This window comes from Syngnathus scovelli, chromosome 9 (assembly GCF_024217435.2).
Source record: "Syngnathus scovelli strain Florida chromosome 9, RoL_Ssco_1.2, whole genome shotgun sequence".
In the NCBI taxonomy this organism is placed as follows: domain Eukaryota; kingdom Metazoa; phylum Chordata; class Actinopteri; order Syngnathiformes; family Syngnathidae; genus Syngnathus; species Syngnathus scovelli.
This window is the reverse complement of record NC_090855.1, coordinates 104,430-237,386: the sequence shown is the minus strand read 5'-3', so window position 1 is coordinate 237,386 and position 132,957 is coordinate 104,430. Positions and strand designations below refer to the sequence as shown.

The 132,957-nt window shown below is 49.0% G+C and overlaps 17 protein-coding genes and 6 long non-coding RNA genes across 54 annotated transcripts in view; 12 read left to right on the top strand and 11 right to left on the bottom strand.

Annotated features, from left to right (window-relative positions):
- Positions 1-5,091: 5,091 nt before the first annotated feature.
- LOC125975219 (uncharacterized) lies at positions 5,092-9,143 on the bottom strand. The gene is made up of 4 exons (XR_007483912.2): positions 8,249-9,143; positions 7,530-8,157; positions 6,612-6,786; positions 5,092-6,505 (listed from the first exon to the last, which is right to left on the bottom strand). It is a non-coding gene; the product is annotated as an uncharacterized lncRNA (long non-coding RNA).
- Positions 9,144-12,469: 3,326 nt separating this feature from the next.
- On the top strand, positions 12,470-13,337 carry LOC125975210 (uncharacterized). Its single transcript, XR_007483908.2, has 3 exons — positions 12,470-12,583; positions 12,762-12,933; positions 13,195-13,337. It is a non-coding gene; the product is annotated as an uncharacterized lncRNA (long non-coding RNA).
- A 3,341-nt stretch (positions 13,338-16,678) lies between these two features.
- LOC125975485 (uncharacterized) lies at positions 16,679-20,730 on the top strand. 2 transcript variants are annotated; one of them, XR_007483972.2, is made up of 4 exons: positions 16,679-16,887; positions 17,100-17,199; positions 17,275-17,346; positions 20,083-20,730. It is a non-coding gene; the product is annotated as an uncharacterized lncRNA (long non-coding RNA). The 2 variants fall into 2 exon arrangements; XR_007483971.2 differs by lacking the exon at positions 20,083-20,730 and adding an exon at positions 18,120-19,194 and having other exon boundaries at positions 16,680-16,887.
- A 1,066-nt stretch (positions 20,731-21,796) lies between these two features.
- rspo3 (R-spondin 3) lies at positions 21,797-30,884 on the top strand. Of its 2 annotated transcripts, XM_049731082.2 has the most exons (6): positions 21,797-22,580; positions 24,053-24,247; positions 24,457-24,600; positions 24,727-24,879; positions 24,958-25,143; positions 30,006-30,884. In XM_049731082.2, the coding sequence occupies exons 1-6, from the start codon at positions 22,481-22,483 to the stop codon at positions 30,197-30,199; spliced, it is 972 nt and encodes a 323-aa protein (XP_049587039.1). In that variant the 5' UTR covers positions 21,797-22,480; the 3' UTR covers positions 30,200-30,884. The 2 variants fall into 2 exon arrangements, 1 of the variants encoding a protein (XP_049587039.1); XR_007483969.1 differs by lacking the exons at positions 21,797-22,580; positions 24,053-24,247; positions 24,457-24,600; positions 24,727-24,879; positions 24,958-25,143 and adding an exon at positions 25,153-29,807 and having other exon boundaries at positions 30,006-30,159.
- A 234-nt stretch (positions 30,885-31,118) lies between these two features.
- On the bottom strand, positions 31,119-32,626 carry mdh2 (malate dehydrogenase 2, NAD (mitochondrial)). The gene has a single exon (XM_049731080.2). The coding sequence runs from the start codon at positions 32,481-32,483 to the stop codon at positions 31,458-31,460; it is 1,026 nt and encodes a 341-aa protein (XP_049587037.1). The 5' UTR covers positions 32,484-32,626; the 3' UTR covers positions 31,119-31,457.
- Positions 32,627-32,806: 180 nt separating this feature from the next.
- On the top strand, positions 32,807-36,011 carry rnf146 (ring finger protein 146). 6 transcript variants are annotated; one of them, XM_049731077.2, is made up of 4 exons: positions 32,807-33,194; positions 33,671-33,784; positions 33,890-33,953; positions 34,215-36,011. In XM_049731077.2, exon 4 carries the CDS (start codon positions 34,227-34,229, stop codon positions 35,349-35,351), a length of 1,125 nt encoding a protein of 374 aa, XP_049587034.1. In that variant the 5' UTR covers positions 32,807-33,194; positions 33,671-33,784; positions 33,890-33,953; positions 34,215-34,226; the 3' UTR covers positions 35,352-36,011. The 6 variants fall into 6 exon arrangements, with proteins under 6 accessions (XP_049587034.1, XP_049587030.1, XP_068508159.1 ...); XM_049731073.2 differs by lacking the exon at positions 33,671-33,784; XM_068652058.1 differs by having other exon boundaries at positions 33,671-33,953.
- On the bottom strand, positions 35,881-38,094 carry echdc1 (enoyl CoA hydratase domain containing 1). The gene is made up of 7 exons (XM_049731098.1): positions 37,960-38,094; positions 37,461-37,529; positions 37,200-37,372; positions 36,900-37,042; positions 36,765-36,817; positions 36,596-36,676; positions 35,881-36,503 (listed from the first exon to the last, which is right to left on the bottom strand). The coding sequence occupies exons 2-7, from the start codon at positions 37,526-37,528 to the stop codon at positions 36,086-36,088; spliced, it is 936 nt and encodes a 311-aa protein (XP_049587055.1). The 5' UTR covers position 37,529; positions 37,960-38,094; the 3' UTR covers positions 35,881-36,085.
- Positions 38,095-38,119: 25 nt separating this feature from the next.
- mtcl3a (MTCL family member 3a) lies at positions 38,120-47,948 on the bottom strand. Of its 3 annotated transcripts, none has more exons than XM_049731068.2 (8): positions 47,758-47,948; positions 44,965-45,132; positions 42,721-43,002; positions 42,218-42,622; positions 41,785-41,864; positions 40,302-41,673; positions 39,682-39,718; positions 38,120-39,599 (listed from the first exon to the last, which is right to left on the bottom strand). In XM_049731068.2, coding segments are annotated over exons 1-8 (2,361 nt in total). In that variant the 5' UTR covers positions 47,773-47,948; the 3' UTR covers positions 38,120-39,597. The 3 variants fall into 3 exon arrangements, with proteins under 3 accessions (XP_049587025.1, XP_049587024.1, XP_049587023.1); XM_049731067.2 differs by lacking the exon at positions 47,758-47,948 and adding an exon at positions 45,323-45,964 and having other exon boundaries at positions 39,682-39,770; XM_049731066.2 differs by lacking the exon at positions 47,758-47,948 and adding an exon at positions 45,323-45,964.
- Positions 45,347-46,362, top strand: LOC125975484 (uncharacterized). The gene is made up of 3 exons (XR_007483970.2): positions 45,347-45,484; positions 45,955-46,190; positions 46,281-46,362. It is a non-coding gene; the product is annotated as an uncharacterized lncRNA (long non-coding RNA).
- A 13-nt stretch (positions 47,949-47,961) lies between the features above and the next one.
- LOC125975475 (microtubule cross-linking factor 3) lies at positions 47,962-52,977 on the bottom strand. 3 transcript variants are annotated; one of them, XM_049731070.2, is made up of 11 exons: positions 52,779-52,976; positions 51,349-52,265; positions 50,496-50,720; positions 50,252-50,410; positions 49,985-50,053; positions 49,562-49,881; positions 49,245-49,398; positions 49,106-49,178; positions 48,402-48,996; positions 48,204-48,333; positions 47,962-48,082 (listed from the first exon to the last, which is right to left on the bottom strand). In XM_049731070.2, exons 2-11 carry the CDS (start codon positions 52,174-52,176, stop codon positions 47,972-47,974), a joined length of 2,664 nt encoding a protein of 887 aa, XP_049587027.1. In that variant the 5' UTR covers positions 52,177-52,265; positions 52,779-52,976; the 3' UTR covers positions 47,962-47,971. The 3 variants fall into 3 exon arrangements, 2 of the variants coding, with proteins under 2 accessions (XP_049587027.1, XP_049587026.1); XM_049731069.2 differs by having other exon boundaries at positions 51,349-52,225; XR_007483968.2 differs by lacking the exon at positions 47,962-48,082 and having other exon boundaries at positions 48,402-48,572; positions 48,644-48,996; positions 51,349-52,225; positions 52,779-52,977.
- A 724-nt stretch (positions 52,978-53,701) lies between these two features.
- Positions 53,702-58,340, bottom strand: LOC125975481 (very long chain fatty acid elongase 4). Of its 16 annotated transcripts, none has more exons than XM_049731087.2 (9): positions 58,064-58,340; positions 57,455-57,504; positions 56,565-56,662; positions 56,411-56,487; positions 56,154-56,341; positions 55,950-56,030; positions 55,559-55,730; positions 55,206-55,333; positions 53,702-55,087 (listed from the first exon to the last, which is right to left on the bottom strand). In XM_049731087.2, exons 4-9 carry the CDS (start codon positions 56,475-56,477, stop codon positions 54,785-54,787), a joined length of 939 nt encoding a protein of 312 aa, XP_049587044.1. In that variant the 5' UTR covers positions 56,478-56,487; positions 56,565-56,662; positions 57,455-57,504; positions 58,064-58,340; the 3' UTR covers positions 53,702-54,784. The 16 variants fall into 16 exon arrangements, with proteins under 16 accessions (XP_049587044.1, XP_049587050.1, XP_049587042.1 ...); XM_049731093.2 differs by lacking the exon at positions 58,064-58,340 and adding an exon at positions 57,616-57,850 and having other exon boundaries at positions 56,577-56,662; XM_049731085.2 differs by lacking the exon at positions 58,064-58,340 and adding an exon at positions 57,616-57,849.
- Positions 55,226-56,827, top strand: LOC125975486 (uncharacterized). The gene is made up of 2 exons (XR_007483973.1): positions 55,226-55,369; positions 55,464-56,827. It is a non-coding gene; the product is annotated as an uncharacterized lncRNA (long non-coding RNA).
- Positions 58,341-58,567: 227 nt separating the features above from the next.
- Positions 58,568-60,974, top strand: prelid3a (PRELI domain containing 3A). The gene is made up of 7 exons (XM_049731099.1): positions 58,568-58,943; positions 59,539-59,707; positions 59,800-59,889; positions 60,152-60,222; positions 60,310-60,412; positions 60,531-60,605; positions 60,693-60,974. The coding sequence occupies exons 1-6, from the start codon at positions 58,912-58,914 to the stop codon at positions 60,588-60,590; spliced, it is 525 nt and encodes a 174-aa protein (XP_049587056.1). The 5' UTR covers positions 58,568-58,911; the 3' UTR covers positions 60,591-60,605; positions 60,693-60,974.
- Positions 60,975-61,207: 233 nt separating this feature from the next.
- On the bottom strand, positions 61,208-65,115 carry fbxo32 (F-box protein 32). The gene is made up of 9 exons (XM_049731079.2): positions 64,767-65,115; positions 64,163-64,281; positions 63,778-63,827; positions 63,616-63,708; positions 63,022-63,115; positions 62,733-62,917; positions 62,476-62,658; positions 62,134-62,277; positions 61,208-61,939 (listed from the first exon to the last, which is right to left on the bottom strand). Exons 1-9 carry the CDS (start codon positions 64,892-64,894, stop codon positions 61,850-61,852), a joined length of 1,086 nt encoding a protein of 361 aa, XP_049587036.1. The 5' UTR covers positions 64,895-65,115; the 3' UTR covers positions 61,208-61,849.
- A 1,964-nt stretch (positions 65,116-67,079) lies between these two features.
- LOC125975476 (kelch-like protein 38) lies at positions 67,080-71,257 on the bottom strand. The gene is made up of 5 exons (XM_049731071.1): positions 71,041-71,257; positions 69,387-70,580; positions 69,153-69,294; positions 68,109-68,214; positions 67,080-67,678 (listed from the first exon to the last, which is right to left on the bottom strand). The coding sequence occupies exons 2-5, from the start codon at positions 70,577-70,579 to the stop codon at positions 67,362-67,364; spliced, it is 1,758 nt and encodes a 585-aa protein (XP_049587028.1). The 5' UTR covers position 70,580; positions 71,041-71,257; the 3' UTR covers positions 67,080-67,361.
- A 2,755-nt stretch (positions 71,258-74,012) lies between these two features.
- Positions 74,013-75,307, top strand: LOC125975199 (uncharacterized). The gene is made up of 3 exons (XR_007483899.2): positions 74,013-74,296; positions 74,731-75,088; positions 75,164-75,307. It is a non-coding gene; the product is annotated as an uncharacterized lncRNA (long non-coding RNA).
- A 3,013-nt stretch (positions 75,308-78,320) lies between these two features.
- On the bottom strand, positions 78,321-80,659 carry LOC125975197 (protein LRATD2). The gene is made up of 2 exons (XM_049730425.1): positions 80,490-80,659; positions 78,321-80,284 (listed from the first exon to the last, which is right to left on the bottom strand). Exon 2 carries the CDS (start codon positions 80,067-80,069, stop codon positions 79,215-79,217), a length of 855 nt encoding a protein of 284 aa, XP_049586382.1. The 5' UTR covers positions 80,070-80,284; positions 80,490-80,659; the 3' UTR covers positions 78,321-79,214.
- Positions 80,660-81,728: 1,069 nt separating this feature from the next.
- On the bottom strand, positions 81,729-84,342 carry nsmce2 (NSE2 (MMS21) homolog, SMC5-SMC6 complex SUMO ligase). The gene is made up of 6 exons (XM_049730426.1): positions 84,065-84,342; positions 83,555-83,667; positions 83,300-83,459; positions 82,438-82,526; positions 82,198-82,304; positions 81,729-82,050 (listed from the first exon to the last, which is right to left on the bottom strand). The coding sequence occupies exons 1-6, from the start codon at positions 84,183-84,185 to the stop codon at positions 81,939-81,941; spliced, it is 702 nt and encodes a 233-aa protein (XP_049586383.1). The 5' UTR covers positions 84,186-84,342; the 3' UTR covers positions 81,729-81,938.
- Positions 84,343-84,481: 139 nt separating this feature from the next.
- washc5 (WASH complex subunit 5) lies at positions 84,482-92,169 on the bottom strand. Its single transcript, XM_049730417.2, has 29 exons — positions 92,014-92,169; positions 91,499-91,704; positions 91,176-91,321; positions 90,994-91,078; positions 90,799-90,899; positions 90,372-90,564; positions 90,137-90,289; positions 89,871-89,984; positions 89,625-89,796; positions 89,358-89,485; positions 89,073-89,202; positions 88,835-88,947; positions 88,554-88,720; positions 88,247-88,322; positions 88,064-88,174; positions 87,745-87,885; positions 87,542-87,622; positions 87,362-87,463; positions 87,093-87,272; positions 86,887-87,011; positions 86,657-86,819; positions 86,456-86,558; positions 86,308-86,387; positions 86,124-86,227; positions 85,784-85,913; positions 85,588-85,684; positions 85,321-85,474; positions 85,114-85,201; positions 84,482-85,036 (listed from the first exon to the last, which is right to left on the bottom strand). Exons 2-29 carry the CDS (start codon positions 91,679-91,681, stop codon positions 84,980-84,982), a joined length of 3,477 nt encoding a protein of 1,158 aa, XP_049586374.1. The 5' UTR covers positions 91,682-91,704; positions 92,014-92,169; the 3' UTR covers positions 84,482-84,979.
- Positions 92,170-92,511: 342 nt separating this feature from the next.
- Positions 92,512-98,977, top strand: LOC125975194 (exostosin-1a). Of its 3 annotated transcripts, XM_049730419.2 has the most exons (12): positions 92,512-94,416; positions 94,590-94,683; positions 94,910-95,017; positions 95,119-95,238; positions 95,588-95,720; positions 96,207-96,281; positions 96,339-96,415; positions 96,787-96,882; positions 97,217-97,306; positions 97,395-97,555; positions 97,634-97,805; positions 98,167-98,977. In XM_049730419.2, the coding sequence occupies exons 1-12, from the start codon at positions 93,497-93,499 to the stop codon at positions 98,350-98,352; spliced, it is 2,232 nt and encodes a 743-aa protein (XP_049586376.1). In that variant the 5' UTR covers positions 92,512-93,496; the 3' UTR covers positions 98,353-98,977. The 3 variants fall into 3 exon arrangements, with proteins under 3 accessions (XP_049586376.1, XP_049586375.1, XP_049586377.1); XM_049730418.2 differs by having other exon boundaries at positions 92,513-94,416; positions 96,207-96,415; XM_049730420.2 differs by lacking the exon at positions 96,207-96,281 and having other exon boundaries at positions 92,520-94,416; positions 96,297-96,415.
- A 276-nt stretch (positions 98,978-99,253) lies between these two features.
- On the top strand, positions 99,254-104,898 carry LOC125975195 (double-strand-break repair protein rad21 homolog A). 2 transcript variants are annotated; one of them, XM_049730422.1, is made up of 14 exons: positions 99,254-99,418; positions 100,060-100,249; positions 100,353-100,482; positions 100,577-100,676; positions 100,806-100,912; positions 101,030-101,227; positions 101,302-101,427; positions 101,537-101,662; positions 101,780-102,003; positions 102,506-102,659; positions 102,740-102,888; positions 102,968-103,168; positions 103,370-103,453; positions 103,940-104,898. In XM_049730422.1, exons 2-14 carry the CDS (start codon positions 100,106-100,108, stop codon positions 104,129-104,131), a joined length of 1,935 nt encoding a protein of 644 aa, XP_049586379.1. In that variant the 5' UTR covers positions 99,254-99,418; positions 100,060-100,105; the 3' UTR covers positions 104,132-104,898. The 2 variants fall into 2 exon arrangements, with proteins under 2 accessions (XP_049586379.1, XP_049586380.1); XM_049730423.2 differs by lacking the exon at positions 99,254-99,418 and adding an exon at positions 99,562-99,583.
- A 347-nt stretch (positions 104,899-105,245) lies between these two features.
- Positions 105,246-116,114, top strand: LOC125975196 (eukaryotic translation initiation factor 3 subunit H). The gene is made up of 8 exons (XM_049730424.1): positions 105,246-105,412; positions 107,235-107,388; positions 110,768-110,935; positions 111,001-111,100; positions 112,605-112,754; positions 113,872-113,992; positions 115,101-115,233; positions 115,891-116,114. Exons 1-8 carry the CDS (start codon positions 105,353-105,355, stop codon positions 115,983-115,985), a joined length of 981 nt encoding a protein of 326 aa, XP_049586381.1. The 5' UTR covers positions 105,246-105,352; the 3' UTR covers positions 115,986-116,114.
- Positions 116,115-125,852: 9,738 nt separating this feature from the next.
- The window catches only part of LOC125975185 (CUB and sushi domain-containing protein 3), a 48,304-nt gene continuing 41,199 nt past the window's right edge, over positions 125,853-132,957 (top strand). For all 3 annotated transcript variants that reach the window (XM_049730403.2, XM_049730402.2, XM_049730401.2), the window contains exons 1-3: positions 125,853-126,630; positions 131,111-131,333; positions 132,389-132,501. In XM_049730403.2, the coding sequence (XP_049586360.1) occupies positions 126,486-126,630; positions 131,111-131,333; positions 132,389-132,501 (481 nt within the window). In that variant the 5' untranslated portion in view covers positions 125,853-126,485. The remainder of the gene's footprint in view (positions 126,631-131,110; positions 131,334-132,388; positions 132,502-132,957) is intronic.

Below are 132,957 nucleotides of genomic sequence, written 5' to 3'. Positions count from 1 at the left end.
GATTTGTTCTTTTTTTCTTTTTCTTTTTTCTCTTCTCAACTCCAAGTCAAGCGAGTGTGTTTCTAAACGTGCCAAGAAATAGGACGATACCAGCCCAGCCCAAAGGTCACTGCCACATTGAATAGAGCGAGCAGGGCTCACAGTTTCAAAATACATTCATTCACGTATGCTGTCAACGAAAAGACGTCCTGTGCGTCCCTCTCCACGTTGGCATCAAGAAGAAAAAGCAGCAGCAGCAGAAGAAGAAATGTCCTTTTTTATAACGCAGCCCTAATATCCAAGGCTCTTTTCGACCCACCCGATTGCAGATCCTGGATTTAGCCAAACTATGAATTCACCCGTGATATTCCCAAGACACTGAGAAACCACACAAACGGAGGAAAGTGTTGCCCAAGGAACACCTAAAATGGGCAGGAAACATGGAAATTCTTGCACCCTAAAATGGCACTTTAATATTGGATGGACTCTTGGCTAAGCCATTGATAGAAATCATTGTTGATCTTCATCACTTTGCATTTCAGCACATCCTCATAGCACGGCACATAGTATTACCATTGCGACACGCTGAAAGATATCAGCCAATGTGCTCATCCACACCGTTATGGAGGCTGATGCCCATTTTTGGATGACCAATCTACTGGGTGATTATTATAAAAGCCATAGAATGCCCCATCCATGGAGTTAAATGGGCTTCAACTACACGCAGACTATCATGATTGGCGGGCCAACTTGGTCCACGGTATAGCAGAAAATGTATTGTTGAAAAATGGACTTGGTTTTTGGCTGACAAGAACAAACGCCTTCACACACAAAGGCAAGAGCATCATATTGGCATGTTCACCTTGGAGCACAGCGCTTGCGCTTCGGTAGTCTGAAAAGCATCTCAATTACGATCAAACGTGTTTAGAAATAGGAGATTAGATTTCATAACATGGCCAGTGTGTGCACGAAAACATGAAAGTCTTGCCAAGACCTGGTGGAAAGCGCCTGGGCCAAATGTGTGGTCACCAAAGCACATTCACCACTTGCGTGTGTGCGCGTGCGTGTGTGTGTGTCACTTTCCCGTCCGTCATCGTGTTCATGTTGCCCAATGTGACCAAGGCTGCTGACTCCTTTGACCTCGTTTAACTCAACGATGGAGCAGTTCCTCCAAGTGCAATGTTGCCCTGCCTGAGAAAAAGTCAACTCAAACCTGCAGATTTTTTTTTCTTCTTCTTTCTTTCTTTCCTTGCAGGAATTTTGGGTAAGACTCTCCCCCGTGGTACGACGTACACACAACACACCATTTTTCATCCTGATGACATATAAAGTGTACAGGAATTTAGTATCGTAGTATGTACAAGGGTTCACTGAGATGACTTTTTTTTTCTGCTCTACAGCTCCCAGAGGCTAGTCTCTAGTCTCAGGCATATTTTGAAATAGCTGCAGTTTAGAAAGTGCAAGGTTTTGTATGCACTATTGCCACAGTATCTTCCACCATGTGCGGATGCCCCCCCCCCCCTCCCCAGGCAGGCAGGCAGGCAGGCAGCGCGGCGTAAACGATGTCAGAGTCAACGTCTTGCTGTTTTGCGCAGCGCAGCCTCATCAGATAGGCGTAAAGGATCTCCCATAGTCAATGTCTTGCTGTTTTGCGGCTGGCTCTGTGGGCCTGCCAGTTGCCGTTGTGCATAGGAAACAGCAGCACATATACAGCATGACGTCTGTTTGACAAGCACCCTGTGTATGTTTTGGGAGGATGTCTGGAGCAGTTGACGAGGCTTGTAAACTTGCGCTGCAGTCATTGAATACACTTAGTGCTGCCCACCTGACACTGCAAAGCGGAGCAGAGCAGAGCCCACCCTTGGAGACCAGCATGTTGGCCCAATATTACTCCTAATGCCTTTTTATGGATGCAGTGTGTGAAACATCTTCTTAAGTGCCTTGAATGTGATATGAGAACGTAACCGCTGCAAACTGATTCAAATGGAGTGTTTTGGGAAAGTAAAAAGGTGCCTATGTTATTGAGCTATTTCTTACCTCTTATCAATTTCAAGGGCTAAATCCACAAGACGCACAATGAGCACAAAAAAAACAAAGGAACATCAGCATTTTACAAGGCTTTTCCCTTCCAGGGCTCCACTTTGTGTGCTGTGAGCGTGGCGTCAAAAGTGGCTGGCGCGTCATCATTTTCATGCCAGGGCAAGTTGAGTTGACCATTTTTGGTACTTTGGCAGACTGCGCCCTGCAATGCTGGGGGCTCCGGCCAAAGACCTTTTTGTTTTAGCGCACCAGAACAATTTGTTGGCTGAAAGTAGGCAAGACTTTAGGCCAGCACAGAGCACGTCAAAGTTGCGGTGTGCCGTGACAGATATTTGTGGCGGATATCATGATCTTCCACTCACGAATACCATGACAACCGTGTGCCTTGGAATCATTGTCCGAATCACTGAATGGAAATATTCCTTTGAAGATTGTCATTGTTGCATTTTGAAACTCCTTGTGCTACAGCTCAGCCGCCGAGTGGGGGTGTCTCTCTCTCACACACACACACACACACACGCACACACACCAACAATGGTGCAAGACCGTATGCGATCTTCGGGCATTCTTTGCATGCGTCTTGCTCTTGCAAGCACTTCAGCGAGTCCGTTTCTGCTGCTGATGTCACGTCAAAGGCGGTACGTTCGGCACGAGATCGATTGCAACGCGCAAACTACATGCACACTTGAGAAAGTTGCCATGCTCCATAAAATGATGGAGGGGCAACTTGCAGCGCATCAGCTCCAGCCAACATGGGGAGTCGCTTGTAAATGAGTCAGTAAAGACTTTTCCAAATTCATTAGTTCACACTCACATTGCGTCTCTGCGTGCATAGCCAGAAAGGCTCGTAAAAAAGCTCTTCCCCAGTAATTGAGGATGGGATCCCCCCCCGCCCCCCCAGCCCATGACCACCCTCCCTGCCTCCTCCTGTTCAAACAAACACAGGGAATGAGAGAGTGGGAGTAAACCATCTCCTAGCACCTGAAGTCAGTGTGCGTGTGTGTGTGTGCGTGTGTCTGTGCATGTGGCCTGCTAACCATGAATAAACACAGTAAATGGTTTTGAGTGTAAAAAGCTGCAGTTAACCTGCCCTTTCTCACGAGGAGAAAGTAGCGAGAGCAAAACATTGGGGCTGCAAGCGGGAAGCGGCAAACGTCCTACGAGTTTTAACAGTGTCGCTGCGTGTCGAGCAGTTGATCAATTCAAATATGGGAAACGGCTTTGGGAAAAAGCCGTAAGAGCGAGCGACACCTCGGTTGGATCGTGTACACGTGACGCTCGGCCACTCCAAAGAATTGAATGATCTGCGAAGCCGAGCGGCGAGCGACACCAAAACGCTCCGTCCAATGTTGCCTGTGAAGCGAATGATAGCAGCAGCTGGGCCCATTAGTTTAATGGCCAGCTAGGATTTCAGGGGGATGCATGCTTGACTCTTCTGGCTGAGTGCTTTGCATGTCCTTTTTTTATGACTCCCTGGAAATAAAACAAACATTGGGGCAACTTGAATTGGCTGAGAATAAGCTGAACCTGGAAAGGGCCCATTTGATGCCACCAAACAGACAAACAAACTAACTAGAAGCATACGAATCATACTGATGTTGTCCGTTTCAAAGGCAACATTTGAACTTCTCAGCACTTACTGAGTCCTTCCAAAGACAAAAGGGAATGTATTGTTTTTGTTTCCAAGGGCAGAATCCGATCTGCTAACTTTCTCCCATCTCTCTTGGGAAATGAGTAAGTAAGTTAACAACCTGATTGGCTTTGACCCCTGGACCTTAGTAACATCCCCAGCTGGACAAAGAAAGCTTGATTCCACATCCGTTCAGTTGCCGTGAGTCGCGTGCGTGGTCCAAACGGTGGTGCCTCTTCTTTCCGTTGGCAAACAGGTACGTACGTACAGTGACTGTCTGTTGCTGCTTTGTGCGTCGTTCAGGCGCCTAAGCGGCTTATTGTCTCGCAAACCCAAATGTGCGGACCTTCGACCCAATATTGGCGCACGTAAACATCGTCGATAGCACCGGCTGGGAAGCGGATTGAATTGTTGACGCGTGTTTAAGCGTCAACCCAGGTAGCATTTGGCTGACAACACAAGCGCCAGCAGTCACCAGATGAACTGGCCATGGATGTTTTGGCATGCCAAATGAGGCCTCTACCTCCAGCATACAAACACTGTCAACACGCACGCATGACACCGAATATTGGATGTCAGTCCCGAGCAAGCGACAACAATGGGTGCAGTGTGTGCGTGCGTGCGTGCGTGCGTGCGTGCGTGCGTGCGTGCGTGCCTGCGTGCCTGCCTGCCTGCGTGCCTGCGTGCGTGCAGCTTCTGATTTATGAGCTGAGAGCAAATTCTATCTCAAACCGACTCTTCCACTTTGACAGCGGTGATTAACGAGAGGGTCACACACACTTTCACCCCCAAATGAGCTGCATCTCGCCTCCAAAGGCATACGTATGTACATCTGCACCGCTTTACGTACATGGCGTATACACGTACACATACTGTAAACTCCAGACAATAGTTGGCAAATGAGAAGAAAAAAAGCCCTCCCCTTAAAGGCGCACATAAACAGAGGTTGACGCACGCTTCTCACTCATTACCCGGATCTCTCTTACCCCGCTGAGCCAGCGTCGACTGACAGGCGCTCCCCCTGACTTCTCCCTGACACGTCCCCGAAGGTCAAAGGCCACCTCGGTAGTGTGAAGAAAGGTGGTGGGCCTGTGGTGCGGGTGGTGGGACCAGGGCAAGAAGTTGTTGAGGGGAGAAGACTGAAAGTGTGTGTGTGTGTGTGTGTGGGGGGGCACATTGTTGAAGAATCCTTGCGATAATGATGTTATTTGGGTGCTCCAATGGCCTGCTCAGCAGCTGTTGACAGTAATGATGTAGTGCATGAGCTTGTCTAATGAATGAATCTCACAGCTTTCCTGCATACCAGCTGTTGACTGAGCCAAGCAGCCAGGCAGGCAGGCAGGCAGGCAGTCAGGCAGGCAGACAGCCACGCAGGCAGGCAGACAGCCACGCAGGCAGGCAGGCAGGCAGGCAGGCAGGCAGGCAGGCAGGCAGGCAGTACACACACGCATACATTACTCGACCGGACACATCCAAATGCATCAATGAAGCTTCATTTTGAACTTTGGTTGAAATTTGCTGGCCTCGGGCCCTGGACTTTTTATTTTGACACACACAGCCTTTGGTCACACACCTTGGGCTCCTGATCAGGTAAAGATGGCTGCTCCCACATCAGTTAGCCAAGAAGATAGTCGTGATGTATAGGTTTTTGACCTGTGGTGGAATCAGATTTTTGCACATTGAAGATTTTTTTTTTTTTTTTTCACATGTTGGCAAAGTGACGGCCGATCGTGAGCCCCTACATGCACGTCATCCTACGTGCGCCATCGTCCCGGCTCCATGACAGTAGCTCCGGCTATCAACTTGCATGTGGTGCTGACTGACACACAACAGTTTGTTCAACGTAAATTCAAAGGAGATGGTGTTCTCCTCCATCTGTCTCAGCGCTGCTGCCGCCAACTGTTTATTATTCCATCTCGACTTTATTTACCGTGGACTCGGTTTGTTCCATGCGTGATCGTGATGCCAATTTCCTTGATTTATCTATCCATCAAATCACACGTGACACACCCAGAATGTGCGTGTACTGTGCCAGCACAGCACAGCACAGCACAGCACAGCACAGCACAGCACAGCACAGCACAGCACAGCACAGCACAGCACAGCACAGCACAGCACAGCACAGCACAGCACAGCACAGCACAGCACAGCACAGCCCAGCCCAGCCCAGCCCAGCCCAGCCCAGCACACATGCATAAGGTTGTCCTTTTCACTCGCTGGGATTTTCCACCAAAAAACAAAAAAGGCTCCAAACAACATTATAGGAGCAGAAAGTCATGAACGGAATCAAATCAAAATCTAAATCAATGGACTCATTTGTCCGAGACCATTCATCACAAATGTGTCTGTCAAAACAACAATTGCAAGTTTTCCAAAGCTAAAGAAAGCTGCTATTTATTTGGCTTAGCTTCACCTGTGTAACTCCATACTAGTGGAATGAATATCTGATCTGCTCTAGCCAAGGCCTCTTCTTTGCTCGACTCGTACGATAGGCCCCGATGGATGGCCCCTGCACGGATATCCATCCGCGAGTGTGCTCTTATTGTGTTCTGCGAAAATTCCCATGGAGCCAGCCAATCACTTTGTGTGTGACAATGGATGCATTGAAGCGCACGCACGCACGCACACACACACACACACACCACATGAGATGAAGACTAGAAGCCCTGTCCTCAAAAGTCTGGTAGCCAAGTTCATGACTTTCAAAGCTGTCGCATCTCCAAAAGTTGCTGTCTTAAAAGATCCACATGTGCAGACATGCGCAGAAGGCCGGCCCAAGGCAGGAAACCTAGTCAGGAGGCAGGCCAAACGCTTGCTTACAGAAAAGGGACGTCCACAGCTCCAAAATAAAAGCACCTTAAATGAGAGCAAACGGGAATGAGCGTTCCTCGGTGAACGGGACAATGAAAGTCAACACGAGGCGTAAGACAAAACGTGCTGCTTAAATCCAAGCGTTACATACCTGTCGTAAAGTCCAAAGATATTTTGGAGCGTTCCAACGTGTGCCATTCTTCTTGACATTTGGATTGGGTGCAAAAATGGATGTTGATGGTTGACTCTATCCCTGCTGACTTTTATCTGGAATATGATTTGCTGCTATCAATTCCTATTTTTGCAACACTCCCATTTGTGGCCCACTGTGGTGTACACATGAGATAAACAGTCACATAACTAGCAAGCCACCGCAACTGCGTCGCATGAGTCACAGTAAATTATTGGAGATCCCAAACAGAGGGCGAGGGCGAGGGCGAGAGAGAGAGAGAGAGAGAGAGAGACAATCATCAACGAGTAAAATGAAATCAAAGATTGTGGTAGGGTATGGGCAAATGTTGTTTGAATTAAATAGTCTGCAATTCGCATCATAACGCAAGCATGAGGAGTCATCTTTAAAATGAAAAACAATATGCTTGATGCTTACAGACCTCTTAAATCACACAACTGCAAAGTTAGGACGTAACCAGACCTTTTTGTCAACAACCTTTAGGAGGTTCTCAGACAAAAAGATTTATAGAGTAATGACAAGCAACAGTAAGAGTGCAATAAAAATGTAAAAAAATAAATGAAAAAAAGCTTCCCCCTGACCTAACAATCGCAATTTGTCAAAGTTTGGCTTCAACATTTGACCTTAACGGTAAATCCCACATCTATTGCCAAAGATTCAATCAGGGTGCTTCCATTTTGTGCTTGTGAAGACACAAGAAGCACAGAACAGGAACGCTTGACAATGACGGCTGCTGGCGAATGACGGAGCGGCAAAACTGACCCATCCGCCCACCTCCCTCTCTTAAAAGTCACTGAACAACTGCGGATAAATAAATACATACATATACATATATATTCTAATATGTTGCACTTTTATTTACAAATGGTTTTACCGCACCTGTGAAATGTCTTGAAGTGCTCATGTCTTTCTCATGGGGGGCAACGTCGTGGGAACCAACCACTGATCCCTGCATTCCTGTCCAGCGCAAACGCAACGGCACAAACACACAAGGACACGCACGCACACACGCACACACACACACATCGCATGCCCGCCCACCTGGTCGGATGGATGGCCCCCCAACAGCTCCAATTACCAGACACTGACAGACAGACAGATTAGGTCTTAACGAGGCTGCTGGGGCTTGCACAGACACACACACACACACACAGTCAGTGAGTGCAGGTAGGATGAAGAAGCAGTCAAGAGGAGGTGGAAAAACAGCCTCTAGAAGAGAAGGATGAGAAAAGAATGAAGGAGGGAATTGAATAATCATAATAATGCTATAAGACAAAATGGTTCCCATCCGTTTCTCCAGCCATCATCACCTTTGGCCAAGCATTAACAATGCAAGTCTATCCGTGCGGCAGCGGCCGGCTTTCCAAGCACAACACAACACAAGACAACACAACACAACACAACACAACACAACACAACACAACACAACACAACACAACACAACACAACACAACACAACACACTGGGCATTTTGACACCCTGACTGTAAATCACTTTTCTTTTCCCTCTGAAACAAAGAGAAAAACAAATTGACAGAGTTGAATGAGGCATTTCAGATGATTTGTCTTTCTTTCTTTCTTTGACCATCATTTACTAACCTTGGCTGATTTATTTCCCAACTTGCGGATGAGGTGTTGACAAAACACCAGAAGCATTTCAACATGGAGGCTTGGAACAGAAAAATGTTTGTTACGTAAAATCGTTGAAAAGCAGGAAAATTGATCTCTCCAGCCAAACACGAAGGCAACTTAAGAATGAAGCAATTAGTTGTCCTCACAGCGGCCGCAGAACGTATTGTGTATTTTCTTGCCTCGCTCCTTATGTAGTATGTGTGGTTTGGAAGTTGGGAACAGGTCAATTTGAGTCCCTTTTGTCTTTTTCTTTGAGATGATTTTCAGACCGCACCACAAATGCCACGCCAGAGTGGATGTATCTGCCTGCCGGCCAGCCTGCCGGCCAGCCAGCCAACCGGCCAAGCGGCCGGCCAGCCAGCCGGCCTGCCAGCCGGCCGGCCAGCCAGCCAGCCAGCATCACATTAACACTAATGACTTAAGACGGTCTTCTTCATCAAGTGTTTTCGAAGCCACTCGGCAAAAAAGACTGGCTCCGTGTTTGATTCAAAACATCTTGTCCCTATTATGTTGACGATGGACTGAAAGGAAAAGCGGCGCACAAAAAAAGACAAGGGCTGAAGAGTGAATTTTGAGAGAGAGAGAGAGAGAGAGAGACTTTCCGGGACAGCTCATTGAATCCAGATGACAGCTTCCTCTCTCTGTCCAGCTCTGAATTAGGGAGCATCCGGAAGAGCACACTTGGCAAACCTTTCATTCTGCTCCTGGAAACACAAATTGCTCATTACTTTGGATTGAGACGCTTAGGAAATTGTCACATTTTTTGACAGCTCTGGGAGCGGCAAAAGAAAATAGGACTTGATGTCTTCATGCTTGCTTCTCCACACAAATCTTGCAGCCTGGCTGTGAAGTTGCCATCGCCTGTATTGGTCTTCTAATAATGACTAGCAGTACCTAGCGTGCATTTGCAATAGCAATATTTATCTAATTATTATTCTGATCTAGTTGTAGTTTGAAAATCTGCACACACACACGTGCACACGCATGCATGCACAGGACATTGAGAAGATAACCCCCCCCCAAGCACAAACAAATGACATGTCCTCAAAAATGTTGCCTTGTGCTGCCTTTCAAGCATACACAACACTCTGGCCAGATATCTTTCCAGTATGCTGTGATCATTCCCCCCCCCCCCCCCCCCCCAGATAATCAATCTACTGTCATAGGATGTTCAGGTAACACTGCTCAATTTGATGTTGCCAGCTTTTGACTCCATTTTTGAAAGTGCGTGAGAAGAAGGAAGAAAAAAAGAAAGCTGCCCTTTGTAGGTTGGTGGAAAGTGTAAACGTATATACGTAGATGCAGACATGCCTCGGCACTGCTCCAGTGTGAAGATTGATCAGACCGGGTGGATGGCTAACCTGATGGAAATGGAGATAAGCTGCCAGCTCATAGCGCCTTGGCTGAGGAAGTGAATGTGTGCTTCTACAGCTGCTGGAAATAAAAATGCCTCAATGTTTGCAGCATGACGTGGAAGAAAATGTAAATGCTCAGTGTGTCAGCATGGGAGCAGTGTTGCAAAACGTTTGCACGGCGCGCCTTGCCTCATTATCAAAGGTGGACGGACGGACGGCCGGACGGACGGATGGACGGACGGCCGGACGGACGGACGGACGGACGGACCATCCAAATTCCCATCCTGATTTCTTTGCTTGAATAGGGAGTTAATTTGAGAACGGCTGATGATAATAAGCACCTCACCTCCCATCTCTTATCAGCTCTGGATAGATGGAGGAGTGGATTTCAACTTGACTTTGTGTTTATCCCTCAGATTGATAATGCTCATCTGCTGAACTTTCCTCAGCATTCTCCTCTCCTCTCCTCTCCTCACTGCTCTTTGCTAACAAATGGTGCCATGACAGGTTGGTTGGGTCCAGCTTTCCAAGCATTGGATGTCACAGATGGCCTCTTTCGGGAAAGAGTCATATCCCCTAGCATACTGGGCTCAAGCTGAGCTTGTCTCCAAATGACTTCAATCATACCCTGAAGCTCAGCTGGCCAATGAATGCCTATGCAGCTTTTGCACCTTGTGTCTTTTTTCTGAGAGATCTCTTTTCTTTCTCAAACAAAGAAATCAGCTCTTCTGTAAGCAGCTGTCTGATCCTGACAATCAAATCCCATCCTTTTGGCCGCTTTCTCCAAGTTAAGGAAATTCCTTAGGCTCACTATTTTGCACCCTCTGGAAGGAACACCAGAGCAGCCTGGCATGAACAAGCTCCACGCATCGTCCAGCTCATAAACGAGCACGTGGGAGCAAAAAGCACGGGAGGTTATGAAAACTTCATGGGCTACACATTTGTGCACTGTGGCCAATGGACGGCGGAATTTAGTCATCAAACCCTTTTGGAGGAGGTCATAACTTTGATTTGATGAAAGAGAAGACGAGTATTGGATGGAACATATGACTTGACTCCACCTTCTTTAAGCTCATCTGTCAAATGGCGTATTTAGCAAAACATGAGCGAGCATACGGCCGCCGCATCATTTACTATTGGCTCATCCATCCATCTATCCATCCATCCATCCAGCCAGCCAGCCACACTTTCCAGATGAGGGAGGCATTCATTCTTGTGTCACGTGAAAACAGCAGACAGAGCATGTCAAAGACACATTACTTGATACAAACACAATACGTAGATGAGAGGCAGTAGGAAGACTACAAATGGAATTATGACTCAGGGGAAAACCCCACCATGATTTCATCCCAATGTGGAATATGTTCTGGAACTCATACTGGACCAAGTACTTTGGAAGGATTTGCGACCGGATAAAGCCAAAAGTAGACAGAAAAGCCTGGATGCACTCATTCAAAGGCTTTATTACCAGAAGGTTCAAAGAAAAGTTGCTACTGACGACCGACCGACCGCCGGCCGGCCCGCCCGCCTTTGCTATGGTCGCACAAAGTACCAAAATATGAAAAGCAATAGCATAAGGCACTAATGACTGAAGGGGGGGAAAAAAGAAAGAGACAAATGAACATCCAAAATCACGGACGAGGATTTTTGTACAATGACATCGTACCATATATTATGACAGCCAACTATCCAATTAATGGTTGTCACCAAAGTGCATTTTCTGGATGCTTTTCTTGTGGCCGTCACGCAAGCCAGTGGAATCGAGACCATTTCATACATATGGATGACAGTCTAAATCTGTTGAAGTGACTGTCAACACACTTCTTTCTCTCTTTGCATTCATGCAGGAACAGTTCGGACTCCAAACATGCAAATGTCGCTCTGCAGCCATTTGTTTGTCACGACTGCACAGTGAAAACTGTTAAGCAAGTCGGTGACAGGCTTGTGATCGATCGATCGATGGATCGCACAGAAGAGAGAAGCGTGGTGCGTACGACAAATCCTTTCAACTAAACACTCCTGTTGAAAGTTTGGATAGGGCTCCAACCACAGCTGATCTAATCTGCTGCTGCTGCTGCTGCTGCCGCCAGCAGGACTTTGAGATGAAGTACAGACGGTGAGAACATTTAGCAGTCCATTGCGCTGTCTGCTGCCAAACAAATACAACTAAAATACATTTTTAATTCATAAACATTTCCAGCTGGGTACATCATTTTTCAGATCAGTCTGATAGTGAACCGACACAAAGAGAAGCATCCGGCCAAGTGTTGACATTTTTGACACGCTGCCTGCCTGCCTGCCTGCCTGCCTGCCTGCCTGCCTACCCGCCTGCCAGTTAAATTCTTGGGAGAAATTCTTAGGGAAGAAAATGTAATAAATGCTTTTTTGGTTTTTTTTTCTTCTCTCTCTCTCTCTCTCTCTCTCTCTCTCTCTCTTTTCACACTCGTAGACATGACGTTTCTCCATATGTTCATTCCAGTTGGAGCAAATACAAGAGCAGAAGCTGTGAAGACGACTGATTTGCGGTCAGAGAATTTGGATCTAAAAAGAGCTTTGTATTGAAGCTCTACAATAAAAGTCATTCAATGACCTATCACGGAATTGACGAGACTCGGTGTAAATCACACTTTGTTTTCTTAAGTATCCGGCATTAGGCGAGAATTTCCTTTAATGAGGTTAAGCTTTAAAGATCAAATAAAAGCGCATAAAACACAGTGTACCTAACCACACAAAATATCTCATGACATCAAATGTGAAAAACAGATTTGCTTTAATGCAAGCTGGGTGCAGCTTCTTGTTTCTGCCATGTGGTTGTGCGTGCGTGCGTGCGTGCGTGCGTGCGTGCGTGCGGGCGGGCGGGCGTGCGGGCGTGCGCTTTTGGATGCGTGTGAGCTTTATTACGGCTTCTATTGGCGCATCTGTTTACAGTATTTCAACATTGAATGATGTGAGTCAGCGCAGTGAGGCCGTCCGCTGTGCGCTGTGCGCTGTGCGCTGTGCGCTGTGCGCTGTGCGCTGCAAGAGCCAGCGCAGACACTTTCCAACCATGTGGTGCCATCCATTATGTTGTGCGCTTTGCTTTCGACTTTGCATATGGCTTCTTCACAATGCCGAAAATTGGACAGGATGCAAGGTGGTTGGCTGATACTCGGGATCAAAAGAAGGCCAAAAGTTGCAGTTTCCCGTGCAAAAGTGGAAAGTAGTAGTTACTTCCAATACATGACATGTTGACGTTGGTGTCAAAAGTATTCATCTTCATGGGAGGATCGATTGAAGTTGATGTTCAACTTAAGCAAGGTAACAAAGTATTTGGACTTCATTCCCCAACACCTCTGCATGTTATGAAATATTATTCAAAAGTGCAACTATTGACTTTTGAACCTGTTGATCCAATCCATATGACCTAGTACTGACTACACACATGCACCCGAAAGGCACCCACCCACCTACAGGCATGCACGTGCACACATACTGATCTTCCAGATGCCCCAGCATCCGCACGGTGAACCTTGCGCTAAGTGTTCATGGTGACTGCATATAGTGTACATTTCTTTGAAGCTGGACCAGAACTGGCTGATAAGAGGACTCTTCCTGAACAATGCGGCCAATTGTATGAAGGAGGGATCACGTACTTAGGCAGCCTCACGAAACAATGAAGATGCATCGGCCGTTTGCTTTGTGTATTCTTGGATTACAAGTTCATTACTTTTCAGCACCCTGGACAGTGTGAACCAACCAGCCAACCAACCAGCCAACCAGCCAGCCAGCCAGCCAGCCAGCCGGCCGGCCGGCCAGCCAGCCAGCCAGCCAACCAACCAACCAACCAACCAACCAACCAACCAACCAACCAACCAACCAACCAACCAACCAACCAACGTCCATAGTGTAATAAAAGAATATGAAGTGCTTCTCATCAGTCAACTATATCCTGAGCAATGAGAGTATTTTCTTTGTGACTATCTTAACAAAGGTTGACTATAATCCATAAACCCTACTTGCAGCTGGCAAAATGTAGGATGTCACACACACACTGTTCATTCAACACAATTCACAACATTTGGAAATGAGGCACGTCAGAAGAAGAAAAGAGTTTAGGGGAATTCAAGTGCCTATGAGCATTGGTATCATCATTTCTTCTGGAAGATGACAAATAAGCCTTAGTCATGTCTATTAAAAGGCCTGTCAACAGTAACAGCTTGAATAAATCACCAGAATGCACGGTATTATCTGAAATCGGAGCCGCGACAAGTGGAACTTTCTTGCAACCTCTGACGTGTTGTTGTGCGCACGCACGCACACACACACACACACACACACACACACACACACACACACACACACACACATCTGCTGCAAACAAAGATCTCTGAAGGAGATCAGTCAGTCAGGCAGGCAGGCAGGCAAGGCAGGCAGGCAGGCAGGCAGGCAGGCAGGCAGGCAGGCAGGCAGGCAGGCAGGCCACTTAAACACCAAGTCTCAAGTCCGTAAATCTCTGCAGACTCACGTTCCGCTTGCTTGCTTGCTTTCATGTGACGACAGACACCAGTACAGATGAAAGGATAGTCTTTCGACACTGAACGGAAACAAACAGGCTCAAGAGTCACGCGTGGTACGTGCTGTGCTGTGCTGTGCTGTGCTGTGCCGTCTTCCAGACGTTCATAGGGGAGTCCTCCAAAGGATCAGTGGAGCGCGCACAAGGAGTGATGCAAAGAGATTCAGCGCAGCCGACGGGAGCATATTTGCTAAATAATGCTCATCACACTCGTTGGATGATTGGAGATGGTGTCCTTGGTTTTGGTCTATTTTTCCCTTCCATGTCACAGAGGCTCTGTCAGATTTGAATCCACTTTGAAGTTAATATTCCACCACTTTAGATTTTGTAACTTTTCTTATTCTGTGAATTTGTTTCATGTATTGTTCATTTAGTATTTCTTATTGCGCTATTAAAGATGATTTATTTGCTCAATGTGAGTATTGTGACAGCACAAGACCTTAAAGGTTTTGTTAGAAAAAAAAACAAAACAGCATGTGACAGGAAAGGATGAAGAGATGCTAGAAGTTGTCCAACCCCACCGACAGTTGCACCTTTGGCCTGGAGGCCAGGAGGGGACAGCCAGCGTCCACTTTAGCAGCGTCCATTCCCACGCTTCCCTCGTTGGTCGACGCTGCAGCCCAAAAAAGGAAAGTCACACTTTTTCGCCTTCGCATAGAGTCACAGAGCAGAGCAGAGCCGGCCGGCCGGACGTGAGTCATGTGATCAGGCACACTCCTTGAAAAGATCAAGCCACCCACAAAATGAACCTATCTGATGAGTCAGTGCAGATTGCAACTATAAATCATTTCTTTTTGACATGGCTGAGAACAGATCAGAACTTTATAATCAATTATCATTTGAACGGAAAACTGTTCAAAGGTGCCGTGACCTCAACCGTTCTACGCGCCGACTTCATTGAGTGAGCGACTCGGGCACCCCGCCCGGCACGCTCCCGGATGAAAGCGCCGCCGCTCCATCAATGACTTCAAGCCGTCGCGGTCGGTCCACTCACACAAGGAGGGGAAGCACAACACACCATGTCACTCGTAACATCCTTCATTTGAAAAGCAATTTCTCATTCAAGTTGGATGGATTTGATCATTGATGAAATCATTCAAGAGTTTTGATTCGCCATGTTTGAGCGTGCCAAACAAGGAATTTGACTTCACACAGCCTCTGTTCAACGTTGAGGTGCCGAACAACAACGCTCAGGACATGTGAAAAATGGCAAATGTTCTCAAACATCCCCTGATCTTAAACTCCCAAGAGGGCAAGGAAAAACTCAAAACTCCAGCTAGGGGAAATGAGAAACCTTGAGAAGAGACCACATGATGTTGCTCAAGATCCCGAGTAACACGGTCAGACGGCGCCATCCCAAAGCCGCGCCGCTCGGCAAGCGGCCGGCGCGTTGGCTACCCATTCCTGCGTGCCTTCTCACCACCAAGCGCACGTCAACTCTCTCCATCTCATTTAATGTTGTCTTGTTTTTTCTTGCCCTCTAAGACCTTGTCCAAATGGCTGACGTTGATGAATGCATGTAAAGGATACGCTGCAGGTAGGATACGGTTACAAGCTTAGCTGAGAGGGGAGCCCGATAGTTGCAAGGGGAGGAAGGGAAGGGAAGGGAAAAGGGATGGAATGGAATGGAATGGAGGATTGTTTTTGAAGACCTGCTTGGGGGTGCTGCCGCTGGGGTGTGTGTGTGCGTGTGTGTGTGTGTGTGTGTGTTTAGGGTCAGGATGTTTGTCTTCCAATGAGCCATGACTCTGAGAAAAAGAAGAGGGGAGAGTGGGAGGATTATGAAAGGTGAATGAGCTGAGTGTCAGAGCATCTTAATTAACTAAGCGAGGAAAGGTAGACGATGATTTCCTTTCTACAAAAGAGGCAACACAGATCAGTCATTTGAAGTTGTGACTCAAAATGCTGTCAGATACGAGGCAGGACCACTAAATGCCACACAAAGCTACATTTATTGGGAAAAGGGAGGGTTAGGGTTAGGAGAGTTCAGGCCAGGCAAACAATTGTCATTGTTTTAGCAATTGTTCTGAACCCACATGCAGAAAAGCAACTCGGAAGTCCACAATGAGTAAGGAGTCTTTAATGGAGGTGATACCGGTGGAGGGTGAGCGGGAGGAGCTGAGCCAGGAGCACGGAGCAGCGATGACGGAGCGCCAGGAGTCGGGCCAGAGCGGGGTGGAGCTCGGCCATGGTCCGTGGAGGAAATCTAAGAGCATGAAACACACAATATTTGGTCAGAGAATTCAATGGCGACAACTGGGAGCTAGAGGCCCAAACGTGGAGGAGACCACGTAAGCGGGCGACGAGCCGCCGGCAGCCCGCTCCTTAAAAGCCTTGCCCTAAGCAGCCTGATGAGCCGCACCTGAGTCCTCCTCCCTCCCTCCCTCCCGCACCTGAGTCCTCCTCCCTCCCTCCCTCCCTCCCTCCCACACCTGAGTCCTCCTCCCTCCCTTCCTCCCTCCCTCGGCCGCCACTCAGCTAACGGCTGCCACCTGTGGAGCTGAAAAGAACACCTCCCTGGATGGACCCTGACAAAAATGAGATGGTGGAGGCAAAAGCTCAATAGGCAAACATCTCCACTTTTCAAAGGCTTACACACTTACTGTATAGACGCACGCACGCACACTTCCTACGGTTGGAGCTGACTTGGACATCTAGAATGACCATGTCCCATGCTATCAATGCTCTCAAACGCAATGGTTTGTCTTCAAGCTTGCGTCTCTTTTGGCATTCCTCTTGACTTGATCACTTTTCTCTTTTCTCATGTCAACAGCTTGGCAGAGCAATGCCAAAAAGCAGCCTTTTATGACGCACGTTTCAAATAGTTGAAACATTCCTGATGACCGGCTGTTTCATAACTGAGATTGCACGTAGTAAAAAAAAAAAAAAAAATTCATGTACTCCAACACAGATAGCACTCGGCCGGCCTGGCATTTAAACCTTCCGGGCGGGCCAGCAGACCAGGAGCCAGTTCAGCCGTCTCGTCTCGTCTCGTCTCGGCTCCGCTCCGAGTGAGCCACCTACGTGAAATCACTCGGTGAGATTTCTTTTAGAACATTCAAGAAGCGCTCTTGTATTTTTTTTAGGGTGACGGTAGGATGAAACGGAGCCATCTCCAGGCCAATCCAAGTGCTTCGTTCAAACGAGGGCCGTTGAAGGTAAATTACAGAATCCCAAATAGACGCACGTGCACGCAAAGTGCCTTTAGATAGTTTGTGAAAAAGAGAACGAAGCAATCTGGAGTTTTTACTCTGAGCTTGTGTGTTAACGCAAAGAAAGATTGGCTGTCACTTGAAGAAAGATGCTCCATGCTTTTTTTTTTTTCTTGTCACGGATGTTGCTGCCGGCCGGCGGACGGGCGGACGGGCGGGCGGGCGGCCTGCACCTGTTTTCCAACATGGTCGTCACATGCACAATTAGCCAACCGCTGCGTTTGTATGGAGGCTATTATCACCTCTTATAAACAGCCACTGTTGACAGTGGCCTTTTTCTTTTGCTCCATTGAGGGATGGTTCAACTTTTACTGGCCCCATGTGCTCGACATGCGTGAAACACGTGTGGGCCAAAGCTCTGAGGCCGGCCGGCCGGCCGGCCGGCCGGCCGGCCGGCCGGCCGCCCGCCCGCCACTGGGTGGGTCCATTTCACATTTACTCGGGGATCTCATCCAGAATGAAGAAAGATAAGATAAGGTCTCTCTCACAAATACTTCATGGATTGACTCGCAGCCAGCTTTGCTCGCTGTTTGTTTTTCTTTCTTTTTATGGTACAAGATCTTATTTACATTGCCTGTCAATACAAATCAATAAGAAATAGGCGCTAGCTAGAGCTAAAAGTCTTTTGTTTTCCTTTTAGAAATGATCAAATTCAAATTGAAACAAATGTTTAAATTGCAAGAAAATGTTTCTCTTATTTTTGTTGTTTTCACTTTTAGGCAGCTGCTTGAGCGAATTTGCCGTGCGTGCGTGCGTGCGTGCAGCCAGCGCAGCAGACTTGTCCACGCTCCGCATTCCCACTCTGCTCATTAGCAAGCATAAGCTTTGGCTTTGATTATAAAAACAGCCAACCGACCACTGATTTATGGGCCCTCAGTATTTTTTATATGACTATTTTTCAAACATGAAATGAGTGTTGGAATAAGCAACACTTTGTGGGGAGAAGAGATTGTTCGTATCGCCGATCCGTGGCCCCAAGAAGCGTCTCGGCTCAAGTGGATTTGAATTGTTTGTTCATTCTCATTGACATAGTATGCCAAAATGGAAGTATGACTTAAAGGCTCTTAAGATGGCAGCCAGATGTCAGACCTGTTACTTGGTGTACCGCCAGGAAAGGTCATCTTCATTTGAACGGTGGGTGACATGCAAAGTGCATCCACGTCCGTCCCACCGTTTGCCAGATGTTTTGTACTTAACATCACACATTTGTGGATGCTTTTGAGAGCTTCCTCATTATTCATATCCCTTAATCACCTCTTGTGCATTTTTAGATGGCTGGCAATTAAATGGCATCAAGGACTTGAAAGCCTCGAGCAGATGTCTGGTGCCACTTCCAAGCGCACGAGGGAATATGATGGTCCCATTTGATTTCTGGGGCGTGTCAGACAAAAACAAGTGTCATTCCGACTGTCTTCAGGTTTGGTCTTACGGATGTTATGAAAGTAGCAGCTTACGAGCGCTTTAAGCCAAAAGCCAGCCAGCCAGCCAGCCAGCCACCCAGCCAGCCAGCCGCCCAGCCAGCCAGCGCCCTTGTCTTTTGCCCTTGCGGCGACGACGCAACTCCGACCCGCTTTGCCTTGTATGTACAGCTGACGTCTCTCGCTCAGAGTGATTATCTGTTCTTCGCCACCATCTCCATCCCTCTCACTGTGAAATAATCCCATCTCTCATACCAATCCCATATTCTCATACACACTCATTGTTTTGTCACCCACCACAAAAGAGCCACCTGTCTTGTCCTGGTCTATATTAATCATATCATAACATTTGAACATGATTTTTTAGGAACTTCCAGATCCTTTCTTTATGTGTGTGTCTATTTTCATGCACCCTCCGCTGACCTGTTTATTGTCCTCAAAGTTTGCTTCATGCTGGGGGAATGCAGTGCAGGATTGCCAGAGGGATATTTGCAGCTTTAGAAAGACACACACGCACACACACACAAAAAAAAAAAAAAAACCTTCTTGTGGGGCCAAGCCCAGTGAGGTGCACTGGTGGTCCGCGCTGAGCCCGGGCTAACTCGTAAACTGGCAGCAGCACAGTGGATCAGGGCAGGCTGTGTCATCTGTGAATGCTATGAGTCATAGTTGAGCTGCGGGAGCTTCATTGCGTGCTGCTAGACATTTTGCCCCCCCGATGTAGCAGAGGATTAAGCGCATGGGATCCTTGAGAAGGTTGACATAGGTGGATTTGTGATATGTCATATGAATGGAATCAAATGGACATTTAGCCTAAGTCCAGCAGCGGCCAGTGTAATTGCTTTCAGATGGATTTCAATCCATCCAATCTGCCCCAGACTTGCCCTTCAAGAAGCTTTCAACATTTGATCCAGACATCCTCTAAGATGACTTTCCCATTGTACTTTTACCCTAAGCGATGAATGCCGTCACTGAGGGAACAGACATATGAAGGCAGATTCCAAATCTAGGGGGGCGGGGGGAATCAACAAACCTTTACCTCCAAAAATTCTTATCAGTCTTTTGAATGACATCTGGGAGGGGGGAAATCCCAACTTCATCCAAACAAAAGAAAGGCAGAGCATAGCAGTGACACTCTCCCAACATTTGAACACAACCTGAATCACAACAAATGTCATGTTTGTCACTTAAGGGTGGGTTCCTTTGCTTTGATGTCCAATCATAATGTTTGATAACGTGACAAAGATCATGTGTTTTACCAAAGTACTCAATTGGGAGATTGAGGAGAGGAGAGCATCCATCCATCCATCCATCCATCCGTCCGTCCGTCCGTCCGTCCGTCCGTCCGTCCGTCCGTCCGTCCATCCATCCATCCATCCATCCATCCATCCATCCATCCATCCATCCATCCATCCACGATGGAGGTTCAAATGTGGATTTGGAGAAGCAGGCTTCGAGGAGGTGAAAGGGTTCAAAAGAATGAATCTGTCTGGGCTATGCTTAAGTGTACTGTTTCTGGCAAACATGGAAGCGGTGCCATAAGGAGAAAGAGCTGATGATGGAAAACCAGAAGCCACAGACACGGCTACTTTTCTGCATCCACGTCCAGCCGCTAAAGACAAATGAGGATGGATGGCGGGCCTCTGCTCGGATTTCATCAAACAAGGAGGAATGTCAACGTCTCTGCATTTAAGCATATCTAAATGTGATTGTTGACTGAAGCTCTGGTGGCAGTAATGAGCGATGATGTATTTATAGGTGCTCGCTGTCATTATTCAAGGGGAAAGAATGCTGATTTTTTTTTCTCTTTCCCCTTTTCCTGCTTCTACAGTTCAACAACACAAGCAGAGCGGTAACTCTGCAAGGGGGGAGGTCAAGTGCGAGTGAGTCCACAACGCAGTGAAGTGATGCTCACTCGCGCCTGGCTGGCTGGCTGGCTGGCTGGCTGGCTGGCTGGCTGGCTGGCTGGCTGGCTGGCTGGCTGGCTGGCTGGCTGGCTGGCTGGCTGGCTGGCTGGCTGGCTGGCTGGCTGGCTGGCTGGCTGGCTGGCTGGCTGGCTGGCTGGCTGGCTGGCTGGCTGGCTGGCTAGCTGCCTGCCTGCCTGCGTGGCTGCCTGCCTGCCTGCGTGGCTGCCTGCCTGCGTGGCTGCCTGCCTGCCTGCCTGCCTGCCTGCCTGCCTGCCTGCCTGCCTGCCTGCCTGCCTGCCTGCCTGCCTGCCTGCCTGCCTGCCTGCCTGCCTGCCTGCCTGCCTGCCTGCCTGCCTGCCTGCCTGCCTGCCTGCCTGCTTGCCTGCCTGCACTCACTGTGTGTGTGCGTGCGTGCGGGTGTGCGCGCTTACTTTCATGGAGGTAACTCCCTCTAGAGGACATGTCTTTTATCTCACAAAGCATTTGCAGAGAAGCTCCCATCCATCCAAAGAAATTGTATTACTGTTCAAATTCAGTCATGATTTTGCTGCCTGGCTTGCGGAATGGCTACTTTCATGAAATTAGCCACATGAAATAATAATGGAAGTTATTTTAAGGCATATATTTGTCAAATGATAGTGGCAGGAGCGAGTGGCGTGTGACATTTTCACATTCAACGTTGTCAGAGAAATTGTTGTTCATCATCATGACCAGATGGATGACAAAAATGGCCAACTATTTTGTTAGACTTTACTTTTACTTTCACTGTCTAATAATGCCAACGCTTAAAGCATTAAGGCACGGATGCACGGTGGGAGGCAAGAGGCCTACAGAGCCTGCAACTCTCTCTCTTTCTCTCTCTCGCTCTCTCTCCCCCTTTCTCACTCACTCTCTTTCTCTTTTCTGACACGGGGGCTTGCCCTCTAAATAAACTTTAGAGCTCGTGTGGGGAGAGAGAGCGAAAGTGAGAGAGAGAGAGAGAGAGAGAGAGAGAGAGAGAGAGAGAGAGAGAGAGAGAGAGAGAGAGAGAGAGAGAGAGAGAGAGAGAGAGAGAGAGAGAGAGAGAGAGAGAGAGACGCGGCAGGAGGGGAGTGAATGAGTGCTGCACGAATGGCAAAAATGCGCTGAACGTGCGGCGGAGATGTACTTTTTCGATGCGTGTGCCACTGAGAGGGCGTGCGACTTTCAGCTCACAATTTACTTTAGTATTGCGTCCATAGAAGTGGTTGGTCCTGCTGAATTTCGTAACTTTTGATGCTGAATGAAAGTGGCGGCGGCGGCGGCGGCGGCGGTGGCAACAGCATATCAGGACGCACCAGGACCAGGACGCGGCAGGACGCGCCAGGACGCGCCAGGACGCGCAAGGACGCGCGGCGTGCCTTCACCGGGACGCAGAAGAGGTGCGAGAAGAGGCCAATTGTGGATAGAGTATCTTAAACGCTTGTTAAGTCTTTTTTTTTTTTCCCCCTTCCCTCCTTATTTTGGCCGGATGACATTGATGCTTTTTGTTTGGGGAGAACGCTCTTGGATGCCTGCCTTTTTGTCTTTGCACCGATGAAACTGTGCAGGATGTTACAGTCCAAGCGGCCCAGGCATGATTGGGCCACTGCGCACTTTAATCACCAAATATCGCCACACTGTCGGGGCTCCCGTTGTGTCTAATAGGGCTGGCTCATCCTCTCGGGATTCTTTGAGCACCTAGTATTTTTGGTGAACATTGACATTGGCTTTTACCGCTCTCATACCTGGGCTACTATGCAATTAAAAGTGATCTCTTTTGTCGTGATCATCTTGCACTGCATGGATTACACTGGATGCCAGCAGTACAGCACCTCCAGGCACTGGCAACATAAACGTGAGTAGCAGCGACATCTTATCAATAAACTTCATAAGACGGTCCCAAACGGTTTCCTTCCAATGCCCGTGCAAAACAAAACGACACAAAAACGGTGTTATCGGTCAATGAAATATCAAATGTATTATTATGATGATCCTCATCGTTGTTCTTATTCCATACAAATACCCCAAGGCATAAATGTTATTTTTCTGCTGCATTTAAAGTACTCCGAACAGCAAGAAAAGGAACACACCTTTTAACGTTTGAGTCAAGCCGTATATCTTTAAGGGCGCACGGTTTCTTTCTTTCTTTCTTTCTTTCTTTCTTTCTTTCTTTCTTTCTTTCTTTCTTTCTTTCTTTCTTTCTTTCTTTCTTTCTTTCTTTCTTTCTTTCTTTCTTTCTTTCTTTCTTTCTTTCTTTCTTTCTTTCTTTCTTTCAAAAGCGTTCGTCTAACTGTAATGCCTCACTCAAGCGGGTGGCTTAATTGGCCGCCTTTGAATGGTTCAGTTTGCTGCGCTGCTGCGCTGCGTGCGGTGCAGCCAGCCAGCCAGCCAGCCAGCGCAAGTGAGATGGTTGCAGTCGCTCTCTAGTGGCCACAGTGGGCCAGCCCAGCCCAGCCCAGCCCAGCCCAGCCCACGCTCGAGTCCAGTGATGTGCCCCTTCCATCAGTTACTTTTCATAGCTGCTCAAAACACAAAGTTGCTTCTAATGCATTCTTCAAGAAAATAGTCTGGCTACGAAAGGAATAGCAGCATGAGAAGATGGAACGTGCCATCTCCCAGGGGTCCAACAATCCAGACTGGAAACTGTTGAACACGCAAACAGGTTCTAAGAGCTCATAAAGGCAGACGAGAATAGGTTCACTTCTGAGGAAGCTGATGATGACGCAGAGGAATGCTCAGGTGGATCTGGGGGGGGGACTCGTCAAATCCAATTTATAGTCCACACACACACACACACACACACACACAGTTTGCCCATTTGGCTGTGTTGGGACTCCGTCACATCATCCGACGGCTCTGACCGAGGTGACGTCCGGCTCTTGATTGTTGCCACAGCGGTATGGCATGAACGACTTGTTTGGATACATCCCTCCCCTCCAGCTTTGCTTGTATGACACCGGCAGAGCCATAAGGCTTTCCTCCACGCTCCAGGGACTGCCGTTTTTGTTGAGCACTCCACACTTCCATTGGCATCAGAGCGCATCAATATTGTTGCGCACCACATCACGTGCGGGCTTCCCATTGATAGACTTAACAGATCATCATCATCAGTCACACACTTGCCGAATGTTTGATCAGGAGTAATGGATCCAGGAAATCATAAAACAGCGTTAAGCATTGCTGACAGAAGATTGTTGTTGTTTTTTTCTTTTCTCCCGCTCGTCTTTGCGAGGTTGATTTTGCAAATGTATCAATCAACCGCGGTGCCCTACCTTTCCCAGTTGTCTCACAGTTGTGAAATGCGTGGTGTGTGTGGTCGGTCAACAGAGATCTCTGGAGCGAGCTCAGGTTGCCAGCAGGGTGGCTGTCTCACCTGCTCTGACTACAATGGCTGCCTGTCCTGCAAGCCGCGCTTCTTTATGCATTTGGAGAGGATTGGGATGAAGCAGATCGGGGTGTGCATGACTTCCTGTCCTCCGGGCTTTTACGGCACTCGCTCGCGAGAAAGGAATACGTGCACAAGTAAGACATTGACTGATTGCGAATGGGAAAGTCATTGGTCACGTGGAAGACTTCAAGTATCCATATTCGGTCCTGTCATGACTCTGGTGTGCTGTGCTGTGCTGTGTGTTTGTCTGTCTGTCTGTCTGTCTGTCTGTCTGTCTGTCTGTCTGTCTGTCTGTCTGTCTGTCCGTCTGTCTGTCCGCCTGTCCGCCTGTCTGTCTGTCAAGAGTGCAGTCCCGAGTGCGAGTCCTGCTTCAACAAGAAATTCTGCATGCGCTGCCGGATAGGCTTCTACCTTCACCGGGGCGATTGCCGAGAGAGCTGCCCCGACGACATGCTCCGCAGCGATACAAAGAGGGAGTGTGTTCCCGGTGAGTGGGACAAACGTGGCGGGCGGGCGGGTGGGCGGTTGGGCAGGCGTTTCATCCCACCGCCGCCGCCGCCGCCGCCGCCGCCGCCGCCGCCGCCGCTGTGTAAAATGTCTTCTGGTTGGATAGTTGCAGAGTGCCCCGCAGAGTGCGAGTTATGCGCAAACGGCGACACGTGCACAAGGTGCCGGCCGGGCCTCTACCAGCTCAACGGAAGATGCCACCGCGTGTGTCCCGATGACTACCAAGCCAACGACAAAGTCATGGAGTGTGCGCCGCGAGGTTTGTCGTCAAGGCGCGCTACTTTTCCCAGAAGCCCGTTGACGCTCCCTCCCGTCTTTTTTCTCCTTTTGCCTTTAGTGCACTGCCAGGTGTCGGCGTGGAGCGAGTGGAGTCCCTGCTCTCGCTCAGGCCGAACCTGCGGCTTCAAGCGGGGACAGGAGACGCGCGCTCGCCAGGTCCTGCGCTACCCGTCGCCTTTCGGCAGACCCTGTCCCGAGATCTCGGAGATCAAAGACTGCGTTGTCGTCAGGAGAACGTGTCCGGGTGAGTGATGAAGAGCACCGCTCCCTTGTTATTGATGCATCTGGACCTCCATATGGAGTTGTTATGTGGAAAACAGACAGACCGACCAAGTTGTGATTTTGGAGCGTGGACAAGATTGGGAAGTCCAGACCTCTCTGCTTTTACAATGGCAGCGAGTCCTTCCGCTCAGGACTATGGCTGTTTACTCAGAGGATTGTCTTTGTGCTTAGAGGGAGGGGGGGGAGGGAGGGAGGGAGGACAGTTGGGCTTGGAGAGAGCACGATGTCGCAATGGGGGCTATTTGCACCACATCCCTTGCTTGGGATTTGAAAACACTGCGACCGCTGGCGAGTAAACATAGAAGCGAGAGAAAAGTGCCCTCTTGTTTCTCTATGCCTTGTTTTGGGTGTGCTTGCCGAGGTGCTTGGTGGCTACAGCTGCCTGCTTGCGGTGTAGCCGGACAGACGGACGGCCGCCCGCCCGCCCGCCCGGCCGCCCAACCGCCCGGCCGCCCAACCGCCCGGCCGCCCAGCCGGTCTCTGTAGTGTTAAATGACACATCACAGACATGCTCAGATCCAGCCCCCTGGGGCCTCACATTTGCAGAACAAACACGTGTGTGTGTGAATGCACGTTTGTGAGTGTGTGTGTGTGCGTGTGTGTGCGTGTGTGTGTGTGTGTGCAATGCAGCAGAAAGGCAGTTCACTCTGGAGCAGAAACAGCCAGCCCAACATCAACATCCTCCCCGAGGGAGGCACGCGGCAACCAGCGGATCAGTATTGGTTTATCCCCACAGCTGCCAACACACACACACACACACACACACACGCACGCACACTCACACACTCACACACTCAAAGTGTTCTCTCTCTCTCTCTCTCTCTTGCTCTTAATTGCGCCGTTTCAAATATATAGCAGCACTATTGAATAACATCACGAGCAGCGCTAGCTAGCATATCAAAATGATGCTCTTAATGGTTTTTCAACCTTTCCTGGTGAGACAAAACAAGAGCATGACTTAAATAACAGCTATGACAGACAGAATGATGAGAGTATGATCAATTAATGATCATGACAATAATGGTGAATGAGAGAGCAATGTTTTTGTAAACAAAGCCAACAACAGCCTTTTCGAGTTTGAAAGACGTTTGCTTCCATTCCTTTTTTGTACATTTCAAATCCATGACTTTTGAATGCAAATCCTGATCTGTTTTCCAATCCAATTTTGGTCGCATTGCATGAAAAGAAAGCAATTGCGCTGCAGATTCATGAGCCGATTGATTCCGTTTTGTGTTACGAAATTGGTGGCAAGGGAACAATTCATCATCCCTAATATTCCGTCTTGATTGACCTGGATTTTGGAAGGAAGGAAGGAAGGAAGGAAGGAAGGAAGGAAGGAAGGAAGGAAGGAAGGAAGGAAGGAAGGAAGGAAGGAAGGAAGGAAGGAAGGAAGGAAAGGAAGATTTCTGATATGGTACAGTCCGTTGCTCTTCTGTGATGAATGAGAGCTAATGATGTGTTTTGCCATCATATCTTCTGGCTCTTTACGTTGTGCACATGCTGAGGGGGCAATTTTGGGAGAGCAGCCCACCGACACTGATGCGTCCTCCTCCTCCTCCTCTCCACTTTCTCTCTGCTTTCTCCTCCCCCTGCCTCCCTCCCTCCCTCCCTCCCTCCCTTCCCCCTTCTTCACCACACAACTTCTTATTTGAATGAGTCAAAAGCGCTCTATGTGCTATATCTTAAAAGAGCTTGAGAAGCTCTAGTTTAACGTGACAAAATCAAATTGGCTTTTCAATTGGATGTGATGGCCTAAATGATGACCATGCAGATGAGGAAAAAGGGAGGACCTTGGCTCCGCCCGCTGTGGTCTTTCTTATCCACAAGTGAGCCTTATGAATGTTCGCACACAGCACCAGCATGTCTGGTGCTCAACTTAATGCAGGCTAATTTGTCCTTGCATCGACCTGCTGTTCACCCCCACCCCGCTGTATCTCTCTTGCTGGACAGAGTGTTCAACTCCCACTTACGTACACACACACACACGCACACATGCACGCACGCACACACACACACACACACGCACACATACACACACCTTGCAAGCATCTAAATAAGGTGAACTCAATAGTAGAAAGACCTTTGCGTAGCGCAGTTGTCCACTACAATAAGATAAACCTGATAACCTCCAAAAGTATGAGAGACACGATTTGATTCTGCATGTGGACGTGCAACTATCCACAGCCCTGCATAAACATGTCCACGACAGAATGCTTGCTATACAGTGCATAGAAAGTACCACGGACAGATATACACACACATGCACTTTTTGGTGACATTGTGGCAGCTCTCGCCGCAGGCCGCATTCCATTTGTTGGCCAGCACATAGCCTTTAATCCAAGCGCGGCTCCCGCCAAAATCCCCCCCCCCCCCCCCCCCCCGTGTCCCTCTGAGAATATACCGTACGTATGTGCCAGTAAACACATACAAGTATGCTATATTAAAGCGTGACTCTTTCCTGCACACACAAGTCATTGGCCATGAAACCTGAGTGACACAGCAGACATTTTTTGATATGACTAATATACTTCAGTGCTTTAGGGTGCTTTTTATTTCCCCAAAATATATCATGTGCTGTATACAATTTTATGAGCGAGTCAATACAATGAGAGCAAAATGCCATTTAAATATACAAAACGACTTCAATAAATGCAGGTCATAGAACATTCATCACGATAAAGTCCCCAGATGCATGTCTGAAAAGTCTTCAACTCTTCAATTCAAAGTCATTTTGTGGCCTGGCCTGGCCTGGCCTGGCCTGGCCTGCCAGGCGTTGGGGAATGCGCCGCGTGTTGACAGAACCCTGGAGAGGTGTCTCATTGCTCGCTCATTGCACACTTGTCAAAACACAGTTTAGAAAAAGCCATCAAAAACAGATCCAACAAACTAAATGCATGTTGCTTTTGATAAACACTCCACTAATCATCTCAACCCGGCACGGATTAGCTTTCTCCTCTCCTCTCCTCTCCTCTCCTCTCCTCTCCTCTCCTCTCCTCTCCTCTCCTCTCCTCTCCTCTCCTCTCCTCTCCTCTCCTCTCCTCTCCTCTCCTCTCCTCTCCTCTCCTCTCCTCTCCTCTCCTCTCCTCAGGCTCTACAGTATGACTAATCTGGCCAAATTGTTGTAAATAGTTGTGGTGTCAGGAGAGGAAAAACAATGAGAGCAAAGGGGACTTCCTGTGTTTATAGAGTGCCGGGGGCAGACCCTCAATGAGTCAGTGCACCGGTTACGCCGGTCGGTCGGTCGGTCGGTCGGCCGGTTGGCCGGCCGGCCAGCCGGCAGGCCGCTTCCATCAGTCCGCTTACATACAATTGCAGAATATGTTCAAGAGCTAGATCAAAATATGTACATCCATGGTACCACATCACACACAGATATGTTTATTATTATAGTTTAAGACAACATTGGAGGGAAAAATCCTCGCTTTTCAGTAGACCAAAAACACAAAGAGCACATTTGGTCAACATTGCATTGTCAAAGAGAACAAGCCCTTTTCAACAATTTAGGGCTAGGGCAAGGGTTTGGGCTTGGGCTTGGGCTTGGACTAGGGCTTGGGTTAGGGCTAGGGTTAGGGTTAGGGCTAGGCTTAGGTTTAGGCTTAGGTTTAGGTTTTGTCATGACTCGTCCCTGGTTGTTTTATTTGTAGGTTGTCATGGTTTCTGTCCGCGTCTGTGTACTCGCCCCTCCCTTCCTGTGTCAACTCACAATCAATGTACTGATCACAGTCACCTGGCTCTGGCTCGTTACCTGGCTCGTATTTAAGTCCTGCCTGCGTGTCACTCCGCACCCGGTCGGGTCGTTGTGTGTTGTTGTGTTCATGTCTTCATGTCTTCAGGTCTTTTTGTTTCACGTCCTGTTGTTGGTTTTGTTAGTAAGTTATGTCAGTTTACCGAGTCTGTTAGTTTGTTGGGCTTCGGTCAGAGAAATCTCATTCTGTCTTTCCCTTTATCTCTTTTTCCCTCTCCCCCCTGCGTCTGTCTGTGCCCACTGCTGACTTCAGCAGTTTCACAATCCCCCCCGTGCAAGGCGGGCAGCCAAGCAAAAGCGGCCCAACGTGCAGGCGGTGCTGCTCACTTGCACTTGTTGCACTTGCGCTTGCACTTGCACTCAGTCAGTCAGTCAGTCAGTCGCACTACAACAACAGGAAAGGGCCTCTGCATTGGTCCTGTCTCCAAGCTCCCCGAGAGAGACTGGATCTTGTTGTTATCATTATTGCTGTATACTGTGGCTCAAGCGCAGATAAATCTTCAGCATACCAAAACTCTCGCTTTTGTTTATGAGATGTTGCAAGACGGGATACTGGGAGGGCTTTATTGAAAGAAAGCCCTTCTATGTTGGACAATGGAGTGAGCGAGCGAGCGAGCGATCATCACGACAGCGAGTAGCAAGGGCTCATGTGGAATCGCTGTTAAAGACTGACCCCTACTGGTCGTCATCTAGAACGGATTGCAACCGCATGTCACGATAGAAGGAAGGAAGGGAGGAAGTTCCGTTTCTAATGTTGCCCCTGTCGTTGCAAATGTTTTCAACGAAGACTGAAATACACAGCGAGTGAGCAATGCTGTCTCTGGAAATAAGCAACTAGCTTTGCTCCTCATTCATCTGGCTTGTGCAGACGTGAGGTGAAGGTGAGCACTGGGAATACACGCTATGCAAGAGTCAAGCAAGCAAGCGTCTTACACTTGTCTTCTTAGCTCGAGTGAAAGCAAAGAGCATTAGCGCACATTCTGTGTTGATCATGTCAAAATGCGCTCATGTCGGCACGTTGTATTTATTGTATGTCTTTTTTTTGGAGCTCATCAATCAAATGTCTTTTGCCACCGTAGGACGGAGGCCAAATGATCGAAAGCAACGGAGGAATCGTAACAAGAACAAGGAGGTAAGAAGGGAGAAGAAACGAGAGCGCCAGATCGCTGGAGACGCGGGGGAGCGTCAAGACGACAGGAACAAAACAGAGCATAGGCATCGGCGAGGTCGTGACCCGGATCCTTTCTCCCCCGGGGAGGGCCTTGTACAGTAGCTGGCTGGCTGGCTGGCTAGCGAGCTAGCTAGCTAGCTAGCTAGCTAGCGAAGTGAGCTAGCTCCGTGGACATGTTTAAGGCTAGCAGCCCCCTGAACCTTCTCCTCCTCTTTGGCCGGCCTGCCTGCCACTGGACAAAGTGTGTGCTGGTGTCGCTGCGCCCTGTACCATTTGAATAAACTGTTGATGCACAAGCGGGATTGGGCCAGGCACATGCTTTCCAATGTTCTATTTCTGCCGAGCTAGCTACTCTTCCACCACTGTCTCATTTGAAAAATGAGACTCTGCTGCTGGTACTGGAGAAGAAAGAAAAAGAAAACGCCGTCAGAAAGGCTCCTTTAACGGGGCTGCGCTACAACGCTTGGATTTTGAATGTAGACGTTGTGTAGAACACGTTGTGTTGTTCCTCTTTTTTAGATCCATCTATCTACTTTATTTCCCGAAGAAGACAAAACAATAAAAGCGGGTCACCGTAGAAATTCATGTCGTGGAACCTTTGTTTTCCAAGTTCAAGAAAGCCAAACACCGCTCAACACGTGTACAAGTGGCCGTGGTGGGACACAAAACACATTTTCTAGACGTGGAAGAAAGTCAATTAAATTCACTGCGAGGCTTTTCTGTTTAAATCAAACTTGAGCTGCTCATCAAAAGAACCTGTATGTCAAATAAAACCATGAGTTTCATAGCCTTGTTTCTTATCTGTACTCGCGTACTTTGACGTCACTTCTTGGGCCGTCACAAGGATACGTACGACGATCAATTGAAAATATATTGGTTGAGAATAACAGGTTGACTTGTACAGTCCGGAAGTGCCGAATCAAAAGAAAGTTCTAAAAATGTCACAAATCTCTTTCGACTGTGCAAATGTACCTAGATTGAATCACTGATGAATGATGTCAAAAAAAACACAAGCATAAAGTACATTGTACCTATTGTTTATTGATGGTCATCACCAGTGTTGTTTTACTCAATGACATTTACGAGCATGAAATTGCCGGCATTATTTCCTCAATTCTACATCTTGTTTTCTGGAAATATGTGAAATTTGCAAATTAGGACATGAGAGCAGTGCAGAAGTGGTAGCTGTCTCACATCTGCAAAGGGAAATCCCACTGAGAAAATGGACTTTGGACTTGAGACCATCCTTTGGCTAAAAGAAAAGCAACGGGGCTTTGCCCAAGAAGAGCCTTTATTTCACGTAAGACGGGAAATGTCAACCACAGCGGCAAGTTGCAGCGACCTGAATGTTCGTTCCCCTTCATTTCATGTTGGCCACAAACTCCTCGCCCTTCTTGATGGAGCCCTTCAGCTCATCGACGGCGTCGGCCACCAGCTTCTCCTCAAAGGCGGACAGCTTGCCCAGCCCGAGGTTCTTCTCAATGCCGTTCTTGCCCAGGAGGAGCGGCGTGGAGAAGTACTTGCACTCCGTCTCCTCGGACCTGACAAAGGCGCATTCCACCACGCCCTCCTTGCCATTCATGGCATCCAAGACGGAAAAGGTGAAGCGGGCGCCGGCGTACGCCATGGAGAGGGTAGCAGAGCCGGCTCCGGCCTTGGCCTTCACCACCTCCGTGCCGGCGTCCTGGATCCTGGCGGTCAGGGCGGACAACTGCTCGGCGGGGAACTCCACTTTGGGAGTGCACTGAGAAATGAGGGGGATGATGGTCTTGCCGGCGTGACCGCCGACGACGGGCACGTTGACGCGGGCCGGGTCGAGACCTTTCAGCTCGGCCACAAAGGTATTGGCTCGGACGATGTCCAAGGTGGTGACGCCAAACACTCGGTTGGGGTTGAACACCCCGTGCTTCTTCATGACCTCCGCCGTAATAGGAATGGTGGAGTTGACGGGGTTGGCGATGATGCAAATGGTTGCGCTGGGGCAGTTGCGAGCGCAGGCGTCCACCAAAGTGGCCACGATGGTCGCGTTGGTGTTGAAGAGGTCGTCGCGAGTCATGCCGGGCTTCCTGGGCACACCGGCGGGAATCACCACCACTTCGCAACCTTGGAGCGCGGCACCGAGCTGCTCGGGACCCATGTAGCCTTTGACCTGGGCTCTGGTCTCGATGTGGCTCAGGTCTGCGGCCACCCCGGGGGTGTGAGCGATGTCGTAGAGGGAGAGCTGGCTCACCAAGGGGCTGTTCTTGAGCAGCAAAGACAGCGGTTGGCCTATCCCGCCGGACGCCCCCAGCACCGCCACTTTGGCGTGATTCGGCGACGAGCTCGACAAGCCCCTGGACAGGCTCCTGGCGAGGCTGCCCGTAGGTCTTACGGCGCGGGAAAACATTGCGCTACGGTTTCCTTTGTCTTCGCTTCGCTGGGAGGAAAAGAAATGAGCAACAATTCCGCTGTGACACCAACGTCCTCTAGCTGCTGGCGAACAGGAAGCGACGGAACCCGACTCCGCTCCGATAAATCTCGCGTTATCTGACGTCACTCAGCTTGCAGAAGCGCTCGCTCGCTCGCTCGTTCGGCAGCTCGGCAGCTCGCTCGCTCTTTCCGCTGCTTGTCTGAACTTCCGAAATAAACAGCAGCGCATTGTTGATCCCCACTCTCAGCCGCTTCTTCACACCTTTTTTCGTAGGTGGAAATGCGCAGCTTATAATGACGTTTGTAAAAGTCAAGCGCAACACGTCATTTAGCATTTGCTCCCTTTGATTTGACGTATTTCCCAAAAGGGATTTAATAACCTTAGCACTCCGGAGCTTTCCATTTTATACACAACAATAATGTAGCCGAACGAATAAACATGTTGGACGGCGGCGGCCCGCTGGATTCATTTGGATTTGTCAAGTGCGACGTCAACCACTCGGATGTGACGTAATTTGAAGATGAGAATTTCGAGGTCGCTTGAACGCGTCACCAACAGCTTTCTTTTTATACGGTGAAAAACAAACCCCGAAAACATTTGCATTTGTTGGATTGACGTTTGCAATTGGCGCCTCTTTATTTGAATTGAGATCCTCCGAAGAATTGGACAACCGCATATATCAGTACGGTATGTACGTAGCAGCTGCTTGGACTGAGAGCCGAGAGGAAAGGTGCTCCTTGTTGTTAATGTCGACCTGCTAAAATAAGCTAGCGCCATCTCATGAACCCCGTCTATTTGCTGGAGTCCAATTACTGCTCTCAGCTGAGCTAGCTAGCTGTAGCAACTAGCAAGCAGTGGCAGTGGCGTTCACAGAGTCCACCGTTACTAGCGACTTGTTCGCGTTTTGTTTTTTTCTTCTTCTTTCTTCCCCCATGTAGCCAGCGATACTCGTATGTATGTATGTATGTATGTATGTTAAAAGACATTTTCTTTGTGTCGTTCCTCAAACGTCATTTCATCTGCATTCCGACTGTCATTCAACAACACAGTGAGGTTCACGTAAATATTACTTTGCTAGCCTTTTGTTGTCCTCTAGTTGGTAACGTAAGCTGCTTTTTTCAGTGGCTTTAACCTTAGCTGCTTTTCTTTGTTCTTGTTTTCAGTGCTAAGAGGCCACCAGCATCAATGTAGAGCGATTAGCCGACTCAGTTGGGTCCAGACAATGAACAGAGTGACCCTTTGTTCGGAACACTCCCTAACAGCTGTCGAAATGCTTTGTAATATCAAGCATAAACTCCCATCTTGAGTGGCTTGTAAACGTTTACACTTTCTGAAATGTTCTTTAACAATTTGATACCATCTTTTGGTTGACTTCTTTATAGGTGTCATCTGGAAAGGCCATCCATCCGCACAGCTCATGATACGTGAACATTAAGGGAACTTGATGTGAGTATGCATGATAAAAGCCCTCTCTTGGTTTAGCCTGTATCCCCACAAGGATGTCATTGTATATTTGATGTTTGAGTTTGTTTTGTTTTCGTTTATGGGGGGGGAAGGATTATGGAAAATGCACGCTACGATGTCGTCGTAGAGTAATTGGGATGCGTTGTTTTTTGGCTGCTAGTTTTATATACATTCTATTTTTTTTTTTTTTTTTATGCCTACTGTAACCTTTTTTCACCCTCTCTTCCTTGTGCCAATCCCCAGTACGTGCTAAGGATGGCTAGTACTGGGGAAGTAGACCACTCTGTTAGCCCACTTCCCCCAAGTAAGAAAGGCAGCGGCAGCAGCGGCAGCAACGGTGCCGCTGGTAGCAGCGCTGAATCGTCGTGTCCCGGTTCCAACAACGCATCGCCTGCCCTCTCTGTACCAGAGTGCGCCATCTGTCTGCAGAGCTGCGTCCACCCAGTGCAACTCCCGTGCCATCACATCTTCTGTTTCCTCTGCGTGAAGGGAGCGTCCTGGCAGAGCAAGCGCTGCGCTCTCTGCAGACAGGAAGTGCCAGATGACTTCCTGGAAAGGCCCACACTTCTCTCCCCGGAGGAGTTAAAAGCCTCTGCGGGCGGGCGGGGCGGGGAAGTGAGCGATCACGCCTGGTATTATGAGGGCCGCAACGGTTGGTGGCAGTATGACGTGCGAACCAGCCGCGAGCTGGAAGACGCTTTCTCCAAGGGCAAGAAAACGGCCGAGATGCTCATCGCCGGCTTTTTGTACGTGGCCGACTTGGAGAACATGGTGCAGTACAGGCGCAATGAGCACGGACGCAGACGCAAGATGAAGCGGGATGTTTTGGACATTCCCAAGAAGGGTGTGGCCGGACTGCGTTTGGACACCGAGGCTCTCGCGGCGGCGGCGGCGGCAGGGAGAGAAAACTCTGCCGACGGAGCGGACACCGAGGCGGCGGCTGGCGGCAGCGGCCCTTCTACTACGCCGGCCCCTCTGCCCGCTGCGAGACCCCCTGCTTCCTTGGGTGCTCAACCTGGCACCAGCGGCGGCCCCTCTCTCGAGGACGCCCTCTCACAATTGCAAATCAGCCACAGGCCCACTCCATTACACGAGCGATCCGGGGAAGGAGAGGAAGAAGACCAAGAGGACGAGGCTTTACCCTCCAGATCCTCTGAATCGGCCTCCTTAGACTGGAGCGACGACGGGGAAGAAGATCACCACCAAGGGGAGGGAGGAGGTAACGGCGAGCACGTGGAGCCGTGGGAGGATCGGCGGCAAAGACTGAATCCGGAGGACAGGGACCTCCTCCCCGGCGCAGACTCCGTTTTGCCCCTTTTGTCATCGACGGGCGCAAGGTCCCGAATGCCCGACGGTCAGTGTACAGTGACTGAGGTGTGAGCTTTTTGCATCGTCCAATTACTCTTCTGTTAATTTATTCTATCCTTTTGGGCTCTCTCTCGTTCGTTCATCATTTGGCGCGTTTTCCAGCAGCTCTGTGCGACCGACCGACCGACCGGCTGCCAGCCTGCCTGTTAAATCGAAACACGCATGGTACTCCTCGCTCCACTAACTCCCAAATTAGTTTGCTTCCGATTTAGCAAATTCTCTGTGCACTTTTTCTTTGTGAACTCATCTTGAGGCTTACTTTTTCTTTGTGAACTCATCCTGAGGCTTACAACACGGTAAAGGCTACTGAATTAATGGTTTTATTGCCCAATGACTTTTGATATCAGCATTCCATCTGTCAAGTGCTTCATCGGCAAATTGTTCAGATCTTGAAATCTTCTCACCGGCGTGGAGCTCGAATGAAGCCAAACTGGTGCATGTTTGAAGCGCGAGAGAAAGAGAGAGATTTTGTTTCACCAGGCAAAATGCTCTCGTTAAGTTGGCTTTGCGCAACATGCGAGGCAGCCAGATGACAATGCCATTCCGAATCACAAAGTTTCAACTTTTATTCTACGTGCTTGGGTTATCTTCGTTGGGAATGCATTTTTTGCTAACAGTTTTCGCTTGGCATTTTTTTATGTTTTTAAATTAATAAATGGTCATTTCATCGTTCTGGCGTGGTCTCGTCTTTTTCTTGGCAGAGGGAAAATGATGAGTGAATATAATGCGCTCGCTCGCTCGCTCTCTCACTTGTGTTTGGACTTTGTGGCGAGTGCCTGCAGGTTGGCCGGTCCTCCCCAAACAGACGCCAAGACCTCCTTCTCGGTCCTCAGAGCGTCCACTAGATGGAGCTCTCTCCCTGACAAGGCAACCTTTTTAAGAGCCTGGACGACTGCGGGAGGCCCTGTCGTGTAGCGACTGAGCCACTTTTCAGCCTGCTGATGGACAGTCCCCACCCCTTCCTCTGCCCGAGTCTCTTCAAGCACTCCATCCGCCAGCCCAATCCGGACGCCAAATTGAGGATCCACTTTTGTCGCACCACAGAGCAACTTGAGGGACGTTTGGCTTCCGACGAGACGGACGAGTCGAGCGGCTCCGCCCCAGCCTGGGACCAAACCCATGTGTTTGTGGACAAACTGGATCACACTGCCAGGTGCCATCAATCTGAAAAAGAAGGATCGGACTTGAACGGGCAGTGTCCTGCACTGCAAAGTGAAGCTCATGGGGGCAAGCGTCGACGAAACTAATGTGTGCACCTGAAATCACAGGCGGTGGTAAGTTCGGCACCTCCGCCCAGAGCTCTCCCCTCCACAAGAGCAAGAGAGATCAGCGGCAGCCTGCACTGGGAACGCCGCATCCGCTGTACCGCTGTGCTTCAATGATCTCAAACAACAGCAACAAGCCTAAAAATAGCCCCTCCCTTACCTGAGAAGTCTTGTGAGAACATTCTGCATAAACATACACATCTTCATGCCATCCTACAACCCAAAAGCGACATCACTTGTGAGCGTAAATGAAATGTGGTCATCAGCTGCTGAAAATGTTCCGCCGTCGTCATACTTGGCGTTTGGATAATGCTTTGACAGCGTTAAGGTCTGATCCGGAACAGAAGGTTCCCGCAGCACCCTGGAGTATGAGGCCTTTTCCATCTGCCCACTGCTCCAGTTGGCTGACTTTTTCCTCCAGCTGCACCATCATAGCACCTGGGATAGAAGAGCAGCGCTTCTTGACTCAACCAAGGCCCACCATTTCCATTTGATATGACAGAAATCTCACCAGCAAACAAGCATTTCAACAGAAACACAAAGCTCGGTGCATTTCATTGTCCAGGTAGGATAGTGGTTCTTGACAAGTCTTAACCGGTGAAGGCATTCATGTGGGAAGGGTTGTTGATTGTGAGGATGGCAATGCCAGACTCCTGTTTGCAAAGATCAACAGAACCTCCAGGGAAGCCCAGCAGCTTGGCCTTTGTTTCCTCCTGGTCAAAGTCCACCTTGGTGTAAACGCTGTCATTCATCTGTCTTTGCCACATCCTTGACGACACAAAAAGTGACATTGAACCAGTATGCGGAGGAGACAGATGTCTGCAGTGAATTTGACTCAGAAGAATAGGATGGATACCTGGACCATCTGCCACACCCGTGGCTCTCTCTCAGCAAATGAAGCCTCACTGCATGGATAACCATCATCCTTTGGCATGGGAACAAAAGCGCAGAATGTTTACGGTGAGCTTTGCGGCCAACTACAGCTTGTGCAGCAAAACCAATATTGTAAAAAGCAAAGCACGCACGCACGCACGCACATGACGTATGTGCACGCTGTTTAGATTGGTTGCACGCACGCACATGACGTATGTGCACGCACATGACGTATGTGCACGCACATGACGTATGTGCACGCACATGACGTATGTGCACGCACATGACGTATGTGCACGCTGTTTAGATTGGTTTCACGACAATGCAGTGTCGTAAAACAGCAACCAAACAACCGAAGCATGCGACCATAAAGTTAAATGATACACACAGCACTTGGTCAAAACATGTTCTTTGCTGTGAACCTCCGAAACACTTGATGTTGTTTTCTTCTCACTTGGGCAGCATAAACGTGTAAAACTAACCTGGAAGGTCAAACTGAATTCCTCCGAAAGCCGGGAGCTTGCTCCTTGTCTTGTTCGAATGGCGTTTTGCAACCAACATTCAGGCGCATTACCGCCACCTAGCGAAGAAGGGAAATTGGGTTGTCTGAAACGAGTAAGTCAATGAATAATAACAACGGTATGATTTTCATTTTTTTATTTCTAAAGCGAAAAATAGAAAATTGCGATGAGACACAAATTTAAAAAAAAAAAAAAAAAGGTTCCTTGCCCGTCCCAAGAGAGGGGAGGGGCGAGCAGACAGACACGCCAACCAAAACCATAACATTAAAACAAGGAAACAAACTGTGACGGATCTTGACATCATGGTTTTGATGAAACTGAGGGAGGGGCACGTGTCCCTTCATCCCTCCCCAGTGCCACCTTTTTCTCGACGTTAATGTTGCTGGACCCACTGGGAGAGAAAAGCAATCGTTGCAAACATAACAGAGAAGGGAGCCAAGTGAGGTCCCGGCCCTGCATCGCGAAGCCATGACAGTATTTATAGCCATATGACGTCACGACGTCCGAGGCTAGGATTTCTGGCACCATAGCATTGTGGAGAGCGGGCGGTCGGGCGGGAGGCACCTGTTATTCCAGTCCATCTTGGTTGTGTGCACGGCTTCCCTTCTTTTTTCCCTTTGTATAGCCGGCCTGTTCCACTCCTCGAGCACAGGAGATGTGACAAAGGGACATTCCTCTTCGTCCTTATTTGATAAGGCATCACTTTAAGAGTGATGGGGTCCAATTCTTTGCCCCGATATGATACTCAGCTGAGTCAAGCCCTGACATGTTCCCATTCATGAGTAGAAATAGCAACAACAACAACAAAAAGGCCTTGTCCTTGTTCAGTAAACGTGGCTATCCACGCGGCAGAGGAAATGAAGCACAATCTAGGTAACGTCAGCAACAATCCAGTACAATGAGATGATTGTAAGAATGCCGTGAGGAACATCAGCGTTCAAACTGGAGTTCAAATGCAAAAAACCAAAGCAGCCTTTGTGCAGCAAAGTTATCAAAGGGAAATCACAAACACAAAACTATACAGTCAACAGAAAACGCTCGGAAGCTAGCGAGCCGACGACATACGTACGTACAACAGCCATCGCGTTCAAAGCAGAAAGGTGAGCAGTTGATCACGACGACGACGATACAGTTGATCTGACGTCAACGTGACCGTCGTGCCGTTGTAGCTCTTTTTCATACATGGAGTTCAATTTTGATGATGAGATTGCATCACCTTCAGTTTGTAGGATGAAGATAGTAAATAGCTTCAACAGAGACCTGAGCCAAGGAAATCCCAATGCGGCTCACCGTGGCGTGGACATGTTACAGGTGCTATCTTCTCATGATCTTGGCTCAAGTGGATTCATTTGGAAGCAAAGTCAAATGGGTGACAGAGGAGATCAGAGTTCCTGTGTCCAACAGTGGTGCGGGCTGAATAGAAAAGCGCAGGTTTTTGGGAGTTCGCTGCTGTGAGGCGAAGATCAAAAGAAGATTGGCGTTTGAGGATGGCACGGAGACGAGGGAGCGGCTGGCCCGCCGGGAAGGCGCACGTCGGTGGGCTTGACGCGCAGGCTTGGTGAAGACCTTCTCTTGGAGGAGCTATGCGCCTCCACTCCATCCTGTGGCCAAACACATGAATTAGCATGAAAGATGATAACACCGTTCGAGCCACTATTAAATGGAGCTCTCCAAATACTTTACATTGTGTCATGTTTTTCCATCTGTTATCTTCTTGGACCTGGGGACAACAAAAAGTCGGTTCAAACAGCATTAATACCGTCAGCCTTGTCCTGTGAGGGGGACAACAAAGAAACATACAAAAGGCGCCCTATTTCAGGGAAATGCCAACAAACACATTTTGCACAACAGTGTGGGAATGCTTGGGAAGGGAATGGGAAAGCTACGCTTTTTGGGCTTTTCCCTTCATCCAGCTGCCCTCCTCAGCACAATGGAGCGGGAGGGAGGGACAAGTGAGGGCGAGCGGGAGATCGACAGCTCACGTCTTGGACCGACCCTGGAGCGACTGCTAGACGTACGTGAGTGAGTCGGTGAGTCAGTGAGTCAGTCAGTGAGTCAGTCAGTCAGTCAGTCAGTCAGTCAGTGAGTCAGTGAGTCAGTGAGTCAGTGAGTCAGTCAGTGAGTCAGTCAGTCAGTGAGTCAGTCAGTCAGTCAGTCAGTCAGTCAGTCAGTCAGTCAGTCAGTCAGTCAGTCAGTCAGTCAGTCAGTCAGTCAGTCAGTCAGTCAGTCAGTCAGTCAGTCAGTCAGTCAGTCAGTCAGTCAGTCAGTCAGTCAGTCAGTGAGTCAGTCAGTCAGTGACCCACCTGCAGCGGCTGCCGTACGTCACATTGCCCAACGAGTCGCAGAGGAGGAGCTGGCGGCGAATAAGGACGCTGCTCCGGCACCTTTAGTCCCATCCCATCCGTCTCGTCCTCAGCCGCATAGTGCTTGAGAATTCTTTCCAACGCTCCGTAGTTGGAGCGCGAACCCTCGGGGCGTGGGTACGCGGCAAGAGTGAGGGGCTTCCAGGGATGCTCTTTCAGCTTGCCGGGCCTGGAGCGCTCCGTCGGAGAAACAGAGGCCACTTTGGCGAGTGTGCTTTGGCTCCGAGTCCAAGGCTCCTGAAGTGAGATGTCCGGCGGCCCAAGGTTTGCTCCCTTTATTGCATGGTGACCAGCGGAAAAGGGATTTGCACGCTCGTCGGCGGCTCCTCCGCTTGCTCTTTGGACCTTTTTCTGGACCTCAGACAGGCTGTGAGGGCTTAAGGCGTGGCCAGCACTTGACTCTTGCCTCCCGTTGACGCTGCAATTTGTCATTGTGGCCGCTTCGCAGCTATTTGGGTCCACTTTGACCTCGGCAAGATGTGAAGTGGGAGCGGCGAATGCGTCTTCAATACCTTCGGGGCAACGTAAGGGAAGTAAACACTGGTCCGGTTCGGGTTCCGCTCGCCAATCATCCGCTTGCGGAACGTGTCGGCCCACCTCCGCTTGAAACAAAGTTCTGTTGAACTCTGCCGTTTTTTTTTCCAACGTGATGTTTCTCCTGGAGCTCTGCAAACTGGGACTGGTTGGTGAGATTTCCGGGGTGGAGATGAGCCAATCTACAGATAATTCCTTGACAACTGGAGGCATAGCAGGGCTGGAGGCTGAGCGGGCCCGGGTCAGTATGTTGGTTTCGGAGAAACTCTTCTGGACTGACAACTTGGTGCCGGTGAACGGATGGCAAGACCAGCGCTTGTGGCTGCCGCCGCCGCCGCCGCCGCCGCAGCCCTTGCAATTGGGAACGGAGTAGGATGCCACGGCGCCGTCTCGAAAAACCTTTCCTTCATTTTCTCGCAACATGGCTTGGAACTTTCTAACAATGGACGGACTGCCGTACGTTTGGTCTAGGCTGAGACACGGCCCGTGGCACTTTGTTGTTGCGGGGGGGGACTCGGGGATGTGGAGCTCCGTGTCTGTTTGAGAGGGAGTCCGGGAGAAGCTGCCAGGTGGAACAGGGGGGGCTACGGGGCTTTTCCGTACGGCGCAATTCTTTTCCCGGTCGGTGTCATGGGGTGACAGGGCGATCCAGTTTTCCTTCTCCAACTCTTGAAGTTGATTGTAGATTTGGCTGAGGTCACATGTTGCCTCATTTGACTTGAGTGCACCTTTATCGGCGTCCTTCTCTGGTGAGAGGCGCCGCTCAGATCGACTCAATCTGAAAGAAAATCAGCAAGGATGTATCCTTTGTGCATTTCATTCTGATTCGGATGCTATGTTGACGTACCATTTACTCATGTCTGAATGTTCAGCTATAAGACTTTCCTACCTTTTCTCCTCGCTCTTCTTTTGGATCTCATCCCGGTAGCTACAAAGTTCCTCACTGACACGAGCGATCTCCTTCAGAGCCTGGAAGAGATGGATGGATGGATGGATGGATGGATGGATGGATGGATGGATGGATGGATGGATGGATGGATGGATGGATGGATGGATGGATGGATGGATGGATGGATGGATGGATGGATGGATGGATGGATGGATGGATGGATGGATGGATGGATGGATGGATGGATGGATGGATGGATGGATGGATGGATGGATGGATGGATGGATGGATGGATGGATGGATGGATGGATGGATGGATGGATGGATGGATGGATGGATGGATGGATGGATGGATGGAGATGTGCGGATCTTTCAGCTCAATACTTTCAATCATTTGACGTTGAGCCCAGAAAAGTAACCGGTGATCACTCACAGCGTTGAGAGCAGTGGTGCTTTTCTTCTTCTCACTGGCATGACGCCCCTCAAGCAACAGTGGACTTTCTCCAACGCATCGATAGTCTTCATTCACCGCCTCGGTCGCCTGTCCATGTCCATTGGATTGTCGGAAAATGCTTTCAAAGTCGCAAGTGTTCACAGCATCTTTCCACCCGCATTCGTTGCCAGTTGACAGATCTCCCGGACGGAGTCTGTCGGACGTGGGCCGAGTCTCACTTCCCATGTCGGCTGAGGGCTCGAGGAGCTGACTGCCGCTGCTCTGCGTCTGGGACAAGTCACTGAGCACGCTGGAAGCAGAGCTGAGTGAGCGCACGCTCGGCGTTTCTTCTTCATTCCGACGGCCGGAAGCCCCCTCTCGCTTGGCCCTCACCTCGCAGTACAACTACAAGAGAAAAATGGCAAGCGTGGCGTTTCTTTCTTCCTTCGTTCGTTTGTTCGTTCGTTCGTTCAAGAATACTCCAAAATGCAGGTTGAACGTACCTCTTCTATTTTGCGTTGCATATCTTTCAGTTGGCTCTCCCATTCACTCCTCTCCATGTCAAATCTCTCCAGTAATTGGGCTTTCTCCTTCAACCAATTCTTCTCGTTGTGCTCCAGGCGACAGCGCAGCTCCATGTCGCTCCGCCGCGCGTCCGCCAGAAGTGGCCTCTCTTCGTCCAGACGGAGCCTCGGCGTCTCGCTGCGCTTTTCACAGCTCGCCGCTGAGTCGGAACCTTCCGCGCATTGGACTCCGCCGCCGCTGCTGCTGCCTTTGGATTCCAGCTGAAGAGAAGCAAACACAGAAAGGAATGCAAGGGGACAGAGAGGGAAAGAGGGATGAGAGCCAGATGGGAGACCAAAAAAAAAAGGAATGATGAGAATGAAGGAGCGGCAGGAAGGAAGGAAGGAAGGAAGAAAGGAAGGAAAGAAGGAAGGTTATGGAAGTGGGGAAAATAATGCAGCGTGGGATCAATGTTAGCAGGAAAGGGAAGATAGAAATAGGAAAATATCCTGTGAGAACTGGCTTGAGAGGCCATGCCGTGCCATGCCGTGCCGTGCCGTGCCGTGCCATGCCATGCCATGTCTCCCTCCAGCAACACAGGATACAGCTCACATGATCACAATGACAAGTTTAACTTGGTACTGTTACTCAGCTGCAAAATTTGATAGTTGAGCTATTCTCTAACAAAATGAATTCAGTCCAATTGGATTCATTTCTTTAGAATATTGTGCTCATTAAAGGATGTACCACTCACTTAACAGTAAAGTTCAAGGGTAAGGTTTTGATTTAAAAAAAGACTTTTTGATTCAACATAATTGATTTGATATCTACAAGAGACTCTGGATTTCAGGGAAATGTGACACTATATTACAAGTTTGTCTGATTTGATGTGCAAAATGGAATCGCGTGAAAGCTCGCCTCAAATGTCTTCCATGAAATTGAGCTCATTTAAGCAAAGTGAAGAAATGTGACTATGCTGCAGTACATTCTGTGGTCAAAGAATCTTGTGCTAAGGCTAGAATAGATCCAGAAAAATGCTAAGCAGGGGAGAGAGCGAGAGAGCGAGAGAGCGAGAGAGAGAGAGAGAGAGAGAGAGAGAGAGAGAGAGAGAGAGAGAGAATGCTTGCAAGTGTGTCAATGACAAAAGTCTTACAAGCCTCGGTAGTCATGCTGCTATTTCTGCCTGTGGCCTGCCTGCCTGCCTACGAATTATAGACAAGTCCTCCTTTTTTTCGGGGCTCCAGACACGTTACCTTGAATCGCAGACTGATTCGAAAGGTCAACAAATACTGAAAGAGCTGTGCAAGGAAACGCAAACGTGGTACAGCTACATTTCGGAAAACAAAGTTCCCAATGCACAAAGTGCACGCACTCTTTTACCATCATGCCTGTGTGGGTGGCAGAGAATACATGCGAACAGTAAGTGTGTCGCTACGGTGACCCACTATAAATAGGGGACACTCATGTCACATTCCTGGGGTTGGTGAAGAGACTAGGTAGAGGAGGGGGGCAGGGGGCGGGGCCAGGGGCCAGGGTCTGGCTGCTAAGACGCAGAGAGATGTCGCCTGGCTGCCAGCAGTCTTCATAAATCAACAGCACAAAGTAAAATGTGCCTGGAAATATCTGGCCATCCTAAGAGCATCCTGAATTTTGCTTCGGGTCAAACATGTGGTCGGGAGGGAGGGAGGGAGGGAGGGAGCGGTGCATAGCGCACAATTGTGCAAGCCACAATGAAAAGAGCAGCTCCCTGACCCAAATGAGGTTCCCCATTTTTTCTCATCGTGCAGACAAACAGATCATGTGAGCTTGGCATAGATAGGACAAGCACATGCTCTTTTAAGTCCTCCCCACTCTGCTGCTGCTGCTGCCACAGTCAAAGGGAACATGCATATTTGCAAAATGGTAAACAGGCAAGAGTGTGGAGGGATGTTCCATGAGAACAATGAAGCTAAGCGCAAGACATATTTCCTCTGGTGTTTGTGCTGTCAATATGGGAACCAGCTATTTGATGTTGGCCATGTGCCAATGAATCATGTATTCTGTGGCCAAATAGTAGAAGGATAACACTATCGGTTTGTTTTGACCGGCTAAGGACGTTTGTCTCCAGCGCCGGGTTCTCGGCCTTTTGAGCGGGACACGACGGACGGCGACATTCAGCGTCGAAAGCCATGGCCGAGCCTTCGACGAGCGAGCGACATTGGTCTTCGCCGCCCACAGACAGCGAGCTAGGTTACCAAGCCTACCTGTGCAAGGCGGCACTTGAGCTCAGCCCTCTCCAGCTCCCAGGCGCATCTGTCTCGAGTGTACTGCAGCTGCAAATCACTCCTCTTCTCTTCCTCTCGCTTCACCTCCACCTGCACTTCTTCCAACACTGTCTTTAGGTCCAGCAAAAGTCTCCGGTTCTCCCCTGTCTGCACACAGACAAATTCAAGCTAGGTCATTTGCTTGACAAATTTAGCACAGCATGGTTTGAGGCGCTATCAAGTATAGTGTATTTGGTAAACCCGACGCGACTTGTCCTCCTTCCTTGGACCAGACTGGGCTGGGCTGACGCTAAAAGAGATATTTTGGACTTGATGCTAATTGGTGTTGCGTAGTTACTTGTATGTCAGCCACTTCTCTGAGCAGAGACTCCTTATCCCGCATCCACTCCACTTTATCCTGAACGTGGCGCTTTTTCAGTTCCTCAATTTTCTTTTTCAGCCGCGTATGTTGCTGCATTTGGGCTTGCTTGTCGGGCTCGGGCGACAATTGTTCTTTGAGGTGCGTACGCCGCTGCTGCCGCTGCTGCGTTTGGGCTCGGGCCTCGGACGACATTTGCTCTTTGAGGCGCGTATGTGGCTGCACTTGAGCTTCGGGGCCGGACGACATTTGTTCTTTGAGGAATTCTAGTTTTGTGGCCCCCGTGCCGCCTGCACCTCCACGGTCGCAGCGGCTCTCGGAGATATGACTGAAAAGTGTGGGCGGAGAGGAAATCCTCCTGAGTGCGTTGCGGTTTTTCCCTTGGCCTCTTTCGGTCCTCTCGATTCTGCTGCACGGTACAAACTCCCATCCTTGAGACGGGACGTAACCCCCGGCTGCGCTGTGCGGCCCTGAACCGTTTCGAAGCGCATTCCACATGGCGCTCCCCCTTCTCAAATAAAAAAACAAAAAAACTAATTAAAAGTACGTGACGGTGCTGAAAAAGTCATCAACTTGGAGTTGTTGTTTTTGTTTTTTGTTTTTATCCAAAGCCGGCCAAATCCCCAGAGGGCCAGGTAGTGAGCGCTTCCTACAGCAAGCAGTCCTGGTGCAGGACGTCATGGTCCCCTTCGTGTCTCAACAAAGACAAGATTCACTCTTCATCTGGCGACAATGTCCGCTCCTTCCTTTGTACTACCGTGCATGAAATGAAGGCACGGCCAGCGAGGACATGCGAGCAGGCAGGCAGGCAGGCGCCCAAGCAGTAAGCGCTCCAGTTAGCTCTCCGGTAAGAGAAGGTGCCAAAAATATCATGGAGCCCACTGCTGCGGGAGTATTTTTACCCCCTGTAACCATGACTTGACTTTCCAAACGCCAGACAGGATCGAGTCTGAAGGAGACGTCGACAACGCCCGTGTCGTCTTCAAAGCGCCATCTGACCTGACCTGACCTGACCTGACCTGACCTGACCTGACCTGACCTGACCTGACCTGAGCTGACCTGACCTGACCTGACCTGAGCTGACCTGAGCTGACCTGACGCTATCGCCATGGCAATGGACAAATCCACGCCCTATTGATGGTTACGTACTGAGAACGTAGCAAGTTTGCAAGAGTAAGTTGTCAAAACGAGATGCAGCGCAAATGCAAGCTTCAAGCGGCAACAAAGCTTTTTCAGCAAAGGGCTATTTGTTTCACTCCTCTGTCCAACAACAACCTTGGCAAATGAGCCAGAAATGAGCCCTTACCTCGTCTCGAATGCAGTCTACATTTCAGGCAGAGAAGAGTTCAAAGAATGGCGAACCAAGCTTCGTTCAAAACAACTGCACAGGGACTTCCCACAGCTGGATCCGTGCTCTCGCTCTCTCGCTCTCCCTCTCTCGCTCACTTTCACGGCCATGACGAATGTGTTAAGCCGCTTGCTTCTGTGCTGTCTGAGTTAGGATTTGAAATCAAGTAGCAAGCGCATACTGTACTGGAGCTGCCATTGCTGATGCCTGATAGAGCCCAGCACAGCTACAGTAGGGAGTAACAGCACAACAAGGAGCAACTTTTAGTGGCGCCTCGTTTGTTCCCGTCCCCGGTTGTTTTATTATAGGTGGGTTGTCATGGTTTCTGTCTGTCTGTCTGTCTGTCTGTCTGTCTGTCTGTCTGTCTGTCTGTCTCTCTGTCTGTCTCTCTGTCTGTCTCTCTGTGTGTCCTCGCCCCTCCCTTCCTGTGTCAACTCACAATCAATGTACCGATCACAGTCACCTGGCTCTGGCTCGTTACCTGGCTCGTATTTAAGTCCTGCCTGCGTGTCACTCCACACCCGGTCGGGTCGCTGTGTGTTGTTGTGTTCATGTCTTCAGGTCTTTTTGTTTCACATCCTGTTGTTGGTTTTGTCAGTAAGTTATGTCAGTTTACCGAGTTTGTCAGTTTGTTTTTGTCAATTAACCCTAGTCCAAGCTGCACTTGGTCGCCCTGCTCCATCCGTTGCTGACATTGTGTCCTTAGGAGTCCATCCGTCCGTCCGTCTGTCCGTCCCTCCGTCCGTCCGTCGGCGTATTTACTGCACATTAACATTCTGATTCGACTCCAAAAACAGGAGCGTAAATGTCTGCTCCTTTTCCAGGGAAAAGAAGTTCCTGTGTGTTCACGAGATTTCAAAAAGCACATTGAAATCTGTGAAAGCAGCTGTGATATAGTAGCTGCTTTTTTTTCAGTCAATCAAATGAGGAGAAAAATGGTGACAGTCTGCACGTTACTGTCACCACCTCATATGATTGCAAAAAGCTGACCGAGGCAACTCCGGCATCAAACACAGCCCCCATAAAAGATCTCCATTTCAATCATTTTTTACTTTTGCATACTCACCCAGTCCTCCACCATGGCCGCCAAGGTGTTTGATCCCCTATAGAAGTCATCCCAAGCGATGGATGGATGGATGGATGGATGGATGAATGAATGAATGAATGCCTTGAGCTGTGCTTGCAAATTGATCGTGAAAATCCAACAAAGCGCTACATGAAATAAAACGAAAAATTAAAAAAAAAAACAAAGACGTACATACGACATTCAGTTGTGAGGCTTACAGAACAAAGAAAAGAGTCAAAAGAAATACAAGTTTAAAAATGGTGGCATAAGAGAGTGAGGAAAACAGAACAAGAATGAGGATCAGCAAAATAATGGGCTGAAACATCTTCATGAGTGCAAACAAAAACAAAAAGGGGGAAAAGGAGAACAAGGGTTAGCATAAAAGCCAGCAACCATTTTTTCACTGCAATTATTCGGGAACTTGCACAGTAATGCGTCAAGCTTACGGAGAGAGGCTCCTCTGGTTCTTTGTCATCTTGTCTAGGAACGTCCAAGCGGTCAATGAAGCCCTGCAGCTCCTTCCTGAAGCCTTTCATCTGCGCGTTAATCCGATAAAGCAGTTCATGCTCTCGGATCCTGCAAAGCCAGCGTTCCTCAGTGGAAGGCTATACGCATAGCTGCGCGTCTAGCTAACGCGTACGTACCTAGCACCTTCGTCTTGGTCGTCCAAGCTAGCAAAGAGCTCGCCGTTGGTGACGTACACCCGAGCCTCAGCAATGATGGCGCCGGTGTCGGCAATGAGCCGATCCACGGTTCGGCCCAGCCTTTCGGCCTCCGTTCGGATGTCTATCATTTGCTGCCGCTCCTTCGGGCTTCTGGATAAAAAACGGCTCTCCACAGGTGAGTAGAGGGAGCGCGTTGGGGTGAGGCAGCGGATGTTCCTCACCTCGTCCGAGTCACTCTCGCCTCCAACGGGGCCCTCCCGTTTACGGTGAGGTGGCAGGAGGCGAGGTGAGGAGCCGGAGCCAGAGACTGAGACTGAGGCCGAGCCAGAGGCCGAGCCCGCGGCCGAGCCCGAGGGGGTGTCATCGTCCCGCCCCCCGTCGCTCTCAACATCACTGTCCCGTGGGCTGCTTCGTATGCCCAGGTGCGAAGCCAGGTCATAGCGCTGCATGTTAGATAGCAGCACTCGGTTCTCATATTGGAGCTGCATGACTTTGCCACTCAATTCATTGATCTGCAGACGGGCTGCTTTGAGTTCCTCCTGGAGGGCGTCCATTTTAGCCGGCTCGCTTGCTCCTGGGATGTGGAAACAAGGCAACGGTGTAAATGAGATTCCACCGGGAAGGAGGAGGGCTTAACACATTTTCTCTCCCTCTGTTTTTCTTTGAAGAAAGGCAAAACAGACCTCCTCCCCCGTGTCTGGTGCCAGCTTCATGGGATCCAGCTTTGTACTTGAGCTTGTTCAGCTCATTTGTGACCTAAAAGCAAAAGAGAAGGGCATTGGGAAAAATGTGGCGCCGAAAAAAGCCCACTCTGGTGCTGACCTTTTTGTTTTCCTCCTCCACATCTGCTAAATTCCTGCGCAGGAGTTCTGCTTCATCCTCCACCAGTTGCAGCTGCTGCCTGAGCTCAGACAGCGCCTCGCTCTGCTCTCTGCACTGCTGCCCTCCACGCCCGTCGCCATCCGCAGCCACCAAACTAGCGAGCAAAGGACGAGGAGCGTTGGCAATCACCGAGGGCGGGCGGGCCCGGCCTGGCCCGGCTCGGCCCGGCCCGGCCCAGCCCAGCCCAGCCCAGCCCCGCCCCGCCCCGCCCCGCCCCGGTCGATCCACCATTCGGTCCTTGAGCACATCCCACCTACCTGTCTTCCCTCATGTCGTCCAACTCGGCCTTGAGCCCCCTGTTTTCCACCTCCAACTCGACAATCTTCCTCCCCAGGATGTTGGCTTCCTCCTCCACCAGGCGCAAGCGGAGCTTGAGCTCGGATTCCCGCGTGCTGGGCGGGCCCCCGGCTTCGCCTTTGGGCAGCGGGCTGTCCACGTCCCCGTAGAAGGAGCGATACTTGTGCAGCTCCTGCTCCAGCCGATCCTTCTCCTTGTCTATCTTTGCCATCTTTTTCCTCATCAAGAGCGCCTCCTCTTTGATGAAGGCCACTTGGCACTTCAGATCCTCATTTTCTTCCTGCGATTAGAGGTGAGGGACGCGGTTTACTTGGAGAGATTGATCCAAGGCCAAGGTAGCGAAGGTTACGCTCTCGGCAGACTCCATCAGGTAGGTCACTCACCTCAGTTGGGGTCTGCTGAGCCTTCCTCTCTTTCTGCAGATCCTTGCTTCCTTTTCTTTTCAGGGACAGCTGAAGGGAAAGAGCGTTTACGTCGTCACATCAGCATCGTCATCATCATCATCATCATCATCAACTTCATCTCCCAACAGCGCTTTCTATTACTCGGAGGACACACGTGTTAATATGTCACATCCATTTTGTGAGGCAGCCACAGAACTTCCTTGGTAGCAGACTCCATTGTTCCATTGTTTTGGCTGGGCTCCTCACCTCTTTAGCTTTCTCGAGCTCGTTGTGAAGAGCTTGTTTGGTGACTTCCACCTCTATCAGTCGCTGCCTCAACCTCTCGTTCTCTTCTTCCGTCCTTGTCCTCTTCTCCTCCACGTTCTCCAGCTCATGGTGCAAGCGCACAGACACGTCCTTTGCCACCTGTTTGGTGGGGGAAGAGCATGCAATTTTGCAAGCTTGAGGCAGGCCAGTGCAAAGAAAAAGTCACTTGGAGGTCACCTAGTACCTTGAGGTCTTGCTCCAGACTTCGGAGCATCTCTCCATCCACTTGGCCGCTCTCGGTGAAGCGGATCCTTTTTCTCTCCGCCTTCTTCAGGCGATATTGGAGTATTCGGCAATTCTTGTTGGCTCTCTCCAACTCCCTGCGCATGTCGTGCAGCTGGCAGGCGTCTTCCTCGTAGAAAGTGTCCCGCATCTCGTCCATCTCTGCTCGCATCTCCTCAATTTCAGTCTTGGAAACAAACAATAGGATTGAGTAGGCTTTCACAAGTCTCTTTCAAATGTCCAGCAAATGAAGATTGGACCTGGCATCGTTTGGAAAAACTGCAAACGCCTTCCTAACGCGCCATCTGGTGGTTGACAGAATGCAGTGACCTACATCCAAAGCGCTGGCATTTTCAAGCACGTCGAGGTCAACCAACGGCTTCAGTAAAGGTGGCGACAAAATGTCACAAACCATTTCTGGTGTTCCCATTAATGACAAAGCCACCTTTGTTGCACATTTGCTATTGGCTATGTAGCAGAAAGATGGTGGCGAGGCATGTCAGCGTCCTGGAGGTGACGATCACATAACTGGACCTTTGCGTATATTTGAAAAGTACATTGATGTGATGGAATATTCGTAGTGGCTTTCTAAAATAACTGAACAATGAAATATCAAAACCTTGAAAGCATTTATGATACGATGTGTTAAAAGTTAGCTATAGTCACAAGTTAAAAGGGTCTGACGCAGCAAAGCCAGGGCATGGCCCGGCCCGGCCCGGCCCGGCCCGGTTACAATGCAGCAAATGGAAGCCATCACGCAGGCGGGGCAGTGACACTGCATGCACAAGTTGCAAAACGGGCTGAGAATTTACTACCTTAAGATCATCATTTTCATCCTCGAGCCGTTCCACCTCCTCTAGCAGCGTCTGGTCCTGCTGGGGGGCCACTTGTGGGGTGGGCTGAGGCTCAGGGGGGGAGGCTGCTTTGGCCTGCATCTTTGTTCCTTTCTTCCCTAAGCTTTTATTCAGGTGAAACTGAATCAGCTCGGACTGCAAGCAGCCCTCCTTCCAGAAGCCTGCTCCGCAGCCGACTGTGCTTTTGGAGCTTTTCTTTGTCATCGTTGCAGAGGCGTCCCCTCCTCCTCCTCCTCCTCCTCCTCCTCCTCCTCCTCCTCCTCCTTTCTGGCTTTTATTTCTCAATTTGGGGGATTTGCTCGCGCAGGGCTGGTCCGACACCACGCGGGGGTTCGGGGGGCAGGAGGCATCGGGGCGCGTGCTGGAGTGCTCGGACGTTTGGATGCCGCCTTTCTCTGACGCGGCAGGGGCGGCGGCGGCCCGGCTCAACGTGGGGCTTTCAGCGCCGGCGAGCTGAAGAGCGGTGGGCGCGCCCCCGCCGGCTTGCTGCCGCTCCCTGCCCGCCGAGACAGGAGAATGACCTCGGCTGCTTCGCCCTCCTCCCCCTGCGCCCACCACCACCACCAGATGCTTGGAGGGGTTGCTCCCTTTTGGCGTGCTGGCTTTGGGGCCGGCGGGCGAGGAGGAGCGCGCCTGCTTCCGGCTGCTATTGTCCGCCGCCTGCCTGGGCATGTCGGCGGACGACGATGGCGGCTGCTGCTGCTGCTGCTGCTGCTGCTGCTGCTGCTGCTGCTGCTGCTGCTGCTGCTGCTGCTGCTGCTGCTGCTGCTGCTGCTGCTGCTGCTGCATGGTGATGATGTCAGAGGCTCAGCTCATCCATAGCCCCCTAAGTCTGCGGCTGTAACACAACACCGCAGCGATTGCATAGGTAAGCTCCGCTTTGGGTGTGGACAAGAGCAAACCCAAAAGAGGCAAAGTCAAAGGCTATTCGTGTGAGAGAACCAATCACGTCCAACGGATGGCAACTACGTCTTTCATGCCGACTTACAAATCAAGTCCAACGGATGGCAACTACGACTTTCAACCTGCTTTTTATGATACAGTGTTTCCCGGCAGCCATCGTCTCTTTTCCAACATGCACGATGATGACTCACTGTTACTCAGGTAGTCGGGAAAATCAGAGCCGCTCGTACTTTCCTTCGTTTGCCCAAGCATCATCTGTTCGGCTCCAAACATTCGTCTATTCTCCAATTGTATTTGCTTGATGAAATTGTACTCCAAACAAACAAAAGCAGCTAGCTTCTAGTAGCTTTGGGTTTCCAATGAGCCATTGTGAAAAGCAACAGTAAGTCAACGTTGGAAGCCAGAAGCTCTAAACAGTCCAAAATGCTCTTTCTGCAAGGTCACACCCATCTGATCAAATAGGACGACGACTCATGTTCTCTTCTTACCTTTTAGGCGGATGCTGAAGCTCAGTGGTGATGAAGGCAGGCAGGCAGGCAGGCAGGCAGGCAGGCAGGCAGGCAGGCAGGCAGAGGGGATTCCGGCTGGGCCGGCCGGCCGACTCCAGAGCCTCCCAACCGCCAGCCGGCAATTTGCATATTCATGAATATTCATGACATTACATCATTGCTGGCTGGGCAGCCCGCTCTCATTGGTGGACCGCCTGCCTGCCCGCCCGCCTACCTGCCTGCCTGCCTGCCTGCCTGCCTGCCTGCCTGTCTGCCTGCACGGGAAACGTAACATTTTTTTTTTTTTTTTTGTGGCTACTCCTTGGTGCATGTGCAAACATTTGATCAAGTGGCTGTATGTGTCACTCTTTATCTTGCAAACCGATGTGCGCGTGAACTCGGAAGGGCTCGCCAATCAATCCCATATTGTTTTCAGCAACACACAAAAGCGGACACACCTCAGCATGTCCAAGGAGGGGGGAGGATGGATGGATGGATGGATGGATGGATGGATGGATGGATGGATGGATGGATGGATGGATGGATGGATGGATGGATGGATGGATGGATGGATGGATGGATGGATGGATGGATGGATGGATGACAGATGGATGGATGGATGACAGATGGATGGATGGATGGATGACAGATGGATGGATGGATGACAGATGGATGGATGGATGACAGATGGATGGATGGATGGATGGATGGGGCATGCAAGTGGGGTCCCGCATCTGACATCTGTGCTTACTGGTTACCATAGAAACCTTTGTTAAATGACGGCAAAGTGGGCCATCCGTGGACAATTCCGTGGGGGGACCTGCATCCTTTTGAAAGGAATATTTGAGAGCTGAACCTCTTATTTGAATTAGAATCAAAAAAATCTCATGTTTGCTATCTTAACAAAGTAGTACACAATGCAATCGGAATCCAAGGTTGTTTTTTAATATACATAGATGGGCTTTCTGTTTAAATCAATATTGTACTTGCAAAAAAGCAGAACAACAACAACACAAAAGTAAGGTGGCCAACAAACGAGCAGGGCGCAGAGTACAAAAAATCGCAGTGTAATATATACAACACAAACACACGCGCATTCTCATTGACATCATCATAATAATAATCATAAAAATGAATATCGCTACGTCTGTACATGACAACTCAAAACGAAATTGGAAAATAAATAAACAGAGCAGTCATTCTTCGTTAGTGATTCGTACACAGAATTAGGATAGAAGTTGCCCCATCCTGCTTTTTATGGAAATGAATGACAGGATCATTGTCTTTTATTTTCACTTTATGATTGTTTACATTCAAGCCAGCTGAAGACATGGCCTAAGAATTCAAAGTAAACCCTTTCAAAGTATTTGATCAAAACAAAGGAAGAGATTGATTCTTGAAACAATAACCGGACCCTTTTGTGTACAACTGTCTACGAGACAAGCCGTCAAATAATGCCATAAATAGAATCAAACATCCTAAAATCAGGTCCACCTCATCATCACATTACACGCAAGTAGGGACATAGAAATCGTACAATGCTTATGAGAAACAGTATCATAGTTTACACTTTGATATCACGCCGAGCTCTGCAGTGCATGAATCACATCCAAGCTCAAAAGAATCCAAAAGCTCAAGAACGCACCACTTGGTCTTGACATGCTGTCTGTCCATCTTTTCAAATGACGGACGATATGAAGAAGAGTTGCGCCACGTTAGCGTGACAGTTACATGTGAGGGGGAAAGAACGGTCAGTGTACAATGATGTTTAAAAAACAAACAAACAAACAAACAAACAAACAAACAAAGGGATTCCCCATCCGACCGATGCCGCAGAAACACTTGGATCTGACGCGAGTGTATTTTGCCCTATTTGACCTTTGCATTTGTTCCTGGCTAAACAACATTGGCTCACCACAAGCTAGTTTCATCGCGTCTTGATATGAATACATTGAGCTCATCCATCAAAGAAGGTCTTCTGCAGATGGAGCTTACCTCAGCGTCCACTAATCTCTTTTTGCTCTTCCTTTCCTCTTTCTCCTGCTGGTGTTTTCCTGAGGCTTGTCATCTTTGCTCGCCGCACCATTGCTGAGTCCATTGAGGGCCCCGTTTGAGACGGCCCTGCCTGCCTTGGAGGAGGCGTCGGCGCGCCTGGGCTGCTGGCGGCGGTAGGTCTGGTAGTAGAAGTTGCCGAAGAGGACGATGAAGGTGATGGCGTAGCAGATGAGGGAGTAGTGCATCCAGTGGGGGAAGTCGCAGTTGACGTAGAGCGACAAAGCCGTGTGGCCGATGGTGACGTGGAACTGAATCTGAGAGGCAAGCACGACAACCCGTTGAGGAAAAATCCAACCTCGAGCCATCACAGGCCTTTGCTAAGAATGACAAATATAGGCCATTCGGGTCGCACGAAATGATCGGATGTCTTACCATCTGGACGATGGTCAGGTACTTTTTCCACCACAGGTACTTTTGAATCTTCGGACCACAGGAAGCCAGCCCGTAGTAGAGGTACATCAACACATGGATTGCCGCGTTCATGTGTGCGCCAAAAAATGCTGAAAAGACAACAAGCACTTACTTCTGGTCTTTAAGTACGTACTATATTCCTCATTTTGGAAACACAAATCCTCGCCATGCGCTATGGCGGCATGGCTGACTGGATTGTTTTGATTGCCAAATGCTCAGGTCCAGCTTAAGAATGGCCTGCCTAGAGCCGGTGGCCCCGGCCCCCCGGCCGCCCAGCCGCCCGCCCGCCCGCCCGCCCGCCCGGCGCCACTCACACTGTCCTCCAGCCACCCATTTGATGCCGATCCACCAGAGCGTGAACATGGTGCAGTGGTGGTAGACGTGCAGAAAGGTGACCTGCCGGAACTTTTTCCTCAGGATGAAAAACACCGTGTCCAGGTACTCGACGCCTTTGGAGACGAAATACCACCACAAGGCCCCTGCCACCTGAGCGGGGGACAGCCAAAAGCCTGATTAGAACCTTTCAAGAGACCTTAGCTCCAGCGCACTGATTGGAACGTTTCAAGAGAGCTTAGGGATGTTAAGTCATGTCAGGGCTGCTACTTTATGCATATTGTTCGGCAAGCAGATCACCTGAGCTTTGGCTTCTTCTGCTTGACGGCAGCAGTTGCTGTTAGCATCTGAAACGGTGCACATTGCACTCACCCTGACTTCATTGGGGTCATCGGAGTAGTCCACTCGTTGACAGATGTAGCTGTAGCTGGCTGCCCTGGCTGCCATGAACAGCTAGCAGGAGCCAAATGAGATATCGTTTGAGTCCCAAACAGACAATGAAAGACACGCCGCGCTCATTGAAAGGTGTCTATCATCAAGATGCAAAACCCTTCCTTCCTTCCTTCCTTCCTTCACCTCTTTGAAGATGAAGAAGTTGAGGAAGACCATACTGAAGTTGTAGACAATGAGTGTTTTGCGAAGCTGGAAGGGCTCCCTGTTCTTCATGTATTTGGGCCCCAGCCAGAGAAAGAGCAGGTAGGATGCACTGATGGCTAGAGTGGGCAGCGGGTTGGCCATCAGGGGCCATTTCTCCACGCGCTTGTCTGTAGGAAGGACAACATTGCATTCACTGCTGCTGAAGGCTGCCTGCCGAGGTTCTTAGTTTGGATTACCTGCAATCGTTAAGGTCCATTTGTAGAATTCTACCGTCTCGTGAATTAGATGAGTGACAGTCTCCATGTCTGCTGATCTGAAATGAAGAAAACAGATTCCGGAATGACGCCGGTGGCGCAACTCATGGCAAATGGGCTTTTGTACGATTCGGACTTTTTTTCGTACGACTGTTGTAGTAAAAGCTCGTCCCCTTTGGATTGCTCCAGTGCTGGCAGCGGTAGGTGAGACCGCAGCGCAAAATGCTCCAATACCTGTCATGATGGAATGAATCGGAGACGCTTAAGCCACATACGTAAACGTTCGCAAAAGGATCCATCAATAGTCTGGACATCGTTTGTTAAATATTGCCAACTGCATGTTCTGCAGATGTATGAAGCCATGCCAAATATAAACAAGGCCTGCCCGTTGTTCACAAACACTGTCTATTCGTTTTTGGAAGAAGAAAAAATCAGTTTTTCAGCCCGCGCACAAAGGCTGGCGGGCAGGCGGGCGGGCGGGCGGTAAGGCGGGCGGGCGGGCGGCAGGCAGGCAGCCACGCAGGCAGGCAGGCAGCCACGCAGGCAGGCAGCCACGTAGGCAGACAGGCAGGCAGGCAGCCACGCAGGCAGGCAGGCAGGCAGGCAGGCAGGCAGGCAGGCAGGCAGGCAGGCAGGCAGGCAGCATGTGCCGGGATAGCAGCGCATGTTGTCAGCACACATTTTTTCCAACACAGGCAGCAGACACGAGGATGATGAGGAGGACGATAGTCAACCCTTGCCTTGATATATTACAAAAAACAGAAAACGAAGCTGACACCCATCCCCAATCACCAACAGCCCATTTGCCCAAGCCTGCTGCAGTATTCATCCATGCATCCATGCATCCATCCATCCGTCCGTCCGTCCGTCCGTCCATCATGGGCCTCTTATTGATTCAAGGGTTACAGCCCAAAATGAGCAAAAATGATCAAGCACGTTGCATTTCTAAGAGGTTTAATAGAGCTCATTTGATTGTACGCATTCGCATTCTGCGGCATGCACTCTGTCATTCCGTCGGGCCCTCACCTAGCAAGGATGAACGCTTCTCTTAACCGCATCCGTTAAGCTATTTCCGGCTTCAAAATCAAACGAACAGTCGTTACAACGGTTGGGGACAACACGAATGATTAAAAAAAAAAAAATGTAATTCTATCCCGCACTCTCCACCGGTTAGGATGCCCTATTACCTTTGCGTGATGTTTTTATCCGTCTATGATGACATTCAATGCAAGGTCATGAAGCAAGCGCATAAGTGTTACCTCCCTCCTCCCAATCGGCCGTTGTTGTGCGTTTTTCTCTTTCTTATTTTTTTCTATTTTGGGTATCAATTGCTCGGCATCCACGGCGACTTAGATGGCGAAGGCATGAATGGCTCTCTCTCTCTCTCTCTCTCTCTCTCTCTCTCTCTCTCTCTCTCTCTATCTCTATCTATCTCTCTCTCTCTCTCTTTCTCGCCTCTTGTTCGGTGACGAACAAAATTCTCCCGAGCCTTTGCAGCAGCCGCAGCTCTGTCTGTAGGTTACAAATGGACGCTATTTAAGTGTGCTCCGTTCATGTCCCTGTTCCAAAATAAAGTGGAATTCTGCAAGGCAAACGCATTGAGATGGATACTGTTTTTATTTTGGAAGATCTCACCTATTTTCCGGTTCTTGCGTGTCGAAGCTTGATTGAGCTGACGCTGGATGCGTAAGGATGGTGGTGGAAGGATGCTCTTCTCTTCTTTTCTTTTCTTTTCTTTTCTTTTCTCTTCTCTTCTCTTCTCTTCTCTTCTCTTCTCTTCTCTTCTCTTCTGTGCTCTGCTCTGCTCTTGTCTTCTCTTGTCTTGTCTTAGCTTGAGCACAAAAGGGCGCCTGCCCTGCCGCATGCAGTCCGCACAAGTGCCCCAGTGACGTCGTCAAGCACACCGAGGTGCAACACAAAACAGCAGTTGTGCCATCAAAATAAACTTTTAGGCCGGAGCGCAGTACTATAACATTAGTTTCGAAAAACAGGCAAAGGTGCAGGGACGCTTGAGTGCATTTAAATATGTCATTTAGATATCCGTTTTCTTGCTACACTGCGATCAAATCGGTCTCTTTCCAAAATGTAGCCATAGAGGCAGGACGAGCCTTTTATTTTGAAAGTCCTGGTCTGGCTAGAGCATCTAGTTCAGGCTGACTTTATGTTTGATGGCGAAAACGCTGGGCAGGTTTTGCTGCTCGTTTTCCTTTCCATTTTGTTTGTAACACCTTCCCTGCCTTCCTGCCTGCCTGCCTGCCTGCCTGCCTCCTGCCCATCTCTCGGGAGCAGGATGATCCGTTTGCAAGTGTTCCTTCTTCACCTTTGATGCTCGGAGGCGAACGAGCATCTGGACGGACGGAACTGATGGTGCTGGTCCCAGGGCCCAATTTACTGACTGATCATACACAGAACGGACGGACGGACGGCAAATCAGGCAGGCCAAGAGGCTTTTCTCAAGAGACAACGTCACTCCGGGTCAAAACATGAAGATTTGGAGCACAGAGCATGCTTTCAGGTACACTTGTTTTTTTTTTTTTGATGAAGAATTCCTCAAAACAGAGACGGGTAACTAAGGCCATAAGGTCTGTGAGAGTTGCTAAGATTCACATGGAAGAAAAGAAAAAGTGTCAATAAATATATACGTATATATGATCATAAAATACAACACTTAGAAAAGGACTGTGTGTGCTGTTTGAATACAGTTTACAGTCAAGTTCCACGGGCCTTCGTTTTAGCTGCTGCCTAGTCCAATCAACTGCTGCATGTGCCCTTTGATTGGCTGTCAAGCAGTTCAGGATGAAGCCCACTTCTCCGCAGTTAGCTAATCAGGTGGGTGGATGGGTGGATGGTTGGGAGGGCAGATAGATAGACAGGCAGACAGACAGACAGACAGACAGACAGGCAGACAGACAGACAGGCAGGCAGTTTTCTGAGCAAGTGCGCTGCAGCATGCTGAGAGCCACTTCTTATATTGCGCCCCGTCATGTAAGGCAAATGTTCGAAAGAGCCCAACAAAGTACAAGCGACTCGCTTGACAGTAATGAGTCATTTGATTCTCTTACCTCAAGCGGTTGGAGGAAAGCTCGTTTACACGTGGTACTGGTTTGTAGTTACCCGTGGGAGACGGTGATCAAGGCCGCCATGAGGAAGTACCCGAACCCCATGAATCCGCACGTGGTGGGCGTGGACGTGCTGGAGCGCCGCCTGGATGCGGAAGGACGCCTGCACAGCCACCGACTCCTCAGCACAGAGTGGGGCCTGCCGGCCATCGTACGAGCGGTCGGTGGTCCCGCCGTCCCGTCGCCGTGCTCTCTTGGGCCGGCGCGGCTGTACTTGCTCTCAGACGTGTGGGCTCTTTTGTTTTTCTCTAGCTACTGGGAACCAACCGCTTGCAAACCTACGTCAAAGAGCTCTCCATCGTGGACCCCGAGGAGAAGAAGATGGAGCTGTGCTCGACAAATGTAAGAAAAGCGTTCAAGCCTGTTGCCTCAATGTTGTCATCTTTCCCAAGCTCTATTATTTATACGTATACATGCTCCTCAATTATAATGACAATAATTATCATGATAATTATCATTGGTGGTCATTTCAGCAAATTGCCAGTCCATTGGAAAGTGTTTGATGCTAGCGACCTGGGCACAAGCTATCCTGGAAATTTCCAGAGCCAAACGCTGATTCCATGTCCTGTCCTGAAATGACAGCGAGCGTTGCCTTGTCCCACAGATTACGCTTACCAATCTGATCTCGGTGGATGAGAGGCTCCTTTACGCACCTCACCCAGACAACCCTGAAGTGTAAGTCCGTTTCTTTCCTTTCCGTCAAGGCCTTAAAACAAAAGAGCAATGCTCAAAGGGCGTGCGTACCTTTGGTGTGCTCCACAGCACCATTCTGACGCAGGAGGCCATCATTACAGTGAAGGGAGTGAGCTTGAGTAGCTACCTGGAGGCTATGATGGCGAGGAGGATGTCTGCTAATGCCAGGAAGGTAACGCACCATTGCATGCCAATCCCTCGTTCTTCATGGTGCGTGCTGTTGATCCGATCGTCCTTTAATCTTCCCGCTCTGTGTGTGTGTGTGTGTGTGTGTGTGCCTGCCTCTCTAGGGTTGGGATGCAATTGAGTGGATTATTCAGAACTCTGAAAGGGAAAATATTACTCTTTGACATTTACTACCTCTGGTAAACCTGGCCACCTTTTTTTTCCTCCTTTGATCCAAAAACAATGTCATTCAATATGACTTGTTTGTTAACACTCGACATTTGCAGGATATCTCGAGCGAGTGCTTTGGATGAATGCACGAAGGAAGGAAGGAAGGAAGGAAGGAAGGAAGGAAGGAAGGAAGGAAGGAAGGAAGGAAGGAAGGAAGGAAGGAAGGAAGGAAGGAAGGAAGGAAGGAGTCTTTGTGGACTTGGCACACTGCACAGAGGCTTGCTTACCATACCAGTGGAGTGAGTACTGTACATTTAGATATATGCTGGAGTTGCGCAAGCTCTGCTCCAATCGAGGACTGACTGTGTGCGCAACACAATAAAAGCCTACAAAAGGCACTCGTGGTATTCATTTTGACCATCCTTCACGACTTTTGACGTATTTGTCGACATCTGCGCTTGATGAGGATGACCGCGCGGATGCAATCGCGAAGAATGAGTAGGTGTCAAACACTCTCTCTCGCACGCGGTCAAAGTGCTGCACTCCTGCAGTTGTCAATGAATCCAGAAGAGCGCGCTCTACTCGTCACCTTTGCCCATGCGCTAGAAACGAAGGCAACCCAAACACGCAATTGCCTCTGAAAGATAAACGTTTATTTACACAGCAGAGCACAATGTATCGCAAAGCATGTAGATCAATGACAACATCTGGATCAAAGTTCTTGCAAATCCCATTGAAGAAGAAAAAAAAATGCGGAGCCGATCGTAACAAGCCAGCAGGGTTGTGTTGATAATCCTTGGCAGTACTTTCAAGTTTTTGCAAAAAGGCACACCAAGTTGCGCAAATGTCAGACATAAATAATTGCAATCGCAAAAGCAAGACGTTTCAAAAATGTATCAAATCTTTATAAAAGTGAAAAAGTGAGAGAAAAACAAAACAGCACGGTGCACTGACGCTCGCTCGCTTACGTTTGATTTCTTTGAGTAGAAGCGGCAAAGCAAACAATTCATCCCTCTGTGCTTGGTTGACTCGACAGCCAGAAATCTTAAGCAATTTGTGAACTGAAGCATTCCCCCACTTCTACTGCTCCCACTTCTTGCACACGGATATGCTCCTTCTACATTCTTTGGCTCTCTTTAAATTGGAGACAGCGTGGTACCTCGAAAAAGTCAACAGAGTGAAATCTCAATGTCCCATGGAGTGACGTCATCTGCCGGAAGGGCTTCGAGAAATCCTGTACAGTATGTACACGCTCCAGATTTTGGGGCGATGATCAGAATTTGAAAAGGTTAATGAAGTCTTGAGGGGAAAGGGCCACGGTGCAGCTTTCGGGGTTGTTGGCAGTGCACGGATGATTGGTGTCCTGCATGGGGTGGCAAAGGAAGGAAGGAAGGAAGGAAGGAAGGAAGGAAGGAAGGAAGGAAGGAAGGAAGGAAGGAAGGAAGGAAGGTAGGACAAGGAAGGACAAGGAAGGACAAGGAAGGAAGGACAAGGCTTGAAATAGGCCCGCCACGCCACCTTGGACGTGAAAGACAAACGTGGGTACTACTCGTGTACCTTCCAGAAAAGGATGTGACAGTGCGAGCAGAAGTGCAGGGTATCGCTGTACTGCTCTCTGCGGGGGTAGCAGCGACTCAGCTTGAAGTACATCTTCTTCCACTCCAGGTGACCTTTGTCTGACACCATCAGACGCTTTCGGATCTAAGAGAGTCAGGGAGGGAGGGGCAACACTTAAGACGTGACTCCAACTCCATCACAAAGTAGTGGAACTTTGAGGAAAACACTTTGACAAGAAACGCGCTGTGACTTCAAAACGAAGCAATCGAAATGGAGAACGTCGAGAGTCGTGAAGGGAATTTTCTCTCTTCCCCTCCCAGTCAAGTAGATGTGCTGACGTGCCTGTCTTTCTGTGAAGTGGTACTGGCAGAGTCTCTTCCAGAGCACGCGATCCTCAGCAAGGCTCCCGAGTTGCGGACACACTTGGCCTAGGCACACCAAGTCCCTGCCGTCCGACAGACGCTCCATGATATTCAGCTGCAGGCTGGCGGGCAGCTGCATTAGCGTCATGCCCGTCGATTTGGGCTGCAAGAAAATCAATGCGCAAAGAAAGGTTTGTTGTCGTCCGTCAACCGTCTCTCAATGTCAGCAGCACCCACCCTGTTGATCTGGATGTTGTTTAGCTGCTTCTGCCACTGCACGATGTTGTCCATGCGCTGCACCCACATGTTGATGTTGCCGACCAGCACGGACTTGCCCATGTCTTGAACCAGACCGCAAAGCGACAGATACAGCGTTTGGAGCAGCTCCTTGATGGGACGCACGTTCTGCTGGTCGTCCAGCACTGCGGCGGCGGCGGCGGCGACGGGAGTGAGGGACAATAAGAGACTCGCCATTTGTTGACAACAAACACTGACTTGGATGACAAGTATAAGAAGGATGGCTCACCTTTGTGTACCACTCTCTCCAGAATATTCATGTAATTCTTCTGAGCCACACCGCTAAGTGACGGGAGCTGGGACTTGGCGATAAGCTCCAGCAGCTTCAAGAGAGCGGGACAAAAAGAGATGAACTTGCGCTCATTGGCTACGGGACTGCACACTTAGGTCCGTCCTCCCTCCCTCGTGCCACTCACGTGGCTTCACACGTGGAAATGTTTCACATCGGTGGGGGGAGGAGGACTTTTTAGGTTGGCTGCACTGTTACGATAAGGGTTCGAAGCTTTCCAGTGGTAACTGCCGTAAAGCGGCTATTGATATTATGACGTCGTTGACGTGTTAGATCATGACAACAATATATTTAACGCTTGATGATACAGCATTACATTGTTTGCAAAGTGCTGTTGCTGAGCGTCACCAAAGTTTTTGGCAGGCTGCTTTGAGGAGACATTTCACCCCCATTCGCATGAAGCATTAGGACTCATCTGCGCAAACGCGCAGTGGCTCGGTTCAAATCATCAGCACTGTCTGCAGAGCGTTGATAAGCCACGCACACCCTTTAGAAAGCGGAACCTCATGGAAACACATCAGGATTAGGACTCACTCTGACGACATAGTTGAACCTCCTGGTGTCCTTGATGGCGCTGCAAAAATCCAAGCGGTTGAAGGCTTCCCCCAGGGTACAATATCCGTGGCGCTGGAATCATTTCACCAACAAGGGCTTACTTGATGTCATAAGCAATGACAAAATGGGTTTAGGCCTTACCTCCTTGGTGCTTCCTTTATGAACATAGATCCACTTTTCCCTGTGGAAATCTGTAATCAAGCACATGGTTTGCATGAATGGCCTGGCTGCCTGCTCAGAGTTTTGCGACACGGACGGAAATCAATCCCACAAAAGCTTTTGCGCATCGGCCAACCGGAAGCCATCTTGTTTTGCCTTTTTAATGACATCTTTAATCAAGCCAGACTCAAGAAAAACAGACAAGATAAGGTGAGTGAGTGAGTGAGTGAGTGAGTGAGTGAGTGAGTGAGTGAGTGAGTGAGTGAGTGAGTGAGTGAGTGAGTGAGTGAGTGAGTGAGTGAGTGAGTGAGTGAGTGAGTGAGTGAGTGAGTGAGTGAGGGAGTGAGGGAGGGAGGGAGTGACTCACATGGGGCCTTGGTGTTGTTGTTAATCAGGTCTTTCTTCCTCTTCTTGGCAGCCATGTCATAGCCCAGAGAAAGCAGCAAGTTCTCCTTGTTGAAACAGTCCTGCTCGGCTTTGCAGAAGCTACGCAAACAACATTAAAGCAGTGAGCTGGTGCAGCAGGAAATGACTCAATTGCACTTGGTTGCTTCTTGTTTTTGTCGGCCAGTGATGAGCACAACAGTGGCACGCTCTTCCGATAGAGGCTACACGCTCATCCTTTTTTGCATTGTTTATGCGGTGCCTCGGCCCCATAAAGGCTTTGTGAACGCCACCGAAAACACAAGACTTTTGGCCCAGCTTTCACGTCCGAATGGATGAGGGGCGCACTCGGAATGTTGTCACGTCTAAGAGCAATTGTTTGGGACGCAAGTCAAGTCGGCTTCGATCAAGCGGCGTTAATCTGCCCACTTGTCGAGTTATTAATAGAAAAGCGATTAGCAGAAGAAGGAAAACAAAAAAGGGGAGGGGGGAAACAAACACAAGCATCAACGAAGGGCTTTTTCTTCTCCTTCCCATGATCTTTTTCCAACCTAATGACAGTTTGGTGACGCACATTGACGACAAACCTCTCAAGGGCGATATTGTTGTTGTTGTTGTTGCTGTATTTGTTGTCCACCGTTGTCTTTTTCCATCCCTCCTCGGTTTTAACCCAACATTGTCCCGGCGACCTCCAGTCCTGTCCGAGGAAAGGCATCCTTCGCTTCCTTCTTTGGGAAGATGCCAAAAGAAACAAACAAAAGAGTGGATTCGCTAAACGATCGATCGATCGATCGATAGATAGATAGATCGTTGGATCGATCCCTGTTTTCTGTTGGCCACTTGCTCTTTAACGGGTTGTCGTTCAAGCGGTGTTGTCATTGCGCAGCTTCTTATATTGTCGCGGTCGGCCGCCGGAAGCACGGTGGCCCCGCCCACCTCGGAAACTTTCCTGCCTCGCCAGCAGCACGTGGATTTGTTTATCTACCGGAGCGTTGCGAAACGTCGCTGAAGAGAGAGAAACACGCACGCGCAGGCGCGCGCCCGCCCGCCCGCCGGCCCGAACGGACGCCTTGATGACACGACGTGCGCGTGTTCCCTAAGTTCAAGTCGCCTCGGTGTTTGTTTTTATGCCTGCTCTTCTTTGAGACATGATGACGTCACCGTCTCAGATTAACTTGAAAAATACCGCATTAACAACGAACTGTCTGCTATCTCGTACTTTGGAATCCCACTCAACGTTTTATTTGAAAGTACACGGCCAGGTGTTTGGAGTTGTTGCTGGTGGAAGTGTTCCAAAGAAACACGTGCTTCGGTCATGTGGTTCCGACAGAGCCGACGCATGCAAGCGGCGGAATGGCATGAAGAGAAGAGAAGAGGAGAGGAGAAGAGGAGAGGAGAAGAGGCCTCTCCTTTTCTTTATCCGTATTGCACATATACTGTATGATGTGCTGGAACTGAGATTCACAGGGCATATGTGTGGCCAGTCTTTTAAAAAAAAAAACATTTTTTTTTTTTTTTATGGCTGCCTCTAACTATGAGAACAAAACGGTCAGAAATGTAACAAGGCAGTGTAGTCAGTCACTCGTGCTAATATAAATAGATCAAGTTGTTGTCGAGTATTGCGTTACGTTGTGTATTATGTGGGTTTGTTTATCTTCTGTAGCGTTAAGGGCTGCCGTCCCATTGTATTTCAAGCCAATCCCACTTAAATTGTGATGGAGAAGTCAAGATGTTTGCAGCACTAAGACAGCCCAGCCCAGCCCTCATTACCTTCAGCCCACAACCTCTGACCTTTCCAGCGTCTTCATAATTCATAAGACAATCTGTCAAAACATGTCACACAGCAGCAGCAGCACATGGTGTGCAACGGTGTCTTCTTGGAAGAAGATCAGCTCGGGTTTTCCAGGGCAACTATACGAGTGCTTGTTTTCTTGTTTATGTGCACCCGGAACTGAAGTGATCGCAGGGCACACACTGACACAAACAAGCACATGCAACACCGCCACTAGACGTTGAGAAAACCACACACACACATATATATTGTTGCTGGAGGTGTGTGAATGCTCTTAGCTGTTTGGAAATTGTGACTGGGGTGAATCTCATCTCATCTCTCTGTTTTTGATGTGATGTTGTGAGCAGATGAGACAGCTGCTCCATCCTGATCATGCACAACACCTGTCGCTGCTGCTCCCGGATGGGTTTCATCACTCGTTCACATTTTGAGAAACCTCAATTGCTGGCCCACACCACACAGACACACACACACACGTACACACACTCACACATAGACACTGCCAGCTCACATGACTCACTCACTCACGTGGTGTCACTGTTGCCCTCTTGTTTGTGCCTCAAAATAACACTGGCTCACCTATAATTTTCCAACACTCATGACCCCCACACACGCACACAGACAGGCAGGCAGGCAGCCCCCCCCCCCCAGCCACTGTCCCCTGAAGTTCATGTGCTGGCAGCCTTCAAGCTGACCCAATGACTTTCAATGCACTCGTCGCTGGCCAACGTAACCAACCTGCATTCAGCCAACAGCTGACATGGCCTTCTAGAAATGATGTATACATTTTCAACTGAGCTGATAAGGTTCAATGAAATGAAATCTGTCCCCTGTTTTCCCATAGCCAGTGGTGTGAAATGAAAAAATGCTCTGACACGACGTCTCCGTCAAGCGCAAGCTTGACTTGAATTTGTGCTGTGAAATGGATGCTCTTTGTAAACTAAAGCTTGTTTCCCTGTTTCTGTTTGGGCTCCAAATAAAGATTGGCTCTGTGTTAGCAACATCAGGCACGTTGAGACATGTGCGAGAGACTCACATTGCAAATACTGCAAGTCAACCACTTACTACGTAGTACGTAGTCAAAGTGAGAAAATAGAAGGAGAAGCCATTTGCTTGGCAGTCTTTTACGGAGGTCAAACACAAGGCTGCGGTACATCCATTACAAAAAAGAAGGAAATATGTAGCAGGGTCACACAACAAAATGATGACATTTGAAATGAATTGAAAACAAAGCAATGGACTGTATGGAAACATATCGAAGAGAATACTCTGAAAAGAATATAGCTTTAGAAAGTCAAGGTGCAATTCATGTACTGTACATCACTTTTGCATCTATGAGCGAGAAAATGACCGACTCCGAAACAAATTGTCATAGCATTTTTAAAAAAGGTCATTGTGCTGTCAATGGCTCTCTCAGCCATGAGTCGCTCGGTCCGTGAAGCACGCTTGCCAGCGTAAGAGAGCCGTGGTCAAAGAGTTTATACGGCAGAGTCCCTTTGACTGTCCAAGCGTCCGTCTTTGGGTCGTAGCACTCCAAATGGTCCGAATCCTCCACAACGTCCCGGCTGTTGATGTAGCGTCCGCCCGTGACGTACACTTTGTTATGGAGCAGCGTAGCCGAATGATGCATCCTCCTCTCGTTCAGGTTGGCGCACTTGACCAAGCGGTTGGCCTTGGTGTCGTACGCCAGCATCCTCCTGGTGTATCCTGCCGAGACATTGCTGTGAGGCAGGCAACAAAAACACGGCGAAAGCCGTAGTCCTGATGGAAGAACGACAGCGTGTTGCTGGAGGCCAGCCAGGATCTGCTGATGCAGCTGCTTGGCCGGCCGGCTGGCTAGCTGGCTAGCCGGCCGGCTGGCTGGCTGGTGACACCAGCTACTACCAGCAGAGCAACAAGGGAATGCTGCTCTTGCTCTTGCTGGCTAGCTTTGGCTCACTAGGTAGAGGTGGTCGCCACACAACTCCAATGTTCATGGTCTGCTGTTTTGCAAAACAGCTTTCCCCACTCGGTGATAGAACTGGCGCTGTCACCGCTTCACCTGCTGGCTCAAAGCACGGGCTGCTAGCTAAGCAAGCGGTCAGCTTGTCAACTAGTACAAAGGTAGCACTAGGGGTTATCGGTGGCGCCGCAGTACCTCCGACAATGTAGATTTTTTCATCCATCACAACAGCTGGAGCGGACACATTCTTCACCGTTCTGTTCTCCATCTTGCACCACAAGTTCCTAGCAATGTGATACACCTACAGAAGAGGAGTGGATGAAGGAAGGAAGGAAGGAAGGAAGGAAAGGAAGGAAGGAAGGAAGGAAGGAAGGAAGGAAGGAAGGAAGGAAGGAAGGAAGGAAGGAAGGGAGGAAGGAAGGAAGGAAGGAAGGAAGGAAGGAAGGAAGGAAGGAAGGAAGGAAGGAAGGAAGGAAGGAAGGAAGGAAGGAAGGAAGGAAGGAAGGAAGGAAGGAAGGAAGGAAGGAAGGAAGGAAGGAAGGAAATTCAGATGAATCAAAAGCCAGGCAATAAACAACTTGGGGGAATTTCTCTCTCCATTTGAACTTGTGCTATGAATACACATTTTATTCTTTGGCCTTGGTTTTGTTGTTATTCATTTATTGTTCTAACGCTCATATAACTTGCTCCAATTAGAGCACTTTTGTCACGTCTCGTCCCCAGTTTTGCTATGTGTCTAGGTTGCCATGGTTTCTGTTGGCGTCGCCCCTCCCCTCCTTTCCCTCCCCTCCTCTCCCCTCCCCTCCCCTACCCTCCTGTGTCACCTCACTCAATGTAACCCCAGTCACCTGCCGCTTGTTACCTGTTTTGTATTTAAGTCCTGTCTGCCCCTCCCTCACCCCCGGTCGGATCATTGTTGCTGTCGTGCTGTCCTACTGTCGTCATGTCCTGCTGTCTGTCTTCTTGTTTCACGTCCCGGCCGGCCAGCCAGCCGGCCGGCCAGTCAGTCAAGTTATTGTTTGTTAAGTCATGTCAGTTTGCCTTTTGAGTTCCTTTCAATAAACCAAGCTGGTCCAAGCTGCATTTGGTCGCCCCGCTCCATCCGCTCCGCGGCAACTTTGTTTGCAAGGCAGGCAGCACCAAAAGATGACTATTGTTCATTAAAATGATCACGTTGCATCATCGCTCATGCAGGCAGGCATCGGGATTCGGAAAGAGCGGTTCGGCAGCCAACGTCACCTGAATGAGTCGGACGGGATTCTGCATGGCATCTTCCCCTCCAAACATGTAGATTCTCTGGTTGGTGGCGGCCACGGCAGGGTGCAGCACAGGCTCGGGCATGGGGGCCATCGACTCCCATTGGTTGAACATGCTGTTGTACCTGAGACCATGGGGGGGGGGGGGGGGGAGAAAAACAAACCCAAAAAAGAGATACCACCACACCGAGACTCAAAATCTCCCATCTCGCGTTACCTTTCCACGCTGTCCGTGAGCCGTCTATCGGATCCCAGTCCCCCCAAAACCAAGATGAAGTGCAGGTAGGAGACACTCTGGTGGCTAAAGCGAGGCTGGAGCATGGGCGGCGCCTCCCGCCACTCGTTGGTCTTAAGCGAGAGGGCGTAGACGCTGGAGCGCACTCGGCAGGATTTGGCCTCAGTGCTCAGGCCTCCGATAACGTAGGCCACACCGTGAAGGGCCACGTATGAAGCTTTGTACAGTCTGATGGGAAGTTTGGCCAAATGCTTCCATTCCTGGCACTTCTCAACATACATCAGAGCTTCTCTTGAGCTTTGCTCATTGTTCTTCCTGCCTCCAACCACCAGCAGATTGTCCGTGTAGGTGCGGCGGCGAGGCTGGAGGTGGTCCAAATAGTTGTCGCTGACACAAAACATGAGGCGACGCACCGATTCGATGAGCTCCACGCAGAGGGCGGAGGAGCGGATCAGCGGGTCGCTGGCCATGAACTGGAACAGGTAGGTGGGGTGGACGTGGCCGAGGCGCACTTTCTTAAAAAGCTCGCCGATGGCCGTGTGCCTGGATAAAGGCTCGTGGTGGATCCACGCGAGTAGCGTCTCAAAGACCTGTTCCTCCTCTGCGCACAGGCCGTCGTCCTCCAGGTAGCCCACCAGCTCGGGCAAAGACAGCTCGCGCAGATCCTGGGAACGAGACACGCGGTCGAAGCTCTTTGTGGCCACCTCCTTTGCCTTTTCTCCCAGGCTCTGACAGCCCATCATCTCCGAGAGCCTCATCATGCTCAAGCAGTTGTCGGGGCTCAGCCCATCCTGGAGAAAGGCGCAGCAGGCCTCAAAAAGAGCCGCCAAGTGCAGCATGGACGCGGCCTGCGTGAGAGGCAGCACGTTTTCTTCGCTGATGGCGGCCTGGCCGGTGTAAACGTAGTCCACCACGGCGTTCAAGATGGCCGGCGACAGGCCTCGCAGCCGGATCCTGCTCTGCTGCCTTTCGGCAAAGTTGTTGCAGAACATGGCTCGGAAGTAGGGGCTGCTGGAGACCAGGACGTTGCGGTGGCAAGGGATCTCTGTGTCGCCGCAACACAGCCACACGTCGGTCAGCAACCTCTCGCGTCTCAGGCTATCCAGCTGTCGGAGGACTTTGGATGACTGCTCTTTGTCTTTGTAGTGGAACGCCTCCGTTGCTGCTCGCTCCATCCTGAGGGGGGGGGGGAGAGAGAGAGAGAGAGAAGGAAAGAAGGAAAGAAGGAAGGAAAGAAAGTGGTCGCTTTGGCCTAGTATGTATTTCACAGCGAGGTGTCTTTTCATCCATCCATCCATCCATCCATCCATCCAGCCAGCCAGCCAGCCCAATAGCCCAATTTCATCTTCAGGTGAGAATAGATGGATGTGCTCATTTGTCAGTTTGCGTCCACTTCACTTGTCTGGATGTCTGTGTGAAGCAGCCGCCTAACGCCACTCATTTGAGTCCAAGTGGCTTTCTCATCTGTTGCTTTTGCTTTGCTGTTCACACCGACTGACGATGGACAAAGGGGCAGACCGGACGACGGAGCCAATGACAAGAACGGCCGGACCATCATATGATGAAGGCCCCAAGGGTGCCCAGGTCGCGTGCCCACCTCTGTCTATTGTTCAGCAGCCTGGGATTGAAGTCTTACCTTCTTGCTCGTACTTGTGGAGGCTCCTTCAACGCATTTGCAGCAAGCAAAAGTGACGCCTTGACATTTGCTTGTACGTATTTTCTCCTGCTTTCCTCTCTCGTGTTGATGCTGCTTGACTGTCTGTCTCTTGCTACATGCTGCTTGTTTTGGTCGGTCGGGCAGGCAGGCAGGCCGACCAGCCGACCGACCGACCGGCCTCTGTGTACATTCCTGTACTAAATATAGGGCCTGTTTGGCAACATGGTGGAAAACTCACATGTGACCTGAGGGAGAGCACACGGCGCCATCCATCGCTGCGCGCTTGCTTTTTAGCCATTGGATCATCGACTTTGTTGACGTCTTGTGTTGCTGAAATAAGAACCTGGAGGAATGAAAAGCAACAAGCGGTCCTGGCTGTCACACCAGTGAGTCATCATTGGCCCCTCGGAACATTTACGTCGGCACGAAACTCGGATTTGTTGGCATAATCATCTGGAATGTTCATATTGGGCTGTGGTTACGTTTGCCTTTTCCCTGAACTAGGCCAGACGTTTATCCCTCTCACCGGAGGAGCTTGTAATTCTTTCATTTTCCCGTCATCTTGGAGTAAAGCCACACATTTTCAGCCTGACATCCCCATCCGTGTGGAAAATGAAGCAAAGAGGACAAAACAAATCCAAAGCCATTTGGCTCAAGATGAAGTGAATTTGTGATGCAGGATTGCCAGGCAAGTTGTAACGCAGTACCATCTAGTGTTGAGACACCATGCCCCCCCATATTTCTTTCATTTACTACTGTACATTTGCTCACTGCAGTACCATCTAGTGTTGAGACACCATGCCCCCCCATATTTCTTTCATTTACTACTGTACATTTGCTCACTGCAGTACCATCTAGTGTTGAGACACCATGCCCCCCCATATTTCTTTCATTTACTACAGTACATTTGCTCACTTGTCCTTCTTCAGGAGTTGAAATGTTTTGAAAAGCCGTGTCCTGTTCCGATTCCAGAGCTGACCATCCCGAAGGAAACGTCACTTTGACGCTAGCTAGCTAGCTAGCTAGCTAGCTAGCTAGCTAATAAGTTCCCGCGGACTGCTTTGCCCCCTGCGCTGCATTCACATTGAAGGGAATGTGAAATGCAGGAGTTTGTCACTCTGTCTGTCTGTCATCCCTGTTCAATGCTCCCTCCCACTGGGCCGGCCGACGGCCAGCAATTGTATGCCTGGCGTGCTTGGTTGACACTCGCTGCTCTGACAAGTGGCTCCAGCACTCTCTCCAGGCCTTGTCAATCATGCCACTGTAGTTTTCTTCAAAGTGACGACGAATTGTCCAATTTGAGCGGAGCCGTCAATCTCACCAGCCAGCGTTACAGGAAGATAGTGTTAGCGCGAGACCAGGCCAAGGCTTGCTGGCTTGCTTGCTTGCTGGCTTGCTTGCTGGCTTGCTTGCTGGCTTGCTTGCTGGCTTGCTTGCTGGCTTGCTTGCTGGCTTGCTGGCTTGCTTGCTTGCTTGCTTGCTTGCTTGCTTGCTTGCTTGCTTGCTTGCTTGCTTGCTTCTTTCATTCTGTCAAGAGCTTGCTTTTCATTTGTCTTCTTTTCCACTAGGTGTCAGGAAAAGGTCAGACAAATTCAGCCCGGTCATAAGCTCGCAACGGAAAGTACTAGCTGTGTACTACGTACACGCCGCACAATTGAACTTGTACGAGAGCAATTAGGGTCCATAAGCAGACAACAATTTAGGTCTGGAAGCGTACAGCCTAGCAACGACGTCCACATTTTGAAAACGGTCAACATTGACTAAAACCAAACCAAATTCATTTGGATTGCAGCACCATTCATGAACAATGACAAATGATGTGATGGCAGGTGCAGACAAAGACAATCCCGTGATGGCCCCTGGAGTGGAAGGAGGGAAAGATCCACGGCGGCGGCGGCCAGCATTGACAAAGGAGCGAGAGATCACATGCGTGAGTCAACAAGTGATGAGGACAAGGGGCAAGCCAAGAAATTGGACAACAACTGAGCACGGAAAGGAAGTGTGCACCACTGTGAACGTGCACGCGTATTCAAACACACAAGAGGTCTTCAAGGGCTTATAGTTAGCCGCTTAAAATTCTTTTGACCTAAGCAGCACGTGCACCTTGTGTTATTTTCGAGGGCGGGGGGGGGGGGGGGGGGGGGGGGGGGGGACAAAAGGAAAAAAAAACGCATTTTGTTGCACAGAGCGGCGTCATTTTCCGTTTCTTGGCCTCCTTCTTTCTGTGACTACAGGAAGTCTTGTCTGAAAAACACAAACAGCACGTGCGTGTGCTCAGCGTGGCCAATGTGGACATTTTGCTCGCGCTGTGTGGTGTGGTGTGTGCATGTGCATGTGCATGTGCATGTGCATGTAAATTCATTGGTATTCCGCTTGCGGCACAGGCTGAAGCAGGTGTGTTTAAAGTGTCAAGCCTGAGCAGGGAGTCCGGCGGATGCGTGCAACGGTGGAGAGAGAGAGAGAGAGAGAGAGAGAGAGAGAGAGAGAGAGAGAGAGAGAGAGAGAGAGAGAGAGAGAGAGAGAGAGAGAGAGAGAGAGAGAGAGAGAGAGAGAGAGAGAGAGAGAGAGAGAGAGAGAGAGAGAGAGAGAGAGAGAGAGAGAGAGAGAGAGAGAGGAAACCCACAAAGGGCATGAAAAGAGCCAAGTTGTGAAGACAAAAGAGACAGCACACGCTGCCTTGAGAATGGATTGCACCCTGTAAAGGGACATTCAAGACACTTGTAGCAAAGCTGGCCCAGAACATAAGCGAACCATGTTTGACAAACAAACGCCGGGCCAGAGCAGGTGGAAAAAGGTGCACGCCAACTGGAAGTGATTGGAAAATCAAGCAGATTGACATTGAAACTAGTACAGGTGTCATGTCTCATCACCGGGTGCTTTATTACATATGTCGCGGTTACCATGGTTTCTCTTGGTTTCTGTCACCCCTCCCCTCCTGAGTTGCCTCACAATCAATGTACTGATCACAGTCACCTGCCTCTTGTTACCTGTCGTGTATTTAAGTCCTTCCTGTCTGCCCTGCACTCCCTGTCGGGTCATTGCTGTCTTCACGTCTGATGTCGTTTTGGTTCCTGTCTTTACAGAGTCTCTTTCTGTTTGCCGGCCCGCTCGGTCAGTCACGTTATTAGAGATCCAGTTCCCGTCTGTTTCCCTTGATGCGTCCTTTTGCCTCAATAAACCAAGCTGGGCCAAGCTGCATTTGGTCGCCCTGCTCCACTCCGATCCGTAACAACAGGTAAGAAATAAAAATGACAACCTCATTGTCTGAATAAAAGAGAAGAAATATTGAATACAAAAGGAAAAAAATTGAAACCCCTGAACTAACCCTAACCCTCCTTGCAAATAATGTGTGTCCATCCCGCCGCCGCCGCCGCCGTTTTGTCGGAACTGTCTGAAAATGCTTTGTTGTACAATGTGCTTTATTTCCACGAGTGAGACGCCACAGTGTTTCTATAACGCATTCCCAAATGTTAGCTTGAAGGCATCTGGACACTTTTTGATGTCGAAATTCGTTCAATTAAGACTGGCATATTTCAAGTGTGATTTGCGTAATACTATGTCAAAACTTCAAGTCTTCTGCACAGCCACAAAAGGCAAATCCGCTCAGGCGGAGTGACTGTTAGAAAATCGTTCCTGACATCCGTTTCCCTTTATCTATCTCCATGACAGGAAGGCAAGAGAATGGAATGACGCTCGAAGGGGGAGCAGCACGGCGAGCGAGCGAGCGCGTCGACCCGGCCTGGCCCGGCCCGGCCCGGAGAGGGCGATGGTGACTGGCAGGCCCGACGCCACAGAGAATAACCGGGAGGCGCAAGACAAGAGCATGCACGAGTAATCCGTGTCACATCGATGAAGCCGTGGCGGGATCAAGGTCGGCTCGGTGTCCCGTCAGCCGCTCTTTCCTCTATCCTTGAACAGCCTCAATAACTCCTCACACGATGATGTGTCAATGTTTTCTTCTTGGCCTAGAAACAGTTCATCCTTCCCTTTTGTTACGGGCTCCAAGAAGGACTCAACTACGCCCATGGTACGTATTTAAGTAAAGCTGCGAGCGCATTGCCACGTAACAGAAGTAATACTAACTCTGCTTTATTCTGCTTAGTGTGCTTTTGAGCAAAGCACGCACACACACACAGCAAATGGACCACTGTTAAGATTTCGGGGACACCGGCGGATATATATATATACACCAGGCCAAGCATATGCTATCTTGAAAAAAAACAAATAAACAAAAATTCTTTCCAAACAGCTGCAAATTATTCACTATATGCGGGGGAAAGTGAAAGCGAACTTTCAACAGAAGATCATGCCTGTAAGAGAGATGACTTTAGTTCCTCAAAATCCGCCACCATTTGGCCCCTTAACACGTCTGAACATCCTGTCTATCAAAAAGCCTTGATGATAAGCAAAGTGAGCTGGAGCTGTGCAGTGCTTGCTTGCTTGCTTGCTCGCGCGCTTATCTGGCTCTGGGAATGCAAAGTATCCAGCCCTTCTCCCTCCCTCCTTCCTTCCTTCCTTCCTTCCTTCCTTGGGTCTTTTGCAACTTCTTCCAGCACGGCTGAAGTGACTGTGCTGTGGGGAGTCTCTGCATATCTGCAGTGCCTGGGCAGGAGGGCGACACCAATCCGTTTGCAGCTACCGAGAGGAGCTTAGGACTTAAAGACGGGCGGCGATGGTTGCCCTCGCTGGCCCTGGCCTTCCCACTCTGGATCCTTTGGGCCCGCCACCTCTTTCTCCTTAAAGCAACTGTCTGGCATGCTTAATGAGACGTGCGGATTCTTGATTCAAATGCTCGTGCGGGCTCGCCGCCGAGTCCCAATTGCCCTCTGTGCTGCGTTCACCGCCGCCGCCTCCTCATTCATCTGGGTTTGGGGAGAAAGGCCATTTTGCTTACGTGCGCCCGCAGAGAGGAGGAAGGCCGAGCGCTCGCACAATAGGGGCAACACAAAAGCATCGGTTTGGTGCCACATGGGATTTGACCGTTGGCCAGGGAGAAGGTGACACAAACGCCGAGACCGAATGGGCAGAGAGAGCAAGTGGCAGGGAACGGAGAGAAAAGGGTTTTCAAGTAGATGACATCATCAATAGCAGCTTAAGGAGAGCCACAGTTAGCTGGCTAGCTAGCTAGGGGGCTGACATGCAGCGTGCAACACCGCAAGGTCAGCATCCATGCCACACACAGTAAAGGAAGAACAAAGAGCGTCGTCGTCGTCACTGGCATTCGAGAGCTTCCCCGCACGCAGACAGCAAGGTGGCCATTGGGATTTTTCTGAAGCTCACATTTTGGAGCCAATAAATGCAATCATGATCAGACATGTGAAGCAGACCTCCCTCACGTTGAGCACCTACTAAGACAGCCGCACGCGGCCACCACTGAGGCCTGAATGATTGGCCTAACCGAGAGCCGTGTGTAAAATGCCAGACGGATTTTTGCGGGCGTGTCTGCAAACCAGATAGGCAGGCGTTAAATGTGATTCTTCCATTTGGACAGGATGCAGAGATAGTAAGCTGCCACGGTTGATGCTTAATGAAACGTGCGGATTCTTGAAGCAGGACTTGAAGTTGGCTGCTCGCTCGTCAGGATAGTTTGTGATTTGAAAAGCACCGTTCAAAAAGTGGCGCCTCGCAGGCAAGCGAGTGGAACAACATGGACAGGAAGGCGCATGGAGGGAGATAAGTGTGCGCCTTGTTTAGGAACACGCAGTCTCCATCCTCCTCCGCTCTAATGGCGTCGTTATCATTGCCATTGCCGCAGGAGCTCGCTGCTCTTTGATGAACTCGTAGTTGAATTGAGGTAAATAGAAGCTAAGCTCTGCTCTGCTCTGCTCTGCTCTGCCCTGCTCAGCTGCCCACGTCTTTAAAACGATGACATTTTGTGCTTTTCTTTTGGCCGCACCTGCCTGCTCTTCTGTCACTCAATGTGTGCAAGCCCTTTCTCACCTCTGCCACACCACTGGCCACAGGAAGTAGATGCATTTTTTCTAGACCTCTTTATCTCTCCTGGAAACAGGGCAAGATGGGATTTCCTAACTTTCCATCCATCCATTATCTGAAGCGCTTCTCCTCCCTCTGGAGATGGAGCCTATCCCTCCAGTCTTTGGGCGGTAGACACCCGGTCACCCTGTCGCCAGCCAATGGCAGGGCACATAAAGACAAACAAGCAGCTACAATCACAGTCGCAGCTCAATCGGCCCACCCTGCTTTTTTTGGGAATGTGGACGGGAGCAAAGCGGAACACCCAGAGGAAACCCATGAAAAGTCCACACGGGAAGGCTGGCCGGCCAAGGGGCCGTAATTTTGATTTCCAAGGAAACGCCTTGGTGTTTGTGGCCTTGTGTCATGCATTGACCGACCCAAAACGTTGCTCACCTGCCGTGCTCATCTTCAAACAGCCACGCTCGGAGCTTGGAGTTTGGTCTGCGTCTGCCACGTGACCGCTGAGAATGTCCAAATTGGCTTTACCTCTACCAAATCTAACAGTGCCAGCAGCTTGCCTTGAGCTTGCCTGGAGCCAGCAGAAGCAGCGATGAACGTCGCCTTTCAAACTTCCTGCTATCCTGTCAGATAGTTTAGCATCCCCGTACATATGTATCGGGACACGTTTATGCATGGCAAAATGGTTTTGTAGATAAAGACAATCTTGGGCGGTGGCATTGATTTGGGCCGACCAACTCCAAAATGGACACTTTTGCCCGGAGGAGGTGGGCTGTGTTCCAATCCTCCACAGGAAGCCAGCGAGACTTAGTGGCCAACAGTCGGACAAGAATGAGCCAACATGTCAAACTGAAAGCTTCCCCCTGGTGGAACAATTGAAGGAAGGCCTGGTTCACATCCCTCGCACGAGTCTCGTGGCTTGATTTTTTTTAATTTATTTTTTTATTTTTTTTTCTCTTCCCAAAACAATCAAACAAAATGGACAAAACTAATTAGTATAAAGGTACAATGAAAGTGACACAAAAATGAAGTGAGGAATTTGCCTGTTTTAGGTGGCTGGCCGGCCAGCTCCATTAAGCCTGAAAGCCTATACAACGTCAGAGATACCATCTTTTCAAAATGTCAAAAACGGAAGGAGAAATTGTGAAGAAAACGAAATGACCATCCTTCAATGTGGCCGCTCCCAAAGAAATGACTTGCTTGCAGCCTGCACAGTGTGTACGCATGTCAAGAAAAGGATGGACAACACAGCCTGAAGGAAGGAAGCCTCGCCAAATATCAAAATAAAACAAATATCCTTGGCAGATTACAAGAGGCTCATACTGTACGTTGATCAAATATAGATTTATTTTCACCTTTCTTCATACAAACATTATTGAATCAAAAGTGAAAGTGCTAATCATGGCTGCAAACGGTGTCGTCGACATACTCGTAGCCAAAGAGCAGTTCAAGCTATGGGCGATGGATGATTGGATAGAAACAATGAGGAGATGGAAAAGGATTATTCACACCTTTGCCGGGTCAAACCAAAGTTCACAGGAATGAGCACTTTTCGCTGTAGAATGTTTAAGGAGGAAAGGAAAGAAAAGAAGAAAAAAAAAAAAAAAAGGAAACCAATCTTTTGTGACAACCCGTTCCACACAAATACAAATCATAGTGTTGGCTCAAACTGACAGCACTCGGCAAGCAAACTGCCGCACATAGTATTTAAAGTCATTACTTTCTCTGCCTCCAAAATTGCGGGCTTGCAATGAAGCTATAGCTCATGGATCACGTGTTGTCTTGCAAATGTCCTTCATCCTGGACCTTGAATGCTTTTCATTTGGTTCTTTTCTTCGCCTTTGTTTTCACGATTTATATCTTGAAAACTTTGAAGAAGTTACAAAACATAAAGCCATTGTATGGCACAACTTGATGAAATAGGATTTTTTTTTTTTTTTTTTGGGAGTGATCCATCATGACGCTACAAAGAGAGAAAAATAGAAGTGTGTGATATTGACGCTGGCTTTTTGAGTGATCCATCATGAAAACTAGAAGTGCGTGCTATTGATGCTGGCTTTTTTGCAGGTGCTTCTGTGGCTTACAAAAGTCAAATGGAATCTTCTTGTGTACCTTTCTGTCTGAGGAGGTGAACGCAAACAATTGTGACTCCACCTGTTGTGTGTGTGTGTTTGTGTGTTGTCAACCGATAGAAATGGCAATGAAAGCGCTTGCTTGCTTCAGTGGCCTAAAGGCTCCTCTTCAAAGTCCTGCGCTGCTTCTGCTGCTTCTGCTGTGTTCAGGTGAGTGGCCAGTTCTTGCATCACAGCATTCTTGCCAATTTGCTCATTCCTCCTGCGCTCCATAATCACGTCCTCCAGGCACTGGAACTCCAGGACGTGGCTCTTTTTGTCGGAAAAGTGCATTTGGAAGCGATAAGGCTGTTTTCCGATCCTGATCTCCCCTCCGATTTTGAACTCTCTCCGCCCGAAGCGACACCAGGCCGCAAAGCACTCCGAGTTCCTCCAGTAGAGTTCTCGGTCCTTGGAGCCCACGTGGTCCACGGCGTTGCGCACAATCACCTGCGGCTGGAGCGCACGGTAGCGGTAAAGGCCGTTGACGATGCGGCCTCTCTTGCCCTGACTCACGTCGGTGAGGAAGCCGTTCTTGATCTCGGCTCGGTGCAGGTGAACCACCTGGAAGTCGCCCACGTAGACGGCCCAGTGCGGGTACTGCCCCGTGGCCACGAACTCCAGCACGTCGCCGGGGCTGCACTTGTTGAGTAGACTCTCCGCCGAGTGGGTCACCGTTCCGGTGTTCCTCTGGAAAACGCACTCCTCTCGGAAGTAAAGCGAACACTCCAGCTCGTCTTCGGGTTCGAAAGCCTTCTCTTGGTCCTTGGCGAGGTGCTCCTCCGGCGGGAACGGCTCCGAACGGTCGTCTTCCTCGTCGTCGTCCCCGTCGCCGTCGTTGGAGAAAATGTAAGAGACGCCGATGCGCGGCCCGTCTTCGACGTCCGGCTCAAACCCGTTCGGGTCCGATGTGGGCACCCCGACGTAATTTAAATGGGTCCGTTTCTCCATCTGGTTCCCCATATAGGTGAAAGGAGAGTGGCTGGCTGGCTGGCTGGCTGGCTGGCTGGCTGGCTGGCTGGCTGGCTGGCTGGCTGGCTGGCTGGCTGGCTGGCTGGCTGGCTGGGACGCTGTTCCTCAACGCGATCCAAAGCAGCGCCAATAATCCATGTCCTGTCCGGGCCGGCCGGCCGCCTGCCCGCCCGCCCGCCTTGGAAATGCTGCTTGACTGCACCTGCCTGCGTGGACATGAGCACACGCACAGTTAAACCCGGCTTGTCTCGCGCATGGAGATAGAACCGGCCGGAATGCGTCATGTCTAGATAAACAAGGATCCCAACAGGTGAGCCACCTGTTGACTCACTTTTAAACCTTTCCAGGAGACACTTGCCACACACGTCACTCGAGCATGTTGCCACTCTAATCTCATCCGGTCACACTCACCTGTAGAGCAGCTTCGAACTGCCTTTCTGTTTGCAGTAAGGGACTGACTTCACGGCACGGCACGGCACGGCACGGCACGGCACGGCACAGCACTGCTGTTTAGTGCGTCGTGGGACACTCACAATTAGAGCAAACTCTGGCAGCGTTTAGCGACTACTGGTCGGGGGGAGGGAGGGAGGGAGGGAAGGAGGGAGGGAGGGAGGGAGAGGTTCTCATTTAAAGGTACAGTGCACTTTCTGTGGAGGGGAGGGGAGGGGCAGGGCGGGTCATGCCATGCCATTATGCACTTCAAGTTTGACATGAACGTGCACGTCTTGAAAAGCAGAACTGAAAACCGCTATCACTTTTTACTTTGCACATTTAACTTTTCGGCATGTGCAAGGCAACTTATCTTCAATGTTTTACGGTTGGAACATTGTGTGCTCTTCTCTGACACTAAAATGTGATTCTTGGAAGATTCCAAAAAGTGGACTTGCCAACTTTGTTGAGTCTTATCTAAAAGCTGGCGTTTGACCTTTACGCTGGCCGGGGCAAAGTCATGCTGCCTCCCACAAAGCATTCCCACAAAACATCTGATTGCCCATAGTGCATTTACAGCTCGTGTGCGCCCCACAAAGAACATGCTTGTAGCCACACCACTTCCTGTGACAACATTCAATTGAGGTACATCATGTACATTCACAGCAGTGTCAAGTTAGCTTTGGGGGGGGGGCAACCGACTTAAGACCCTTCGAAATGCCTAATGCAACGTTATTAAAAGATTAGCTTAACAAGCTTGTTTCTCAACACAGCTTTTGTTTGGACCCGGCCAGCTCTCATATGACCGCAGATGTTTCACCTCGTTTGCACGGACTTCCTACATACGAGCTTCTTGGCGTTTTAAATGCATATTTAAGTATACAATGCCAAGACTACATTTACGAGCAGGCCACATAGACTCCAGTAAGAAGATGAGAAATTCCTTCCCAATTTGGGCCGCTGCCTGAATGAGTCCAACGAAGCATCATCACTCTTGTGTTGTTAATGATGTTCCGTGTGTCCTATTAGCCTCATTTCCGTGATCACTAACCTACAAAAGTGAGCAGAAGGCGCAAGCCACTGTTTCAGAAGTTCCCATCAGAAGCAGAGAGTGAGTGAGGTGGGTTCACCCGAAGAAACGTGCGTGCGGTCGTGGATCCGTCATCACGTACATGTCTCCCTCTAGCGGCTACTTTGGCCATCAACAACAACAACAAACTCTTACGAATGCAAAAAGTGTGAACTTTTATTACAATTCAAGAACATAAATAAAAGGTATTGCAGGACTAAAAAGTCACAAGTGATCCCAAACACAAACATTGGTGCATTTGTGGTCAGAACAATGTCACATATACCAGCAACTTGTCAAAGAAGAAAAAAAAACCAACATAGCTATGTGGTCATGTTGCCAATTCAAGTGTGGAGCTTTTTTTATTTGCTGATGTTCTTTCTCTTCTGGTCTGTGATCTGTCTCTTCAGCGTGTGGTCAGGAACCAAGTCGGACTCTTGGACGTCTTTGTTTCCACAACCCACCACAGGACAACTGAAGGGCAGATACCAAAATGAATGATGCTGAGGATGTGGTAGGAGCATAAGAGTGACACGACATGGAGTGATCATGACACCACACCACACCACACCACAGCGCCATTTCAACATAACAGCGGTGACATCATCAAATCAGTCTCACCGGCACTTTTTCTTTTGTTGACGTCTCGTTCCGATGAGGATTTTGATAGGTTTCTCCTCATAGTGATGGTTACACTTCTTATTCTTCACAGGGTTGATCATGTCTTCCTGGATGAGATGCACAAACAGCACGTTTAACGTGGGCACACCTGGTTGCGGTTTGTACATTTCGTCAAGTGCTGCCAATGGTAGACGATTCGCAGTTAGTTGCAGATGCTCGTTGTCTCGTCGGGTAGGCTACCTGGGTGAGAGGGCAGGTGAAGTTGACTTGGGTCTGCGTTATAGCCAGGTCCTCGTCAAGCTCCTCCATGTTCCTTGACTCTTGGGTGACTAAAAAGAGAACATCGGCTTACAAGGCAACACGTACCAGGAGAAAGGCACCTTTATCAGCCAAAGAAAAAAGTCATCGTGTCCCACCTCAGCCACGATGTGACAATCCTCTCATAATGGCTAAGCGCTTTGGTCATATGCGCTGAACTCGCACATTGGGCAGTAGTTACAATGAGCGCGCAATGCAGCATTTCAAGACGTTGATTTCAGATTGGCGCACTTTTGGCATTCTTACCTTTCGGCCACTCAAACAACTGTTGGCCTCAACGTGCGTATTGCAACGCAGCTCGGCAACGCTAATAGAGCTGGCGCCGCCGCAACACCGACTTGATTCATATTCTAGTACGTATGTCCATTTGTGCGCACGCGTGACAATTTAAAGTACCCCACTGTCTTCGCTAAGAGTTAGCATGCAACGCCCTGGATCGTGTGTTGGTTGAAGGCTAATAATTGACCGCTTTGTTGGACGAGCGTGCCTGTATGATAGCATTCAGCTAAGGGACGTTGGTTTCATTTTACATGTCAGTTTTGCGTGGACTAACACCTTGGAGTGACAAATACATAAATAGCTTTTAGTAAGAACCTGTTGGCTCTCGTGGTTGTCTAGAAGAGATGACAACACGTCAAGTTCACTTGACTCGTAGGTAGTAGCAATAACACGACACGTTCTTAATCGCACCAACCCTTTTGCAAACCATCAGATTATTCAATTCATTGAAAACCAATTTCAACATATACATTGATTATTTGAGTTTTAGCAAGCATTTCTGTACCTTGGTTGTGGGCGCTCGAGCTCTGGATGCTTTCCTTAAATGCAATTATTTTCTGGTGAGTCTGCAGGTCGGCGTCAGATAGGCAACAAATTGTTTCTGTAAAGTTCTCCTTCACTCTGGACGAGATGCTAGACAAGGCATCTTGTTGTTGTGCAGTCACCTGCAGAAAGAATCCATTGATACATACGTACATTGGAATCAGGCAAAAGTTGATTTTCCAAACGAGTTGTAATCAACTCGAATGAGCATGAACACCTCCGCTGTGACTCGTTGCACAGTGTCAACAAAGCAGTCGATTTCTCGGTCCAGCTTGGCACATTCCAACATGAGGTCCTCCATCTCGCCGATGCCAGAGTTTCCCCGTCCATCTGCGCACCAGACACATGAAGTCGACGTAATCATTCGATTGTATATAAAAAAAAAAAAACATGGTTGGACACTTGTTTTTGGATTGGAGCAGGCCGGTTAGCACATACGTGTTTATTTGTTAGGGGTACAAGTGTGTGGAGGGAGGGAGAGAGAGAGAGAGAGACAGAGACAGAGAGAGAAAAAACACAAGACTGGCATTCCATCCCTGGGACGGAAAAGTCCGGCCATTTTCCGAACCGAGGATGACAATTTTTGATAAAGGATGCTCTCAACAAGGACGGAAGTGGGTTTCAATACATACCAATCTATTTTGTTTTGTAACTGCTTACGCAAGCAATTGTATATTTAACGACTAATGACATTTGAAAGGAGTGAAGAGAAGACCCCGCTTATTACCCTGGTCCTCGATCAAGTCTAAGGCCACGGAGGTGACGATGTCCATTCCCGTGGCGAGGTCGGTCTGACACTCTTTCAGACTGGACACAGTGCTGTGCACGGCGCTCAGACTTTGATACATGCTAGCGATACACGCTCCGATAAGACACAAAATGCTCGCTGACACTAAGTCAACACGTCAACGCGGTACTGCAATTTGGAAGTAGGAACAAGTGGGATGACTTCATCAGTACAGGATCCTGGTTCCTGGATCAAACCTGGCGGGCGGGCTTTGGGCGGGCGGGCTTTGGGCGGCAGGGCAAGCGTTCGTCCACGGCAGAGCAGGATGTTGTACTTCCGGCTTCCGTTTTGTCTTTTCAAAGTAATGCCCCCACTGCTCTTTCAAGAACATGTAGTATGCGAAAAAACAACAACAAATGATTGCAAGATTTACATTTAGTTTGCAGCAAACTTAATCTAACTTCAGAAGACAAACAGGTTAAACAGGATATCATATATTCAAAAATAACACAAACTTTAAGGCTACTCCTTGTTAATGGCATTGATTTTTGGAATGACACATTTATTAGAAGTTGTTTTTTTTTTTTTTAAAAAAAGTGCCTACTGCCCCAAGGAAAAGCAGTTCAGAAAATGGATGCATGTTTCATTTCAAACTTTCTGATGAGCCAACTTTGTATACAAACTCTTAGAATGTTTTTTTTTTTTTTTCTTCCACCCCACACTATTGTCTCTTTAGCCAACACATTTGACACTCAAATCTATTACATGTGATGTTAGAAAATACTAAGCTGTAATGTTAGGAACTCCAAGGCAATTTGATCCATCTATGTATGTACAAAATACAATCTTACATGTGCTTCAAGACAATAAAAATGGAAGTGCATACAAAAGACAAAAGTCATTTTGGCTGGATCTTCACAGTATAGTTCTGAATTCATCAAAAATGAAACTGGGGACGTGGGCTTCAGCCACCTTGAACAGACAGACAAAAGGAGGGATACAGTTACACCAACTTGACGACAACGCTTTCAAGTTTGACAATAACCTACCTTGCGCGACAATTTAGTATATTTGACATAGTCTTCCAGGAACATGAGCGCTCCCACCACATCAGAGGGCATGTCAGGGATCTTCTGACTTTAGTGGGGGAAAACATGAGACGTGAAAAGATGAGACGTTGGCTGAATTGGTATTCAAAACGAGAAAGTGTTGATTTGAAGAACTATGCATTCAAGTAACTGAGCCTGTCTGGTTACCTTGTACATTGCTCCATGATAGAGCGGATGAACTGCCCAATGAGAGCCAAGAACTGGTCTGTGTATCTGGAGTGAAACTGCTTGAGGAGCGTGAGAAGGCCGAGGACTAAAGGAGGCCAGTCCACTGGGTCGGTGGATTTCCTGCATGTCATTCCTGTTGGAAATACAAGGGAAAAAGAGGCGTGCATGTTTGCCTTGGTGTAATTGACCTCCACGCCACTGGAGGGACTTGAATTTTGCACATTCCTTTTGGTGAACCAAACCAACCTTGGTTTCTGCTGTACTGAAGTTTAGGCAGCTGCGCTATCACAAACAGGAAGTTGAGGATGGGAAAGAAAGGAAGGCGCTTTGTGGTGATGTAGATCTGTTGAAAAGCGCACAACATTGTGCAAGTTGATTTGAGGTCAACTGCGTGACGCTCTTAAGGCAAAAGGATTCCTATCTAAAGGGAATCTCCACCAACCTTATTAAGTGGGTTGTGAATACCGGCAGCCTCTAAATAGGCTGTGATCTCGTACAAGAGAGTGTTGTCCTCTTTCGGGTAGGGCAGCGACGGGTCCTGGTAGTGGGCTTCAATGTCTGCTAGCAGCGACCTGCAAAAACACAAAAAAAAAAAAAAAAAAAAAACCCACCGCGCTCATGACCTTTTCACAGTCTATTGGAAGACCCAGAGAGGTCTGGGTGGAAAGTTGGTACGGAAATGTTCCATGCTACATTGATGATATCTTTGCCGCTCTATTTTGTTCCACGCAGCAGCGGCGGCGGCGGCGGGTAGGAAGGAGAAAAAGGAGCAGCGGACTGACTTGTTAATGTTTTGCAGGGCAGCCGCCAGGTGTTTGGAGTCAAACTTGCAGGAGTAGTTCAACTCATTGGCAATTTGCTGCCGAAGAATTTGCATTTGACCAACCTACGGCAAAGGTTCAATCCAAATGAGCTTTGCCTTTCAGAAAGCCTCACGTCAAAATGGTCCATCACGTCACGTCGTACCTTCATGATGACCTCTAAATACGGCCCCCAGATTTTGGGGATTTTGGCGACAGCGCCGCCGTACACTTTGCTGGCATTACCTATCAGAAAAGAAAACGTCTGCCGTATGCGAGGGGGACCCATCCCGACATCCCGATGGATGACCTACCTACAACGCCCTGAACCGGATTGACAGCAATCAGCACGGCTTTCAAGACCTCTACTGCAGCTTTGTCCTTCAAAATGGTCTTCTGAATCATTGTCAGGAAATTCTAAATGAAGATTCGGAGGTCCGAGGTGACTGGGACGAACACACACACACACACGCAGGCTCCGCTTGTACGGTATGGGAAGCCGACGGACGGGTCACCTGCAGCTCCTTGACAATCATGAAGCACAGCAAGCGGTCCAGGCCATTGAGGCCAAATGTCCCCAAGGAGCTCTGGATCCCTGAGAACAGCCTGTTGTTGGTCACTTCCTGGTGGCTCTTCAGGTCGTACCAGGTGTTCATTTGCTCAATGTAGCACGTCAGCCTGCGTGTGAAAAACAGCCCGCAGAGATCAGCGAATCAAATCGTGATGCCCGACGCCTCATCCATACTTGGGATCTGTGATGCGGAGAATCTCTCGACAGAGACGTCCAATGAAGGTGGCCGACTCATCCACGGATGGGAACTTCGGGATGGGGATATGAGTGGACTGGTACACGCTCTGCCAGTCCTGGATCTGATCGGGATGAACGGAGGGAGTGAATCAATATCAATACGGACGGACCGCTGAGTCGTCGCTGCCGTGGCTGAATCCAACCTTAGCCCTGAGGAAACTGTTGCACTCTTGTTCTACGTTGTAATTGATGATTCGAGACACTTCCTCCTGCCAGATTTTCAGACCGTATATGCTGACGTAGTCCTGGATGTACTCAAAGGACCTGTAGAATCCGTCCATGGTGGCTGCCATGTCTTTTAACTTGGGCATCAACTCGCTCGGCTGCCGTGATCGAGAATGCCGTATGCAAAGCGTATTGGTCGTTACATTCGGGAAGCGTGCTTCTCAAACCCAGTGTGGTGCTTATTAACCTTCGCCTTGGGATTGAAAATCAGGCCCTTGTGCAGCGCATAAGCCACCCTCTTCACCAGCTCCTTCCTGATGCCATCTTCCAGAAGCTGCTTAGGATCCACCTACGACATCACACCACACGTGAGTTGAAGTCTGTGTCGTTCAATTGGATCGGATGACACCAGGGCAGAAGGAGCGACCTTGATAATTCCAACTAAAGTGGTCTTCATCATCAAGATGCCCTCAGTGAAAATGGAGATGTCATGGGTGAGTTTGGCCACCTGAAGGGATGGAAGCAGAAAGAGGAATGGCAAAATGTTAGACCAGCGATGGCATTCCTTTCGAAGCCTCAGTACGGCTTTGTATGCGTGAGCGCGACAAAGCCGTCCATCAGCTTGTATACTTCATAGCGTGCCCCCAGCTGGGAGTAGTCCTTCAGTTTGTCCTTGTCCAGTCGCGTGGGCACCTCCATGATGTCGTGGATCTGAAGCTTAATGATCTTGGCCAGAGAGGTGAACATGCTCTCTGGGATGATCTGCAGTACCTACACACGTCAATAGTCGAAGGTGAACATTGAAATGGACGTCATTGAACAAACAAGCAGCAAATAAAAGACAAAAATGAGAGTAGCGTGCGGACGTTGTCGCCTTGTCATACAATGCGCAATCCTAGTTCCGAGCCCACCGATCGCTGGTGCGTACGACCGACCACGTATTACACACCTTTCTGACATAGGCCACCAATTCTCCCGAGTAGAACTGGGAAACACTCAGCAGGTCAGCGCTGTTGACTTGGTTGATCCGCAGCAACGGAAGATCCAAAGCGGAAGCCAGCTGCTCTCACAAACAAACACAGGCAAATTGCTTCCAAGATGTCAACATTGGGAGGGAGACGGCCGGCTTCACCTTCAGAAAGGTCGCTCGCAGTTTAGTGACCATGGAGGAACTGACTCGGATGCTCTCCTGCATAATGCTTGTGAAGCTGCGGGGGAAGAGGAAAAGAAAGTCAGCAAATGTGTGCCAAAGCAGAACCTTAAGATCACACGCAGCGCAGCCCCTGCTGATGGATGACTCAGGTCCATCTTGGAAGAATGCAAATGGAGGCTAGGGCGGGCGCCTACGTACGTACCTACGTACGTACGTACGTACCTACGTACGTACGTACGTACGTACGTACCTACGTACGTACGTACGTACGTACGTACCTACGTACCTGTCGATGATCTGCCAAGCGTACGACAAGTCTCCCACGATCTGCATTGTGATGAGGACCTCTTCCTTGATATTGATGGTGCGAATCATTTGGTGCAGGAACTTTCTGGTGTCTGCCAGAAACTGACACACCTGCAGGTTGGACTCTAACTGGTGGAACTCCTGCACCTGGGAACCAGGTCAAAAGTAGGCCATTTAGAATAGACCCTGGAGCCCGCCTGCCTGCCTGCCTGGATCTTGTCAAGCAAAAACAAAACGATTGACGGTTCTGCTCTTCCTCACCTCAACAAGAGCCTGTATGAGTTGGACCGTCTTCCTACCGGCAGCTGTCGAGTCCTCATAGTTCAACGACTGGATCTGTTTCGAGATTTCTCGGAACCAAGCTTGGAGGTTTTCTGCCATGGTGACAGAACGCAAAGGTTCAACTAACAATTCATTGCCAGGTAGTAGCATTACTGGCTAAAATACGAGAAGTTGTGTTTGCGAACACGATAACCGCGTGTGTACGCCTTTGTCTGACCGTTCTTTTCCACCCTGGTGAGCGGTTTAACGCCAGAGAAGACTTCGGCCAGTTCGGTCATTCTCTCGGAGCCCTCCTTCTTGTAGCTCTCCCATTTGATCTGTTTCTCTGACAGCATCTGCTTGAACATCTGCACGAGATGTGGACTTGATGAGTCAGATGTGTTTTCGAAATCCCCAAATAATCAGCTTTCTATCATATGCTACCTACCGCGCTACGTGCCGACCGATAAACAACAAAGGGGAGACGAGACGATCATGCTGAGCACAAATAATAGATGCTCACCTCCTTGAGGGTAAACTCCAGCTGGGCCGCATCGAGGAGGAGCTGAAAGAGGCTCTTGGAATTGTATTTGGAGTCAGCCAGCACTTGCTCTTTGATCTGCCGTAGTTTCTTGTTGTTTGGGTCATACGCTGTGACACGGTCGGCCGGTCAGTATTGCGCTTGGAATATCGACGCGGCGGACTTTGAAATGGACAAAGCATTTGGGGCGGGCGGGCAGGCAGGCAGGCAGGCAGGCAGGCAGGATTTGGGACACGCAATTGGGCTCACCCGACTCGGCCGAATGCAGCATCAGCCAGCGAATGGCAACATTGCAGTCCCTTAGGCAGTTAAGCAATTTGGGAATGTTATCCAGAATGATCTCGTCTCTGAGGAAGCCTTCCTTCAGCAGCTGTTGCACCTGCGGCCGAAGGCTCTCCATGCTCGTGCCGTAACGGCTGGCCTGTCCAGACACAAGATTCCACTTTCTCATCGCTGGCCTAAGCTCTGCTATTCTACTATTGGATTGGATTAGACCTGCTCTTTGATGTTGGCAGTATCCAGCGTGTAGTTGAGAGCAGTTTTAGCAGCTTTGTACGGGTCCCAAGCCTCCACCAGATTGACGGTGATCCCCATGTAGATACTGATCACCTGTGCTCAGAGCAGATGAAAATGATGTCCCAAAGGTAAAGCAATGCAATCCTCCACAAAAAAAGAGGTCTGGCTTCACCAGCCGGCCAGCCAGCCAGCCAGCCATCCATCTATCCAGCCAGCCAGCCAGCCAGCCAGCCAGCCATACATACCCAGTTGTCAGGGAAGTACTTGTCCACGATCTCTCTCATCTTGGCCTGCTGGCTTTGCAGTATGGACGGGCTGAAGTAAAGGCAGACGTACAGCATGGCCGCCTGATTAGCCAGCGCCGTACTACGATGTTCAGGTAGAGGGTAGGCGGACACCTTGAAAGCGGGAACAACGCTTTGACTTTACAACGCAGAGCCGAATGGGATCGCATCGCATCGCATCGCGTCGCGTCGCTACTTGGTTGTAGATGTCGTCAGAGCGCAGTCTTCCAATGACCATACTGATGAATGTGGCACTGATGGGAACCCTGTGAAAGTAGCTCTCTGGATAGTTGGCAGGCCGTCGGGCTCCAGGCTGGCTGGAGAAGCCGGTGCTGCGCAGGAGCTTGCAGATGTCGTCCATGTTGGAGTCAGCCGAAGACCTTGCCGCGCTGAACCAATTATACACATACTCAACGTATGAGCTAAACAAAGCAGTCTCTCGAGAATCCTGTAAAATGCAGCTATTCAAAGAAGCTGCGTCAAGCGCATATGTACGTAGAAGTGCTGACGACAGTAATAATTGTACGTGTTCCACTGTCGGGAAGGTCTAACATTGCTCTGTCACTTGCGGCAATAGGACAATTGTCATTGTATCCGTTTGCATGCGCGAGTCATAAAGCTACCTGTATCTGTAGTAGGAGACCAGCATCCGTTCGCGAACGTCCCCTTCAATTTTATGCTCGATAACCAGCAACATAACACCGTACAGGTAGAGTGCCTCACACTACGAGTGGGAAAGAAATCCATTTTCAGGAAGAGATGCGATAAATGCAGCCCTGAAAGAAGTCAACAGTCGTTTTCCCATAATTTGACATTACCAGTAGTTGCTTTCCATCCTCATTTAGAAGCACAGTCTCAAGTGTTTGCTGTATATAAACCCCCTCATGGAGGTCATCCAAGTATCTGGAGAGAAGATGTGGCATCAAAGTCCATTTCTAATATTACATTCAGTCGTTATTTGAGATCGAGCACAAGTCAGTGGGAACAGAACCCGTCGTACCTATTTAGATCCACGATGTATTTGTGGACGCTCTCGAAAGCCAGATAGAATCGGGAGAGAATCTCAATATTGTTTTCCCTGAACTCTTCATCCAGGTCCTGAAGGTCAGGTTTGGCCTCTAACTTTCCCTCGTAATACTCGGGGCCCTAGAGAGTGGATAGCGAGAACAACATAAGCGTCGCGACATGCTGTGTGTACTTCACTTACCACCTACATACAGAGAGAGAGAGCGAGAGAGAGTGCGAGAGAGAGAGCGAGCGAGAGAGAGAGCGAGAGAGAAAGCGAGAGAGAAAGCGAGAGAGAGCGAGCGAGAGAGTCCTTACCTTAAAGTAGCTGAAGTCACAGATGATGTCTCCATATTTCTGCTGATCGCTCTTGTCCTTGAGTCTGAAAACCGCAGGGATAAAGTCAGAGAGGCGTAGAAGCTCAGCAATGATAGCATTTCCCCTGGAAACTATCCTGAGGATGGCCTGGCCACACAGGTTGTTCTCCGCCAAGAAGTCCATCAGCCAGACAAGAGGAGCCACACCTGTCCAACAGGGTACAGGCAACGACTGAACACAGCATTTACACGAACAACGCGTCCTAGGAACAGCAAGAATGCACTCTGGTGTCCATTTATTTTCCGCGTGTATACATACTACTTCCCATTCGTAGTCGTGAATGATGTACCTCTACATGCATGGTTCACTCAACGACGTAACAGATTGGGAAGGACTAAACGTAAAGTGAGATCACGTAAATGGTATATGCTAGTTGAGGTCTCCGTCCTTCAACTTCGCTTTGATGCTATGTATGCAGTTCATACAAGTAGAATCACATGTCTTACATTACGTACCTTTCTATGCGTCAGTGGTCGAATACACCGTTGGAAAGCGTCGTCGTAATTTTGGAGCAAATGTCCCGTGGATTTGATTGAACCCATTCACTGTTTACTTCCTCATGACCAAACATGTGACCTTACCGTTTGGGTGCGTTTGATTCATAGCAAGTAACGCGCCGATGCGGAAACTCCAGAAGCACAAGCGGCATTGAGCATTGACGAAATATTGCCGCTTGAAAAATCGATACTTTGGAAACAAACCTAGAAAGTTATTCGTACATCTACCATTTTTGCTGTTGTTGTTTTATAGCTCTTGAAGACTACAGGCTGAGGCCGCTGTGTTGAAATTGCACTTACTTTAGAAATTCCAACATGATTCGCCAGATGGCGACAGAGATCCACTGTTTCCCGATATTTATTGCTGCAATGCATCACTCGCTCTTGCTCAGTGAAATCCATTTGCACCCTAACACAGTCAATTATTGTTGTAGTCATTCACAAATGAGTGCCGAGAACGGTTGGTGTGACTTTCGGGATGTTTTGTGGACTGCTCCCCCGAAACGTCACCCGTTTCAGACGCGCTCCCGCAGAAAGGTAACGCACCTTTTATGGCAGAGCAACGTCACATCCTCAAGTTCAGCGGCGGTCCTTTGCCTCTGCTTCGTGTACAACTTACTTTTGTTTCATGACTATGAGAGACGCTGATTTCAGTCTGTTAAGGACGTGAGAGATCATTGGGAAATTTATTCTTTTGTACCAACGAGGGGAGCCGAGGAGAAGTTGGCATGTGTTTGGGATGTCAGCGAGTCTGTCTTCACTTTCAAACGGACGATAAGCTCCTTCGATGTTTATTTACGAAGCTAGCAGGCTAACCGCGGCCGGCCGGCCGGCCGGGAATGGTGTGAGCTATTTGCTTGTGGCCAGCCAGAGTCGTTTGACCGTAACATGTGACGTTAGCAAACTCCAAACGAGACGTAATATGTGCCTTAGCAATTCTCTTGGAACTTCTGTTTGAAATGCGTTATGTTAAACCTTGGAGGCTCCAATGTTAGCTTGTTGTCCCCGTGTCCGAAAGGAGCAAATAGTTCGGTTTCCAAGGACTGCATGCACGACCGAGCATTGGGTTCGGTGGTTTTCCTTCATAAGTACGCGTACGTTTTGGGAGTTTTGCTGCGTTTGGGGTTTTTAAGTCATATCCGCTCTATGGTCGAAATGGAGACTGAAGGCTGAAAATTGAAGGTCGCGCTCCATCCGTTGATGTCGCTCGTACCGCCGCCGCCGCCGGCCGGCCGGCCGGCCGGTGCTAAACGGACGGAATGAATATTAGAAATCGCCCACATGCTTTGGATCAGTTCCCGGACCTGCGAAAGCCATCTGAAGCAGAAGGTGGCAAACTTGCGACCCGATGGCGGCGGAACTCTCCCACGAGCGTTGCTAAAGCGTCGGGACTCTTTGGCTTGACCTATCCCCGAACATCTTGGCTCACGTTGTAGAACACATGCAGGCCAAAAAACGTTACTTCATTTTGGTCTCTGCCGGCGCATGTCTTCTTCTGCTATTTTGTTTCGGGGGTATCCAAGTCCCACTTTCCAGACGAAGTCTGAGCCGGCGTGATGGGGGTACTTTTTTGCCCGGAGCACGGTGGCGTCGCTCGGCGGGGGTCGTTGAACCTTACAGCGCCGGGGAACAAGACCCCAAGGACGATGCGAATGAGCTGAGACTGAGAGACTCGGTCCCTGAGAAGCCATGCAGAATGGAGTCCTGTTTTGACTTCTCCCTTTGTGAGAGAAATGGCTTCAAAGTCTACATCCATCCCCAACAGAAGGGAGAGAAAATGTCCGAGAGCTACCAGAACATTTTGTCGTCGATCGAAGGCTCCAGGTTTTTCACGCCGGATCCAAGCCAGGCGTGTGTGTTTGTCCTAGGTTTGGACACGCTGGACAGGGACCAGCTGTCAGCGCAATACGTGCACAACCTGAAAACAAAAGTCCAGAGTCTTCCTCAATGGAACCATGGTAAAAACCACATCATCTTCAACTTGTACTCTGGCACCTGGCCCGACTACACAGAAGACCTGGGCTTCGACATTGGCCTCGCCATGTTGGCAAAGGCCAGCATCAGCACAGAGAACTTTCGGCCCAAATTTGATATATCCATCCCCCTGTTCTCAAAAGAACACCCCAGGACAGGAGGGCAACGGGGATACCTCAAATACAACGCCATCCCCCCATTCAGGAAGTACTTGCTGGTGTTCAAGGGAAAGCGATATTTAACCGGAATAGGCTCCGACACGAGGAACGCCTTGTATCATGTGCATAACGCCGAGGACGTGATCCTTCTCACCACTTGCAAGCACGGGAAGGACTGGCACAAGCATAAAGATGCACGCTGTGACAAAGACAATGCAGAGTATGACAAGTGAGTGCGAGTTGGAATCATCGAATCTAAACTTGTCTTTAGTATCCTTGCCTTGTCTCGCAGATTGAAAAAAGTTGAGAAAAAAAAAAACAGTCTTATGGAACAAGTCTTTGGTGTGACTGTTTTTTGATATAATTGGAGCTTTGACCCCAGATTCAACCTTGATATCGCAGGTATGACTACAGAGAGATGCTCTACAACTCCACGTTCTGTCTTGTTCCGCGAGGACGTCGGCTGGGTTCTTTTCGCTTCTTAGAGGCGTTGCAGGTCAGTCACACGTTGCTACCTTTTTCTTCTGACATCCAAACTCCTCTGTCAAACAATGAGACCCTGAATTCAATCGAGCCGATGCTCACAAATGTTGACATTATTTCCTGAAGGCAGCACAATTGCAATGTCAAAAATCAGCGTATGGGCCGCGTCCAGTGGAGCGACTCATTGCCAAGCACAATTTATTCAATTCCATTTGTTTCTTGTTTCTTTCCATTCCTAGGCAGCCTGTGTCCCGGTGACGCTAAGTAATGGCTGGGAATTGCCTTTCTCCGAGATCATTGACTGGAAGACGGCCGCTGTGATTGGTGATGAAAGGCTACTTCTTCAGGTCAGACTCACTCACTCACTGGGTGACAGCTGTGCCATCCACCTGGAGAATCTTTTGTTTCTCCTGGTTTGGGAGCCCATTTCTCGTTGCTTGTATGGCAGGTTCCCTCAACGGTTCGCTCCATTCACCAGGAGAAGATTCTCTCCCTGAGGCAGTATACCCAATTCTTTTGGGAGGCCTACTTCAACTCTGTGGACAAAATAGTTTTGACCACATTGGAGGTATGTAAGCCAGTCCTTTAGGTCACTGGAAGACATATGAGGGCGCATCTCGTCATCAAACGTGCGCATTTGGACGCTTGAACGGGTTCAATGTGTAACGTGTCGTTTTCATGACGCACTGGATTGGATGTGCGGGAGTTTATTTCAAGGCTTTGCTATTAATAGAAGATGTTGCGTGACATCAATAAGAGGAAAGCATAAAGGCGCCTTTAAAAGAGACGACCGCACAAATCATTTCTTTGTATCCTGTCCAGTGTTATTTATTTCAAGTGATCTTCATTAAAGACCTGTGATTTGTTCAGATAGAAGCCATAATTGGCCCACAATAAAATCCTTCTTGTCTGTGCAGATCATCCAAGACCGGGTGCTTCAGCACAAGTCCAGAAGTAAGCTCATGTGGAACAGTCTGCCCGGTGGTCTTTCCGCCTTGCCCCAGTACTCCACCTACCTTGGAGACTTCCCTTTCTACTACGCTAAGCTTGGTAAGGACTAAAGTTAAAGTCACACACACACACACACACACACACACACACACACACACACACACACACACACACACATCTGGGTGTGGTGAAATTTGTCCTCTGAGCAGCAGTGAGCAGCAGCGGTGCCGCCGCGGCGCTCGGGAATCATTTGGTGATCTAACCCCCCAATTCCATCCCTTCATGCTGAGTGCCAAGCAGGGAGGAAATGGGTCCCATTTTTAAAGTCAGCCGGGCTTTGAACCCACGACCTTCCAGTGTCAGGGCGCACACTCTACCGCGAGCTTGAATTTGACAGCTGTTGATGGAAATGATGTACTCCTTTAAAGGAGACATTGTGCAAACTCCACTTTGTTTTTTTCCAATCTAATCCCTCCAGCTGCTGCAGATTTGTTTGGGGGGGAATGTTTTAGTCTGTTCAATTTGGTCCCTAGGAAGTAGTATTACAACGTATGACTTGTTTTTTCTATTCTGGCATTTACTGAGAACAAGATAGGTCCGTCCGCTCGTCTTACGCTGTACTTGGAATGGGGTGTCCTCCGTTCTTCTCATGGCCATATGGTGAGTGTTTTTCAGGAATGGTGACGTCGCCCAAGTTTACAGCTGTCATTCACATAGTGAGCCCACTGGTGTCGCAGTCCCAGCCAGTCATGAAGCTGCTCACAGCTGTCGCCAAATCGCAGTACTGCGCACAGGTGAGTGAGGCAAAGATGGCAATATCATTTGCGATGCCCTCGGTATGAATTTTGCCTTCTGAAACATCCAACCGTCCGTCCGTCCGCATGTGATGCGTGAGTAGGCACTTACCCCTGTACGCAGTACAGTGGTACCTCTACTTGCAAACTCCCAGTGGAAATTTGGCTCGGAAGCGGAGGCAAAAAAAAATGGCCCGGCTCCGGTTGGATTTTGATGCTACTTTCTTCTTCAAAAGTGTTTTGAAATGACTCCATCTGGAGTTGTGTGGGAATTAGCGTCTTCATACTTCCATTGCGCTTGTGGTCTCGGCTGAGCAGGTAAAGAGATTTAGCGGGCTTGATTTGACTTAAGCAATCAATACTTTGTGCAGGTGATAGTTGTGTGGAACTGTGGCAAATCTCTTCCCGCCAAGCACCGCTGGCCTGTCACCTCACTTCCTGTCATTGTCATTGAGGGGGAAAACAAGGTAAAACTATCCGATTGAAGTTGAAAAAGTTCCCAACCTTCTTAACAGCATCTTCACTTCCGATTCTTGAAGGAGCATATCCAAATGATACGCGCAATCAGAATATTGTCACGTTCCTTTTTACGAGCATCCGTAGTCTGGCTGCTTCACACCCGCGCCAGCCTGTCTGTCCGCCATCAAAAACTCCTGGACCTGACCTTCTGACTCCATTGAACCTCTTGTGTTTAGATTTGAGTTTTACTTGTAGTCGTCACGTATGTTTATTTCTTTTCGTATCCTTTGTTGTGGAGAAAGGAGCCATCCGTTCAAAAAATACCCCCCTCATCTTGATCAGGTTATCAGCAGCCGCTTCCTCCCCTATGACATCATCCGCACGGACGCAGTGCTCGGTCTGGACGAGGATGCTGTGCTTTCCACCACAGAGGTCAGGCCACCCACAACTACAAAGTGCTGAAGGATTTTTGATACCAATGTTTTCTTCATGCCTCCCTCCCTCCCTCCATCTTGTCAAGGTGGAATTCGCCTTCACAGTGTGGCAAAGTTTCCCCGATCGTATCGTCGGGTACCCGGCTCGCAGCCACTTCTGGGATAGCGACAAGGAGCGTTGGGGCTACACCTCCAAATGGACCAACGACTACTCCATGGTGCTGACCGGAGCCGCCGTCTATCACAAGTACTTAGTCCTGCCCTCGTCGCCGCTCCCACCGCACTTTTTGTTGGATTCTCTTCGAGCCGTACGTATGGTCCTCAGATACTACCACTACCTGTACACGACGTACCTTCCGGCTAGTCTGAAGAGCACGGTGGACCAGATGTCAAACTGTGAGGATATTCTGATGAATTTCCTGGTGTCCTCTGTCTCCAAGCTGCCCCCCATCAAAGTGACGCAGAAGAAACAATACAAGGAAACCATGATGGCTCAGGTGACGGACGCTCAAACAGGTCTATGCAAATTTCAGAATTCAATTCAATGGATGAATTTGACGTCAGCCCACCTCACGGAATGTACAATTTGAAGTACAGGCAGTGGAATTGAATTGGCTGCAATTTCATCACAGCACTGAGAATGAGACCATGCATGCGTTTCACCACTGCGCTCCAAACAAAGTGTCCAAAATGTATGGACAGCGATTTTTCAATTTCAATGGCTATTCTGCAAATTCAAATGAGGGCTTATTCACAATTCAATTCTGATATTTGTACAGCCTCGCCAGCGTATTCTTTCCGAGCAAGGTGTGCTGAAGGATCCCAATAACACGTGACTGTCTTTGTCAATCTCGTCAGAGCTCCCGGGCTTCCCGCTGGGCCGACCCGGACCATTTTGCTCAGCGTCAGACTTGTATGAACGACTTTGCCCACTGGTTTGGCACCATGCCACTGGTTCATTCTCAGATGAGACTCGACCCGGTCCTCTTTAAAGACCAGGTGTCCATACTGAGGAAGAAGTACAGGGACATCGAGAGACTATAACCCTCCAGAGGCCCCTGCTCTCTGGACGTTGCTGAGAAAGGGGCGGCCGTCCGCCGGTTCTTCTGTTGGATCAGTGGGTGAGAGAGAGGGGTGACGCGGCAAGATGCGGCGAAAGACGGCGCACACCTCGTCTTCTCTGGATGGCATCTTTTCTTTGTACTTTTTCTCTCTCTCTCTCTCATGTTTGGGCAGTAGCAGAGTATGCAGCGCCATCTCTATTTGAAGGCACCGAAGACCTGAAATTGACAAACCAGAAATGGAACAGCCAGCGTCTTGGAATTGGACGCTTTTTTTTTTTTTTTTCGTGCTCCAAATAGTAACATGCTACTGCAGCGTTCTGAAACTCTTCCCCTCAGTATACAGTACTATGCACACGTTCTTGAACGTTTAAGAATGAAGAGGATAACACTATTTTGGATGCGTTTTTATAGTTCGTGTTTTTTTTTATGATGATGATGATGATTATCATTGTTGCGCTCCACCCACTGTTTCACATACAGTGGCCGGCCGGGTGGCTGAGGAGAGCAGTGACAAGCCCTTCACCATATTTCGGATCATATTATGCACAGTGCCTCAACACTAGCCTTTTCATTTGCAAGTCTAAATAAAAAGATGTGATCCAAAATGGGTTTCAAGTTGCTTCTTTCACTTGTATTTTCCTCATAATTGGTGATTGTTTGTTTAACTCGTATTAAAGTGCCTATTGACTAAAAATGGAAACCCTATAGAATAAAATTAATGCAAAAAAGAAAGACGATTATTTTTATCGAACTCTTTTCTCTATAAACTATTTGGTTGGAATCTTTTTCATTTTCACTTGCTTTGGTCCCCTCCACCCCCACCCCCCTGTCGGCCGCAAGTGCTCACTGCGCCTTGCCTCCCCCTCAGGAAACTCCTCCTCCGCCATTTTTGACTGTAAACATCCTGTGGATTTTAAAAGGGCAGCGCTGAGCGGGAGGAAGGCGACTGGCGCCATCTTTTCTGTTTTAATGAGTACGACGGGGAGAAATTCGCTGGGAGAAGTACCATCATCTGTGGAACTCCACAATCTATCGGTGTATCGCCGGTAAGTAGGTTCTCACTTGGATGCGTATTGTTTTGTGCCATTTTCTTTTTTTGGAGGAGTGGGGGTGGGGGGGAGGCGAGTGCGCAAGCACGGTAGTACTAACTCAGGCCTTCGTGCTACGAGGAGGAGTCGTTAGCCGTTAGCTAGAACATCACTTATGACAATGTAAGGATGGTAAAGTGTTGTTTCGAAATAAATGCACTTTGGACTCGGGAAGAAGACGTCAGAACAGCCACGCTGAAAACGTCTGGCACACACACGCACACACAAATGCGTAATGAATGCTAATGCTATTTGGCGTACAATTTCGATCATGGCGCCGATTACATATTTGCTGGCGCGATTGTCTACATTTTTGTCTTGACTGCTCTCCTCTCTGAATCGATCTACCGTTCGGTAACTCGTCTGCACCAATAGCATGCGTGTTGTTCTTGTGAATGATTACATTTCTGCTCAATCTACCGTTTGTCATCTCACAACAGTCTCTCCCGGGCTTCTAATAGTAATTCCAAGTATTACGTCCACATTTTGCTTACAATACACATTTGAAATGGCCCTTTTGTAGGTTGTTGTTGAATGATTAAATCCGACCAGTTCCCAATAATAGCGGCAATACCACATATATACATTTTGCTCAACAGGTGAGCCTACGCCATTGTCAGTGTGTGAGGCAGTGGAACCAAGGCGATGTTCTACGCCCACTTTGTCCTCAGCAAGCGTGGGCCGCTGGCCAAGATTTGGCTGGCGGCCCATTGGGACAAGAAGCTGACCAAGGCTCATGTGTTTGAATGCAACTTGGAGAGCAGTGTGGAGAGCATCATCTCACCCAAGGTAACCATGACAACCAAATCCACTTTATTCAGTCTGTTCAGTGAAAGGCCCTCTCTCTCTCGCTCTCTCTGGAATATCGCATTCTTTCGTATTGTGCTCATAGGTGAAGATGGCGTTGCGCACATCAGGTCACTTGCTTCTCGGGGTGGTGAGAATCTACCACAGAAAGGCCAAGTACCTGCTGGCTGATTGCAATGAAGCTTTTATCAAAATCAAAATGGCTTTCAGGCCAGGTACGGTTGCATCCGCTTGCCCCGATAATCCTTTCCTTTCCTTTCCTTTAGCCGCGTGCTGAGTTTCAGCGTTGTTGCTTTTATTTGTGTCCAGGTGTGGTGGATCTGCCTGAGGAAAACAGAGAGGCAGCATACAATGCCATCACTTTACCTGAAGAGTTTCATGACTTTGATCAGCCACTTCCTGACCTGGAGTAAGTCCGTGTCTTCTCTTCACGCTTATTCTCGTCACAATCTCGAAAACGCAACTACAGATAAGAATGCTGCTATTCTGAGAATAGTTGTCTCCGCTCATTTTGCGCAATCTGCTGTCCTGTGCACAGTGACATTGACGTGGCCCAGCAGTTCACTCTGAACCAGAGCAGAGTTGAGGAGATTACCATGAGAGAGGATGTTGGCAATCTCAGCCTTTTGCAAGACAATGACTTTGGTAGGTCATAACGGTGATGCGCGACTCGTGTAAAGAAAAAAAGAGTCCACCTTTGTGGAATGTAGTTTTGTTAGAGCAGAAGAACCTTATTTACACATGACCTGCTTTTCTCCCCAGCTGACTTTGGCATGGATGACCGGGAGATGATGCGTGACGCCAGCACGTTCGAGGAGGATATCATGCACGGTGCTACGGCCTCCAACCTTTTGCTAGAGCCCGAGCCCGGTCCGGCTAATCTGCCCGATAAATCCAACCACATGGAGTATGATGACTTTGGAGACGCCTCCTTGGGCAACAGTGACGGAGGAATGTTAGGTGAGCTCTCCAAAGGCAGCAGCTCCCCTGTTAGCCTTGATGCGGAAGTGGTGATTTTGACATCTTTCTTTCAGTGGATAAGCTACTGAGCTCTGAAGACGGCGGTGGCATTTTTGACGACCCTCCGGCCATCACCGGGAGTGTCATGATGCCTCCGGATCACGGGGATGATGAGGACGATTTCGACAACCTCCAATCACGTAAGTACTTGCTGTCGAGCTAAAGGTTGTGTCAAAAATGAGAATGGACTTCTGAGTAGCCGTGTACCATGGCTGGGCCCCATCCTAATTCCCCTTTTACAACGTATAGCGGGTCCAGACAGCCCGGACTCAGGGCCGGCGGAGCCGCTGCCGGCCATGGCTGACCAGACGGAACAGACCACTCTTGTTCATAATGAGGAAGAAGCGTTTGCACTGGAGCCCATCGACATCACCGGTTAGTCAAATATTTTGTACCCGCTTTGGGCTCTGAATTGAAAATGGTTTTGGTCAACAAGGTAACAATGCTGCAGACGATCGAAAGTGGTTGATTTTTGTCTCAACTCCTCTTCAGTGAAAGAGACCAAGGCCAAGCGTAAGAGGAAGCTGATCGTAGACAGCGTGAAGGAATTGGACAGTAAAACCATCAGAGCCCAACTCTCTGACTACTCGGATATTGTGACCACGCTGGACCTGGCCCCTCCCACTAAAAAGCTGATGATGTGGAAGGAGACTGGGGGAGTAGAGAAGCTCTTCTCTCTTCCCGCTCAGCCTCTCTGGAATGCCAGGCTGCTTAAGGTAAGGGGTGTTGTATTGCCCATTCAAGTGAAAACTTTGTTGTGCACGTTCCCAAAATGGCCTTGGGTGGGTGAGCGAGCGTGTGTTTTTGAGAGCAAGCCAAACTGCCATTTGCCACAAGAAAGCAAATTGTCATTTGCCACCACATCCTTTTCAAGCGCTTGAAAGGACATTTTTCAAGTTCCATCTTTCATTGATCTGCTGCCCATGTAGTGACATTTAAGGGACGGAATGAGAAAGTCAACGGTGTTCTAACTCCCTTTCCTCCCTGCTTTCCATTCCTCCCTCCCTCCTTTCCATTCCTCCCTCCCTCCCTCCTTTCCATTCCTCCCTCCCTCCCTCCTCTTTCACGGCCTCGTACGCGTCTTCAAAATATTGAGAAAAATGTGTTTGTGCATAATTGATCAGAACTGTTTTGGTCGCACCGTCTAACTAATGCTGTATATGGTTTTTTTTTTTTTTTTAACAACCCCTTCACTTTGCTAATATTCTCTGCATTTAGATGTTCACACGCTGTCTGACACCTCTGGTGCCAGATGAGCTCAGGAAAAGGAGAAAGGGTGGCGAAGCAGACAGTTTGGATGAATTCCTCAAAGAGCTGGAGAACCCAGAGGTGCCCAGGGAGGACGTCATGGGTCAGCACAGAGATGTCATCGGTAAGAGGACTTTTGGGGGCCAATCCACAATTCTAGAGGAGTAGTTAGCCGATAACCGCTGTCCCCCGTTCACCGTATAGATCAGACTATCATGGAAGAACCCAGTTTGCTGGCTGCCTCTGCAATGGAAGGCAGCAGGACAGCCCTGGATGAGACGGTCATGCCGCCTCCCTCCACTCCTCGTGGCGTCAAACGCAAGACCCTCGAAAAGGAGAGTGCCGTCGGGCCTGTGAGTTTTGGAAAAGAAAAATCTTCACCTATTATTTTGTGAGGGATTTGGACTGAGCATGGCTTCTTGACCCTTTCAGATGGCCGCCTTAGAACAGCAGCAGCAGCAGCAGCAGCCACAACAGCTGGCCGAGCGCTCGGCCTTGTCTCAGAGGCTGGACATGCCGCAGGTTGACCTGCCCCCGGAGGAGACAACCGTCAACCTCACGCAGCTTGTTCCTGAACTGGACCTCATCGGAGAAAAGAGCAAAGACAAGAAGGATGAGAGCGACGAAGAAGAGGTTCGACGACGTATACCCTTCCAACCGCAATCGGTCCATCTCGCATAACTTTGACACAGAGCTCAATCAAATCCAATTCTATTTAGAGAGCCAACTGGTGCCCAAAGTGCTTTACAACAAAACAGAAAACGCCATTCAAGCCATGGCAATGCGAGAGGGATTCTTTTTGTCAACCTGATTCTTTTGTGTTGTCTTGATTAGGACGAAGAAGGTCAGGCTGGAGACCAGGACCAGGAAGAGAAGCGATGGAACAAGAGAACTCAACAGATGCTACACGGGCTTCAGGTACAAAATCATTCGTGGCTGGTTCCAATCATTTTTGTAGCCTTTTAACCAGTTAAATGGATTCCCAACAACGGGTGGTTTCGCTCCATTGGTAATCGGGTTGGCGCAAATGTAAATACTTAGTTTGCAACCATCCTTACCTAAAGCCCATGTCTCTGACATCAGTATTGTGCATTTCGATTATTCCCAGAAGCTAGCCAATGACTCCTTCAAGAGATTTTTGTGAACAAATGTACACCACTGAGATGGTCACATGGCTAAGTGCAACGCTAAGCCGAAAAAGACGTACAATAGTGGTGAAAAAACAGCAGTGGATTGCCGTGATTTGTTTGAACATGGATCTAGATCCCTCAGTCGTCGCCAAGGTTTCTGACATTGTACACATGGAATTGGGGGCCGCTCGAGTTCTGACATTGTACACATCTGATTGGGGGGTTGGGGGCCGCTCGTGTTGATGACTTTGCTAACTCGCGATTGCCCGTGCAGCGCGTCATGGCAAAAACTGGAGCAGACTCGGTCAGCCTGCTTGACTTGTGCCGAAACAACAACAAGAAGCAGGCAGCCGCTAAGTTCTACAGTTTCCTGGTCCTCAAGAAGCAGCAAGCTATTGAAGTCACCCAGACGGAGCCTTACAGTGACATCGTCGCCACCGCTGGACCACGATTCCACCTTATTTAAACATTGACAGAGGAAAAAACACTGATTGCCACAGACATCTTTTTTTTTTTTTTAAACGAGCAGCTTTGGTTTTTTTTATGTTTTTTCCTCATACACCCCCAACCAAGATGAAAGGTGGGGTTGGTTAGTTGGGAAGGTTTTTGGATGTTTGAAAATTATTTTACTGTACTTTAGGTGGACTCTTGCTGTATTCACTTAGTTCAAACAAAAGAATGTTAACAGTTATATTTATATATATAAAAAACAACAACAACAACAACAACACACTTCCATCACCAATTTGTATGCTTTGATTCATTTGCTTTTAAGTTAACTTTTCTACTTTGAAACAGTACCCCTCTAGCCCTGTAAATATTACGTTTCTATCATGAGAACTCATGGGTTCCATGTGAAGCGCTGCAGCGGCTATGTACATAATATGGGAAGGTACTGTTTTATTTCTCAAAAGTGTAACTCCACCTCCTTGTGTGTGTGGGTTTTTTTTCTTTTTTCTTTCCCCTCACATAATACAAGTGACTTTGTCAAATATTCTCCCTGGGGGCCAGGTATATCATACTTTAGTTATAAAATTCAGACAGTTTGTCAGTTAAACTTCATTAGCTTTTTTTTTGTGTGTGTGTTTCACATTTATGCTTGTACACCTTTTTGCATTATGTAACTAGAAAATGTACTTGTTACAGATACGTGCAGCGTCCCACCTTTTTAGTCTTTGGGTAATGTCTAGTGATACATCTGTAAAGATTGGAAATAAAAATGTTTTACATACACCATCGCTGCATATTATTCGTAACCCTAATTTTAAACTGAGATTACAGCTCTTTCTTTGAACATCTATGTTACGTTAAATGTCTGACTCCAAATGCATTCCTAACATTGACTATGCTCACGAAATGGACACATTTTTGTTTTCCAGAACATAACAATGTAAATGTAATTCAAATAAATCGAGGGAAATGACATCGAAGGTGTTAATGGGATGAACAGGTATAATCTTCTAATAATGATGGCATACTTGACATTATTTTAAGCGTGTACATTCCCTGAATTCTTGGGATTATGTGTCGGTTTGTTCGGAATTTACCTGTGTGGCGTGTGTTTCTGCACGAACCGGAAACTCACGTCGTAGCGGAAATGTCCCTTCTAAATTGTGTCCCCCTTTTCCTCGTGCAGCGGCTTGTTGAGAGTTTCCAAGTAAGAGCTGTGGACTAGTTTACCGTCGTAATGGCCTCGACTGGTGGCACTTTGGACTCCCCTGTGAAGCAGATCCAGATCGATGGTTTGGTATGTGGCACAGGACGCTTTCGTTTCACTATTTGATGGTAAATGTTGTTCGAAAAAGGTAGCACCTTTACCAGATGTGGAGCAGTTGCTTGCGCGCAAGCATCATCGTGGCCTTAAGATGGAAATGAGTGGCGCCTTCTTGATTGCTAGCGTCCAAAATAAACGTCTTGATCTATCGATCAATCATTTCATGACAATATGGTTACCGCGCATTGTTAACGTGAACAGATAGACCGGACTTGTTTTTGTCAACCACGAGTGCGTTTCACAACTAGCAAAAAGCTACCTGCTTAGCTGTTGCTTAAAACGCGAAAAAAGACATAATTAGGACTCGAGTACCATCTTGTTTAACATGGAGCCATAAACACATTAAAGCAGGCAACATTGTCATCTCATCTCATGTCATCACGTCACGTCACCACGCCCCCCCCCCCCCCCAATAGTCACCAAAATCATTACAAATGGTAACCCGGATGAGACGCAAGTTCGTTTTGTGCATTTTCACTAAATTCATGTAAAAAAAAAATATATATATATATATATAAAATAAGATATCAATAATATATCAAATGTTGTATTAGAATTAAAAAAAACAAAAATCTCCCCTCATTCTCAGACATCTCGTCCCATCCTAGTTTTCTATGTATGGGATTAGCGACCCCGCAAACAGAACAGGAGCAACTAAGTTGCGATTGTTCTACCAAGGCAAATCCATTATGCATGTTGTGTTAGTGTGTTGTCATCAAATAAAATCGATTTGACGTTAGTGTATCAATTTTTTATTCCAACAGAGGGCAATATCTATTTCTTCTTTGTTTCATGACAACCAGTGTGAAAGAAGCAGTCCCTACACACAAACAATAGGCTGTCATTTAAGGGAGTCATAAAAGCGCATTAGATCATAAGCATAGGATGGATGGATGGATGGATGGATGGATGGATGGATGGATGGATGGATGGATGGATAAGCCCACTATGTAGTAGCCCTATTTATACAGCAGAGGACAAAGTAGCTTCACTTCCATGTACTTGTGTGCCTTCGGCCACTGCTCCACTCCACGGGTGCAGACTCACATACACACTGCCATGGACACAAAGCAGTTTAGCGTGTGTGTGTGTGTGTGTGTGTGTGTGCGCGCGTGCGCGCGCGCGCCTCAACGCAGGAGCTGAACTTGCCAGCTGCTGCCTTCCTTTTATCTTGCTAATTAAACTTGCCCTGGAGTCTTGGGACCTTAATTTCATATCTCAATATTTTACCTCAATGTGTATTCAATGGCGCGCTAATGACATTTTCTTGACTCCTTTTCCATTCTCATTAGCCAGAACTTTGTGCGGTTAAATTAAAACGTGTAACCTCAATTGGAGTGTCAGCAGCAAACGTGTCGGTTTCAGGTAGCGATCCACCCCCCAAAAAAATGCCAGAGTGCAGCGATGCGGCGTAACACTCGCTCTCGGCTTGCATCATAGGATCTGCCTGCCTGCCTGCCTGTCAGAGGTGTAGCTGGAGGGCTCCCCTAACCCTCAGACGCTTGCCGTGTTAACAGTGCAAGTGCGTTTGTTGTAATTTGAAGTCTGTCAGCAGTCTGGTTGCCTGCCACATAAGTCGCAAGCTGCGCATCCCTACCTCCCTCCCGCCATTGCGGTCCATTTTGAAGACCTCCTTTTCATTGGAACCTGTCGTATTAACAAGCTCTGAGTAAAGGACAAGCAAACAAGATTTGAAAGTTTGGAAGTAGGAAACGAAACGAGTCGCATCGCGCGGCCTAAAGATGTGCGTCAAAAAAGCCGCTCTATCTCTCTGTTTGTTATTTGGCTGCTGCAGGTGGTGCTGAAGATCATCAAGCACTACGAAGAGGGCCAGAGCAGCGAGGTGGTTCAGGGCGTCCTCCTGGGCCTGGTGGTTGATGATCGGCTGGAGATCACCAACTGTTTCCCCTTCCCGCAGCATACTGAGGATGATGCCGACTTTGATGAAGGTAAACGCTTTTCATTGATCCATCCAGCCGCTCTTCAATCAACCGGGCGATATGATTTGGGCTTTGAACCACGTATACGGTTGCCTGCAAATGCATCCGTGTAAGTGAAGCCGACCAAACGGTGCCGTATTTTGCCGTGCGCCGTCGCACTCCTAGTCAGCGAGCCATTTGCTGCTCATTAAACCCTTTTGCCCCCTTGAATCACTGAAAAGTGAGATTAGTGGACGCGGTGGCGGCGCACGCCCTTCATCTTTGCGTTGACAGATGTCATGATATCCGTGGGCGCCGTTTGTCGCTGCATTTATTTAACATTGAGTTGTCGTCGTCGTCGCCGTGGTGTCATTTGCCAATGCACATTTGCGCTAGACTTTTTGTCACAATGGAAACAAGAAGTCTCCATCCCCATGTGCTCTGTGGGTGGCTTTGGATACCTTTCTAGCTGCCGTTCCACTTTCCTCTCGTGTCACCTTGCAAATAATGTCCGACAGCCGTCGACACCGAGGGAATACGTCGAAGAGCTCGCCGAGTCAATCTGCATGTTTTCCCTCAATCACCGTGGTGATTTGCGAGATGGCAATGATGGCTATTTATAGTCGACAAATACGTATCACCACTGCGTGCCTGAGAGTGGCTGGTGCACATGCTGCAGATTGCTGTGACAAATAGGAGCAGGAGAGCGAGCGCCTAATAGTCCTTCAACCCCAAAACGGCAAGGCGCCACCCTGCTTTTTGGAGGAAAAGGCCTTGGAAAAGACTTTGTGGGAGTAGGCTGCGCTCTACCAAGACAGCACCTTTGCTGGAAGGAAAGGAGGGCTACGTAGTACGTCATCGTCCGGCCACCGTGGTCCGCTTTCGCTTCATGTCATATTGGACCAGGACAAGCATTTTTGTCAAAATGCAAATGACAAGCCGAGCAGCTTCTGCAAGGTCAGCCTTCACATTGTCATTCGGAGCAGACGTAGGTTAATTGAAGTCAGAGAATTCAAAATGCCGTGACCCCTCAACTCCTTGCTGGAAACGCACTGTGCGTGCGTGCCTGCCTGCGCTTTCCAAGAAGCTGTGATGAGGTCCTTCTTGGAGGTTGCCCTTCAATAAATAACTCTACCTGTCCCAAATGGGAAATTGATTTTTCCTTGTTCTCCCCGAGTGAGGCCAATTAGATGAGTGCGCTGATGGTACCTTGTGAACATTTTCACTCGCTGTCACCTTTTGACTGCACGGTGCAAATGCAAGGTTGGCTCTTAGCACACAGATGCGTAGAGATCTCATTTGGAATCAGATATAAATCACGTGTGGATGGGATCCCCCAGGTGCAGTCTTTATTTCCATCACTTTTAGCCATCTGCTCCATTGTCTCATCACGCGGGGGGTGTAGAACACAAGAAGAGAAAGTGCAAGACAAAATGAAAAAGGAGCCAATAATAGGAGAAAGTTAGAGGGCAGGCAGGCACAAGAAGAGGAGACATGGAAAAAGATTGACAGCAAAAGTAAAGAGCTGTTTGTGAGACGCTTGTCAATATTTGTTCTGCTTTGCTGAAGGCCATATGTGTTTTTTCCTTCTCATCGTTTGCCACGACTAATGTCATTTCCTCCAAAATGGATACTTTGCTGCTGTTATGGGGTTGTTGGTGTCTTGTTCTGGCTTACTTGAAGTAGAATCTCGCATTGCGTTGCATCGCATTGCGTTGCGTTGCGTTGCGTTGCGTTGCATTGCATATTATCTATCAGTAGGGTAAAACTAACCTGTCTCACGACGGTCTAAACCCAGCTCACGTTGCATTGCATTGCATTGCCTTGTGGCCAACAGTAAAGGTGGCTTAATAGTCATGGCTAACTTGCATGATTCTCCTCTCCTCTCCTTCATTGAATTCTGGAGCCATTTTGATGGGGATGGCTTGTTACAAACATCAGACATGCGCACAATAGCTCCAGCCTATGTTTTTCTCACTGTTAAAGCACGTGCGTCATTTGTGGGCCATGCAGTAGTGACAAGGTGGTGACGTGAACGTGTTGTGACACACACTTAGGTGGAGCTTGACTTTTGAAGACACGGCCGCTCTCATCTCTGAAATGTTGTGGCCTGCAGCAGCATGCAAGCGCTCCAGCGCTTCACCTCTCGCGTCATCCGCTATTAGAGTAGGGACTATCTGTCGGCTTCATTGCTCCAACAGCGACCAAGCCAACTCAATTATGCACATACGTACATGCTGGCTGATTGCTTGGGTTTTTGTTTCCCTCTGGGCAGCAAGACTTAAGCTTCCAGTTAGTCTGTGAATAACAAAGCGTTTTGAGATGGTTGTGATTATCATTCAAATTGGATTCATTGAGGAGGAAGATGGATGGATGGATGGATGGATGGATGGATGGATGGATGGATGGATGGATGGATGGATGGATGGATGGATTGGATGGATGGATGGATGGATGGATGGATGGATGGATGGATGGATGGATGGATGGATGGATGGATGGATGGATGGATGGATGGATGGATGGATGGATGGATGGATGGATGCATGAATGGATGCATGAATGGATGCATGAATGGATGCATGAATGAATGAATGTTTGTCCAGTGTCTTGAAGAATGTATTGGGAAAGAAAGCAAAATGTCTGAAGTTAAATAAAAGCAATGATGAACATGTTGGCAGAGGAATGTCCTTATTGCAATATTTAGCTAGGTATGCTCATTATTTGTGTCCTTGAGCTCTCTTGTTAGCCAGCAGCGCAGTGCGTTGGCCCTTTCCACCTCTGCTTTGGTCACAAGAAGGTGGAGGGAGGGAGGGGGCCACAGCTGCCCAATAATGTCTGCCTGTCTGCCGCTACGGCTGTTCCCGATGAAAGGATTGTCTGGCACGGCACCCTATCTGTCCCCTCCAGCCGAAACCTGCGACTGTCTGTATGTGTCTTTTCTCTTCTCCACTGGGATAGCTCGATTTATCAGCACCCAGAATGAACGAGCGGAAGGAATGTCAGCGGTGGACATTTCTAGAACAGACATTAAACGGCGGGACCACCAATCAATCACCTGATAAGCGCGTGGAGCCGTTTCACTTTGTCCAATGTCTCTTTTTGTCCCTCTTCCTTCACAGCTCCAGATGGAGACGTTGCTCCCGGTGGCCAAACACTAAGAAAACGATGGCGGTGTTGTCAAATAAAAACAACTTGGTAGCTTAGAACGCAAATCCTTTTCAACGTACGGCGCGAGAAGCTGTGGCCGTATAGCGTGCTTCCTGGCGGGAAGGACGCTTCCAAGTGGGCTTCCCCCCGTTTCCTTACAGCGAGACGCCCGCCTGAGCTCGAAATGATTCGTGGGCAAATGGCCGCCCTCGCTCGTTTGGTGGCAAAGAAATCCTCACGCTTGTGTTTCTGCTCGCAGTCCAGTACCAGATGGAGATGATGCGTTCTCTGCGTCACGTCAACATCGACCATCTGCACGTCGGCTGGTACCAGTCCACCTACTACGGCTCCTTTGTCAGCCGAGCCTTGCTGGACTCCCAGTTCAGCTACCAGCATGCCATCGAGGAGTCGGTCGTGCTCATCTATGGTCAGTCCACTTGATTGTATAGCGTCTGATGAGTTGTTTCACGTCTCTGGCTTTCCCCCTTTCAGACCCTATAAAGACGGCCCAAGGCTCGCTGTCCCTGAAGGCCTACAGGCTCACTCCCAAACTCATGGAGATCTGCAAAGAGAAAGATTTCACACCTGAAGGGTTTGTGTCTCAATGTCAATGTGTGTGTGCATCAGTTGATCACAGGTGGCTCTCCGTTTAGTCACGCGCTGCGCCGGTGTCGTGGGGCTTCCCACGGCTCCGTTGCACGAGGTCTCTTCAATCCTCATTTTGTTTCTCACCATCCACGCCTCCTGCGCCTGAACTCGCTCACGTCCGCTGTGGCGCCCGTTGCTCAGAGGCTCGCCCCCACTGGCAAAAAAGAAAGACTTGATTTCATGATTGATTTGAATTGATGCAATTGCCCTGCCTCAAGTTAATTATGCCGGTGGCGGGTGGATGGGTGGGCGATGCATGTCTTTGGACGCGGCGGGCGGTCGGGCGGTCGGTCGGTCGGTCTCTTTTATTCGAAGAATACCGGTTCCGCGTTTGAGTACAATGGAGCCATCCCTCGGATGCGCCCTCCAAGTACACAGAGCACGGCACGGACCTGAAGCATCAAATGAGTCTTGGTTGGACTGGAGCAACGTGGAATCTGAAGCATCAAATTCGTCTTGGAAATATTGTGACGTTGACAAAGTCCAATATCTGTGAGCAATTGTCAAGTGAAATGCGCCGCTCCTCTTTATTTATATTGCTCTATTGCAATAGGTCTGAAAAGGTCAGCAGTAATGGATAATTGTGCCAATATGCGTGAAAGGTTAGGGTGAGTTTCCTGTCCTCCCCACTTGAAACTAAATGCACCATTGTTCACTTCCAACTTTGTCTGAGGTTCGGCTTGAATTGTCCAACTTTGCTGTGCTTTTTGTCATTTCAATCACGCTCAACCAAAACAATCATGAGGTCATACTAGATGAGCCAAGAGTGGCTTCAGTCCGTGTTACTTGAATGGCGTTCCTTTCGAGTCGTTTGCTACCGGGAGGGAGTTGGAAGTCGCAGAGCCCGCCGCGAGAGCAATTTACGTAAAAAAATCCACCGGATATTCACTTTTAAAAATGCACATTCTGTCTTTAAATGGCTCGGACGTCACTTACTGTGGCGAAGGCAAATCCGAGCACCGCAAATGGCCATTTGCAAATGCTATGGAAATGTAGCAAAATGACGCAAAATAAGAGATTTTCAGGGGAAACCAAAAAAAGACGGTTACTTTTCTTTCACTTGCAAATGTGCGGTCTAATTGAGCTGGAATGCTCGCCAAGAAATACATATGTGCCCTGCGACCACTTTAGGGTGTCCGATGTCAAGCGGGATAGGCTCGTGACCGGACTGTATTTTTTTCGTTGGATAAACAGAGGGCTGCCATTTGTTTCCGTCCACATTTGTAAGTCCGAGAGAGAAATGGCAGCCCCCAAAATAGTTAGGACGCGCCTTAGGGCAGAGTTTGGCTTATCCGAGCTGGCAACAAAAGCTACATTGAGCCGGTCTTCTTTTGCGTCGTGATAAAGCATGAAAGCAAACGCTACCGAAGCACATCGGCATATTTGACCTGAACGTAAAAAATCAATGATTGCTACATTTTCTGTCTGTGTCTTGTCCCCCCCTTTAGATTGAAGAAGGCTAACATTGGCTTTGATCACATGTTCGAGGAGGTGCCCATTGTCATCAAAAACTCTCACCTGATCAACGTGCTGATGTGGGAGCTGGAGGACAAGTCCACAGTCGCTGACAAACACGAACTCCTCAACCTATCCAGCAGGTCGGTCAGGATAAATGCCGTTGTTCAGCCTTGTATTTCCATGCTCCGAGGTGTTAGTCGGCCATCGTTTATGGAAATAAGCTGCTGCGAGCCATGAAACGGCTGTGAGCTGCTGCTGCCGCCGCCACTGCTAGCACAATGATGACTAAAAGTGTCAATGTAGCACATTGGGAGTTATTAGCATCAAATGGCATCCCAACGCAATTCCAATCAAGTTGGGACGTTGTCTTCTGTAAATCAAAAGACACTTTCACGTTTTAGTATATATTTCATGTTCAAAGTGATCAACGTATAATCATGAACTTGGAATTTGATTTGGGAAGCTCAGCTTTATTTTGAAGTTGGCCTTCTTACTGCGTTAGCGGCATGGAGCATGAACAATTATTGCTCAGCGGGCACTCGAGTGGTGCACGGTAGATCATTCATTTGATTTCAACGGCTTGGTCAGAGTAAGAATGAAACGTTTCGAACATTTCTCTCATTCGTTGTGCAACTTGAGAAAAGCTTTTATGATTATCATTATTATACCGTAACCAGGGCTTTAGCAACTGCCATTCGTCATAGTAATGATGATACAGTATCATCCTCTACGTATTTAAAAGATTGACAAAGCCGTGGGCTATCATCGGCAATCCAGCTTGCAACTTGAATGCAGGCATTCCTCCTTTGACCCGATTGCAACACTTTTTGTCTGTCTATTATCTTTTGAATTACAAGAAGGCCTGATCAATATTTTGATAATGGCAACAATATATCAAATGTCAGCGCGTCCTCTCTGAGATGTCAGTGTTGACGACGAAGCGGCTAATAGCGCTCGTCTCGCTCTGCGCTCTGCTTTACAGTACCCGGGGGAGTTGGGCTTTGTTGTTTTGCTGAGTCCTCTGACCTTCGATGCCGTTATTCGGAGCGCTGGCAGACGGAACCGGTACAAATGCAGTTTGTGACCCACACGCGTTTACCATAAGAGTATTTGAATTCCCAAATAGTATTAGAGGTTGGAAAGGTCACTACTGTTCCTAAAAACAGCAACTGGGAAGGAGGGTGGGTAGCTTCTGGTTTCGGGAAGATGCCTTTAATGAATGCGTCAAGTCATACATGTGATGAACCTTTGTTGCAGCAACCATTTGGAGAAAAGCCTTCAGCTCTTGATGGACAGGGTGGATGACATGAACCAAGACATAGTCAAGTATAACACCTACAGCCGCAATCTGAGCAAACAGCAGCAGCAGAAGCACCAGGTAATTCTCCACACCCACCCGAAGGAAGGAAGGAAGGAAGGAAGGAAGGAAGGAAGGAAGGAAGGAAGGAAGGAAGGAAGGAAGGAAGGAAGGAAGGAAGGAAGGAAGGAAGGAAGGAAGGAAGGAAGGAAGGAAGCCAGCTAGCTAACAAAATAGCGCCTCAGCCAGCTGTGTACCCAATCGCAAGCTTGGGAGATGCAAAAGTAGTGGGAGGTTTTTTTTCCATTTTAAATGGAGGTTCTACTGCTGTTTCTGGACAAATACACTTTTGGGGCGCTCAAGCAAATGGACACAAAGCAATGACAAGAATTGCAGTAAAAGCTCCTTTTTCTCTTGATTTAGTCATCTTTTATAGCCTGTTACAGAGATGAATTTCATACTCTGACTTCATTAGCTGTCAATCAGAAAGCTCCAGCAGAAAAGCATTTGGTGTGTTCAGAAACAAATGCACGCACGCACGCACACAGCCAGAAGGATAGCACATTTTCAATCAAATGAAAGCAATAGCGCCTGCCCACGCACACAAAATGGAATGCACATGTATTATAATAATGATGCTAAACGTATTATAAGAATGAAAATAGTTCAAAAATAGCATTTGTCAGAACAATAGCAGCATCGTCGTCGGCCGCGGTCCTCCGTCTGAAGCTTTAACGCATTGACGACATTTGCAATAGTCACAGACCTCGGAGCCCGTCTCTGTTCACACGAGCCCTGCAAAGCAAAAAAATAAAAATAAAAAAGCAACAACGCGCATCTAGCCAAATGTCCCTGGGCCAATCACCCACACTCCATCCAGTCATCATCCTCCCCCACCAAAATTCTCATCAACACAGGCCCACAACCTCACACACACAAAGACACGTCACTGGCCACCCCATGTCCAGCAGATGTTATCAGTCTGTCGTCACTCAGCAAATGAGACGCGGAAACTTGGCAGCTAATGCAATATGCAAAGTCTAGCCGTTTTGTTTTTGGTCTTTCTCTCTCTCTCTCTCTCTCCCTCTCCACAACGTCTTGTCACTTCCATCACTGTCACGTAACGTTTACTTGTGTGCCGTCCGTCCGTCCGTCCTTTAATAGCGCCTCTGTCCGTCTTTATGTCTAGTACCTCCAGAGGCGACAGCAGGAAAACACCCAGCGAGAGAGCAGAGGAGAAGCAGCCTTGCCGGAGGAGGACATTAGCAAAATGTTCAAGCCCCCCCAGGCGCCACCTCGCATGGACACGCTACTTATTGCAGGTACAGCACAATACCTCCGCATATACGTACACTTGAGAATAACGGACGTGCCGTTTTGTGGGTATCAACGCTCAAGAATGGAATATTTCCTTGTGCTCAGACGCTTCTTTTTGCGCTCAGTGATTTTTCGCCTACCTTGCGAATAGGGCTGGACAAATAAGGAAAATGGCATTGTCATTTGGGCTCCGGCTTCTCTCAGTCTTCAAATTGAATCTAGAGATTGAATGCCGTGGTTATCTGAATGTTGCTTGCTTGCTTCATGAATGCGAGCGTGCTTTACAATGTTGACTCTAGCGTCAAAAGTCAACTCATGACGCACGCTATATTGAAATAGAAAATGGACCTACCGTGTTGTCGGCCTTTGTGCGCCGCGTCCCAATGATCCTAAGTGGCAAACGGGTCCTAGGCGAGGGACCAAACAAAGTGATGAATTGCAATGGCCTCAAATCCCAGGCCATTTCCAGCATTTTGCAGGGCCTGCGGAATGTTGTATGCTATGGCTACGTAGACGTGGGTGGTAGCAAATGAAAAAGTAGGATTCTTGCCATTCCTCTCGCTTCGGCCCGTTTGGGTGCGCACAAATGATTGGCTGTTTGCCTCCCTTTTTTGCTTTTATTTGTGTGGGCTGCTTGGCTATTTTGGGCTTGTCTCCAACAGGGCAAATTAACAACTACTGCCAGAACGTGAAGGAATTCACCTCTCAGAACCTTGGGAAGCTGTTCATGGCCGAGGCTCTCCAAGGCCACAACTAGACGAGACAACGGAGAGAAGAGGGCACGCAGCAAAAAAGGAATCAGAGAGCCGTAGTGCTGCTGTTGAGATCTGGAGAATTGATTCATTTTCTGTACACAATTTAGTGAAATAAAATGGATTGAGCTCTTTTTTGTCACCTTCTGCCTTTTTAACTGTTAAACACAAACGAATGGAGCCAATTCACCTTTTATTCACTCCCATTACCACGAGTATATCAAATGAAGTAAGTGTCTGGCTAAGCAGTCATTTCTTTCTGCACTACTCCACTGTTGCAATGCTAAGTTTCCTCCCAGATACCGCAGGTTGTTGCTCTTGGGGACCGCTGGAACTCCGAAGCAGCAAACGCGAGAGCACGCTCCTGGCGCCTATTATGGTAAGTATCATCCTAAGCGAACCTCATTTCAATTTGAACGTGACGAGTCAGCGGTGTCCGTCTCTGGTCGGAAATGTCCTTGAACAAGCGTCAAGTTACTTCATGTGATTTTCACCTCGGATGCGGCAATGAGCTGCTTTTGGAGTTGAGCCGGATCAAATGTCTTTGCGTGTACAGCGCTCGCTCGCTCGCTCGCTCGCTCGCTCTCTGGCTTTCATTCATCAGGCGTTTTCGCGGGAGTCTCCTTCAGCTCAGCAACAGCTTGAAGCTTGAGTGATGGCTCTACCGGCTCCATTTAATAAAGAAGCTGCCAGTGTGGTTCATTGCGTAATAATGACTCTGGCGCTGGCTCTGTTGTCGACCCGCGGTGCGGCGGCGGCGGCGGGCGGGCGGGCGGCGTCTAATACGCCTCTGATGTCTGACTTGTCATCAGCATCACCTCATCAAGCAATAACTTGTACTGCCCCTGCTTGCCATCAGCGCAGTCATTAGCGATAATTACAAGTCGAGCAAAGTGATAAATGTTTATGAGAGCAGCCACACAAATAAATTCTTCTTCAAATCCCCAGATGCTCGCTCGCTCGGGAAGTCTTCACTGGAAAGTATCTGCTCAGGTGTGCCGCCGACGATGATGAATGCCTCTCATGATGGGAGCCGTCCCTCGCTCGCAGGTATTGATTGGCTTTGGAGAGGTGGCTTCTGTCCAGCGTGAGTGCTCTTTGTTTGCAATTCCGAGGCAGCACAGCGTTGACCTTGAGGCACGGATGGCTTCTCCCGTCACCAAGGAGGGATGTGGGGGGGAATTCGAAAAGCTTCTTAAATGCCTTGAGCAGAGCCCCGAGCAAACGTGACGCTGGAGCTCCACACTGGTTGTGATGGGAGTAAATAATGAATAATGTCGCGGTGACGTGGCTCAAGGCCGCCAGACGGGAGACGAGTGGGTGATCCGTGTGCGTGCCTGCCTGTCTGCCTGCCTGCCTTTCTGCCTGCGTGGCTGCCTGCCTGCCTGCCTGTCTGCCTGCGTGGCTGCCTGCCTGCCTGCCTGCCTGCCTGCCTGCCTGCCTGCCTGCCTGCCTGCCTGCCTGCCTGCCTGCCTGCCTGCCTGCCTGCCTGTCTGCCTGCCTGCCTGCCTGCCTGCCTGCCTGCCTGCCTGCCTGCCTGCCTGCCTGCCTGCCTGCCTGCCTGCCTGCCTGCCTGCCTGCCTGCCTGCCTGCCTGCCTGCCTGCCTGCCTGTCTGCCTGCCTGCCTGCCTGCCTGCCTGTCTGCCTGCCTGCCTGCCTGCCTGCCTGCCTGGCGCATTAGAGCGCCGCCACATAAATCAGGAGAAAAAGCACTGGCGAGCAAAAGATGACTGACCTTACAACCTTGAATAAGATGCGCCTTCCTTCTGGGATTAAACTTTCCATGAACAGTAAATCAAGGCTTTAATCAAGTCAACATTTTGCAGACTTTTGATGCTGTCCAAATGCCAACTCTTCTCTGCTCCAAATGTGAACTGATAGGATGCAAAGCAATCTATCTGATGACATTTGATGGACATTTGTTGCTCCATGAGAAACAAAGATTTAATGGCGTGAATTCCGTGGTGATGGAACGGATGGTTAGTGGAGCCACAATTCATTTGATGGCAATGGGTCTGCTTCACAACAGGAAGAACGCCACCTACGTACCAAACTTTCCTATTTGGACAACAATGATTTTGATGTCAACAATACGTGTTTCAGGAAGTGCCATTCATTCCTGTGATATTCCTTCATCACGGCAGGAACGTGACAAGCGCTGAGCGTTTGCGCACAAGTGCTCGTCACTCGCCGGGTGCAAAAGTGTCGCCGCCCTTTCTAGCCACTCCGACAGTTTTTGCGTGGAAGCACAAGTGAAGCTGCACGAGTGAGAAAGAGCCACAGCGGCGGCAGCTGCCGTTTGCGACTCCCTCTCCCACGCTAACCTGCTAAATTGACCGTGAGATGACTATGAGTCAGTGAAAATGAGAACAACATCCTCATGTTCGGATGCCAAAGCGACTAAGGCGAGCGAGACGCTGAGCATGCGAAGCCAGCGGCAGCTTCCTCTGTGCGGGCGGGCGGGCAGACGGCCGTGATTTGTCTCTGCGCCTTCCAATTCCCAAGGAAAAGATGTCGGAGGGATATGGCTTTGCTCTCGCTTAATCAGCAAGCAGGACCTGTGCTGCTCTGACTCCAGCTGTCATTTGTTAGGGCTCCAAAACAAACATAAGATCCTTCAGCGTGCCTGCCTCCCTGCCTCCCTGCCTGCCTGCCTGCCTGCCTGCCTGCCTGCCTGCCTGCCTGCCTGCCTGCCTGCCTGCCCGCCCGCCCGCCCGCCCGCCCGCCCGCCCGCCCGCCTGCGTCACTTGTGATAGAAGGAATCAGATGGCTGAATAGAATGAAAGGGGTTATTTCCCTGTCAGCCAGCCACAATGCCTTTCTCTGGCTTTGCTCTGCTCCTCTCTGCTCTCTGCTTTTGCCACTCAGCGCATATTGCCATGGCAACTAGATCCAGCGCCGAGTGCTTATTTCCAGGATGTAAAGTCATTGTAAAAATACCATTAAGCTTCCTCAAAACGGGAGAGAAAAGCAAGACAGCGGAGGCTGCCACGTGCAGGAATGAAGCATTTACGGGATCAAGTACACAAATCCAACTGGCTCTGCAAACTAAGTCCGCTCATCCCGTGAAAAGACTCCACCTTTCTGCCGCCGCCTGCCTGCCTTATCTCTCCTTTGAGGTCAACAGATCTCCAAGATGTCGCGGTTGCGATTCATCTGGGATGGCCGTCACGTCACGTCGCTGGCGCAAATCCCACCGGCAGGTTTAAGCCTTTGGAGAAGGCTTTCGGGGCACGCTCTGCGCGTGTGACAAGCATGCGTGGCCTTGGGGCTCGGCTACAGTGTGTTGTTGTCATCTCACGTCATCATTGCACTGAGACGGACGGAAATGTGGCGGACGTCCTCCCTCCCTCCCCCCCTCCCGCACAAGCTCAATCATATGTCGATAGACGCGTTCGGTCGGCTTTGCTTGTAACGTCCGACGTTGTCGTCATCTTTCATCCTTCTGTCCGATTATGCAAGCCAAACCAAACGTCAAGAATTGGGCTCTTACTCCATTTGTTTCCTTCCGACTCTTGCCATTCTCATTCAATGTTCTTTTCCGGCAGAACTAGAAGGCTCCGCTCCGTTGGTTATTTATGAATCTGCTTTGTGTAAACAAAGTGACAGGGACTCATCCATTTTCCAACTCATCGCCAGGGTGTCAGGGCGATTTATTGCAGCCAGCCAGCCAGCCAGCCAGCCAGCCAGCCAGCCAGCCTTTCTTCGTTTGAACAGGTTGCTCTCCGCGATCACAGTGTGTACAAAACTCGCGCCTTGAAGTTCAATATGGCGGCAAAGCCGGCAAATGGCTGCTTCTTGTTGTTCCGCTCAAGGTAAAGCCTGACAAGCAAAGTACAAAGCCCAATTTGTGTCAAGCAGCCTATGTGAAGATACTCACTCGTTCAAGTTTACTAACCTTTGTGCAGATTCACAATCTTCACTCGTTTTTCTGCAAAACATTCCCAAAAGGTTGGGAAACATCACCTTCCCTTTTAATAAAACTCTGCAAGCGTTTGAGAACCGAGGACACTGACTAATTGTTGGTGGAATTCTTTTCCATTCTTACCTCTAAGTCCACCAAAGCCCAGCATTTGCATGGCACCTCTGCGTCAAGTTAGCAGAAGACGTACTACATCTCTGGCCAAATCCATTTTCCCTGCAAGCAAACTTCATTAAGCCTTGTTTCCAGTGTGTTACTTTCAAGTCTAAGACGAGAAAAGCTGGCACTAAAAAATGAACTGCCATCGCCCCTAAAAGGGGCCCGTTGCCAAAGTATAAACCCCACGTTGGTCCAAAATGCGAAGGAGTTGATGAGCTCCGACAGCGCCGGCCGGATGGCTCCCGTTAAAGCTGTCTACCGGGCGTCCTCTTTTTGCCCCAACTCACTTGGTGTTTTGTAAGCTCCCCACTTGCATCTTCATGCTGTTTCAGTAGACCCGCTGCTCTCTGTTGAGTGTGACTATCAATCATGAGTGTCACGCTCACCTTCCATCTTTATTTATTTATTTATATTTGAATATTTCATCCCAAATGGGCTCATTTATTCTAATTGGCGATGAACTCCTCTTGAAGTCTGGAGGTGTTGCAGTGATTGATGAGATGCTTGTGACCTATAATAGACAGAGGCACAATTAAAGCCACTCTTACCTCAAAGATCTCGGATCGCGGCCTCCGTCCGGTCTGATCGTCGGTCGGTCGGTCGGTCGGTCGGTCGGTCGGACCATCCCTCCTTGCCTGGGTTTGTCCAGCTTGCGTCCTCAGAGTGGCTATTTTTGGAGCTGAGCGCTAAACGCTAAGATTCAGGTCACTTAGTCACTCCACTTACTTACTTACTTAGTGTACAATGTGAATTTTCAATGCAGTCAGAGAGATTGTACTTTTATTATTCTTTGCAGCTTTTTGTGTTTTCCGCCCAAAGCCACTCCCCTTTTCTAGCCTCCGTGTTCTATTTTGGAAGGTGTTGATCTCTTTGTCTTTTTCTATCTTCCAAATGTTTACCTTGATCACATTGCCAGCATGTCGCGAACTGCAGAAGGCACGCTTTGTTTGAAATGGAATGCCCATCCCCAATCTCTTGGCAAATGAGGCCGACCGGTTGGTTTCCCAATCCGTTTGGTTGATTGAACTCGGTCGGACGTGTTGAATGGTGTCTGAGTGGTGGAGCTCAGCTGGGAACCCTCAAGACAACCATGTCACGTTGTAACGCATGCTTTGTTTGTCCGGCTTTTGTTCATCGCTACGCTTTGGAACTTGATCCACTTGTGCCATAACCTTCTTCCAACTTGATCCACCTTCTTCCAGTTTACAAGACCAGAGGTATTTCCAAACTCCTTCATAAACGGATTCACTTTTATTTGAGTTCAATCATTTCTCACAGGTTCGATGCTTTGAAGGGCTTTTTGTGCACTCTTTTGTCCTTCGATTTCTCTGTATTCCGCGCTTCTGAAGGCATTCCTTTTTTCATGATTTCTCAAAAATGAAGGGAGAAAATAGAAATTGTTTTCAAAGGAGCACGACGGCCCTCCTGTCCCTTGAGCTTTTCTACTCGTTGTACTTTATGCACCACGACGTCGTTGGCTGTCATTCAGAAGAGAAGGCAAAATAACAGCACAGTTGCTTTCCCACATTATGAGTGCAGTGATGCTGACAAAATGACATTTTTGCCAACTGAACTGTTCCCAAATCTGTTTCACACTATTAGCACAGGTACAAAGTGACGGACGGAGAGGCGCACAGCGGCTGTCACTGACCTTTTAGCAGTGCAAACGCTTTCTTTTTCATTCGACAAGACAGCCCAGTGGCCTACATTCAAACAAAACGCACTCCTTTTACAAGATTTCTTTTCTTTCCCAAGCTCATTTTGAATGTAACAAATGTTGATGCCTGGGCCCCGAAGCTTGCCATTTGCTGTCTATTTATTTCCTTGGAGGGAAGCAGCAAAGCCCACTGACATTCAATCACATTATTTTGCCACACTGATTTGCTGCCTGCACCTGTGACATGAACCTCACATAACAAGCACACATCAGTCTGCCAGCTATAAATCAAACGGCCCAAACACACTCAATCACCTCAGTCAAGCCTAACGTAGCAGCGTACCGCATAAGATTGCGACCTTGTAGCAGTCTTAGTTCACAACGCAGGTCCGTCCAGCCGTCCGTCCGTCCGTCCAATCCATCCAATCCATCCATCCAATCCATCCACCCACCCATCCATCCATCCACCCACCCACCCATCCACCCATCCATCCATCCATCCATCCATCCTCTGAAGTGCTCTATCCTCAGCAGCCCGCTGGATGGAGTCTTTGGGGGATAGGGTTAGGGCACAACCTGAACTGGCGGCCAGCCAATGGCAGGGCCACAACGCAGGTCTTGAGTCTCAAAAACAGAAGGACAAGGTAAGAGAAACAGGATGACCCCCACCCCCACCCACCCCAGTTTGTATATTGTAGTACAGTCATTAGAATTGCCTAGCCAATGAATGTAAAGGTGCCCAACACTTTTGCTTTCCAGTGCTTTCTATCCACGGGAGCACATGTATAATATCCTAATTGAATTTGTTTCAAGTGACCTGCAAGGTGACGCTGCTGCGCTACTTGCAGATGCCGCCGCCGCCACCGCTGCACTATTATTGGTGCGGTTAAAGAATCGAGTGGCTTAAAGCAATCATAAGAGAGGCATTTAGGAAAAGCAACTCTCAAATGCAGCCGAGGCCAAAGAGGAGTAGTGACAGCGGTTTCCACCACGTGACTGCCCCACCCAGGCTCAGCTCAAATACATTCTTAAAGCATTTTCATGGCTGAAATTGGCCATTCCTTGCACACGTGTCTGCTCACGGACATCTGAGAAATAATGGGAGACTGCCTTTGGCCTTGTAACTCAACGTTTTAGCTTGGGAAGCCCACTTTATTGTTTATACAGAACGGATAAAAGATGCTCAGGCACCGACGGACATAACAAGCAATGTTCCGTCTTTAGAAAGAGGGCCATTTTTCATATCTAAGGATGGGGGCTACACATTCCATTCCATACAATGTCTTTGAGATAGAACTGCTGAAAAAGGAAAGGCTCCCAAATTTAGCAGGTGTCAAAGTCAAGGCCCGGGGGCCAGATACGGCCCGCCACGCCACGCCACGCCACGCCACATCATTTGAGGTGGCCCGCAAAGACATTCATATGTCAATTCCAAAATGTCCAATTGTTTTCACTTTTAAAAAATAGAGATATTGTTAGCAGTTTTTATTACCATTCATTTTTCAGATCCTTTTTATTTTGAAATATTTGATTTGATTGCAAGATTTGAACAGTTTTTATCCGTCTCTGTTTTGAAAACGACTTGTGTTGTAGTGTAGCCTATAGTATACAACATGAGACGGTCGTACATTGATTTGGGTTGACAATTTGAGGCAAACTATGACTACGATGCGGCCCGCGACAAAAATAAGTTTGACGCCCCTGATCTACACGACCGCTCAAAACTTTGAGGTCACGTCCTTATTTTTAAAATAAGATTGCAATTTTCTTTTTTTTTTTCAATGGGGATAACACAGCTGTGTTGTCGATTTGGCTTTGTTTTGTTTCCCGCTACGTCTCGTCCGGTCCGTGTCGTCTGCTCGGCTCAGTCCGTCCGTCCGGCCGGCCGGCCGCTCGTGTCTTGTTCAGAGAGGTATTAACCATTTCAAAGAGCAGTCAGAGAAATTCTGACTTTGTCACCTTGGCAACAGACTCTGTGAACATAACCTGCTGGTGAGCAGTTCAAATCTTGACTTTCTACCTGAAGAAAACATGCCTTCTCTGTACACGTGAAATGAGACGATGGCATTCCCAGAGGAATTTTTCAAACAGTGCTGTCTTTAATCAAACTCGCTCATGTATCTTTAATAACCTCCAGCCAGACAGTATAGCTCCAATCTCACGTTCGCATACTGCGTTGACATCGGTGCATTTTTCTCTCTCTCTCTCTCTCTCGCTTTTTTTTTTTTCCTTTTGCAAATGTGACTTTTATGTCAATGCCAAGGAACATAAAAGCAACCGTGTGTGCACTGCTGACAAGTCGCAGTTAAAAGGCTGCTAGATCAGCGGTCCCCCAACCGCTGGGCCGCGGACCAGTACCGGTCCGTGGATCATTTGGTACCGGGCCGCACAGGAAAGAATAACTAACTTGCATGATTTCCGTTCAATCCCCTTTAGAAGTGCTGTGATTTGCATGATTAGCGTTATGGATGGATCTCTATTGTGTACATCACTGAACTTGAAGTGAGTGAATTCAATTTTTAAGACCGAACCAAACAATTCATTCTATATTTCTCCCGCATTCCCTGGTGAGCGCATTTGTTATGAACTTCTATACACAGTGAATGAAGGGGCAGGCAGGAGGCAGTGTGATTGCTCAAGTAGCAAGTAAAGAGCGCTTTTGGCATACGACCCAAGCTCACTCTCCTGGGCCCGTCCATTACAGCGGTAAAGACAAACTGTGCTGGCTGCGTGCATGCGTGCGAGCGTGCTGGCTGCGTGCTGGCTGCGTTCTCGCTGTCTCAATCCATTGTCAGCAGCCTTCAGGCAGGCCAGGCCAGGCCAGGCCAGGCCAGGCCAGGCCAGGCCAGGCCCCCCTGTGACCCCACCAGGGACCTTGGCCCTTGCGCTTCACATTGCAGAGACACGCTCGTTTTCTTCCGCTGCATGAAGCCTTGAGATAGATAAATAGTCCCACCGAGCAAGAGACGTACATATCACTCGGCGAGGCAGCCGGAATATGTGAGGGGAACGTGATTAACATCAAGCTGTCCTCCTCGCAAACGTGGGCCCAAATCATAGGACATTACACCGAGTTGGAAAATGAACCATAAATCAGTCAAAGGAAATAGCTCATAAACAAAGCCCGTAAAGCGCTGCTGCGCTTTACACCAATTGCTCAGATAAATCTCCAGCAATTTGATTGGACGTAGTAATATTTAGTAATATTTTACCTGTCCAATTTGTCTGAATACCGAGGCATTTCGACGAAACCAACGAGCCCGCAAACGCTTATTGACTTTGTCACGTCACGTCTTGTCGTCAAGTTGACTCGATGACTAACTGAATGTTCATGCTGCAAAATGAGTCACCGCACGTACAGACACAAGCTCCACCATAACACACCAATGGCCCCAAGCCAGATAGACTACTTTGGAAACATCGTCCCTTTATTTGGGCCGTCAAAGGTTACGACTTGGCGCAATGAAACTGAAATACACTTTTGCTGAACCGAAATTTGGTGCAAAATGTGGCTGTAAGATATTTAGGAGGGAAACTCTTCAACCATAAAGAAAACACGCACACGCGCTCACACACTCACGCCTTTCATGACTTACAGGTGTCCTCATAAACTGGCCCAACTGACTTCACACTAATAAATCTTGCTAATAGCGCGCCAGGAGATATTGATTTCTTTGGAGGTGCTTTCATGTGCCATTATTATTGGAGAAATATTCTAAGTGAAGCCATGCACGACATCATTGATTGAAAACTTGACTGATATTGAGTGCAGGTCTTCACTGTGCAGCTGCTGACCTCGCATATCCTCTCGGCGACAGACAGGCAGGCAGGCAGGCAGGCAGGCAGACAGACAGACAGACAATCTCTGTGTGCTCAAATGACTGCAAAGCATGTGCCTGTGTTATTTAATCGTCATTCGCGACGACACAACAAAGAATGCATCTTGTATTCAACTCGATGGCAGAAGGTGCAATGGACCTGCAAGTCCACCTGTTAACATAAAGACAACACTGCATCTTTGATTTGATGTTATTCTTTTCATAGAGGCCTAATGTGTGTGCTACTTTTTTTTTTTCCCATGTCAGATATCCATCCGCCTTGGCTCAAAAATGGTTGCTTTAATCAACACTCTGGAGGGGTTCTCATGCTGCTCGCCTCCGTTCCAACAATGGTCGGAGGGACTCTAGATGGCAGAAGAGGCCCACTACAGCCCGCTCGCTCGCTCCCTCGCTCGGGTTTTGATGTCGCCCTACCTTTGAAATGCAAATGTCCCAAACATAGCACCCCCACAATGACGACCCCAAACTACGTCTCTCTATCTGTCTCACTCTGTCTGTCTGTCTGTCTGTCTGTCTGCCTCTCTCTCTCTCTCTCCCCCCCGCCTCTCGCTTGCTTGAGGCAAGCATCACCAGTGCAAATCGATAAAAGCACCATTCAAATAGTCAACGCCGCACTGTGTTGTGTGCGTCCAGCACCGTCAACGTCACCCAGGTGCAAAACTGCGGACGCACCGCGAGCCCAGGGACGCACGCGCTCGCTGGATGCCCCACTCATCAGAAATGCTCCAGCCCTCGTCCAGGTTGCTTCGGTTCTCTCCTAAATTGGCGGCGTGTCTCTCACTTCATCGTGCGTATCGCGGCGGCGGCGGCAGCGGCGGCAGCAGCAGCAGCAGCAGCACGGCGGCGGCGGCCTTTCCTTGTAAGAAGAGGGAATCTCCCGGGAAGAAGGACCATTTGGGCTAGGCATTCGAACGTTCGAGGTGTGACAATGACGCGGATTTGCAACGAGGGATTTATGGAATTGCACGACATGTCCAGCCGGAGATGCGTTCAATGTGGCCGAAGCACCGCGATGTGGATGGGAGTTGTTTTCTGGAATATCTTCTTTTGTCTTTTGTTCACCTGTGTCAAAGGTAAGGCGCTCGCTCACTCAAACGCCCGCCCGCCGCCGCCGCGTTGCAGTCACGCTCACCTCAGCTCACATGCATGCATGTAGGCAGGCAGGCAGGCAGGAAGGCAGGCATGCATGCGCGTCTCCATCCAAACGGCACTCAAAGGCGCATCAAATTGCCCATCTTTTTTGCTCTTGAACGCATTTCAGTGCTTTGGCGCTCAATGCAGTCTTTGAGCGTGCCTCTGAATAAATATTCTTCGAGCAGCGTCTCATAATAGCCTACGTGCACGAGCTACTTTAATTAGAGGGCGAAGCACTTATTTCAGGCGCAATGACCTGCATTTTGCCCTGCTTTTAACCTGTGCGCTCAAGTCGTGTACGTTTCTGTTTTTCCACATTAAGGCATAGATTTTTTGTAAGGGTTTTCGCCACTATTAACACACAAAAAAAAAACCAAAACAGTTCTGTGGAACCAGTTTGAGTAGGACCTGTAACAGCAAGCAGGTGTTAGTATTCACTGATTATGTGTCTTGGTGTGCCCATTTGAAGAGTGATTGGCTGGCCGAGAGCTAACTTGTTCCTAAAATTTGACTCTATACATACATACATACATACATATACATATATATATATATATATATATATGTATGTATGTATGTATGTATGTATGTATGTATGTATGTATGTATGTATGTATGTATGTATGTGTGTCCGTGTGCGTGCGTGCGTGTACACATGCGTACATACATACAAGTAGGCCTATTAGCTAAGCTGTTTGGATGTGCACCACGATAAAATGATCATTTTCAATAAAAAAAAAAAAGCATCTGTAAAAGGGTCAGCTCCTGCAAAGCCGTTTCAATTATTTTCCCTCTCCAAAAGATGTTCTAGCAGTGTGTGGTGACTATGAGTGCACAATGTTTATCTGTTGTGTGTGTGTGTGTGTGTGCGTGCGCGCGCGCGTGCATGCATGTATGAGAGGATCGGTGCCCACAGATTTGAATTTCCATACAGATTGTTCGCCCTCTGAGTAATTCTCTCGTCTGACTGTTGGGGGTGGATAGAATGCGCTGCATGCAGAGTAGAAGTGCCCACCGAGTCGAAGGCAAGGCAAGGCAAGGCAACCACAGTGCGTTTTTTATCACCACCCACAATGTGGCAATGTCAAACCTCGGGGCCACTGCCAATCCTCCTTGTTCTCTTACTTATTAGGCAGGAGCGAGCGAGCGAGGGAGGGAGGGAGGGAGAGAGGGAGGGAGCCAGGGAGCGAGGGAGCGAGGGAGGCAGCTAGGTAAAGGATGATGAGGACGCCTGTGATGGAGCAAGGCAAGAGAGAGGAAAGTTGTAGCTCGCTGCCGCCGCTATCAGACTGCTGACACAATTGAAAGTACTCAAGGTATGGCCAGATGTCCTCAGCAAGTGTTTTCCCCCCTCTTTTTTGGTTTATCCATTTACTGTGACGCATCGTTCGTACTCTCCGGTGGATGGACGACTTCTCTCTTTCGCCATCATTTTTGAATAATGAGTCAAAATGAATCACTTGGAATCAAAGTTATTGACACTTGGTTGTTTTGCCATATTTCCCCACCTGTCTCCAGTGGCTATTTGCTTTTTAACACGATAATGATTAACCGAGACTAGTCTTGCAAACTAAAAAAAGTAACACGTGATTTGAAATGGACAGAGGGGAAGCTCCTAAAGCAGATCGCTTTGATTTGATCATTTGTTTATGACAATTGAATTGACAGCACGGAACTAGACAATTTTGTACTCCACTGCACAGAGCAGCGCACTGGTTGTCATGGCGACAACACACGAACCTGCAATTTCAGAACAGTTGCTGGAGTTCTCTTTCGGGATGGGATGCACCCTCCTAATTGACCGGTCCGCTGTTAGGTAGCACAGAAAAGAAAAGCTGACGAGAAGTTGACGTATCCCGCTAGTAGAGCAGCGCTTCCAACTTGCTGTGTGTGTTTTGTGACCGATTTTGCACTTTGGTCCTCTTTGACAGCAAGACGCAGGGCAGGGCAGGGCAGGGCAGGGCAGGGCAGGGCAGGGCAGCGCAGGGCAGGGCAGCGCAGGGCAGGGCAGGGCAGGGCAGGGCAGGGCAGGGCCCTATTTTTGTGGACGACGGGCGCACGAGCAAAAGTGCTGCATCTTCCTTCATCTGGGCTCCCTTCTTTACAAGTCACCTAGCTGTGTTCACTCCCACAAAGCGCAAACGGCCATTTGGAAGTGGACCCAGCCGTGAAATTCCACCCCTGCCTGCCTGTCAATACAGACAGTAAGTAAGAGGGATGGCTCGTTTCCCTGTTTCAGACAATGTGCTTCTGTCGACAGATTGCAAAGGCTGCTGGTCAGCTGATCAGGACGACATTTTGCTTGTGCAATTGGGGCCCATCTGCAGAGGTTAGGCTTACATGCGTACGAGAACAAGTCGAGGATGAGAAAGGTGTCGTCGGCGGTGTCTTGAAGTATCCTTTAAGTTCCTGTCGAACCGAGAAGAAAAGACACAGCCGTCATTGTTTGAATATCGAAGATGTGGATGGAGCTGACTTGGCGGCACGCCCGCACCGGTGTGGTCTTGTTGCTTTCGAAATGTTTCAAGGCTTGTACGTTTGGAAATCCAGCACACTTGGCTGTGATGAACTCTGTCACTTCTATCTCAGGATCCGTAAGCGGTACTCTTGAGGCAAGAGATGGACGATATCTTGTCTTTTGGGGAGAAAAAAAAAAGGTCTCACTGTGGGGATTAAATGGAATTGCTTGAGGCTCTTAAGGTTAGAAATTAAAGATGGACTTTCCAGACCGGATGAACCAGTGGGCATTTCTGCTGAGAACAATGTACTATGCGTCCATTTGGCGCAAACCATGCCTGGCCTGGCCTGGCCAAACAATTTTTTGGGCCATTTCGAGGAGGTGGCCGTGCCGTGACTACGTGACGGACACGGAAGTCCGCTTTCAACAGTTTGTGCCACCGCGCTTTAGATGTGTGGCCGCGAAGGCCAATGTAGAACAAACTCCTCTCCTCACATTGTTACCGAAAGAGGCCATTGAGTGGCAAAAAATAACCAAGGGTATTGTTTCAACAAAAAGATGGCTCTGCGGCTGCTTTCCTTTTTTGGAATTGCTGATGCTATTTGTTGTTGCTTTGCAAAGGAGAAGCTGCTGTGATACGAGCACACGTGATGCGGCCACAGCGTTTTGATGTGAAAGTGCAGCTTGTGCCGTGGCATCAGTTGAGTGGCGCAACATGGCACAATGGTTCTTTTTTGGGCCATTGTTGTCCTTCCGCAAAATCGACGCTTGATCAGCTTGAAGAGCTCAAGTGGCCTGGCCTAGCCTAGCCTAGCCTGGCCTAGCCTAGCCTAGCCTAGCCTAGCCTAGCCTTTCATACGTACGATTATTTCCCTGTGCAATGGAGTGCAGAGTTGTGCGAATGCCAGCTGTGGATTTGATTGGAGGAAGCATTTGTCATCTTGGGTGCACCAAAAATGGACTGAATCTTACAAAGGCACTTTACACATTTTCAGGAGCTAATTGTTTAAAGAGCATCCTTTCAGGTTCACTTGTTTGTAGTTTCATCAAGCGGGCGGGCGGGCGGGCAGGCAGGCAGGCAGGCAGGCAGGCAGGCAGCCACGCATAACGCACGACTGTGGTTGTGCACATTTTATTCGTACGAATAGTGAAGGTGCAGCCGAGCTCCGCAGATAAACTCCACTCTGGGGCATCAATTTAAGGTCTCTGTCTCAGTTGGCGGGCACTCGCTCGCTCGCTCGCGTGCAAAGCTGGATGTGCAGATGAAAGACTGATTTCTCGTCACTCCACATTTGATCTGAGGCACAAAGCGCAGCTTGCCATTGATCTGGAAGATGTCTTCTGATCAAACAAAATCACGTCGAAATAAAATGACACCATTTCTATTTGGGGTCTTCAAAGGGAAACGTGACCTATGCGCTAGTAGTCTTTCACACCTGACAATCGCCACAAAGCATCGATTATACAAACAAGAAACATTCATGGTGTCAAACATAATTCAAGCCAAGATGGTGTCTGTCCATCATGTCGACTTAAAGTCTCACGGCATGGGGGAGAAAGGATCCCCTCAGATGGTGACGGTGCTGTGCTGTGCTGTGCGGTGGCTGCACGGGCTTCTTCTTGATGGACAGCAGCTTGGCCAACACCCGCTGTTGTGCCACAGACGTCAGATTGGGCAGCGTCACGGCTTCCGGCAACGTACGCTGCTTTTGGCATCTGGAAGGGCTCCAGCTTGGATGGATGGATGGATGGATGGATGGATGGATGGATGGATGGATGGATGGATGGATGGATGGATGGATGGATGGATGGATGGATGGATGGATGGATGGATGGGATGGGTTGGGTTGGGTTGGGTACGGACGGACGGACGGACGGACGGACGGATTTAGAAAGCAACTCAATGCATTCGGTCATCTTCTGTCCTCTCATCGGCATTGCCTGTAACTATTTGTCGCCAGGTTTGGTCCACACATGCGGAGGCACTTTAAAGGGGAAGAACGGCACAATCGAAAGCCCCGGCTTTCCGTACGGTTATCCCAACGGAGCCAACTGTACCTGGGTGATTGTTGCGGGAGACGGCAACAGGATTCATCTCGTTTTTCAATCTTTTGCCGTGGAAGAAGAATATGACTTTTTATCTTTGTATGATGGCCACCCGCACCCAGCAAACTTCAGAACAAGGTAAGACGGCAACCTGCTACCTTCGCTTTGAAGTTCCCTCCACCTGCCGCTAGTGGGCGTTGTTGTGTAGTTTTGTTGGTTTTCATGGAAAGCCCTAAATTGTCTGGGTAACCCCCAAACTTTTGCATAAGAGCAAACTGCAATGAAAATCTTTTCAACATGGTCCTTGTCTTTGAATAGTGCTCTGGGATATGTACACCACACTATAGTCCTTTTTACATGAACACTTTTGAGATGCAACTGTGCGGCAAAAAAAGCAACCAATGTGTTTCAAAGCACTTAAATCAACTGGCGAATATGACTTGGCCTGAAAAAAAAAAAAAAAAAAAAAAGAAAGATTTGTTTGCTTCACTCCATGTATTTACTACTTGTATCAACCCTATGAACAGCGCTGTAATTGGAAACTATTGAAGCTGTAAATATTCTACAGTTTCGACACACCCACGCACGCGCGCGCGCACGCACGCACACACACACACTCCAGTTATTTACTATTTGGCTGACTTTGGTGTAAAGGTTCGGTCCCCCAAATTAGCAAGAGAAAAGCATGCAACAAACTGGGATGGCAACGGCGAAGGAGACATTTTGTTTCATGCTCAACTCGTGCTCACGCGACACACAAGCTGACTTAGAGCAGCCGAGCGGAGGGTCGATAGAACACGAGCAAGCGGCGCTGACAAACGGCCGGCGACGCATCTGGTTTACGACGTTGTGAAACTAAATGGATTTGTTTAGACCTGCACCTCATTTGAAATGCAGTAATGAAGCAGTCTATTACAATAGGTACGCTGGCCGCTTTTCACCCACACAAGCACGGACGCTTGAATTGCGGAACGGCCGTTATATTGCAGGTGGACAAATGGCGTGCATATTCAACCATTCTGTCTTTCATTAGACGCCTAATGGCCACAAGGTATTCATGATTTCGACCGACTGCGAGCTAAGGTGTGCGGAGGCTTGAGCCAAATTTGCATCCGTCCGTTCTTATTCACCGCGTAATCCCAATCTGTGGTCGTTTTGGTCACGGCGTGTCTTTTTTTTCCCCCTATCCCTAGGTTAACAGGATTTAGCGTTCCTCCTCCTGTTACCAGTTCTGGCGCCATTTTTTCTCTGAGGCTTACCAGTGACTTTGCAGTAAGTGCTCATGGATTTAAAGCATTCTACGAAGGTAAGAACAGCAAAAGAGCAGGCTGAGCGCCAGCTGAATTGTTTGTTGAAATTGGCGAGGGTTGGTTTGACAGACGTTTGCCTCCAAGTCCGCGTCCCGCTTTAAAGGAGCGAGCACACCGACGGACGGGTCCGAAAGGTCGGCCTCCTCGCTGCTCCGCTCCCACTCTTTCTGACGAGGCCACCTCCGGCCGGGCGTTGTGACGATAGACTCGGTCAATGGCGCAAATCGGCGTCCGGTCTTGAACTTTTTTCTGCCGTTCGACAAGTGCTTCTAGAATTGCATGGCAGATGGCCAACGGAATGGGAGGCGTTATGTGGGCGGTTAACAGCTCGAAGTTGAATTCTACTTGTGTGACCATCTTGCTTGCCCTTTCTCCTGCACACATTATCAGTGAGCTTCCCATCGCTGAAGAGTTGTATCAAATAGAGCCGTAGCTTTGTTTTGACTGCTTGA

Coding starts and splice junctions, on each gene's coding strand:
- washc5 (XM_049730417.2), bottom strand. CDS start 91,681: ATGGACTTCTTGGCGGAGAACAACCTGTGTGGCCAGGCCATCCTCAGG. Junction 88,948..89,072: donor CACCAGGGTGGAAAAGAACG/GTCAGACAAAGG, acceptor TCACCATGGCAG/AAAACCTCCAAGCTTGGTTC. Junction 86,820..86,886: donor CTCCGCATCACAGATCCCAA/GTATGGATGAGG, acceptor TTTCACACGCAG/GCTGACGTGCTACATTGAGC.
- prelid3a (XM_049731099.1), top strand. CDS start 58,912: ATGAAGATTTGGAGCACAGAGCATGCTTTCAG. Junction 58,944..59,538: donor AGCACAGAGCATGCTTTCAG/GTACACTTGTTT, acceptor ACTGGTTTGTAG/TTACCCGTGGGAGACGGTGA. Junction 59,708..59,799: donor TGCCGGCCATCGTACGAGCG/GTCGGTGGTCCC, acceptor GTTTTTCTCTAG/CTACTGGGAACCAACCGCTT.
- mtcl3a (XM_049731066.2), bottom strand. CDS start 45,841: ATGTGGAATGCGCTTCGAAACGGTTCAGGGCCGCACAGCGCAGCCGGG. Junction 45,133..45,322: donor GAGAAGTGGCTGACATACAA/GTAACTACGCAA, acceptor GTCTGTGTGCAG/ACAGGGGAGAACCGGAGACT. Junction 42,623..42,720: donor TGCAACGCAAAATAGAAGAG/GTACGTTCAACC, acceptor TTTCTCTTGTAG/TTGTACTGCGAGGTGAGGGC.
- mdh2 (XM_049731080.2), bottom strand. CDS start 32,483: ATGTTTTCCCGCGCCGTAAGACCTACGGGCAGCCTCGCCAGGAGCCTG.
- LOC125975475 (XM_049731070.2), bottom strand. CDS start 52,176: ATGCAGCAGCAGCAGCAGCAGCAGCAGCAGCAGCAGCAGCAGCAGCAG. Junction 48,334..48,401: donor GACCAAGACGAAGGTGCTAG/GTACGTACGCGT, acceptor CTGGCTTTGCAG/GATCCGAGAGCATGAACTGC. Junction 48,083..48,203: donor AACCAGAGGAGCCTCTCTCC/GTAAGCTTGACG, acceptor GCACTCATGAAG/ATGTTTCAGCCCATTATTTT.
- rnf146 (XM_049731073.2), top strand. CDS start 34,227: ATGGCTAGTACTGGGGAAGTAGACCACTCTGTTAGCCCACTTCCCCCA.
- echdc1 (XM_049731098.1), bottom strand. CDS start 37,528: ATGATGGTTATCCATGCAGTGAGGCTTCATTTGCTGAGAGAGAGCCAC. Junction 36,818..36,899: donor AAGCATTATCCAAACGCCAA/GTATGACGACGG, acceptor TTTGGGTTGTAG/GATGGCATGAAGATGTGTAT. Junction 36,504..36,595: donor ACCACCGCCTGTGATTTCAG/GTGCACACATTA, acceptor CTTCTTTTTCAG/ATTGATGGCACCTGGCAGTG.
- LOC125975476 (XM_049731071.1), bottom strand. CDS start 70,579: ATGGAGCGAGCAGCAACGGAGGCGTTCCACTACAAAGACAAAGAGCAG. Junction 68,215..69,152: donor ATCCCGTCCGACTCATTCAG/GTGACGTTGGCT, acceptor CCTCTTCTGTAG/GTGTATCACATTGCTAGGAA. Junction 67,679..68,108: donor AAAAATCTACATTGTCGGAG/GTACTGCGGCGC, acceptor ATGTCTCGGCAG/GATACACCAGGAGGATGCTG.
- LOC125975197 (XM_049730425.1), bottom strand. CDS start 80,069: ATGGGGAACCAGATGGAGAAACGGACCCATTTAAATTACGTCGGGGTG.
- fbxo32 (XM_049731079.2), bottom strand. CDS start 64,894: ATGCCTTTCCTCGGACAGGACTGGAGGTCGCCGGGACAATGTTGGGTT. Junction 63,828..64,162: donor CAACAACACCAAGGCCCCAT/GTGAGTCACTCC, acceptor GCTTGATTACAG/ATTTCCACAGGGAAAAGTGG. Junction 62,278..62,475: donor ACCACTTCACAGAAAGACAG/GCACGTCAGCAC, acceptor TGACTCTCTTAG/ATCCGAAAGCGTCTGATGGT.
- LOC125975195 (XM_049730422.1), top strand. CDS start 100,106: ATGTTCTACGCCCACTTTGTCCTCAGCAAGCGTGGGCCGCTGGCCAAG. Junction 101,428..101,536: donor TTTCGACAACCTCCAATCAC/GTAAGTACTTGC, acceptor TACAACGTATAG/CGGGTCCAGACAGCCCGGAC. Junction 103,169..103,369: donor ATGAGAGCGACGAAGAAGAG/GTTCGACGACGT, acceptor TGTCTTGATTAG/GACGAAGAAGGTCAGGCTGG.
- nsmce2 (XM_049730426.1), bottom strand. CDS start 84,185: ATGTATCAAAGTCTGAGCGCCGTGCACAGCACTGTGTCCAGTCTGAAA. Junction 83,668..84,064: donor AGACTTGATCGAGGACCAGG/GTAATAAGCGGG, acceptor TCTGGTGCGCAG/ATGGACGGGGAAACTCTGGC. Junction 82,527..83,299: donor CTCGAGCGCCCACAACCAAG/GTACAGAAATGC, acceptor TTCTCTTTTTAG/TCACCCAAGAGTCAAGGAAC.
- LOC125975196 (XM_049730424.1), top strand. CDS start 105,353: ATGGCCTCGACTGGTGGCACTTTGGACTCCCCTGTGAAGCAGATCCAG. Junction 110,936..111,000: donor GTCGGTCGTGCTCATCTATG/GTCAGTCCACTT, acceptor TCCCCCTTTCAG/ACCCTATAAAGACGGCCCAA. Junction 112,755..113,871: donor CTCCTCAACCTATCCAGCAG/GTCGGTCAGGAT, acceptor CCTTTGTTGCAG/CAACCATTTGGAGAAAAGCC.
- LOC125975194 (XM_049730418.2), top strand. CDS start 93,497: ATGCAGGCCAAAAAACGTTACTTCATTTTGGTCTCTGCCGGCGCATGT. Junction 95,018..95,118: donor ATGAAAGGCTACTTCTTCAG/GTCAGACTCACT, acceptor CTTGTATGGCAG/GTTCCCTCAACGGTTCGCTC. Junction 97,806..98,166: donor AGGAAACCATGATGGCTCAG/GTGACGGACGCT, acceptor CAATCTCGTCAG/AGCTCCCGGGCTTCCCGCTG.
- LOC125975481 (XM_049731087.2), bottom strand. CDS start 56,477: ATGGAGACTGTCACTCATCTAATTCACGAGACGGTAGAATTCTACAAA. Junction 55,731..55,949: donor ATGACCCCAATGAAGTCAGG/GTGAGTGCAATG, acceptor TCCCCCGCTCAG/GTGGCAGGGGCCTTGTGGTG. Junction 55,334..55,558: donor ATGGGTGGCTGGAGGACAGT/GTGAGTGGCGCC, acceptor TTGTCTTTTCAG/CATTTTTTGGCGCACACATG.
- rspo3 (XM_049731082.2), top strand. CDS start 22,481: ATGCAATTAAAAGTGATCTCTTTTGTCGTGATCATCTTGCACTGCATG. Junction 22,581..24,052: donor CAGGCACTGGCAACATAAAC/GTGAGTAGCAGC, acceptor GTCGGTCAACAG/AGATCTCTGGAGCGAGCTCA. Junction 25,144..30,005: donor CGTCAGGAGAACGTGTCCGG/GTGAGTGATGAA, acceptor TTGCCACCGTAG/GACGGAGGCCAAATGATCGA.